We start from the raw sequence: 144,179 nt of genomic DNA on the forward strand, positions 1-144,179 counted from the left end.
AAGCAATAACCAAGTAACCTACAAACTTGTGTACATAACTACAAACTTGTGTACATAACTAGCTAGTAACAAAATTGTTACTCATTAGCACCAAATTTTCTACTCGAGCACCTAAATTGGTTGTCATTAGCACCAAAATTGGTACTCTAGAGTGGACTATTCTATAGTGGGGCAAACTAGTACAATTTTGGTACTATAACTGGTACCAAATTTGATACTTAACCAGAACCAAGCTTGGTCTTGTAGAGTTCATTACAACAATGCAATATACTCTAGAAGAGCTAATTAGTTAGCACTAGTTGAGCATGCAAGCAAAATGGAACTGTACAAATTTTGTACATGAATTACAATGCAAAAAGTAACTAAAAGAACTAACTAGTCTCAAATTTGGTACTTCAAAACAATAATCATAGTGCCAGCTTTAACAATAATCACAACTCATTGCACACATCAATATGGTATCAGCATTATGTTCTATGCTACAAAACAGGTAACCAAATACAAAGCTCATATATCAAAGTTCGGGGGGGGGGGGGGGGGGGGGGGGGGGGGGGATCTATATGAGAAGCTCTCCATGGCTATAAAGTGATCTGTAGTAAACTGAGATATATCATCTCCAATATCAAATAGTGCGTTCTTGCAAGTGTACGCAATTGAATAGGGATCCTTTATCCATCCAAAGAGCCACACTGAAATGTGAGTCATCAAGTACCAAGGGCTATCAAGCAAGATGGTTTTCATAGCTATTCGTTGAAAACTTGTATCTACAATCATTCACCTCGATTGTGTTGTAGGCATCAAACTGTGGGTGCTTCGCATGCACAGTCCATAACTTCTTAGCTTGTCATCATTGCTCGAGTCTATTCTAGGTATTGCAAGATACAAAATTTGAGACCTTTGGAAGCAACATGCAAACTCTTGTAAAGCTCACTCTTGAAGAGCATAAATTTAAGCACTCCTTGTAATGCTTACTACATCTTTCTCTCTACAAATGGTCAAGACAAAATCACACTTTCAAATGTAGTAGGGTGGTCTGCACACTTAAGGGGCAATGCACAACTTTCGTCCTTATGAAGTTTTCAGTAACATTGTGCCAAAATCTCCACTGTACTACTGTATAGCACTCAAATAGTCTATGCTTTAGTTAACTTTCCAAAGTTGTTCCAAAATCTATTAGTGTAAATAGTTTAACTATTGCTTCACTTTGATTCATAGCTCCCCGCTGTCAGATTATTGGAATTGGAAGCTTATCCAACCAAAAATCCTTTGCATCAAGTTAACTCTCTTGTAAAATATGTATAGCATTTCATTTCAAAAGAGACAAGTATTTGAGCTATGACAAAGCCAACCCCAACCAAGCATGACTCACGTACTCGGGCGGGTGTAACATGCAGGTTTTCAGGTCTTCTAACGTTTTATATTTGCGTCCAACAGGTCTTTAAACTAGCTGTATCAAACAGAGGAATGCACACAAGAATGTGATCAAAGGACCCGAATAAAAAAATAGTAGTACACTCTCTGGCTCTAAAACCAGAAACTATAGTTACAAGTATACATACAAATGACATCCCCATCAGAACCACATAGGCTATCACCATGGAAGGTGATATAATTAGATGAGGAAGATGAGGGTCCACATGTCTACAGATCATATTCAAGGTCACATGACCTATGTATACACTGGAAACACAAGTGAGTCGACTCATGTACCTCGAAGGAATGGTCCAAATGTCTCCCACATGCAGGCCTGTGGCACTCCGCACACTTCGGCAGTCTGAGCCAGCAGTTTAAACACATGACGTCAAAGCAAACAGTCTCATTGTGCTCGTCATCCTGCAAACATACACCGCACTCATTGCATCGAACGGTGCAACCCGCACACGCCCTGCATTCCTGCTTAGCTTGACACTCCAGCCGAGTACAATCATACACCATCCCCACATCTCTGCACTTTGGGCATACTTCTACATCGATGGGTCTCTGCTGTAGGTCACGCACCCGTGGATAGTCATCCTCATGAAAAAATTGCGGCTTTGTGACCAGATTAGAGACAACAGGCATGCCCATTATTGTGGCCAGAGTCTGCAAGTGATGGTCCGTCACACCCCTTATGTTCCGTAATTTCAGCTCCTTCAAACCAGGCATTATACCCCCCCATAAGCCTGTGTGCACCTTCACAATCTTCACAACAAAATCTGCACTTATTCCAGTGCAACCTGGCAAAAACAACTGAGGAACCACACGATACCTAAAATTAGAACTTGCTAGATTGAAAGTGCAAACCTTACAGCCAAAAGGTAATAAGCAAGTAATTAATAAGAGAAACTAAAGCAACAACGTGTCTGGAGACAGACGGAGGCACTACCTTTCATTCTAGGTGGAGAGAGAACAAGAAAGAAACCGGGAGGGCGGGCGGGGGAGACACAGTAGAGAAGTTTTATCATCGTAGGAACAATCCCAAGAAGAGAGACTATAAAAAAAATTGTAGGAATAACAAAAGCTAAGGCTTTCCCCTGTACACGGGCGGAGATTTCCTCAGTGTACACCCCCCTAAAGAGAACTACTTTGCTTTAGGAGCTGAGGAAAAAGGCCAACATTAACACAGCGTTACCATTGATTGTACAATTTTGCAACAAGATGCAGAAAAATTTATTCACATCAAACGGCATGGGTGAAACATAAAATCAAGCGACACAAAATCTTGACAGCTTAAACATGAATCAAATAGAACAGATGAGCCAAAGAAATGCCTAAGCTCACTTGAAATTTTACAGAAACCAAATCTTAAATTCATTCAAACCGCACAGATGTAAGACAAAATTGGAATCTCTTAATCCCTAAAATATTAAAGTACTTGGGACATAGAAACACAATCTATGAAATCTGACAAAATGCGACAGTAACTTTACTGCTTGTCCAAACAAGAAATGAAAAATTATCACCTTCATCATACACAGCACTTTCAAAGTCCGTGCACAATGTATCAATACAAAAGAGAGTTCTATTTTCAACAACGTTTCTCTGGCGATCCCCCTTATTATTCAGGTAGTGGTTCAAGTTGAACTAGCTAAAAACTTACACCTTTCTCTATGATGAAAGTGATCAGATCTAGCTAGAGAGAGAGAGAGAGAGAGAGAGAGAGAGAGAGAGAGAGAGAGAGAGAGAGAGAGAGAGAGAGAGAGAGAGAGAGAAATGAAATGAAATGTTATATTAACGTCTTCAAAAGGCCATAGTGACCTATGAGACCAGAAAGTTACAAGGTGGTGGATCTGATGCAAAGTCAGAGTAACAAAATAACAACAGTACAAAACAAGGATATATACTATGGGATCCTAGACTGGTCAATGTGAACTAAGCAAAAATGGGCGGCTTGCTGAGATAGCTGAATCACAAGAGATCTAGCATCGGTCGTTGGCGCATCTCATCAATCTCCTCCATGGTTAGTAGTCTGACCGGGCGTCGTGCATGCTTGGCCAGAGTGCTCCGAATCTTCTGACGTAGCCTCCGTCGATGCTGTGTAGTCCTTCGCAGTCATGGGCGCCTGGATTTCCCCAGTTCGGTCGCTCGGTCGATCAGTGTGCCTCTGGTGTGAGACGAGGGGGAGCTCTGCTGTGGGAGTGGCTTTTGCAGCTGTCCCGTGTCTGCTCTGAAGAAGTCTGTGATCCATCTTTGAGACTGGCTAGCCTCGCCACTCATCAGGCTATCTCTGTGTCTGCGCAGCTCGAGCAAGAACAAACCCAGGCATCTCTGATCCTCGTATCCCATGACTCTCGAGAGTGGTCCAAAACCCTCTCTGAACAAGCAATGGAAGCGGCCTCGTATCTCGTAGTAGTCGGGGCAACGGCATGTATAATGCAACTCTGTCTCAGGCTCCATGTCACACAAGGGGCATGTCCCGGCCTCTGCTGGTACTCCGCTGTATCTCCCAGTCTCAATCCGCACCTGGTGAGAAGATGTGCGTAACTGGCCAATAGCACATCGTATCCCATGAGACAAGTGGGTGTCCATGTATCTGGGTCTCGTCACAAAACCATCCTCTGTAAGCTGGAGAAGGTGGTCTCTGTAGAAAGCCATCTTCGTGCTCAATTCTTGTGCTGGCTGTATCCATGTCCTCCCGGTGTCTAGCTGGGTCAGGTCTTGGCGGATGAGCATGGTGATCTCTGACCGTGTAAGAGTGAGAGATGGTGCATCCAATGAGTACTGGAATGGTGGCAGCCTGTCTATGCTGAACCCATGCGCCTGAAACCATGATGCCATCTCCCCATACCAGCATGTTGTATCTCCTTGCATGGCTAACTGTCGAGAGGACTCAAGTGCTATGCGAGCATATCTGTCTCTAGTAAGTTCCCATGTGCGGTTTATGAAGGAGACTGATCTGGTGAGCGCCTCCACCACTAGTGGGGGGGCCGCTAGCTCTGCTCGGATAATGGCCCGTGGTACTGATGCCTTGGCTCTAATGAGCCGCGAGATCATAGAGACGAGAGGTTTCTCCATGTTCCCCCATCCATCTGTGCGACCCGGCCTCCCGTGGTGATCCAATGAAGGTCCCCATATCTCAGCTCCATAGAGCAATGCTGAAGCCACCAAAGTGTCAAAGAGCCAGAGCTTCGTCCGGGGCTCCTGAAACTGAACCTGCGAACACATCTTCTCTAATCTACCCAATGCTGCGTGGGCTCTAGTCAGTCTGGTCTCTGCTGCTCTTCTGAGTGAGAATGCAGGTCCGCTAAAAACCACTCCAAGGTAAGTGTAAGCATCTGTGTACTCCACAATCTCCTGGCCGTATGTGAATGTAGGTGCTGACTTCCTGATCCATTGTGGGGTGGTATTAAACACCATAACCTTGGTTTTACCAAGGTTGACAGACAAACCACTTTTTTTTTCCGAGAAAAAGATCCTTCTATTAGTTAATGAAAACTGCCCGTAGGGCTACAACCACCTCTGCAAGAGAGGACTACAACAAACATGATGGGGAGACTCTCCCAATGAAAGAACAACATATATACAATGAGGCTAAATCAAGAGATGGGAGGAGGGAAGAGCCACACAGGTGGTCGGTAGTGCCATCTGAGCACACCCTGGACACTGGTGAAGAAAGGCCCAGGGCTCCAGAGTCAAAGGAAAGCCTCGCGGCGTCCCCGCATGCGGTCGGAGCTGCCCTGTAGTCCCTCTAGCTATCCTCTGAGAGCATGGATCAGCTCTAGCCAAAAGTCACGAACAGTCTCTGCTGGTGGCACAGAGCGTGCCTCAAAAATGCGGAAACAGCGGGCCCGCCAGATGAACCAGAGTGTAAGGCCACTGATGAGCTCCCAACACTCCTCTCTCTCACTGCACCACTCCTGAGGAGTAAGCTCTGTAGAAGGCTGGAGTGTAGGTCGCTCCCCCTATATCACTATCATCCTGCTGGTGGAAGAGAGCTCAAACTGAAGTGCCAGGCCCGTGAGAGTGGACCAAGCCGCTGCCCCCAAGTGTACTGTCTAGCCGTGGAGAGAGTAGGCATCAGCCGAAAAACTCATAGCCACACCTGCTGGGCCGAGGGACAGTCCCAAAGACAATGACGCTGACTCTCCACCAACTGGTCACAAGCTGCACATGCGGCCGAGAGACCACTATGCACAAGCCAGCTCCCTACTGCTGTAGCTCTGTGTGCAACCAGCCACTGAAACAAAGTGACACACCTCGGCTGTCTGGAGTCCCATAGCCTCTGCCAAAAGGCTGCCAAGAACTCGACTGTGAGGCCCTCCTCCTGCCAATGACGCGCTGCAGCTGGGAGGGCCTCTCTCTGTGCTGCCAGTATATGACGTCCAAGCCGAACAGTGTACTGAAAGAAGGGGACTCCTGGGTGGTCTGCAGAAGAGAAGGGGTCCCTCCATAGCCACTCACAAGGATCCCACTGTACTCGTGCCAGTGGACAGCACTCCCAAGCCCAAAGCCTCCACTGACGAGTCTCAAGAGCTGCTAGGTCAGGGTCTATGACGCAAGTCCTCCCACAGATGCCCACAACTCGGATCCTCTGAAAACAACACTCTGCTACTTGCGGGGCCTCTACTGCAACTCATTGTAATCGTCCCCCACCCTGAAGCTCGAAGAACAGGGCTGGGACTGTCTTTGAGCAGGCCCTGACTGAAATGAGAACCTCCAGTCGTGTGAAGGCTCCCATCCACCGGGGTGCTACTCGCTCGAGAGGCGTGAGCCACTCAGTTGGAACTGACGCTGAGATGTCCTGACACATGCTCTGCACCCCTCTCATGCCCTGCAGCTGGTAACCCTGTACCTCCTCTGTCAAACCTGTGAACTCTAGCCAATCACCTAGAGAGCGCGCTGGACCTGCTGCCATGGGACCCCAAGAAACATGCGGTCAACTACCAACCAAGTGGCCTCTTTGAGTGCTAACCATGGGGTTCCAGACGAGGGGCTACCGTAGGCACTCCTCCGTGCACATCGGCTGTCACTGCTCTAGGCCACGCCGTAAGAGCTCCCAAGAACGAAGCAAACTCACAGCGAAGCGGTCCTCCAATCTCCTGCTCAAACCAACTCGGCGCATCTCTGTAAAGATCCATCTGGTCGAAGGTTGCCAAGGGCCTCCTGACTGAGGCACCCTGGCACGAAGCCTCTGCAACAAGAACTCCTTCCAGGGCTCCTCACCTGGAAGAAGTCCTCTGACTATGAACTTCCCTAGAAGGGCTCTGCTCTGCTGTGCTGGATCAATGATCCCAAGCCCTCCCTGAGAACAAGGAAGCGTGATGACCGACCAAGCCACCTTGGCTCGGGCCATCTGAGTGTCACGTCCTGACCAAAAGAAGTTCCTGATCAGCCTCTCTACCTGGCTGATACAAGAACTCGAGAAGATCCAGCAGGAAGTGATGTACCACATAGTCGCCAACAGCACCTGGTTGGCAACTACTACTCTACCAGCCAGCGACAGACGTGCTGAGCTCCAATGCCACAGCTTTCTCCTCATGGAGAGGAGAAGAGGAGCAATCTGCTGCTCAGGAGACAAGTCCAAACCAACCTGACAACCCAAGTATCGAACTGCAGTCCCTGGGGGAATCCACCTGAAACCCTCTCCTGGCATCCAATCTGGCATAGGAGCACTACCAACCGAGAAAGCCACTGTCTTTCTCCAGTTGATCAGTGCGTCCGATGCACTACAGAAGGTCTCCAGAGCCTGCTCACATCTGTGAAGATTGGCATCCTGGCCATCTAAGTACAAGGTTGAGTCATTGGCAAACTCAGCGTCTAGTAGCTCCTCTCCCCGAATAGGGAGTGCTAAGCTCCTCAGACCAACCTGCTGTGACACCAAAAATCTGCTCATCGCCTCCACATAGAACAGAAAGAGAAAGGGGGCCATAGGACAACCCTGTCTGACGGAGCATGTGAGCACGAAGCGCTCACCTCTCCCCCCTGCCAAAAGCACCTGACTGTGAGCCTGTCTGTACAAAGCTGACACCCCTCTGATCCAAGCATCTGAGAAGCCCATCTTGCGAAGAGTGCCCTCTAGAAAGTCCCAGTCAACTCGGTCGTAGGCCTTCTCAAAATCGAGAAGAAGAATCACAAGGTCCTCACCACGGAGCCGTGCCAAAGCAGAAGCCTCCCAAAAAGTAAAGATGTTGTCAAGGATACTGCGTTCCTTGACAAAACCTGTCTGAGTCCCATGTATAAGGCTCTCTAAAAGTGGTTGAATCCTCAAACTCAGAGCCTTGGCAAGAATTTTGTAGGCTAAGTTGAGGATGGTGATGGGGCGCCACTGTCGAATCTCATCCAAGGAGCCACCCTCCTTGGGAATGAGGTAGATCAGGCCCTCACTCATGCTGTCCGGCATCACTCCTGTGTGCAAAATGTACTGAAAAGCACTACAAAGATCTGGGCTAAGCAGGTCCCAATACTCCAAGAAGAAGCTAGGAGTCAACCCATCCTCTCCTGGACAGCTACCACGAGGGAGGGCTCTCAGAGCTGTGTGAAGCTTCTCAAGCTGAAGTGGCATCTCTAGCCTCTGGCGCATCTCCTTTGTCACAAGACAAGGCATCTGTGCCCAAACCTGCTCCCTGCATGCATCTTGCTGCTCTGACGACAGTAACTCACGGTAAAAGTCAATAGCGATTGCACGCATATCCTCGGGCTCACAAGCAACTGACCCATCGGGCCTCCTCAACTTACTGACCTTGGCATGCGAGTGCCGAGGCCCCACTGTCTCAAAAAAAGCACCAGTCACTCTGTCACCCACCAGAGTCCACTGAGATGCCTGTCGGTGGAAGGCAAACTCATGACGCCTCTCCTCTGTGCTAGCAAGCTTCTGTCGAGCCTGCTGTAACTGCTCCTCCAACCAAGGACTGTCTGGGTGCTGCTCCTGCAGCCTCTGTAGTGAAGCAGTGCCCTGTCTGAGACGCTGCTCCGTCTCTCTCGCTGCAGCCCGGCGAGCTAGAGACTCTTGAAGAAAAAATGGCTAAGCTGAGCTAGGCCCGAGGCCACTCTATCTGCTGGTGAATCCTGTCTGTCCATGCCCTCTGTCCAAAGAGCCTCTACCCTCTCTCTGAGTGCTGAGTCCAACAAGACCCTCTCTGGGATGCGGAGCATCGTGCTCCCACTCCTCTGCATGTCTGCCACTGTGAGGATCACTGGTGCATGGTCCGAGAAGGAAGTCCCTGCCAAGATGCCCACGGAACCCACCATGTCACTGAAGTGGTCACTAGTGTAGAAGCGATCTATGCGCGATAGATTCACTCCTCCCACTCTGCGGTCTGATCTAGAAAAGGTAAGACTGTCTGGGGGCCTCACCAGAGTGCTGCCATGTATCCGAGACCCTCAAAGTCATACAAAACATCTCCCAAGCTGCCAACTCGACTCCATGCACAGTAGCATGGCTGCCACCAATCCTGTCAGAAGGGTCCTCCCAACATGTTGAAATCCCCTTCTATACACCAATGATCGGCCTGTGGCAAAGACTCAACAATCTGTGACCAAAACTCTGCATGAGCACTCGCCACATTGGGCGCATAGATGTTCAGGAAGCCCACTAGGCCACCCTGAACCTGCATAGTAATCCACTAAGCCCTGCCTGGCACAATAATCCCTCTGCCCACAATGGCCTTCTGCAGTGAGTCCGCAATAGTCATACATACCCCTCCCTGGATGCCTCCAGGTCCAAAAGCAGCTAACCAAAAAGTATCATAACGTCCATGCAAAATCTGACCACAACGCCGAATGCGGCTCTCACACAGATGGTGCTCCTGAATCATGAGGAGATCAATCTCTCCTCCCACAAGGCAACGCTGAAGCTCCTGACACAATCGGCCCCGCTGTCGCTGAAACTAGGGCCCACCTAGTCCCTGCACGTTCCATGAGACGATCCTCATGGGGAGCGAGAGAGAACAGATGCTGCTGCAGCAGCAAGACGGGCTATCTTCGAGGCAAGCTTGGATGGGGAGTAATCCGCATCCGAGCGTCCTCTAGATAGGCGTGACTGCAGTGAGTGCCTAGCCCAAGCCCAAGCAGAGCGAGCCGTGCGCAACGCAACCTCCTCTGTCCACGAGTCCTCATGAATGTATACATAGCAAGGCAAACACTGCGTATCAGCAAAGAAGTACACCACAATGTGCCTACATCCTGCTGAGTCTGGGGATGTCACCGCAAACTTGGCCAATGGCCACAAAGTCTGCAACATATCTGTGACTCCAAGTTCTCCCATGTGGTGAGAGAACTCTAAGACCTGTGTATGTAGCCATCCCACCACTGAGTCAAGGGACCACTCTGTATCGGCCCTACCACAGAGGGGGAAGGAGAAACCAACTGCTGAGTCCAGGGCCTCTGTCCCCCTAGCGGCGAGGAACAAAACATGGACCCTGAAACAAGCTGCTTCACGGTCTGCTGCGGAATCGCCGAGAAAACGAATGAACCCGCAGTCGAAGAAGTCCCAGCGGCGTCTGATGTCAATGCTCGTCAGACCACGAGGGATGGCTGCAAGGGAGGATGTCTGAATCTGCAGAGGGGGCCGCAAGAAGGGCTGACCCTCTCGCGCTAGGCGACTCGTGGCAAAGGCGTTGCCAAGAGATCTCCTAGCCGCTGGAGAGAGACCAGTCTCTTGAGCCGACTGAGGAACTGGAGCAAGAGGGGGGGGAGAGGGATCTGGGGAGAGTGGAGGAGAAGAGAGGCGGGATGGGGCGACAGAGGTAGAGGGGCGACGGGAGCATAAGGCGGGGAGGATGAGGCAAATGGGGGAAACTCTGGAGGGGGAGCAGCTGTCGAGGGAGAAGCGGAGGTGGAGGCTTGCGTAGGGATCTCCTCCTGCTCGAGAGGACCAAAACGGTTCCCCGTGGGAACCCACTGCTGCTGAGTAGGCACCTGAGGGCCACTCTGAGTGCCAGGCTGACGCTGTGGCCCCTGGCATCGGAGGCCACGGGCCTGCTGCCACCCCCCCTCCGCTGGAGCCCCAGGCTCGGAGGGTGGCTCTGCATCTGTACGCTGTGCCGCTGGCTGTGGCTGCGGGCCAGCCCTGAGAGGCTGGGACTAAGGCTGTGGTGCAGGTCGTGGCCTCCTCCATGGACAGGCCTTCGTTAGATGGCCCATCTGTCGGCAAAAGAAGCATTGGTTCGGGAGGCCCGAGTACTCCACACTCTGTCGAAACCAACCCCTACTAACCCGAGGTAAAAGGATAACCTTTGGGAGAGTGTGGGTATCTCTGACCAAAACTCGAACTAGGGAATGCCAGCCGCCTTGGCAGCTACTGATGCTGCCGTGCGAGGTGTCTCCAGGACGATCCCAATGGCGGAACCGATCCTGGAAAGAAGTGGTAGGTACTCTCTCCGTAACGTAAACCCGGAAAGCAGACTGAGATGGGGATGTCTGCCTCCTCTACTAGAACATCCGAAGCTGGGTCAAAACCATGTCGCCACTGTCGAAAGTGGGCACGTGAGTCTCGGATGGCCAATGGACTCGTAGCTATGACCTTGGACGCCATCTCGGAGGACTCAAACTCGATCTGATAGTACCCTCGTCCGAGAATCTCGACATCCAAAATCTTTCCCACCTATGCAAGAAGGCGGGCCTGGAGAAGGTCTCGCAGCTCTCCTCTGCTAGGTCGGGTGCCGAGAATCTTGCAGATGACCGAGGTCGCCTGCAATCGCTCTACCTCGGCGGCAAGGCTCGCTTGCTCTGTAGGCGAGAGAGCAAGTCGAATGGTGGGCTCAGCGGGGTCGGGTGAGGGGGCTTCTGGCGAGTCCCTCTGTGGCGAAGCTGGAGCCTCCATCTGTGTCTACTGTTGTGGCGTAAGAAGAGGACGACGATGGAAGGATGCTGCAAAAGGGCGCGTCAACACTGCTCCAAGGAGTTGAAACAAATGCCGAAGGTGCCGAATTTGCACGGAGTAACTGAGGCGGATGGCCCAAATTGGCGGGCGAACGGGCCGAGTCGGGGGGGGGGGGGGGGGATAAAACGGGCCGAGGCAAGCGGGCCAGCGGCGAGAGAGCTGGGGCTGAGGGCGTGCGGCGGCAGGAAGGGGGGGGGGGGGGGGGGGGGGGGGCAGCGGGGGCTGAGTGCGCCCGCAGCGCAAGGGAGGGAGGGCAGCGGGGGCTGAGTGCAGACGGCAGGGGGAAGGCGAGCGGGGGGTAGCAGGGGCTGAGGGTAGCGCGAGGGAGGCAGCTGGCAGCACGTGGCGGGGGGGGGGGGGGGGGGGGGGGGGCGATGGCGATGGCGCAGTGAGGGTGGGTGCACAGCAGCAGCGAGCGCGCAATGACCGTCTCAATGAAATTTACATTTGAACTTCCCGACAGACAAACCACTTTCGTGGGCAAACCTATGCAAAGCATCCAATTGACGTTGCATTCCCTCTGGAGATTCGAAGATCAACACTATATCATGAACATATAACAAAAGTGGAATCCATGTCCCTGCCAACTGTGCACCTCTATATATATACCTTCATAAGTTCAGAATAATCTGAACTCACGAATTATAAGAGGGAATAAAGCACTCATAAAACTATAAAAGCAAGGGACACACGAAAAGAAAAGAAAAACAAAAACAAACAAACTAACTAACTAAATCACTTTGATTGCTTCGAAACAAAACTAGATAAAACAAAACATTATTAACTTAAAAATGTTTTCAGAAAAGGTATGTGTAAAATAAGTTGACGCAACTTACTTGGCTTAAAACAAGTACTCAACTTTAAGCAAAAAAAGGATAAGACATCTTAAAAACTTAATCCTAGAAATCAAACTTCACACAACAACCTATAACGGAACACATTCTTAAGTCCTCAGGTAAGCTAAATATGAAATCGAAAAATGAATACTACTACAAACCTACGAAGAGCAAAGAACCAAACTTGACAATATGTGATCTCAACTTCACTGCTTGTCCAAACAGGAAGAATAAGATTATCACCTTTATCGTGCTTAGCTTGGACAACAGCTATGACATCCCTACTCACGTCGTCAGTGACCAAGAGTAGGTGCAGGTTTATATAGAGGTCATTCATGCTTTGAATGTACTCTACAAAACCAACGAGCTGAGTTTCTATCACCCTCCGGAGGTGATGGGCACCTCTATCACCATCGCTCTCAATGTAGTCAGAAACATCATCCACATACATACCGAAAAGAGTAGGAGAGAGCGGGCAGCCCTGCTTCACCCCAATAGTGGAGTGAACCGGTGTAGAAAGTCCCTCAGGGGTGCGTACATGCCCTACTACTGATCTGTACAATGCCATGATCCCCCAAATGAGCTCTGTGGGTACTCCCATTTCCTGTAATCTGCGCATCAATCTAGCTCTGGGTACTGTGTCAAAAGCTTTGTGGAAGTCCACAAAGCTACAATAGATCCGTCTCCCATGAGATCTGCCCTCCTCGATGATGGCCCTGAGTGTCAAGATATGGTCAAGAGTAGAGAAGCCTCTCCTGAACCCTGCCTACCCAGCTGCACACATTCCTTCCCTCTCTGCCCATGTACTCAGCTGTTGCTCAAGAATGGATGCATACAACCATGTCAATGTGTGTCCAATCATGATAGTGCGATAATTCCCAAGCTCCATGGGGTCTCCTGACTTGAAGATAGGTACAATCGTAGATAGGCTCCAAGTGTCCGGTAGGCTCACACATGGCACGGTTAAACATAACTGCTAGAAGCTCTGCTAGTAGGTCTTTGGCATGCATGAAATGCTCAGCGACTAAACCATCATGATCATATGCTCTCCCAGTCCTCATCCTGTCAATAGCTTTCTTCACCATCTCAACGGTGAAAATAGCACATGTGTGTGGGCATGGATCGGGGGGGTTGGGAAGGGGCGGTTGTCCAGGTACTGTGTACAAAGATGATGCGTATTGACCCCAGGTCTCTGTGGAGAAAATAGCAGAGGGGGGGGGGGGGACTACTCATGAAAGAGCCGCCACGCCTCACGCGAGCCCTGACTCAAGAATAGCTGGTATAGATCCTGCTCGAGTCGAGCCAAAAAAGCCCTCTTCTTCCGCCGCACCAAGCATCGGAAGTCAATCTGTGACTATCTGTGAGTGACGTTCCCCAAAAGTACCTCCCTCTGAAGTCTGGCTCTAGTCTGGCGGCACTCCTCATCGTACCAGCTCTTCTAAGGCATGCTCCCTGATCGGCGTCTCTGCTCAGGCTGGGTGTGTGGGTATGCCTCTGCTGCTGCATCATGTAATGTCTGTGTCAGTATAGCAGTTAGCACCTCCAGAGGTCGCCCCGGGTCCTCAGTGCATAGGCGTCGGTAGATCCCGTCTATGTATACAGAATCCGTCTCCCGTGTGAAGGTGTAGTGAGTAGGGGCTGCTAACCGTGGCTGAGCTTTGAGAGGTGTAGCGAGAGAGAGGAGCCTTGCTGAGCTTTGAGAGTTGAACCTAACCCTAGAGCTGAGCCTGCTGAGCTTCGAATGCTGATGCTAACCCTAGGCCTTAGCCTCATCCCTTCCGGCCTCACGTACGCACAAACTGACTCCCATTCCCTTGTGCGAACACTGCATGTGAGCCCGTTGTTAGTGTGTGGCCACCTGGCACCACTCCTTTGTGCACCCACGCCCTCAGCCCTCCTCTCTGCTGTTGGGAAGGTTGCACACAACGCAACATCCCTGGCAGCCAGTGCTGCCACTCAGCTGCTGCCACGGTCGCCACTCAGCCGCCTTCGCTAAGACACTTGCTACCATCAGCCACCACCCGTCGCCTCAGCCCGCCTATTACCAGGTATCATAGCAATAAAGCTAGCCGCAGCCCCGACTTCACCAAATCGGCCACACACCATTGCACATTTCTCCCATGTTCAGCTTCTACTTTATTGGTTTATCTGCATTGCCAAGAAAATTTCATCTTGCAGTTAGATTTTGGGTGGGTTCTCAGTGTGTGTATGAGAGAGAGAGAGAGAGAGAGAGAGAGAGAGAGAGAGAGGCTGCTATCATCCTCTCTCCTCTTAGCTTGTTAGGGCACTTTTCACTCTCTTTAGGAGAGATTTTTTCCCCTGGCTCTTCAGTTTTATAGTTTATCCATTCTCGCCTTCAGGATGGCTTTGTAAACAGAGTTGTACTTGCCCTCAAAATCAGCACCATTTGGGTATTATGAGGAATATTCAAGCAATAGCAATCAGCCTTGTGATAGATTGGGACACTCCAAGTCAAAGATCTACTGCAGCACATGTGAGAAATCTGCAAACAACTGAATAAACTTGAATAGAGGGAGAGAGGAGAGAAGAGGACACGGCATGGCGGAGTTCCCAGCCAAGAATGCACTGGCTCCAAAGACTGGCGCCCCTTCCAATATTTCTTTATTATTACTTTGCAAGAGTAAAATGTCGGAGGGTCCTCTCCTCGCAGTGCACCCGAGCTTATCTCCTAAGAAGGAAGGCCCTGGCACACTTATAAAGGTCCCTGGCCTATCCAAAAGCAGTATACATGAAAAGCGCTACTTCTAAAAGCCCCTGGTCCAAAATCATGCGCCTAGAGTGGTATCTATACAATGCTGCCACATCAACAACAATTTTCGCAAATCCCAGGCTAGTCTGTATGGAGCTGCCACGTCATCGGTTCTACGTAATTTGATGGGCTGCTTTATTTTTGAAGGGTTTAGGCCCCTGGCCAGGTTCTCGTCAATTGGTTAGGCTAGGTCTTAAACCCTAACCCCCTTTGGGCCATTCGGCCATAATCTACAAATTGTTGCAGATGTTGACCGAGAGGACACTTCATTAGTTTGTGACATACCTAACTTTTGAAAGAATTATAATCGCCCCCGATTACGCCTGCAAAAACAGCCATAGAAAAGACCGCGTTGATCTTTTCCTTTTCAGTTCAGCCTATTGATCCATTGGTGAATTTTGGAATAGTCGGTGCTAATCAAAAGCCTCAAGGTAAAGCTCTAGTATTTGAGGAGTATCTGTGAAGTCCTCCTCTATCCACTTTGCATCAGGAGCCGGAAAATTTCTGAACTTGACCAAATACCATCGTGTCAACTTACCTTTCACTTTCCTTTCCTTGTGACTAAGACCTGTTCTCAATGAGTATCTCTTCTGTTTCTTCGACTTCTCGTTGCTCGTCTAGCTCCCTGTTCACTAGCACTTCACCTTTGCAAAAATCAATAGACTCACATGGAATTCATTGTGAAACATAAGCGTCTAGTAACTTCAATCTGAAGAATACATCATTTAGAAGGGTCCATAGTATCTCATACTTAGCTTTGAGAAAAGCCTCTCCTTACCCTTTTCTGCTTCCGTAAACATGCTTTCTTTGACTTGAGTAGCACCCAATCATTTTCCTTCAATTGCAAGTCACGCCGATGCTTGTCGGCTGCCTTCTTATGCCGTGCTTCAGATTTCCCCAAAGCCTCCCTTACCTTGGCAAAAGCAATGTCTAGATGCTATGTATACTAATCTGATTCAAAAATCTTGCCCTTGGTACTCATAATCGGTGGATTTTTTGACACCCTCGACAATCTCAAATGGCCCCTTCCCCCTTGGGTATGTACTCCACCAAGGGCAGAAACTTTTCACATTGAGTCTTCTAATCAAAGATATATCAATTCAAGAAGTATAAAAATACTCACTTGGATATCTCCGATTGCCCATCTGTCTGTGTATGAAACGAGGACGAGAATTTAAGCCATGCGCATATATTTTTCCATATTGCTCTCCAAAACAAACTCCTAAATCGGGGATCTCTATCTGACACTACAGATTCAGGCATACCATGTAATCTGAAAATTTGTGAGAGAAACAACTTGGCCAAATGATCGGCTTTCACTATCTTCTTTACTGGAATGAAGTGGGTATGTTTGCTCAATCTGTCTATGACCATCCAAATGCCATCATGCCCACTTCGAGTCTATAAGATCAAAGATTAAGTCCATTGCTATACTCTCCCAAAGTCGATTAGGTATAGGTAAAGGCTGTAGTAGACCTGGTGCCTTATGTCTGTCAAACTTGACCTTTTGATACATTAAACAAGTGCGTACAAACTCATCCTCATTCTTTCTGAGCCTAGCCCACTAGAAATACTTTTCCATAATCCTTTCTATAATCCACAAGTAAAGGAAACCCTTTCTATCCAATGGAGAACCACTCTCCGTAAACTTTTGAATAAACCGCTTGTAGTAAGAACACAACCCCCAAAAGCTCTGAACCTCATATACATTCTTTGGATCTGGCCAATCCCTGATGGCTTCTATCTTGATCGAGTCCATCTTTACACCCTTTGTCGACACGATGAGTCCCAAAAAGTGTATTTCTGGTAAGAAACTCGCTCTTTTTCTCGTTGACCACCAATCTATATTGCCCTAGTGCCTGAAAAACCTGTAAGAGATGGTGTCTATGATCTGCTTCACTCTTGGAAAGCACGATGATGTCGTTGAAACAGGTGCCCACACATGACTCGTACTCTCTAAAAATCCTGTCCATCAGTCCTATTAATGTTGCAAGAGCATTTGTGGGACCAAAAGGCATCACCAAATACTCGTACAATCCAAAGGACGTGTTGAACGTGGTCTTGCATACATCTCCAAGAGCGATCCTCATCTGATGATAGCCACTTTTCAAGTCGATTCTACTAAACTATGTACAATCTTGTAGCCTATCAAGTATATCATCGATCCTAGGTATCGAAACCTGTTCTAAGAGGTGATTTTGTTGAGAGCACTAAAGTCAATGCACATTCTCCAAGATCCATCTTTCCTCGACACTAGAAGCATTGGTGAACAATAAGGTGATGTACTAGGTTGAATTACCTTTTCAAGAAGTTCTTTCACTTGGTTCATAATTTCCTCATTCTGGGCTTTGCTTACTCTGTAAGGTGGCCAGTTCGGTAGCGTTTTGCAAAGAATCAAATCAATCGTATGATCTTTAGGTCACTCACGAGGTAGCTCTCCAGGCAAACCCTCAGAGAAACAATCGGCTTGGGCTTACAAAAATTCTTGTCATTCTTTTTCGAAGTCTAACATGTTTGACTTCTTATTTTCATTGAGTTCATTTAAGTAAATTGAGTCAATAAAGAGACTGGATTTCATTAATTTTGAAACAGCCGAAGCCAATACAAGTGGGATAGACTTACCCTTTGATTTTACATCAAAGATAATTTCTCATTCTTCAAAGTGGCATTTCTTGCTCGATAATCAACCACGACGCCGATATTGTGGTGCCAAGGGATCCCCAAAAGGATGTCACACCCCTCTAGAGGCATGACATAAAAGTTCTCGTGACCTAAATACCCCTAGCAATGCAACCGACGTTTGCCGGCCACGTGTAATGGCAACATCTCGCCCCGATGTCGCTAAAACTACCTCCATCAGTGGCCCATTTCTTCAAGCATAATAAGTCAAGCAACTACAATTTTTCAAGAGATTTTATCAATTTCTTAAACCATATCTTTTGAGTGTAATAGACTTGGACACTCCAAGTCAAGAATCAATCGTGACAGCACCAAATAACCACTTCAAAACAATTCACAGATCACAATAGATTTGCACTGGCTCGGTGGAGTTCCGTGCCTAGAGATAATGGCCCCAAAGACTGGCGCCCCTTTCGGTATTTCTTTATGTATTAAAAATCAATGTCAGAGTACAAGAGCAGTTAGGGTTTCACTCTCAGACTCTGCGTCCATATGCTCTGAGAAGTGAGGCTCTCACCGCATATCAAAAGGTTACAAGGGATGCCCAAAAGCAGAGCCCCAAAAGCTTGAAAGCAAAAGCAGTTTCTCTCTCTCTCAGTGAGAGCCAAAAATAAAGCAAGTTCTCTTTTTCTCTCTTTCTCTCGATGCATAGCCAAAAAAAGCGAACTGCGTCGCCCTTGCAGTTGCTTTTTTGCTTCCGCAAATCCCGAAAATCCGTACCTGCTGCCACGTGGCATTCCCCGCTTGATTAGGGTTTCCAAAAATTAGGGTTTACAAGAATTTTAGAGTTTTTGGCAAAATTTAGGGTTTCTACTGTCGGTAGCCACGTCATCACTTTGTGACATACCCCCCTCTTGAAAGCATTGTAATTGACCACGATTACGCCTGCAAAACCGACAAAAGCCATAAACCGTCTTAGCAGACACTGACTGTTAGTACCTACGTACTATGAACACACATCTAGCACATGTACCAAATCAACAGTCACATCACCAGACATCACAGAAGATCACATGACATTCAACATTCATTCGAACCTTAGAGCATGATTTATCGGCAATGTAGCTAGCAATCACATATAGGTCCAATCGGGACCTCATCGATGTCCGATTGACTAACCCCTATTGCAACCATGTCTATTCGAGATCAATCAGACCAAAATGCTGCAGTCATTTCGTCTGTCAGTTCCTGCACTTAAGAGAAGTCAAGAACAAATCAGTATCATAATCAGGAATTCCATTTCATTAAAGTCATACAGCAAAATACTGTCAGCTTTCAGTATCCCTGAAGCTCAAAGAGACATCAATGACTCTAGTATCTAAATCAAGGCATCTGTTGACAAAGGAGCGGAGCGACTCCCCTCTTGTGCATGCCATTGCACCAGATCTACGGCCAAGCTGAATTCTGGGTTCCGTTTGGAATAGACTATGCTAAACCAAAAGCATCAAGGTAAAGTTTCACAATCTGAGGAGTATCTGCTAGGTCCTCCTCCATCCACTTCGCATCCAATGCAGGATAGTTGTTGAACTTAACCAACAACCGCCTTCGGACTTTACCTTTATTCTTCGTATCCTTATGTGCTAAAATCTGTTCAAGAACAAGGATCTCCTCGTTTTCTTCCACTTCGGGTTGCTCATCACGCTCCCCATCATCAAGCACATCACCTTCAAAAGGATTCAAGAGACTCACATGAAATGCATTGTGAATCCTCCAAGTATCTGGCAATTTCAATCGGAAGGAGACATCATTTATCTTTTCAGTGATCTGGAAAGGTCCATAGTACCGCATACTAAGCTTTGGAAAAAGCCTCTCCTTTCCCTTTTTCTTTCGTACGCGTGCCTTCTCAAAACGTAAGAGCACCCAATCATCCTCCTTCAATTTCAAGTCGCGACGATGGCGATCCGCTGCCTTTTTTTGTCGTTCTTGAGACTTCTGCAAAGTCTCGCGAACCTTGGCAAAAGCCGTACCCAAATCTCGCGTATATTCATCCACTTCAAAGATCTTATCTTTCGTGCTTAGGAAGTGTGGAACCTTCGCAGCACCTTCAACAATCTCAAATGGCGCCTTCCCCGTCGAAGAGTGTATCGTGTTATTGTAGGCAAATTCCACCAAAGGTAAGTACTTTTCCCCTTGAGTCTTCTGATCAGAGATATAAGACTTCAATAAATCTAGAACCACTGAATTTGCAATCTCAGATTGCCCATTAGTCTGCGGGTGGAACGACGACGAGAACTGCAACCGCGTGCCAATGTTCTCCCAAATTGCCTTCCAAAACAAACTCGTAAATCTGGGGTCTCTGTCGGAGACAATCGTCTCAAACAATCGTCTCAGGCATGCCAAGTAATCTGAAGATCTGGGCCACAAATAGTCTCGCTAAGTGATCCGGCTTGACTGTTTTCTTCACTGAAATGAAATGAGCCTGTTTGCTAAATCTGTCAATAACAGTCCAGATACCATCGTGACCACTCTGTGTTCTCGGGAGATCAAAAATGAAATCCATCACAATACTTTCCCAGGGGCGGGTGGGTATGGGTAAAGGCTGTAACAATCCCTATGCCTTATGCCTGTCAAACTTGACCTTCTGGCATACTAAGCAACTACGCACAAACTCTTTCACATCCTTTTTGAGTCTCGGCCAAAAGAAGTATCTCTCTACCCCCTTCATGGTGGTAGCAATGCCGCGGTGACCCGTAAAAGGTGGACAGTGACATTCAGTCATAATCTTTTCCCTCAACGACTGTGTAACGCAAAACATAGTCTTTCTTATCAAGTAGCCTTCCCGAAGGAAGTATCCAACTACTGTCTCCCCATCCCGTATCCGTGTGAAAATATTTGCAAAATCTGTGTCTGTGGCATACTGATCGACCATATCCTCGAAGCTCCTATGATGTATCGAGGAAATAGCCAGAACCAACGGCTTCCGAGACAAAGCATCTGACACCACATTCTTCTGTCCTTGCACATGGACAATCTGGAAGTGAAACTGTGACAAGATGTTCGCCCACCGCATCTGCTTTTCCGAAAGCTGCTTCTGTGACAAGAAGTAGCGCAAACTCTGATGGTCTGTAAAGACAGTAAAATCCGCTCCGAGTAGGTAATGCCGCCACTGAGTAAGAGCATGGATAACCGCCAAAAGCTCTTTCTCATATATCTATGTTGTCATCTCAAGCCTAGAGAACAATAGGCTCTCGTAAGCAATGACATGGCCTTCTTGCATCAAGACCGCACCCAGACTACGACCACAAGCATCACAATATACTTCAAATGACTTCTGCAAGTCTGGCAAAGTCAAAACTGGTCCCATAGTCAATTTCTCTTTCAATGTCTGCAAGGCAGTCACCTCTGTGGATCCCACGAGAAAGGGACTCCTTTTTGTGTCAAGATATGCAAAGGGGAAGCAACCTCTGCAAACTTTCGTATGAACCGCCTGTAGTACAAACAGTCCCAAGAAGCTTCTAACTTCATGGACATTCTTCAAATCGGGCCAATCACGGATAGTCTCTATCTTGGCCAGGTCCATTTGCACTCCAGCTGAGACAATGTGTCCCAAAAAAGTGCATCTCTGGTAGGAAAAATTCACTTTTCTTTGCATTAATCACTAACTTGTGATCTCACAATGCCTAAAAGACTTGAAGCAGATGATCTCTGTGTTCTGCCTCATTCTTATTGAAAACAATGATGTCGTCAAAGAAAGTGCCAACAAATAGCCTATACTCTCAAAAATTCTTGTCCATCATCCGGTTAAATGTCGCAGGAGCATTGGTTAAGCTAAAAGGCATCACCAAAAACTCACATGACCCAAAAGTCGTCCGAAAGGCTGTCTTGTAGACGTCTCCCGGCGCGATTCGGATTTGATGATATCCACTCTTCAAGTCAATCCTGCTAAAGCACGAGGATCCCTGTAACCTGTCGAGTATATCATCGATCCTAGGAATTGGAAATCTATTCTCGATGGTGATTTTGTTGAGAGCTCCATCCTCCAAGATCCGTCTTTCTTCAAAACCAACAACACTGGAGAGCAATACGATGAAGTACTAGGCTGGACAAGACCCTTTTCCAAGAGGTCTTTCACTTGGTTCATAATCTCTTCGTTCTGTGCTCGGCTCACACGATAAGGTGGCGGGTTCGGTGATGCGCTTCCAGGTATCAGATCAATGGTATGATCTTCAGGACGAGCAGGTGGTAACTCTCCTGGTAGGCCCTCTGAGAAGCAATCAGCGTGAGAGTGGAGAAAATCTTGGTGTTCTTTATCACGTTTAGACATATTTGTCCTATCCTTATCACTCAATTCTTTCATAAAGATCGAGTAAACAAACAGACTGGATTTCATTAATTTTGAAATGGCCGAAGCTGATACAAAGGGACAGACTCGCCCTTCAGTTTAATATCAAGTACAATTGTTCTGCCCTTTTCTGTAGTCAAAGTCGCTTTTCTCGCCCGATAATCGACCACGGCGTTGTTCTTGTGGTACCAGGGAATCCCTAAGAGAACATCACAACCCTCCAAAGGCATTATGAAGAAGTCCTCATGCCCCAAATATCCCTGACAATGCAACTGAAGTTTGTCAATGACAGGTGTAATGGCTACATCCCTGCCAAGTGCCGCTAGAACTGCCTCTGCAAGTGGTCCCATCCGATCGGGAGTAATCTCGAGCCGCACCGCCAATTCTGGAGAAATGAAGTTGGCCTTGGCTCCTCCATCAAAGAAAATCAGGGCCTCTTGATCTTTCACTTTGCCCCAAGCTCGGCAAAGTTCTGTACTCTCATCCATGGTGTCGAGATCGGTACCCACACAATCTAGAACCAGTCCTGTTTTCATCTTGCCTTTTCGTCCATGTTCCTCAGCTGCTCTCGAGCTCTTAGGCCTATCGTCGTCCTTATCATTTTGTAAAGTGCAGCGGAATGAATGTTGTAATTCCTCGAGATTAGTGATCTATATTTGCTCAAGGTTCCTTTTAGTTCTTATGGAAGGGAGAGCCTTCCGTCTTATGGAGAGTGCTATGATCACGAGCAAGTGAGTGGATATTGTGCGTACAAGTGTATGAGACTGAGAGAAAGAGAGAAGAGAGATACGACACCAGAGACGTAAAACCCTCCTCCGAAGGCCCCACTCTCGTTGGCGAGAGCGGTCTACGATTGATTGCACAAGGTGGTACAATGATGATGCATGGAAACTGATGCACTTGGGACTAAGTCGGTGATGATGATGGTGAAGACGACGTTGACTGAAGGGCTGGAAACTGCAAACTTCTGACTGCTGAAAAACCTGATGATTGGGGGCTGTTTTGGCTGCTGTTTTTGTGGCTGAAAAACGCTGTTTTTCTTCTGGAAAAAACGCTGATCTGCTGCGTTTTCTTTATGCTGAAAAACGCTGAAATCTGCTGTGCTAGGGCTGCGTTTTTACTGCTCAATTCAATGCTGCAATCGCTGAATATCTGCTGTGCTAGAGCACTAAAAACGCTGTTCACAAATGCTGAAAACTGCAGTCCTTGATGGCGATCCAAACGCTAGGAATTGGTATCTGCTGAAGGTATGGAAAAACGCTAAGGGCTGGGCTCTGTGGCGATGGGGCTGCTTGTGGAAACGCCAAGTGGGAAGAGAGGATGGCGCCAGAAAACGCTGGGCTGCATGGGAAGGGCTCGCCAAGTGATGCTTGGAGAGGGTCTTGCTAGAGAGGGGGAGTACCTGCTGCCTGGGAGGCCTGTTGTGCTCCTTGCTCATTTGCCCAAGAGTGCTAACTTGGGTTTGCTTTTATATTTTCTTACCCAATTTGCCCTACCTACTTTTGTTGGGAAGTCACTTAAATTAATAAGTGAAAAATGCCAAAAATAGGGAAAATAGGATAAAGTCACAAGAAAAATCCCCAAACTAACTCTGATGGAATCTGATGGAAATGCTTATGCTTATGCAATGTGCAACCAGAGGATATGCATCTACGCTAAGTGACTGGGCATGCACGGTCTACGAATAGACTCACAAAAGTGCCAGATCACTTCTAATCTAGACTGATTGGACTTGACAGAAACCCTGTTATGGTGTAGCTTGTCCACGGACACATAGGGTTGAATGTGTCACGTGACACATTTTGTTCTTTCTGTGCCTTTTTAGGGCACTTCGTGGAGATGTGTCCCTGTTCCCCGCATCCAAAACACTTCCCCTCCTTGATGAATCGAGCTCGCTCCTAAGGAGTAAGCTTGGTCGTGCATCCTTTTTGTCTGGGTTGCTCTTTTTCTTTCTACTTTCATTCCCAGAAGTCTGTTCGGCTCGTTGTGTCATGTTCTCATTCGTGGGGTAGGTCAGACTGCCAGAGTGAATGGCAAAACCCCGTTTCGCATGACTCATCAACTCCTGAATAGAAGCTGACTTCTGCTCCAAGCAATGATCTCGGATCTCTGTAGGTAGACCCAAGGTGAACCGCTCAATCTGTTCTCTGAACGAGATCTTCTTAAATGAAGAGGCGGGTAGAAAAGAGCTCCAAAATCTTTCACAATAAGCATTGATTGTATCTTTCTTGGTCATCCGAAGATGGTTCCAAGCAGCTCGTATATCTCGTTTATATTCTTGCGTCAACCAAGAAGAAATAAAAAGATTTTTAAATTTCAGCCATTTAACTGGCGCAGTCTTGTTTAAAAGAAGCATGGACCACCAAGTACGAGCATTCCCCTTAAGGTAAGAGGTAGCTCTCCGAATCTTGGAGTGCTCTGAATAGCGTCCTCTCACGAAAGCGATGTCAAACTGCTGTATAAAAGACAAAGCCTTCGAAGCATCTGAGTATCCTGAAAAAGTATCAAACTTTATCGAGTGGCCACCTTCCTTAAACTCTCGGACTTTCTTGCTTTTATCTTCGAGAAATTCATACTGGTTGGCTTTGTAAAGATTCTTCTTGTTCGGATAAAAGTTTCCATCATCGAAATCTGAGCTGTCTGTAGACGAGCCCTCAGTAGGACTGTCAGTCTCTGGGCGAGATTTAGCTTTCTTTGCCTTTTTCTTGCCCTTTCCGAAGCTTTGTTTCTTGCTTCGCTTTTTACCTTTTTTGTCTTCTTCGCTCGAATCTGAAGAGCTAGAAGAACTGTCAGAAGAAGAAGAAGAACTGGGTACTCCTTCAAATCGAACACGCTTCTTCTGTCTCTTTGCCTTGTCAAAAGTCGACTGACGACCCAAATATCCCGGGAAGTCAGTGCTTTTCTTCTGCTTTTTGCCGTGCTTTTTGGCTTTTGCGCATCAAAAAGCTGAGCAATCCGTGCATCAACCACCTCTTGTAATTCCTTCTCTGAATACTGTTTGTGATCAGAAGGTTCCTTGAGAGCGGGTTTCAGGGGTGGTGTAGTGGTTTTCTGCCACTGTGCATGCACTTTTTGAGAAGAAGTCTCACTCATTTATTTTGCCAATTTCGGATCCTTCGCAAAACTGAGCATCATCTTTGTTGCATCACCGATCAATTGATGACGCTTCATCTCTCTTTGCTCTGCCTGAGTAGGCCGAGGCGGGCCATACTCTCTGTCTGAATCTTCGTTGTGATCCCTGCCCGCATCTCCAGATGCAAAGGGAGTCGACTGATCCTTGCGTGAAGCCATAGGTGTCGCGGGAAAAAAAATTGGGGATCAGATTTCCCATAGAAGAGAAATCGGCCGTGCTCTGATACCACTGTAACAGACTTGGACACTCCCAAGTCAAGAATCAATCACGACAGCGCCAAATAACCACTTCAAAACAATTCATAGATCACAATAGATTTGCACTGGGCCGACGGAGTTCCATGCCTAGAGATATTGGCCCAAAGACTGACGCTGACGCCCCTTTCGGTATTTCTTTATGTATTAAAAATCAATGTCAGAGTACAAGAGCGGTTAGGGTTTCACTCTCAGACTCTGCGTCCAGATGCTCTGAGAAGTGAGGCCCTCACCGCATATAAAAAGGTTACAAGGGATGCCCAAAAGCAGAGCCCCAAAAGCTTGAAAGCAAAAGCAGTTTCTCTCTCTCTCTCAATGAGAGCCAAAAATAAAGCAAGTTCTCTATTTCTCTCTCTTTCTCTCAATGCGTAGCCAGAAAAAAGCAATTGCGTCGCCCTTGCAACTGCTTTTTTGCATCCGAAAATCTGTACCTTCTGCCACGTAGCATTCCCCGCCTCATTAGGGTTTCAAATCAACGGTTAGGGTTTCCAAAAATTAGGGTTTTGGCAGAAATCAGGGTTTGCAGTTTCTGGCAGAATTTAGGGTTTCTGCAGTCGATAGCCACATCATCACTTTGTGACATTGAGACACCGTCTATTTTTTAGTTCGCTTTCTTTGCTTTATGACTTCTTCTTTCTTGTCTTCCCTGTTGGTAGACACTCTGCAAACTCCCAAAAAACATATCGAACACTATTTTCTATCCTCCTTTGACTCTAGAAGTAGACCTCGCTGAGTTTGGTGAAATCGGCCAACAGGACCTTTAAAGGGTGGTAAAACACAAAATGGATTATTATTTGTCTAGAGTTACTTGTAGCGTTTTAACACAAAACTCGTGTGACCTAACACCTATGGATGTAACAAACTTGGACACCCCAAGTCTAGATTCTATTGTGACACAACAGAGATTCACTTAAAAACAATTCACAATAAAGAGAGAGAGTTGACACGGCCCAGCGTAGTTCCGTGCCAAGAGAGATTGGCCCCATAGACTGGCACCCCTTTCGGTATTTCTTTTATATTAATGTGTGAGCCCCCTTGGGTCCTTATAAACATTACAAGGGATGCCAAGAGCAAAGCCCCAAATGCTTCAAACTCAAAAGCAATAATCCCCAAAAGCAACTGGCTTAAAATCTGCAAGTCAAAGCAGTGAGCGTGATTTGCGGAAATCCGTAAAGCCTACCACGTTAGCAACTGTCAGCGCAAAACGCGGAAATCCGTACTATCTTCCACGTCATGCCAATGCAAATTTCGTAATTTTGTACTACTACCACGTGGCACTTTGCCACGTGAGCCTGTCTGTACAGTTTTGTCTACGTCAACAGGGTCTACTGTCCGCAGGGTCATGCCACGTCATCAAGTTGTGACATACCCCCCTCTTGAAAGAATTGTAATCGCCCTCGGTTACGCTTGTAAAACAGACAAAGGCTATAAGCCAATTCAGTAGACACCAACTCTAAGTACCGACGCACTAGACACGACACATCTGGCACTTGTACAAAGACGACAATCACATCACAGGACATCACAAGACATCACATGACAAATCAATCACAGGAAAATTCATTCCAAATCTCAGACCATGACTGCCAGTAACGTATTTAGTAACTGCATCTAGATCCATCCCGGACCTCACTGATGCCAGATTAACTAATCCTTATTGCGATCATGTCTATAGAGATTTATAAGACCGAAATGATGCAATCATTTCGTCTTTCAGTTCCTGCACTCAAACAAGTCAGATGAGAGAGTACAAATCATTCATGTTCAATTTCGGGAATTCCATTCATAAAGTCATTCAACAGAATATTGTTAGCCCAGTAGTATCCCTGAAACCCAAAGGGGACATCAGTGACCTTATTCAATCAAGATAATATGTTGACACACGGAATGCATTGTGAATCTTGCAAGTATCGGGCAGCTCGAGTCGAAAGGAGACGACATTTATCTTTTCTTTAGTCTGGAAAGGGCCATAATACCTCAAGCTAAGCTTTGGAAAAAGCAGCTCCTTTCCCTTTCGATTCCTTAGGCGTGCCTTCTCAAAACGTAAGAGCATCAAATCGTCTTCCTTTAATTTCAAGTCTCGTCGATGTCGATCTGCTACCTTCTTATGTCGTTCTTGAGAATTCTCTAAAGCCTCACGGACTTTGGCAAAAGCAATGTCCAAGTCCCTCGTGTACTGGTCGGCTTCAAAAATCTTATCCTAGGTCTGGGGAATGTTCTGATCTACAAGCTGATTCCCTTTTTCCTTTCTTTCCTTGTGCCCTGGGACCTGCGGGTAACGTCTTTCGCTTCCCATGTCCATTGGGACGTCAGAGTCGATCATTGAAACCCTAAGACGCACTATCATCTGATTCTTCTTTCTCTACAATTCTTTGATGAACTTGCATCTAGTTCCCTTAGTTCGTCGAAACCCTCTGATTCTCCAGAATCCTGTGATGAGCTACCATTTGGTTCCCTTGATGCATTCTCTTCACTGGCAGACTCTTGCCTTTTTGAGGTGGATACTATCATGCCCGTCGCATAAGTCAATGAGCCGGCATGCATTCCAAATCCTTGCTTAGTCATGTCCCGTAAGTCTCTAAATGGAGTCAGACTTTTGGTTTAAAGCATAGTCTTGAATCTCTTTAGCAAACCATAGTAAAACCGATCAATCTAGTCTTTCAACATAGTCTTCCGAAACGAAGACACTGGAAAACAAGTAACCCAAACCCTCTCGCAATAGTCATCCTATATATCTTTCTCAATCATTTTCAAGTAATGCCAAGTCGTGATGACATCTCTTGCATATTCATCTAATATCAAAGTTGACGTCACAAAAAAGAATTTTAATCACGCCGTAGGTGCTTCTCTGCGTAAAAACAAATTAGACCACCATGTCGATACAGTTCCTTTCAAGTAAGATGCCACCTTTCACATCTTGGATTGTTCTAAGGATCGTCCTCCAGAGAAGGTGACATCAAACTGTTGTACAAACTCAAGGGCTCGATGGATGTCCTGCTAGTGTAAAAAACGTCTCAAACGTGACATCCTGACTCCCTTCCTTGAACTCCTTGGTTTTCTTGTTGATCTGGTCAGTGTCAAAAGAGGACGAGCTCTCCTCTTCTGAGCTACTAGATGGCCTTGCATGCCTTCTAGACTTTTTCAAAAATCTACGTCAAACAAATCTTGTCTTTGATGCTTTAGAAATTTAGGAACCTTCTTACCACCTTCGAAAATGCTCCTGATGGGTTCTGATTGTAATCTAATGATCATGCTGTGTGCAACCAGAGGATATGCATCTACTCTAAGTGCCTGGACATGCACGGTCTACGAATAGACTCACAAAAGTGCCAAAACATTTCCTAATCTAACTGAACCGAACCCATGTCATGAAGTAGCTTGTCCACGTACACATAGGGTTAGATGTGCACGTGACATCCCCTTCTTTTCAAAGTGAGGTATTGGTACCGAACTCTATGGCGTTGAGGGAGATCGCCAACAACGTCTGGAATCCTGGGAAGGACTCTTCGCCGACCCACTCTGATGCGTGGGTCATGCAATACTTGAACTTCATAAAGGTCTGCAACGCTTGCTTCTTTGGGCCGCGCCGAAAGCGACGCAAAGTCATATGTAGCTCCTTCAATGCTTCAACTTCGTCTATAGTCATGCGTCTACCTTCTTCAAGAATCTTCGAAGATAAAAATTCCTGAATGCTTTGGAGAAGAAAATACTGAGAGAGTCTTCATCTCCTGATTCTTTTTTATATGCGCCTGCACATTAGAAAATAGTGGGACCAACTCTCGCATGTGTTGGCCTCTCTGCGCTTCACGCTCTAATCGTCTTTCTTCGCGCTCACAATCCGATTCGGCTATTCTTTCTGCGGCCGCCAAGCGCGCTTGCTCGTGCTCACGCTCTAAGGTTGTCATTCTTTCTTCGATCGCCAAGCGCGCTTGCTCGCGCACACGCTCTATGGCTGCCATTCTTTCTTTGTGCTCTCAATCCTGTTCTACTTTTCTTTCTTCGCGTTCTCGAGCCAATTCTGCCTTTCTTGCTTCGCGTTCTGACTTCCTGTCCGTCATCATCTTGTCGAAAGCCTCCATAGGAGTTAGTGCAATCCTTGGCGTAAATGGGGAAGAGGGAGGGTCGGAAAAACCTCCTGGTGGGGAAAACTCTTCTTCGCCACTCCCATGCTCAACACCTCCATGAGAAGTATCCATTCTGCTTCGAATGATGACCATCCACTGAAGTCTTGGGTTCTTAAGTTCACGAGAAACTTGGGTTCTTGTGGGTCTTGGTTCTTGGGTTCTTGAAGGTCTTGGTTCTTGGGTTCTTGAAGGTCTTGGTTCTTGGGTTCTTGAGGTTCTTGCGGTTCCTGAGGTTCTTCTTTAGCTTGCAATCTCTGTTAGAGAAGGATCTTCTCTTACCCGAGCTCTTCTCTTTTCCGCGGGCGCACCCCTAGGCGGCCTTGTGCTCACACCAAGGTTGCTTTTTCCCACTTCACGTCGATTGGCCGGCCGCTAAGTGCACGGTCCGCTCTCAATGAGTGAAAAGAGGCACAAGGGGAGACTGGACAAGCCCTTCTTTCTTGGCTTTATTTCACTCTTCAGAAACACGATTAGGAATCGACACGCCCAAGTGGACTTGGGTTGCGTGCACAAGAAGCAAAAAAATTTCTTGTAGTTCTTTCCTTGAGTGATACAGAACACTACCAAAGCTCTAATGCCAATGTAAGGTGCAGCAGAAGTGAATGTTGAACTTTGCTCAAGATGAGTGCTCCGAATTGTGCTCAAGGTTCCTTTTACTTACGGAAGGGAGAGCCTTCCATTCCTTTAGTGAGAGAGTGCAAATGATCACAACAAAAGTGGTAAACACTGTGAATGAAGGTGCTGAGACTGAGAGATAGAGAGAGAAGACTACGACACCAGAATGTTGTCAAACCCTCCTCCAAAGGCCCCACTCTCTATGGCGAGAGCGATCTACTATTGATTGCACAAATCTCTACAATGCAATGGACTTGCCGACGATGTCGACGACGATGAGGACGAGACGGGCTGAAATCTGAAAACGCTAATGGCTGAAATCTGCAAATCTTGTATCTACTGAATTCTGACTCTATGTCGATGACGACGATGCGACGACGACGCGCTGAAAACGCAGATGCTGAAATCTGCGTTTTCCAGGCTACTGCAAACTTCGGTGGATCTGACTGTGCGACGAGGATCTGCTGCGGGAAGGTGAGATCTGCGAGGTTTGTGGGTTCTACTACGAAATCTGACTGCTGGAAACTGGAAACGCTGATGCTAATGAGGGTCTTGTTGCGAAGAATCTACAAAACGCTATGAGGCTCTGCTGATCCAAAACGCTAGGGCTGATCAGAGACTGCTGCAAAAACGTTATGCTTCTGCTTGGTCCTGCTGTCGTCGGGGCTGATCTGCAATGCAAAAATGCTAGGGCTGATTTGCAAAGCTGAAAGCGCTGGTTCTTCTTGTGGCTGAAAACGCTATGTCTCCTGTCGGGGGGTCTTGCTGAGAAGGTGCACTGTTGGATGTCAGGTCCCTGCTGCCTTTTTTGCCCAAAAGTGCTAGCGCTAGGGTTCCTTATATACTTGCATGGCTAAATTGCCCTACCAGTTCCCAACAAAAGTCACTTAAAAATAATAAGTGAAAATTGGCTAAAATAGGGAAAATAGGTCTATGCACTGTAAAAGTGCTCCTGATGGGTTCTGATTGTAATCTGATGATCATGTTGTGTGCAACCAGAGGATATGCATCTACTCTATGTGCCTGGACATGCACGGTCTGCGAACAGACTCACAAAAGTGCCAGAACATTTCCTAATCTAACTGATCTGAACCCATGTCATGAAGTAGCTTGTCCACGTACACATAGGGTTAGATGTGCACGTGACATTCTCCTCGGTTACTAGAGATGTACCTTGAGGCTTTTGGTTTAGCGCCGTCTATTCCTTAAGTGCATGCCAATTAGTAGGTTGAATCTAGTGCAATGCGTTCTCCACGAGAGCCACTCCTTTGTCATAGATTACCTAGATGGAATGAAGTCACTAATTTCTCCATTAGATTTTAGGGATACTGACACGCTGCCAGTATTTTGCAAAATGACTGTATGAAAGGATGTACATTGAAATGAGAATTCCTAAAAAGAACTTGTTACATGTGCTCTTTCATGTGTGTATTGTTTGAGTCTGTGTCAGTTTATACGGACAACGTACAACAGAGCTTGAGCGGCTATTCGTGCAAGAGTTTTTAGCAGTGTAAAAGCAACTTTTGGGTGCCCATATTTTAGGGGCCCTTGTAACCTTTATAATGTGCCCAAGGGGTGTGGCTCGGTCGATCAGCTTGATAGCCAATGCAAGAGCACTCTCTTCCCAGTTGTTGTACTTTGTGATCATCTATAAAGAGAGAAATACTGAAAGGGGCGCGAGTCTTTGGGGCCAATGCATTTGGAAACAGAACTCCACCGCTTCATATCGACTCCTCTCTCTCTCTCTCTCTCTCTCTCTCTCTCTCTCTCTCTCTCTCTCTCTCTCTCTCTCTCACGCGCGCGCGAAAACCCTACAAAGCTCATATTTTACGTCTCTGTCATCAGCCTCCCTAGGGAAGGGGCAACCCTACGAGAGAGCCCTTAGCACCCACAGCTTCGCCCCCGTCCCCCTTCTCTTATGCCATAGCCGGCGTTGTTCCCAGGCCACACCCTCTCTCTCTCTCTCTCTCTCTCTCTCTCTCTCTCTCTCTCTCTCTCTCTCTCTCTCTCTCTCTCTCTCTCTCTCTCTCTCTCTCTCTCTCTCTCTCTCTCTCTCTCTCTCTCTCTCTCTCTCTCTCTCTCTCTCTCTCTCTCTCTCTCTCTCTCTCTCTCTCTCTCTCTCGCGCACGCGCGTGAAAACCCTACAGAGCTCATATTTTACGTCTCTGTCATCGGCCTCCCTAGGGAAGGGGCAACCCTACGAGAGAGCCCTTAGCACCCACAGCTTCGCCCCCATCCCCCTTCTCCCACGCCATAGCTGGCGTTGTTCCCAAGCCACACCCGATGCTATTCCCTCACGCCTTCCCCGCCGGTGCTCAACTTGACGCTCATCCCAGAGTGGCTCCACCCGGCGTTGTTCGACGCGGTGCTCATCTCGGTTTTCGATTCCTACCCAACTCAACTCGTTCAAAGTAAATAAGATTAACCCTAAATATAGGAGACCCTTCCCACGAGGAAGGCAAAGATTGGAGTGCGAGAGAACTTGTGACCGGTTTTAGGGTTAGGGTTTTCTACGTCGAGGTCATAGACGCATCGGCCCAATGCCTTCATTTGGCCCATCCCAGATTCACTCTCCCTAGGAAGGTGGTCCATGCCCATCTCTTGGTCAAAGCCGGAATTCTCTGTGTAGTGATTGCATCTGAAGTCATCTACTTTTGGGGCTTTGCTTTATAAGTGCCCCTAAACCATTCTTTCAGGCATCTAAACGTAGAGCTGGGAGTCTATAATAAAAAAATACCGAAAGGGGTGCCTGTCTTAGGGGCCACCGCGTCTTGGCTCGGAACTCCACCGGGTCGTGTTGTCTTCTCTCTTAGTTATTCAAGTTGTTTTGAAGTACCAAAAGTGTTGCCAAGTGTGTAAATTGCAGTTATCTTTGTGTTCCCCCCCACCGGAAGTGATTACAGAACTGCAAGCCTCGAGCGAGAGTGAACTTCTCCAACCTGCGAATCTGCGATGCAACGCAGGGGCTCTCACCCCCGATCAAGCAGATACGTCTTTTCATGCCCACCCAGCGGGTGGATCCAATGGACTATCTCCACTCTCTAATTCGAGAGCTCAAGGACGAAACCACAAAGCTCAAGGCGCGTCTTGCAACCCTTGAGACACGTCTCTCCTCCTTGGAGTCTCATGATTCTCCATGTACTCTTCTAGTAAGAGGTCCAGCCATGCATGTTTTCTTGGTCCCATAGGCCATATTTGACCTCTGAGGACAATAATGAACTCTCTCTCTCTCTCTCTCTCTCTCTCTCTCTCTCTCTCTCTCTCTCTCTCTCTCTCTCTCTCTCTCTCTCTCTCTTCAATTGTTGCAGGTTTTGTTCATGTGTGTTGCTATTAATTTCTCGCTTGGGTGTCCCAATCCTGTTACAGAGGCTGTTCACTGCAGTGGGGTTTCCACATTCAGAGGTTGCTACTCTCCATCATCTGAGGCAAGAGGTTTTGCACTTGTTGCCGCTGTTTTCAGCAATACCCGTCATCTTTTGCTGTCAAAAGAACGAATTGAAAGCACCAACATGACCATGCACATGATCATCTGCCAATTCATTTATATTGGCGCATGCAACGAGCCGTCCAAGAAAACACAGGAAGCATGCTTCGGGGTACATCTGTTGCAGATGAATCAGAAAATAACATGAAAGTGTGAAACAGGTGGTGCAGTATTCAGCTTCACAAATGGGCAAAAAATACTAATACAGGGTGGGACAAAACCAACATCACAACAACTGAATTTTACAACAAAATTAAAAAGGCTCCATTCCTCATGCCTCATTGTCCTAATATATAACGCCTGCTTTGACAAATGAATGGAGAGCCTCATTTACATGCATACTAAATAAAACTACATCCACTTTGATATTAGCTCCTATTTTATCAATAGTAAACCACTTGCACCGATTCAAGGTTAGAGCTTAGCTTGTATCTTTAGCACTGTGATGGTTCAAACGAGATAGGACAACACTCCAAAACCATAAAAAGGCATCTAAACTGAAGAAAGCGTGAGAACAAACCTTTGTCAGCCTTGGACTCATTAAAACCACCTTTTCCACTGCTGCTTCAGTGATTCCGACGCAATCAACTAGGCAAAGGCATTCCAGCTGCCCATTAGACCTTTTTGAAAGACAACAGAGAACTTCATCCGTAACACTATAGTTGAGAGGCTCTTCTAAGTGTAGCCTACGCCATAATAAGACACCATCCCTGACCCACTCCCGTGAAGCTCTGCAAACTTGCTCCATGCTAAGTAATTCCTGCAGATTCATGTACGGTAGCGCATAATAGAGAGCCTCAGCAGGTAGCTGTAAGGGCTTGTTTGTGTCTTCTGCAGTTTGTTCGACATTGCTCGGGGATGTCCTCTCAGACGTTTTACCTAGACCAATGACAGGAAAATTAGCATTTCTGGCAAGATAAATGCCTAAGCACGAATAGCAAAAAATTCAACAGTTATATGTACCTTCGTAAGGTCACAAAGCCTGAATTACGAATTACAAGAGAGGCTAAAACACTTACATAAAACACAAAATCAAGACACAAGGGATAAAGAAGAAAAAATAAATTACTAAATGCCTTAACTGTTGCTCAACAAAATATCCGCTAAACCAAAAACAACATTCACTTAAAAATGCTTTCAAAAGAGGACAGCTAAGGCATCCCTATTCATCTCATCAATGTCTAAGCGTACTTGCAGATTTGTGTCCGGTCAATTCCTAATTAGAGCTTATATAAACCAACGAACTCAATTTCTATTAGACTCTTAAGGATAATCGGTTACCAATTCCATGGGATAACCTAAAAATGCTTGCCACGGAAACCATGGAAGACTACAACCAAAGGTTCCTTGATGTTTACCTTCCGATGTCTTTCTTCAAGCTGATTACCTTGGAGGACCAATGCGAGCGCTATACAATCGGCCTACCATCACCTGTACAGGAATATTGTCTCCCTAAACAAGTGTCTACTATGCAAGAACTCATGGATCATATTGCGGTTGGTTGCAAATTTATGAAAGGAAAATTGGAATTTGTTACAAAAGCGCAATCAACCAACACTAGTATCCTTCACCTCAACGAACAAATTCATGGGATTCTCATGACAACTCGACTCAATCGCCAAGCTGATTACCTTGGAGGACCAATGCGAGCCCTATACAATCGGCCTACTATCACCCATACAAAAATATTCTCTCTCTAAACAGGTATCTACTATGCAAGAACTCATGGACCATGTTGCGGTTGGTTGCAAACTTATGAAAGGAAAATTGGAATTTTTGTTACAGAAGCGCAATCAACCAACACTTAGTATCCTTGACCACAACGAACAAATTCTTGGGATTCTCATGGCAACTCGACTCAATCGCCAAGATTTTGTTTGATTCGACGCCAACGAGACACCCTACTACAAGAAAGCCGAAGCTTTGAACGTTTCCAGACAGGACACACTTACAACAATTGTGCTTCCAAAGGGGATACGCCTCCAAAACAAACAATCACATGTAAAGAAAGCCAAAACTGCAGTAGACTTGTCCCTAACAGTTATGGCATCGCTCTTGAAGGTTCCAATAAATTATGCCAATCTTATGGAAAGAGAATGGCTTCAAGGTACTTATCTTCTTTGACCATGAGCCATCATAAATTTTATTTATCTAGAATTCCTAAAGTAGATGTACTACGATTAACTCGTTAAGCCGAGCTAGCTACAGGGCAATCTCAAAAGGTTGTACCCTTAATGGTGCTCTTTCGGTCACCATCCAAGGGTACCATGGCAAAGCAGATTTTCACATCATGCAGTCGGGCAAATGTGATGTTCTTTTGGGCATGCCTTGGCACAACAAGAACGATGCAACCATCCAGATTCAAAACTGCACCATCACTTTGCAATAGGACGACTAGCCAGTCATCCTTAAAGTTAGACTGGCACAAACCAACCCCGAATGATTTTAAATTTGATTTGTAGTAAGATATTTTTTTGAACTCTCTTTGACAATTTTGCTTGAACAATTGTTTGAAATAAAAATGATATGTTTTGAACTTGTTTGGTGCAAATTTGAGAATGCTTGGTTTTTGATGTTGCTTTCTATAATGTCTATATATCTTCCGCTCGGGCTTTACTGAGAGGAGTGTTCATGCTCTGAACGACATAGACCGGTGGTTTGGGAAGCGTTTAGTAGTTTTTATGTCTTGTAACATTGCAAAGTGATGTGTTAACCATTGAATATTCCTAATTGGGTGAGAATTTCTTGGGTATGTAACTTTAGTGCATCATGACACCCCTGTAAAGATCGGTGTGGTCTGGGTGTGATGGCTAATTTTGCTAAGTCAGAATATCAAGAGCTTCAATATGGAATGAGAAAATTGAATGATCCTCGAGATTGACCCTCGGATATTTTGGTGTAACTATAATCGCGGACGATTACTCTTCTTTCAAGCAGGGGGGATGTCACAAACTGAAGACCTGTCAACCACTGAACACCAAGAGGAGGAGATGGTTGTCAGGTGCAGCGGAAGTGTTTAAGAATTTAGCTCGGATCTAGTGCTCCGCACAAACACAAGGGACACTTTACTGTTACCATATACATCTGGTACTGATGTGTATGAACACACTAGGACCGCCAGGGCATTTTTTTCCCTCTTTAGGAGGTTTTTTCCCCCGAGCATTGTATATGCACCCATCACTCTAGGGCTATCTATCTTTCCATTGCACACTAAGTAACACACTCTCTATTGTGTGCTTTGAGCTTCCTTCGTCTTCTCCAAGTTGTGTGTGTTTCTCTGCAACCCTAATTCCAACAATGGTATCAGAGCAGGTTGCGTCCTCCTGGGCTTAGTCGCCATCTGCTCCAGCACACGCCTGCTCACTTTCTTCGATTACAGTGAGGGTTGGCAAGCATTCGCAGGTCGACAAAAATTTCTAGATAGCTCGTAGAGCTTAGTCTGCTCAGATTTTTGATTCGGGCTCATTTCGGCTTCCGTTTCCCCTACAGCCAAGTCTGCACAGGCTATTTCGTAATTTTGTGCAGAATTTCTATCGGGGCCATTTTTTGCATAACAGGTGCCTTACAGTCTTCTACAGTTTGTGCTATATAGCACATGTTGTTCCCGCTTCGTTTCTCCTCTTTTCAGGCAGTTTTCACATCAGGTGAAGCATTTACCATGGCTGACTACAACACAGATGTGTTCAAGATGTTTGCTGCTGAGGACAGGTTGGATGGGGACAATTACCCTATGTGGGCTTACATGATGCAACATGTTCTTATGTCATAGGGCGTCTGGAATATTGTGCAGGGCATTGATGTACGTCCTGGTTCTGAGGATGCAGGCGATGTTGAGGATGTTGCACGTCTTGCTGTAAGGATTGCTGCTATTAGAGTTGTTTTGCCTACGGCAGAACAAGCTCGTTGGGATGTAAAGGACGCGCAGGCTCATGCATTGATTGCATTGGCTATGAAGTGCACCATTGTTCCTCACATCCGTTCAGCAAAATCTGCAAAACAGGCTTGGAATATTTTGGTTGGTCTTTATGCAAGTCGCAATGAGGCTAAAATTGCTTTGCTGCGTAAAGAGCTGGAGTCGAAGATTATGCACGAGGAAGATGATATGGACACTGTCCTTGCTAGTGTCAAGGATATCAATGAGCAACATATTTCTGCAGGTGAAGTCATTTCAGACAGTTCCCTTGTGCAGACGGTTTTCGATGCCTTATCCGATTCTTACCAGACTTTTGCTAGTACTTGGAGACTTATGACCCAAGGAAATCCAGAAGTTGTCAAGTTTGAAGCATTATGCACATTGATGTTGCAAGGGTCACTTTCCAAAAAAAACAGGACTAGACAGCGTGCAGTTGAACAGGCTTTTATTGCTTCTCGAAGAAAGGGTGGTACCAGCGATGCAACCACTTTTTATGGTTCTGCTGCGAGTGGCAAAACTTCTGTTCCCAATGCTTCTGCTGGCAGCAATTTGTCCGGCAATTTTGGTGATAAGGGCAAAAAGAAGATGCGTTGCCATTATTATAAATCTAGTGAATAGCAGTGTCCTAAGTTGAAGGCAAAAGAGGCTAAGAAGAAAGAGGGTGGTTCCACTGCAAATGCTGTTCCACTACAAATGCAGCCATAGTTGAGTCTTTTGTGAAAGAAGACTGTGCTGCTGATGTTGATGCAGAATGGGCTTTTAGCGTAGAGTGCACTTACAATCCTGTTGTCCATGATACATGCTTGTCAGTTGCTGCAGATTCACATGTGTGGTATTTCGACAGTGGTGCTACAAAGCACATTACCTCACATTGTGAATTGTTCACCTCTCTCGAGTCTGTCCCTCATGGGAATTCAGTCACTTGTGCCAACAATGCCTCTTATCAGGTTCAGGGAGTTGAAAAGATTGTGCTTACTGCTGCTAATGGCAGTTCTTTCACACTTGTTGATGCACTTTATGTACCTGGGATCAAGAAGAAGCTTTTGTCTGTATCTGTACTTGCTAGACTTGGACTTGTAGTCAAATTTGTGGATGACAGATGTACAGTTCATGACCTCAGTTTTGGCATCTGGGCTTTTGTGTCGTGGGCTGTATAAGCTCACTTTGTATGAAAAGTGTGGACAAAATTTTACAAATGCAGTTGCAGATTCAAGGGCTATTTCAGATGCAAAATTTTGGCATGCACGTTTTGGTCATCTAAATTTTGCCAGTTTACAGAAATGTGATATGGTTGCTTCTCTGCCGCCTCTTGAAGCAACTGTCAAACATGTTCGTGAAGGCTGTAATTTGGGTAAGATGCAGAGTTCTAAGTTTCCGAAGGATGGTTCAGTTCGGGCCACATGCAGATTGCAGCTTGTGCATAGTGATGTTTGTGGGCCCATGCAAACTCCGTCCTTAGGCAATTACCTTTACTTCGTGACTTTCATTGATTGATGATTACTCCAGGCATGCATGGATATTTGCGCTTAAAGCGAAGTACGAAGTTTTTATGTGCTTCAAACAATTTCAGGCTATGGCTGAAAATGTACTATGGGCACCCTCCGTTCGAATCGAGGGGGGAGTATATGTTTCATGAATTCAATGCATTTCTGGGTAGGCGTGGAATAGAACACCAATGTACAGTGCCTTATACACCTCGGCAAAATGGTGTTGCTCAGAGGAAAAACGGGTCACTTACAAAAATGGCACGTTGTATGGTCAAAAGTCGAGCTTTGCCACATTCTTTTTGGCTTGAGGCCATCATGTGTGCCACTTATGTACTAAACAAGTGTCCTACGAAAGCTTTGCAGTTTATTACTCCATATGAAGCATGGCATGATAGAAAGCCTTCTATTGAGCACATGCATGTTTTTGGCTGTTTGGCATATGCTTTGGTGCCACAAACACGGCGCAAAAAATTGGATGATAAGTGTCACAAAGTGATGACGTGGCGGACAGCAAAAACCCTAATTTCTGCCAGAAACCCTAAAATTCTTGCAAACCCTAATTTCTGCCAAAAACCCTAATTTCCGAAAATCGCGGAGACGGATTTTTTTTATTTTTTATTTTTTGGAAAATGATGAGCGACGCAAATTTCGCTTTTTCTCTACTTAAATGAGAAAGAGAGAGAGAATGCTTTTGCTTTCATGTTTTGACTCTCTGTGAGAGAGAGAGCAATTGCTTTTGATTTGAAGCTTTTGGGGCTCTGCTCTTGGGCATCCCTTGTAACCTTTAAATTAGTGGTGAGGGCCTCACTTCTCAGAGCATTTGGACGCAGAGTCTGAGAGTGAAACCCTAACCGCTCTTTTGTACTTTGATGATTGATTAATATAAAAAGAAATACCGAAAGGGGCGCCAGTCTTTGGGGCCAATATCCCTAGGCACGGAACTATCTCTAGGCACGGAACTCCGCCGGGCCAGTGCAAATCTATTGTGATCTGTGAATTGTTTTGAAGTGGTTATTTGGTGCTGTCGCGGTTGATTCTTGACTTGGAGTGGCCAAGTCTGTTACAATAAGGCTGTCAAATATATTTTTGTTGGTTATAGTGCTGAAAGCAAAGGTTACAAGTTGTATCATCCGCAAACAAAACGTTTTCTGGTTTCACGAGATGTAGTATTTGTGGAAGATTCTGTTCAGCTCTTGCTGTCATATACTAGAGACAATAATGTAAGCTCACAGGACATTTATGACACTTTGTTGCCTCTTTTCAGTGGTGGAACTACGAATGTAAGTTCCAATGAGGCAAATGTACAGCCTATGGGGGTTTCTGAAAATGTTACAGATTAGCCTATTACCGATGCAGATGTACATGATGTACTTGATGAGGAAAGGGCTGAAAATGAGCAAGCTAGAGGTATGCCAAATGGCTGGTGCACACTTTGTGTGACAGTAAATTGGATGCACCTTTGTCTAGTCGTACTCGTTCAGGCTCTCACCATGCATCTTATGCATCAGATTGTTACGTTGTGGCTGTGTCTAGCTTACATGATGTTGAGGAGCCTCTGTCTTTTGATGAAGCACAGAATTCAAAAAATTGGATAGCTGCCATGCAATCAAAATACGATGCACTTAAAGAAAATGACACGTGGACTTTATATGATTTGCCTCCTGGCAAAAAGGCCATTGGTACGAAGTGGGTTTACAAGTTGAAACGCAAGCCGGACGGTGAGATCAATCGCCATAAGGCTCAACTTGTTGCAAAGGGTTATACACAGTAAAAAGGCATAGATTATGAAGAGACTTTTGCTCCCACTTGTCGTATGACTACTGTGCGTTTTCTATGTGCATTGGCAGCTCATTTTAGTTGGGATGTACATCAATCAAACATTGTTATTTCTTTCTTGAATGGTGACATATTTGAGGAAGTTTATGTAACACAACCTCGCGGTTTTGTCATAAAAGGACAAGAGGACAAAGTGTGCAGATGTAAGAAGGCTTTGTATGGGTTGAAGCAATCTCCTCGTGCTTGGTATGAGAAAGCTGACACTCATTTGGTCAAACGAGGCTTTCGTAACAGTCCAACAGAAAGCACATTGTATGTAAAGCGTGAGGGTGATGTACTTCTCATTGTGGTTCTTTATGTAGATGACTTGCTGATCACTGGACCAAATGAGAGACATATTGCTGAATTTAAGGCTGATTTGAATGCTACTTTCAAGATGAAAGATTTTGGGGTTGTTGCATCATTATTTGGGCATACAGTTTAAGCAGTGTGATGGTGGAATTGCCTTGTGTCAGAAAAGTTACATAGAGACATTGCTATGTAAGTTTGGACTTGAGAATTGCAAACCTATTGCCACTCCCATGGAAACAAGTTTGAAGTTGAGTCTACATGATGCTGGCGATCCTGCTGATGTCACTCTTTACCAAACTGTTGTTGGCTGCCTCATTTATGTATGCAACACGAGGCCAGATATTCAGATTGCAGTCTCACAGGTTAGCAGCGTATGCATAGCCCAAGGTCTAAGCATTGGCAAGCTGTCAAGAGGGTTTTCCACTACCTTAGTGGCACTTTACATCTTGGCTTGTTTTATCCCAAGGGGAGATCATTGCCGCCAGACTTACATGCTTTTTCGGACTCAGATAGGGCTGGTTGTTTTGACACGCGAGTGTCCACGAGTCGTTTTTGTTTCATGCTTGGCAGTTCATGTATATCATGGTTGAGCAAGAAGCAACCTACTGTGGCCACTTCGAGTTGTGAGGCTGAGTACAGGGCAGTCTTCACAGCTACGGTTGAGTGTGTATGGCTCAGACGGCTTATGGCTGATTGGGTGTTGGACAAGACACTGCCAACACTATCTACACTGATAGTCAGAGCGCATTGGCAGTTGCGAGGAACCCAGTTTTTCATACTCGCACAAAGCACATTGAGGTGCATTACCACTATGTCAGGGAGAGGCTCTCAGCAGGAGAGATCAGCTTGGCTTATGTGCCAACACAGGACAACCTTGCAGATCTTTTCACAAAGGCATTGTCTCGTGAGAAGCTTGAAGCTTTCCGCAAAGCTTTGGGCTTACTCTCCTTTGTGGACTGATCATGTCCTCAGGGCATGGCACTTCCCTTTACTAATGTGCCAACTCTCGTTCACCGCATCACTCTAGGGGGGATTTGTTACCATATACATGTGGTAGTGATGTGTGTGAACACACTAGGACCGCCGGGGCATTTTTTCCCTCTTTAGGAGGTTTTTTCCCCCGAGCATTGTATATACGCCCATCACTCTAGGGCTATCTATCTTTCGATTGCACACTAAATAACACACTCTCTATTGTGTTCTTTGAGCTTCCTTCATCTTCTCCAAGCTGTGTGTGTTTCTCTGCAACCCTAATTCCAACATTTACTTCACTTGAAACTGAACTGAACTGAACGAAAGAGAGAGAGAGAGATAGAGAGAGGAGATGACTCGGTATATGTCGGGTCCCAAAACCTCAAGGGCCTCCTTGCTCTTTCTTTATTCTTGCGCAATGCTGATACAATGACTAAATGTCGAGATGCTGATGCTAATGGGTATTGATGCTATTGATGTTGGGTACTGGTACTGATGTTATTGATGCTAGGTACTACTGAGATACTGAAGGGTATTGCGGGTATTGGGGTACTGCGTGTACTGAGAGATACTGTGGGATGTTGAGGTATCGATAGGTACTGTCGGGTACTGAGGTACTATGGGGTACTGAGGGGTACTAAGGTACTGATGGGTTCTGTGTCGATGACGATAACGACGACGACGAGGTACTGAATCCTAATGGGTTCTATGTCGACGACGAGGCTATGGCTGAATGCCAAAAGGGGCTAGCAACGTCGATGGCTAGAGTCTGCAACCATGGCGAGGCTAAGGGCTGAATTCTGGTGGCAATCAAAGGCTGGAAACGCCAGCTGTCTTGGGCTGAAACCGCTGGTTCTTCTAGGCCGACTCATGGTGAGAAAACGTCAGAGATCTGTTGGGTCATGCTTGGTGCTAAGGGGTTTTGCTGCCTCCAATCACCAATGTCTTCTACATCCTCTAGCGCCCTACGACTCTTTATATAGGAGGAAAAGGTTGGGTCGAGCACGGTCAGACACTTCTTTCCTACTTGCTTACGACGTTGCTTTAAGGAGACCCACCAAAGGACATTCCGAAGAAGATGAACCCAACTCATTGATGAAGCAAAAGTCATGGACCCAGAGCTGATTTTGCTGCATTAGTTTCAGCATGGATCAAAGAAATAAGCACGACAATACCTTTTGAAGTTCGAAGTTCGAAAAACCCAAGAGGCAGTGTGGCCCCAAACGATAGTGCCCCTTACGATATTTCTTTATATTGCTTCAACAAGTTACAACTTTGTGGCTCTGCTCTGCATCTCCCGTGGGTAGCATGCCACAGAGAGAGCCCATATTTAAAGGCCCTAGGCCCAGCCAAAAGCTGTTATATAAAACGCATAAAGTCTAAAAGCATATGGTCCAAAAGCTAGCTCCATGAGGGTTGTCCGTTCAACGCTGCTAGAATATCAGTCTTCAACGCAATTCACGGAATTTCCATACAACATACCATATTATCAGCTCTCGCGCAAAAAAAAATTGTGTGTGCGTTCTGCTTTATTTTAAGGGTTTAGGCCCCTCGACCAGTTCTTGTAAGATGTCAAGGGTTATAATTTTTTATCCTAACCCATTTATGACATGGGCCACTCCGTGGAGATCTATAAGTTGGTGAATCTTCTATGCTTCTCCTACTTACAGCTTAGGGCCCTCGACCAAAATCTGCAGATTGGCTAGGATTAGGCTCAGGGAGTCCTAACCCTCTTGGTCTTTAGTGGTTGACACGTCAGCAGTTTGTGACACCAAGTACGAACAAAGATACTAAAAGGACTAGAGAGCTGAATAACAAAATAGTGTGTCAATACGCTGAGAAATAAATGGGCTTTCAAGCTCCCACTTTTATACTTTTATTGAAGGTACTACTGATTGTCTTCAATCTTCCAAAAAAAGGAACGTTAAAAATAAACTTATAGTTGCAAAGATGGACAAATTTTTTTCATATTATTTTGCATGGATATCCCTTCTCAAAAAGTAGAGAAATAAGTTGGCATGATTAAACATCAATATCAGAATTACTAGAACAAAGATGAAAAAACCTAAACAGTCGAGAACCGATAACTATCACAACTTGGTGACCTGGCATCCCCTGACCCTCCCAGAAAGGGATCCTGAGAGAGCCGACAAGAGCCAAAGTCACACACATTAGCACCTGAGCTCTGCCGCGTGAAATCACGGTGCATAATGGGGCATGGTTTGAAGGACCGTATAGCAAGTGCTGACGTAGCATATACGAACCCATGGGTTACTTTCCAGCGCCAGTTATTGAAAACATTGACTTTTAGAGCTTTTAGGGATGCAAGCTTTTCATAACAAGATTTGGGGAGTTTTCAGGCTCTTTCTGTCACCAGTGTGTGACTACTATCTATCCTTTTTGTTGATTTCTTTCTTATTATTTATTCATTTTCACTTTTTGGAAACACCCCTCGGGAAATCTAACTGCCCTGCATTGCATAGCTAGTGTGGAACTGTTTAGAGGGAGTCCAAGCCTGAGGGCAAGAGAGCACTAAGGTTGGACAAGGACTATGGTTAGCCAAAGTGGGGTCATTGACTAGCCAAAGGAATCCTTTGCTACAGGGGCTACATTTCAGTTCTGGGTGTGGCTGCAGTGTACAAAGGGGGTCGGATGACCTAGAAAGATACAACGGCAGCATCTCCTAAAATTTAGGGAACTGCTATTTTGGGACCTGAAAATGTGTTCACGTCATTACCTCCGGAATGACAAGGGGAACATTTTATTACTCTGCAGTGAAGTCAACTGGGCAACCGGTCGGGAGATTTTTAGGCGGCAACCCCGAAACGGGAAATGGCCTATAAATGTGCCAAGTGGCACATTTCTATGCACTTGTCTCATGCATGAAGAGGGGGAGCTGATTTTAGAGAGGGGAGGGGCTCATTTTCAGCCTGTCACAAGTTGAGAGCTTCAATGGAGTACTTCCTTTCCCTCTTATGTACAGTGCAGTGCCAAGAGTGATGCCCTGCACGCTACGCACTGCTCTCTCTCTCCCCTATGTGGGGGAGCAGGAGAGAGAGCCCACTTGCTGTTCTATGCAATGAGAGTGAAGGAGAAGGAGAGAGAGGCGCTGAGGATGCTCACGCAGAGAAAACGTGAGAGAGAGAGAGAGAGCTCGTTGGATTTTGGGAAAAAGGCACGCTAGTGTTCTTTTGGGCTTCACATTTGAGTATATGAATAAGTGACTAGGGGGCCATTCACACTTGGGCCCCCTCACTTATAAGTCTTTTAACTTATAAGTTAGTAAGTACAAGGCACTTAGGCCTTTATTCCCTAACAACCTCCCACCTAAAGGCAATGTACCTTGGGAGATCAAAGAATCAGCTAACTATGATACAACACCTGATCATGCACTTACTCATCCAACACCCATCATCTGACGGCAATATGCAAACCGCTCTGCTGGAAGACTCTTGGTCAAAAGATCTGCATGGTTGTCATCTGTGTGCACCTTGACAAGTGTAATGCTCTTGTCATCAAGCACACTCCTGATAAAATGATACTTCACCTCTATGTGCTTTGTCTTGGCATGAAAAACAGGATTCCTTGCAAGCATAATAGCACTCTGACTATCACAGTGTAGCACAGGAACCGGTGACTTAATGCCAAGCTCTTCTACCAAACGCATGAGCCACAAAGCTTCTTTGCATGTCTCAGTGGCAGCCACATACTCAGCCTCAGTGGTAGACAAAGCAACACATTTTTGCAGTCTAGAAATCCAAGAAACTGCACATGCTGTGAATGTAAACACATATCCAGAGGTAGACTTCCTGCAATCTGGATGTCCAGCAAAATCTGCATCTGTAAAGCCATGCACAGATGTCTCACTCTTCCCAAAACAAATACACAAGTCTTTAGTGCCTTTCAAGTATCTCAAGATACACTTCACTGCTTCCCAATGCTTTTTGCCAGGATTGCTCATGTACCTGCTTACCACTCCCACCGCAAATGCAATGTCCGGACGTGTAGCAACCATAGCATACATCAAACTGCCAACGGCTGATGCATAAGGAATCTTGGCCATTTCAACCCGCATATCATCTGTGTTTGGGCAATCATGTGCAGTCAGTTTTACATATGGAGGCAGCGGAGTACCAAGTGTCTTTCCCCCATCCATATGAAAACGATGTAGCACCTTATTAACATAATCTCGTTGAGATAGATACAGACGCCTGTTTGGTCTATCTCGAGAGATACGCATGCCCAAAATATGATTAGCATCACCAAGATCCTTCATGTCAAAGCGATTCTTTAAGCTTTGTTGTAATACATCCAACTCCGTGACATTGTTACCGGCAATAAGCATGTCATCAACATACAAAATCAGCAATAGAAGAGATCCATCACTTGCCGTTTTTATATACAAACAGTGATCAGAATTACTTCTTTTGTATCCTTGAGACCTCATGAATGTATCAAACTTGTGATACCATGCACGGGGAGACTGTTTCAAACCATACAAGCTCTTCAAGAGTCTACATACTTTCTTCTCTTGCCCCTTTGACACAAACCCTTCTGGCTGCATCATATAGATTATCTCAAGCAAATCGCCATGCAAAAACGTTGTTTTGACATCCATTTGCTTTAACTCCATATCTTCAGAAGCAACCAGGCCTAAAACAAGATGTAATGTGGCAAGCTTTACAACAGGAGAAAAAATTTCATCAAAATCCACACCATGCTTTTGCTTGTACCCTTTAGCAACCAAACGTGCCTTATACTTAGAAGAAGCATCAAATGTGACCTTGGTCTTGTAAACCCATTTACATGGCAGAGCCTTATGCCCTTTAGGCAAATCAACCAAGTCCCATGTATGGTTTTTCTCCAAAGACTGCATTTCCGAAACCATTGCTTTGAACCATTTCTTACTGTCTTCACGTTGCATAGCCTCTTTATAGCAAGACGGCTCACCACAATCAGTAAGCATGACATAGTCCAAAGACGGTTCATATCTATCGGGGGGCCTTGTCACCCGAGTAGACCTACGCACCCAATGATCCATAACAGGTGGATTTTCAGCCTGTAAACCATCAAAAACAGCAGGCTGTTCAGCCGGTTGCATCGCAACAACGGGCGGTCTAGGAGCATCAACCTGTTCTCCTACTTGTGGTGCATCAATGGCAACTTGTTGGGGCTGATTTTCAGCACCATTTTCAGCATGTAAAGGCTGCTGAACATTGGGCCTTCTTGGCTGTCCATATGTAACATCTTCATGAAAAACAACCCGGCGCACTTCCTCGACCTTTGTGGGCTGTTTGTGCATGCAATTCTCATTGAAGATGACATCATTGCTGCGTATGATTTTCCGTAATGCGGGATCCCATAATCTATACCCCATTTCACCATCCTCACCATATCCTAGGAAAATGCATTTATGAGACTTTGGTTCTAGTTTGGTGCGCAGTTCACTCCGGATGTGAACATAGGCCTCACAACCAAACACTCTTAAATGTGCATATGAGGGTGGCTTGCCAGACCACACCTCCTCAGGCACCTTTCCACCCAAAGCCTTGCTAGGTGAGCGATTAATCAAGTGAATAGCTGTTTGCACAGCTTCTGCCCAAAAACCACGAGGTAATGCAGCATGTGACAGCATACTCCGAACTTTCTCTTGGATAGTCCGGTTCAACCTCTCTGCAACTCCATTCTGAGAGGGATTAAAAGGAGCCGTGAGCTCTCTTTTAATACCTTTAGTAGCACAAAAATCTATAAATGCTTTTGATACATACTCCCCCCCATTGTCTGAGCGCAAAGACCTAAGCTTCTTGTCAGTTTGATCCTCAACAAACGCAAGAAACTTCTTGAAAGTATCCAAAACATCGCTTTTAGCACGTATTGGATACACCCACACCTTACGTGTAGCATCATCGATAAACGAGACAAAATATTTCTTTCCCCCTAAGGACAACTGTGGCATTTCACATACATCGGAATGTACTAAGTCTAACCTGTCAGACTTCAAAGAAAGTGACCTTTTGTGCGGTGTTTGACTGTGCTTACCATAAATACAGTGCTCACAATGAGAAAAATCAGCATACCTCAAACACGGCAAATAACCACAACGAGATAGAGTTTCCATTCCTCTTTTACTCATGTGTCCCAACCGGCCATGCCACAAAGAAACACTTGGCTGCTCGGTTACGGCGACAACATGGTCACGCACACTAGATACATGCAAAGGATACAAAGTGTCCGATTTACAACCCTTGGCTACAATCCGGGCCCCTTTACAAATTTTCCACTTGCTATCACCAAAAGTGGTGTGATAGCTTGCATCATCTAGCTGCCCTGTACTAATCAAACTCTTCTTGAGTTGTGGCACATGGCGCACTTTGTGCAAAACAAAAGTCATACCATCAGCAAAGGAAAACTGGACACTGCCAATACCTGCAATGTCACATGCATAGTTGTCTCCCAAATAAACAGTGCCCTGCACCTCACCTGAGTACTGTGTAAACCAATCCCTATGAGGTGTTACATGAAAGGAGGCACCTGAATCAAGAATCCAAGTATGCATGTCCACATCAGAACCCATAGCAAGGGTATGTGCATCCACAGAAGAGGCATTGAGTACATCAGGGCTGCTGTCACTGTCACAACTACTAGCAACATTGATTTCCTTAATCAACACAGTGCTCTTCTTGGCATTTCCCTTGTCCTTTGCATCAGTTTCAGCACCCTTGTTCTTCTCTTTCTTCCACTCATAGCATTCCCGTTTATAATGCCCTTTCTTTCCACAATGATGACACACAACATCTTTCCTACGAGATTTGCTGCGTGCCCTGTCCTTACTGTCAGATTTCTCCCTCTGTTGAGACCTGCCTCTCAAGTGCAATGCATTAGAAGACCCACCTGTGGTGTTCTTCCTGTTCATCTCTTCCATCAAGAGAGAACTCTCTACATCTGCATACTTAAGTGATGCACTTGAGTTACTAAGAGCTGTCCGGAATACATCCCAACTCTCGGGCAATGTGCATAGCAGAAAAGTAGCTTTGAACTCCTCATCAATCGTGAATTTCAGCTCTGTCAATTGGCTGAAAATAGAATTGAATTCATTGAGGTGCACTGACATGTGCGTTCCCTCCTTCATGCGGAGATCCATAAGCTTCTTAAGCCAATACACTTTACTGGCAGCACTCTGCTGTGCATACAACTCGTCTAAACGCTTCCACATGTCCCATGCTGTCTGCTCATTCTCTACGTTGAAGAGTAAATTGTCAGACACCGAAAGCATGATCGTGGAGCGAGCCAACTCGTCCACTTCTTCCCATTCTTCAACCTCCATATCAACCTGTTTCACACCCTGTAACTTAATAGGTTTCGCCTATTTCTTCTGCAACATCACATTATAACATTGCTTCTTCCATATAGCAAAGTTATGGGCACCTTCAAGCTTGCGAATGTGCAACAAATTGCCACTTTCACTGCTAGAAGCCATTCTGAGTGATTGCAAACACTGAAACCCTGTTTTGCCGACCTAAACACGCCCAAATGTGCGCAATCGGGCAAAAAACAGCTTGCTGTTACAGAAAAACAGCGAGCAAATTTCACGCGAAATCACCTCAAAACGGTATACATTCACTGCCAAACCCTTACCAAAGGTTTCCACAAGGTGTATACATCATTTGCTTGCTGAAATTCCCTGTTTTAGGGCAAAAATCAGACCTGTAAACACCTGTTTTGCTGAATTTTCAGAACCTCGTTGGTGGAAACACCTGTAAGATTGACCTGTGAGACTTGCCCTAATGAAATTGCATCAAATTGACCCCGAAATTGGTCAATTTCAGCAGAAATAGGCTGCTGTTCGCCAGTTTTTGAAACCCTAATTTTGGGGAAACTGTCACCGGAGGTCGATTCTACACGGTGAGAGGATCCCTTCGCGACAGAGTTGATCGAAAACGGTTGAATATCCTTCCCGCAACGAGCAAAAACAGAATTCTGATCTGTGTTGCGAAGATGGCTCTCTTGGAAACCCTAAAGCTCTGATACCATGTGTGGGGGAGCAAGAGAGAGAGCCCACTTACTATTCTATGCAATGAGAGTGAAGGAGAAGGAGAGAGAGGCGCTGAGGATGCTCACGCAGAGAAAACGTGAGAGAGAGAGAGCTCGTTGGATTTTGGGAAAAAGGCACGCTAGTGTTCTTTTGGGCTTCACATTTGAGTATATGAGTAAGTGACTAGGGGGCCACTCACACTTGGGCCCCCTCACTTATAAGTCTTTTAACTTATAAGTTAGTAAGTACAAGGCACTTAGGCCTTTATTCCCTAACACCCTATGGCAGTATGTTATGCCCCTCTAGTGGGCTTTTCAATTGACCAATGTACAGTTGTGTGGGTTTATGCGCGATTGCCGAGGCAAGAGCCTCTTGCACAAGTACTAGATTAGCTAGCGGCTAATCCCCCGCACGTACAGGTGATTTGGAGATGTTTCACGTCCGAAATCTCCTCCGATTCAAAGGGCAAGTAGCCCTACAGGTGCGGGAGCTCGAGGACTTGCTACGGATGCGACCGGCACGCAAAACGGAGCCCGAAACAGTGAATTACAGCCTGCTGTGTATTTTTGCCAGTTTAGGGTTTCGGCCCTAAACGGACCCTAATACCCCCAGGAGGTTCGGGGACCGCTGTACAAGTGATCTGGCGCATTTTCGGGGCAAAAAACAGAGAATTCAGCGTGCTGCATATTCTCACCAGGTTTTGCAAAGTGTCCGTATGCGTCGGGAAAGTCATCTAATGCGTGGGAATACTGACTGTGAAGGGTCCTAGTACAGTTATGCTGCCGAAATCGAGCCAGAAAAGTTGAAATTCAGCCAAGGTTGTGCGGGGCAGCTTGTAGGGAACCACAGCTTTTATTCCCTTTGTTGAAGAATAAAGAAATACCGAAAGGGGGGCCTAATTTAGGGGCCAATCTAGTGTCGGTCTTCTCATACAGGTGCAGTCTAGCAGCCTGTATCCCTTTCCCCTTTGTTGTGTCTTGAAAGTACAGGTAAAGTGGGCGACAAATTAAATGGGTGAAAGCAAATAAAGTTTAAGTCTAAGGTCTACTGCCCTTTTTGGATTAAACCAGAGTTACCGGGGAACGGCATTTTAGGGCCTTGGAACGCCGGAACGGCGTTCCGACTGGCTAGAAGTTTCTGGAACGCGTCGGAACGGAACGGCGTTCCGGCTAAAAGCTAACACCGGAACGGGACCACCCGAACGGACTGGAACGGGCCGGAACGGCCCCAATGGCAGTTTTTGAAATTAAAAAAAATGACTGTTGGGCAGCCAATGGCCATTTTCAGCAGTGAAAAAAGTATATAATGCCCCCCTCCTCCCCCATTCTTCACACACTCATCAAGCCTCAAGGCCCGTTCTCCCTTGCTTGAGCCTTGCTCTCAACTCTCAAGCCAAGCTCATTCTCCCTAGCTTGCTCTCAACTCTCAAGCCATAGTGTGGCGCCGCGGCATGCCTCAAGGCTCAAGCTCTCAACCTCTCTCTCTCTAGGGCTAACTTCTAAGTTCTAACCCTCAACTTTCAAGGCTCAAGGCTCAAGCTCTCACGGAATCAAGCGGCAAGCCTCTCTCTCTCTCTCAAAGTTCAAGATCAAGCTCTCTCTTTCACGGATAATCCATCATCCATGGCCTCTTCTTCTCGTTCAACCCCCTCCGTTCATGCGGGCAACACTCAAAAGGCGAAGGAATGGTCGTGGAGGGATGAAGTGACCTCAGAGGGCACCTTGTCGGCGGCGGGAGGTTCTCGTGCATGGGGATGCAAGCTATGCTCTTACACGCGGAAAGGGGGGCATGACAAAGTGAGGGCACACTTTCTTCGAGTGCCGGGACATGAGGTGAAATTTTGTGCCAACGTAACCATCGAGAAGAGGAAGGAGCTCGAGGAAAAGGATCGGCAATTCAACCATAAAGCCAAGCCGGCACGCAAATGTATTGATCCAAAGACCCTCATTTTCCCTTCTTCCTCTCTACCCGGTGTAGGTGTTGGTGCATCTTCAAAAGGTCCAATTCGTCGCCAAAAGACCCTTGCCACCTCTTGGGACCCAAAGAAGAAGGAGGAGGTGGATGCGGCCGTGGCCCGATTCTTCTATCACGACCATATCCCATTTGTCGCAGCGAGGTATGTTCATTGTTTTATGATTCATCAATCTTCTCTCTCATTTCTTCCGTTATCGCCGTTTCCACTTTTTTGATACTAACCTCTTCTATGTTTGATCGAAATAGGTCGGAGTATTGGAAAGTCATGGTGCAACGGATAGGAGAGTATGGCACCGGCTATGTGCCGCCATCTTCAGAGGCTCTCCGAACCACCTTGCTCGATCGAGAGAAGGCTATCGTGGAGCAAGCAACCCTCAACATTCAACGTCTTTGGGCAAAACATGGCGTTTCCCTCATTGCTGACGGGTGGAGCGATACAAGGAAGAGATCTATCCATGGTCTCGTCGCATACTCCAGTGGAGAGATGTACTTTGTGCACTCTCATGATGCCACTGAGAGTGGCAAGTCCGCCGATGTCCTCTCTGCAGAGTGGACAGCGGCCATAGAAACCATCGGTGAGCAACACGTGGTGGCCTTTGTCACAGATGGGGAGGCATCAAACAGGGCAGCAGCAGCCATCATAGAGGGCCACTATCCGCATGTGACAGTGTGCTTTTGCATGGCACACTGCTTGAACAACCTTCTAAAAGACATCGGCAAGCTAGACTGGATTGCTCCAGTCATTGCTGATGCAGTGAAGATGGTTACTTTCATCAACAATCACAACTTGGTTCGGAGTGAGTACCTCAAGAGGTCGGGCGGCAAAGTGCTTCTAAAGTATTCAAATACCCGCTTCGCATTCAACTTTCTTCTTGTACGCAGGCTGTCTGAATGTCAAAATGCGGTCCGACAGGTCTTCATCAGTGATGAGTTCACCACCTCCCCCTATGCAAAGACAGTTGCAGGGACTTTGTGCAAGGATAAGGCAGAGGATCTTGAGTTCTGGAAGGAGCTCAAGAGTCTAGATGCACAGGTAAAACCGGTGGTTCATTTGCTTCGAGTTCTGGATGGCATGAATCCTTGCATTGGCAAGATTTATGAGGCAATGGACCGCATGATTGAGCAGCTTGCACAGCTTGAGCCGAACGCAGAGCGATATGAGGAGATCCATGCGCTTTGCAGCTCGAGGTGGAATTCATATGCCTCTCCTTTACACGGGGCAGCGTACATGGTGGATCCAGAGTTCCAAGGTGCAGGGCAAGAGACAGATAGGGAAGTCATGAACCAATTTACAGAGATCTTAAACAAGATGGTTCTAGACAGAGATAGGCGACGCATTGTCAGAGATCAACTGAGACAGTACAGAGAGATGCGGGGGTCATTTGGCAGTCAAGATGCTCAAATTGATCGCAGGAAAATAGGTTCAGTGCTTTGGTGGGAGGACTATGGCTATGATGGCCCTGAGCTTCAGAGATTGGCGATCCATATTCTAAGCCAATCAGTTAGTACCTTATGCTTGGAGCAATTGTGGAGTACCTTTAGCCACATTGCTTCCAAGAAGAGAAATCGGCTTGGAGTGGAGAAGGCTAATGATCTTGTCTTCGTCAGCGCAAATTTGAAAATGCTTTGCAAGAGTACAAACAAACAAACAGATACACAGTGGGAGATGGAGCAAGAGGCTTCTCAGGTGGGTGGAGATGCACATCCACCAACACCAGGTACTTCATCTGTGGCTGAGATCGAGCCGGACCTAGACCTCGATGATGAGGAATGGGAGGATGTGCATGATTTACAACCGGCTACTACGGATTGGGAGGCCTCTCAGGCTAGTGGCTCTTGAGTCTTGAGTCTTTGCCATTTATCCACCTTTTTGTATGGCTGCTTGAGCCTTGCCCTCTTTGCCATTTGTAGCTACTAGCATCTTTATGGTATTTGTCACCTTCAGTCTTTTGGTATTGTGGTCACTGAAGTCTGGTTTGAACTTTGCCCCCCTTTGGTTTTTTTGTAGCACCTTGGCCGCTGGCGGCCCTTGAGGCTTGTTACTATGTTAGCCATAATTAATTCCAAAGTGTTATGCTCTTAACCTGTGACAAATCTGAAAATGAGGCTCTCCCCCTCCTAAATTCAGTGCCACTTCTTGTTGCATGAGGCAAGTGCACCAGAAGGTGCCACTTGGCACATATGGCAGCATTTTCCCGTTTCGGGGTTGCAGCCTAAAAATCTCCCAACCGGTTGTCCAGTTGACTTCACGGCAGAGTAAGAAAATGTTCCCCTTGTCATTCCGGAGGTAATGATGTCAACACATTTTCAGGTCCCAAAATAGTAGTTCCCTAAATTTTAGGAGATGCTACCATTGTATCTTTCTAGGTCATCCGACCCTCTTTGTACACTGCGGCCACATCCAGAACTGAAATGTAGCCTCTGTAGCAAAGGATTCCACTTTGGCTAGTCAATGACCCCACTTGGCTAACCATAGTCCTTGTCCAACCTTAGTGCTCTCTTGCACTCAGGCCTGGACTCCCTCTGAACATTCCACACTAGCTATGCAATGCAGGGCAGTTATATTTCCCAAGGGGTGTTTCCAAAAAGTGAAAGTAAATAGATAATCAGAAAGAAATCAACAGAAAAAGGATAGATAGTAGTCACACGCTGGTGACATACTCCCCTCTTGAAATCTCAAACGTCCTTGTTTGCATCTATGTCGTACATGCTCACTGTCAACACTGATGTATTCAACACCTGTCGAGACATATACGACACATACATGCTCATTGTCAACCCTGGTGTATTCAACACCTCGTCGACTCATGTATTGCCTGCGTGTGAACCCTGTCCCAATGACATAGTGGTAGCTTCGCACTCTGCCATTGCTTTGAGTCACTAACTTTCCAATGACAAAATGGTAGCTGCACATTTTGCCACTGTCTTATAGTACACGTTGGATCCCGTAACACTTTCGAGCATACCCAAACCGACAGTTTAAGAATGCGGTTACACATGTACTCTTCAATAGAAGCAATCATTGTATCCTTGACAAACTGACAAGAAATACTCACTTCTATAGCACTAACCAAACTTTTGGACATTCCATAAGAGCAATTGCCAAACTAACAATCTGTACAGCTCTAACATTCATGTAACAGGTATTTCACTTGAGCTCACTTTAAATACCTTGTACATCATTTGTTTCAGAAGCCATTGTCACACTGACAATCCATGTAGCTTTGAAACTCAAGGGGTCAAGGTAGGTTGCAAATCGAAGGCTTCCAAGTAGAGTGATAACACAGTTGGTGACTCTGCAAGTTCACGTTCTTCCATCCACTTAGCATCCATTGGTGGATAGTTTCTGAACTTCACCAAGTAACGCCTAGCAACCTTGCCTTTCACTTTCCTTCTTTGTGTGCCAAAATCTGTTCAGGGACCAAGATCTCGTCAAGTTCCTCGACTTCCGGCTGATCTTCAGCTGGCATATCTTCTGGCACATCACCCACATAGGGTCTGAGAAGACTCGCATGAAACGCATTGTGAATCTTCCAACTGTCAGGCAATTTCAGCCTATATGCAACATCACTGATTATGTCGCATACTTGAAAAGGCCCATAGTAACGCATGCTGAGCTTTGGAAACAGTCTTTCCTTGCCCTTCATCTTCTTTAACCTTGCCTTTTCAAAGCGTAAAAGCACCCAATCACCAAGTGAATATACCACTTCACGACGGTGACGATCAGCTGCTTTCTTTTGCTTTGCCTGAGTCTTCTCTAAGGCCACTTTGACCTTCTTGTACATTTCATCCATGTCCTGAACATACTTATCTGCTTCAAATATCTTGTCCTTTGTATGCAGTATGGGAGGAACTTTCTTGCCACCTTCAACTATCTCAAAGGGTGCCTTGCCAGTTGATGAATGCACTGTATTATTGTATGCATACTCCACCAATGGCAAATACTGCTCCCACTTTCCTTTATGCTCTGACACGTAGCACTTCAGCAGATCTAGGACAGTAGAATTTGCCTCTTCTGACTGCCCATCTGTTTGAGGATGAAATGACGAAGAGAATTTGAGCGTGGTGCCCATATTCTCAAACAAGCCTCTCCAGAACAAACTTGTCATGCGTGGATCACGGTCGCTAACAATCGACTGTGGCATGCCATGATACTTGAAAATATTGCTCATAAACAAGCATGCCATTTGATCTGGCTTTATCTTCTTCCTGACAGGAATAAAATGAGCCTGTTTACTGAATCTGCAAATAATGGTCCAAATACCATGGTTTCCTGTCTGCGTTCTCGGAAGATCAAAGATAAAATCCATAGCAATACTTTCCCATGGTTTATCTGGAATAGGTAGTGGTTGCAATAACCCTGGTGCCTTTAACCTGTCAAACTTGACCTTTTGGCATATTAGGCATTCTCGCACAAAGGCATCCACATCACTTCTCAATGTAGGCCAATAGAAGAATGTCTCAACCGCTTTAATTGTAGCATCGATACCACGATGCCCTGCATACGGTGGGACATGACTCTCTTCCATAACTTTGCGTCGCAATGGCTTTGTGACACACAATCTGCCATGCATCATCATGAACCCATCTTTGAGAAGATAGTGTTCATGACGTTGTCCATCCATTAGCTGCTCGAAGAACCTTGCAAAATCTTCATCATTTGCATACAGTTCTCTCATATCATCAAGTTCATGATGATAAGGAATCGACACAGCTGAAATTTGTGGCTTCCTTGACAAGGCATCAGCCACAACATTCTTCTTGCCTTCCACATGCACAATCTGAAAATGGAACATGGACAAGATATTTGCCCATCGCATATGCTTCTCAGATAACTTTGTCTATGTCAAGAAGTATCGCAAGGTCTGATGATCCGTTTGGACAACGAAATCTACACCTAGCAGGTAGTGTTTCCAACTTAAGAGCGCATGAATCACAGCCAGTAACTCTTTCTCATAGACCTGCATGGTCATCTCTGGCCCTTGCAAAATTCTGCTCTCATAGGCTACTACCCTGCCATCTTGCATTAGCACTGCACCAATGCTACTACCGCAGGCATCACACTGGACCACAAATGACTTCCTAAGATCTGGCAACACAATGACTGGATCCGAAGTCATCTTTTCCTTTAAGAGATTAAAAGCTGAAATCTCTTTTTGTGTCCATCTAAAGGTGACTGCCTTCTTTTGAAGAGCATGTAAAGGTGAAGCAATCTCAACGAAATTTCGGATAAACCTTCTATAATAGGAGCATAGTCCCAAAAAGCTTCGGACATCATGCACCGTCTTCAAATTTGGCCATGACTTGATCGCTTCAACTTTTGCAGGATCCATTTTGACACCATCCTTTGAGACAATATGTCCCAGAAAGTGAATCTCTTCCAGAAAAACTCACTTTTCTTTGCATTGATGAGCAACCTATGACTGCGTAGCTCTTTGAACACAATGGCCAAGTGATGCCTATGCTCCTCTTCATTCTGAGTAGACTATCATGTCATCAAAGAATGTACCAACAAACTGCTGGTGTGAACGGAAAATTATGTCCATCATCCTATTGAACGTAGCAGGAGCATTTGTGAGACCAAAGGCCATCACTAAAAATTCGTAAAGGCTAAACGTCGTTCTAAAAGCAGTCTTGTGCACATCCTTTGATCTAATGCGGATCTGATGGTACCCACTCTTTAGATCTATCCTGCTAAACATAGCTGCTCCTAATTTGTCCATAATATCATCAATTCTAGGTATAGGGAACCTATTCTTGATGGTATTCTTGTTCAGTGCACGGTAGTCGATGCACATACGCCATGAGCCATCCTTTTTCTGCACCAACAACACTGGAGAACAGAATGGAGATGAACTGGGCTGAATCAGCCCCTTTTCTAACAACTCCTGTACTTGGCCCATTATCTCTTTCTGCTGAGCCGCACTAACCCTGTACGGAGGCTTATTTGGTGGACTACTGCCTGGCACCAAATCTATCGCATGGTCCTCGGGTCTCTCTGGCGGTAATTGAGATGGTAATGAATCGGAGAAACAGTCACTATACTGTTGTAAAAACATTGACCTTTCTTTAACTAGCACAGATAAATTTGATTCATCACAATCTGACACTTCACGTGCAAAAACCAAGTACGCAGAAAGATGCTTTTTCATTACAGAAGTAATAGCAGAAGCTGATACAGTAGGAATAGACTCCCCTTTAAGCTTTACATCCAGAATGTGAGTCTTTCCCCTGCTCTGTACAGTGATCTTTTTGTTGTAGGCATCCATGATTCCCTGTACACGAAACAACCAAGGAATACCTAACAACACATCACATCCGTCCAGTGGCATGATGTAAAATTCTTCAGCATCTACATAGGACTGGATATGTAGACGCAACTTTCCAATGATGGGTGTCACAGCCTCTGTATGGCCAGGACATGCCAAACCTGCCTCTGCTGTATACCCCATCTCTTCAGGTCTGATTCCCAACTTTGAAGCCAATTCTGGGGAAATAAAGTTGGCTTTGGCACCTGGATCAAAGAAGATAAGCATTGTTTGATCCCTGACCTTTCCCCATGCTCTACAAAGCTCACTTGCATCTGAATTTGGCTTGTCGCCCACCATATCTGGCACTAGACCAGCCATGGGCTTCTTTCCTTTCTTGTCTTCCTTGTCATCAGAATGAGCTGGCCTTTTCTTTGTAGGACAATTGTAAGCAATGTGGCCAGGCTGCTCACATATAAAGCATTTGTTCTCTGTCCTCAGGACCTTCTTTTGCTCTTCTGACTTGCGAGGAAAACGTCTTTTCCATTTCTTTGCTGGTCCTTTTTCTGATTCAGCCGTAGCTTTATCTTTCCCTGCGTTGGCTGACTCCTGAGTCCCTTTAGGAGCCTCATTGGGAACGTGCTTCTTGGCTGAAATTTTCTTGCCTGATCCTGCCTTGACGTCAATGTTAAATTCACAATCTTCTCCCTTGAGCAAACCATTGCCAGTGTTTGCTACCTCGATGAGCTGCGTCAAAGTAGTGACTTTTGTCTTCGTGCAGTATTTTCTCAATCTTTTAGGTAGGCCACAACAGTATTTTTCAATCTGTTCTGTGAATGGCACAAACCTATAGGAAGTTACTGGAAGTAGAGCTTTCCAAAACTTCCGATTGTAATCATCCAGATTTCTGCAAGTGGCAGCATTTAGCTGGTGCCATTCTGTCATGACATCTGCTTCGAAATCATCAGATAACCATGCTGCTGCAAAAATCTACTTGAAGTAAATCCATGTGGACGGAGCTTGCCCTTGAAGCAATAAAGTTGTCCACCATTGTCCCGCATTCCCTGTCAAGAAAGTGGCTGCCTTGCGGACCTTTCAAGCCTCTGTAAAGTTTCCCCCTGCATAGGCCTTGTCAAACTGCTGGAGGAATGAGAGAGCCTTCTTCCTATCATCAAACCCTGTAAAGGTCGTGAATGACACACCTTTGCCACCTTCTTTGTACGGAGTTGGCCTCTCCAGCGGCGTTAAATTGTCATATGGAAGTGACTGAAACATGGGAACACTATTAGGGTTCATCTGTGTTCCTTGGCCGCTATTAACTTGACCTGGAAATGCCATATTTCGCTGCTGATTTGTAATTCCAGCCATACCAAAATTTGCCTGTGGCATCCCAAATTGGCCCTGAGTGCTCTAAAACCCTGGTTGCATACCCATGACACTGTACATGGGGTTAGGCATCATCGTTTGAGCACCCCCAAACACTGTTCCTGGCGTGTAAAACTGATTTCCAGGTGCATGACCAGCCATGCTCTGGAATACCGATCCACCTCCAAAATAGCGAGGGTGTACTGAAGGTGGTGGGAAGACCTGTTGCATAGCCTGTAGGTTGCTTCCCTGCCCATTAGAACCAGCTATAGGCTGCTGAAAGGTGGCGGGCTGAACTGGTACAGCTTGAAAAACTGGCATCTCAACCACATGTTCTTGCACCTTAGGCATAGGTTGTGGAGACTGCATGTTCTCCGTCAAGTGTACAGGTGTTTCCATTGACTGTGCGGTATGAATCACCTGTGCTCGAGCCTTAACAGGCTTTTGAATATGATCCAGTGACCCAACTTGCTGAGACGGAACAGGAGGTTGCAGAAAGGCTAAAAACCTCGGGTTCTGCATTACTTGTGTGAACATAGCCACAGCAGTAGCCAACTGGGTCCTGAATATATTGTCATTTGTCTGTGGTGGTCTTGAGGACTCACCCGCTTCATGTGTCTGTTGACCCTGTGAAGAGGAAACCTCTTCAGTCACATCATCTGGTCTGTCAGCCATAATTGCAATTCCCTGTGTCTGGTCTATGATCCCCTGTGTCTTCAAGCCCAAAACTGACCAAGGCTCACTTCTATGGGAAAAAGTGATTTAATCCCGTCGATGGAACCATGTAACCGGCCTGCTCAATCCAAAAAGGGCGGTAGACTTTACTTTAAACCTTGATTTAGCTTTCACCCATTATTAGTCGTCTATTTTACCTGCGCTATAGTGACACAAGAGAGGGGAATGGGATACAGATGCTAGAATGCACCTGTATGAGAAGACCGACACCAGATTGGCCCCTAACTTAGGCGCCCCTTTTGGTATTTCTTTATTCTTTAAAAGAGGGAATAAACGCTGTGGTTCTTTCCAAGCTGCCCCGCACAACCTTGGCTGAATTTTGACTGTTCTGGCTTGATTTCGGTAACATAACTGTACTAGAACCCTTCACAGTCAGTATTCCCAAGTATTCCCACGCATTGACTGACCTTCCCGACGCATACGGGCGCTTTGCAAAACCTGGCGAGAATCTGCAGCACGCTGAATTCTCTGTTTTCAGCCCTGAAAATGCGCCAGATCACCTGTACAACGGTCCCCTTGCGTCCCCGAACCTCCTGGGGGTATTAGGGTCCGTTTAGGGCCAAAACCCTAAACCTGCAAAAATACACAGCAGGCTGTAATTTACTGTTTCGGGCTCCGTTTCGCGTGCCGGTCGCATCCGTAGCAAGTCCTCGAGCTCCCGCACCTATAGGGCTACTTGCCCTTTGAATCGGACGAGATTTCTGGTGTGAAACCTCTCCAAATTCACCTGTACCTGCGGGGGATTAGCCGCTAGCTAATCCAGTACCTGTGCAAGAGGCTCTTGCCTCGGCAATCGCGCATGAACCCACACAACTGTACATTGGTCAAATGAAGAGCCCACTAGAGGGGCATAACATACTGCCAAAGGGGAGAGAGAGGGCAGTGCGTAGCGTGCAGGGCATCACTCCTGGCACCGCACTGTGCATAAGAGGGAAAGCAAGCACTCCGTAGCTCTTAACCTGTGACAAATCTGAAAATGAGGCTCTCCCCCTCCTAAATTCAACGCCACTTCTTGTTGCATGAGGCAAGTGCACCAGAAGGTGCCACTTGGCACATTTATAAGCATTTTCCCGTTTCGGGGTTGCAGCCTAAAAATCTCCCAACCGGTTGCCCAGTTGACTTCACGACAGAGTAAGAAAATGTTCCCCTTGTCATTCCGAAGGTAATGACGTCAACACATTTTCAGGTCCCAAAATAGCAATTCCCTAAATTTTAGGAGATGCTGCCATTGTATCTTTCTAGGTCATCCGACCCTCTTTGTACACTGCGGCCACATCCAGAACTGAAATGTAGCCTCTGTAGCAAAGGATTCCACTTTGGCTAGTCAATGACCCCACTTGGCTAACCATAGTCCTTGTCCAACCTTAGTGCTCTCTTGCCCTCAGGCTTGGATTCCCTCTGGACAGTTCCACACTAGCTATGCAATGCAGGGCAGTTAGATTTCCTGAGGGGTGTTTCCAAAAAGTGAAAGTAAATAGATAATAAGAAAGAAATCAACAGAAAAAGGATAGATAGTAGTCACACGCTGGTGACACATGCTACCAGGGTTTCAAAGCATTCAGGGCCAATTTGAGATGCCACAGGCAAATTTTGGTATGGCTGGAATTACAAATCAACAGCCAAATATGGCATTTCCAGGTCAACTTAACAACGGGTCAAGAAACACAAATGAACCCTAACAGTGTTCCCATGTTTCAGTCACTTCCATATGAGAACTTAACGCCGCTAGGGAGGCCAACTCCGTGCAAAGAAGGTGGCAAAGGTGTGACATTCACAGCCTTTACAGGGTTTGATGACAGGAAGAAGGCTCTCTCATTCCTCCAGCAGTTTGACAAGGCCTATGCAGGGGGAAACTTTACAGAGGCTTGAAAGGTCCGCAAGGCAGCCACTTTCTTGACAGGGAATGCGGGACAATGGTGGACAACTTTATTGCTTCAAGGGCAAGCTCCGTCCACATGGATTTACTTCAAGCAGATATTTGCAGCAGCATGGTTATCTGATGACTTTGAAGCAGATGTCATGACAGAATGGCAACAGCTTAATGCTGCCACTTGCAAGAATCTGGATGACTACAATCGGAAGTTTTGGAAAGCTCTACTTCCAGTAACTTCCTATAGGTTTGTGCCATTGACAGAACAGATTGAAAAATACTGTTGTGGCCTACCCAAAGGATTGAGAAAGTACTACACGAAGACCAAAGCCACTACTTTGACGCAGCTCATCGAGGTAGCAAACAATGGCAATGGTTTGCTCAAGGGAGAAGAATGTGAATTTAATACTGGCGTCAAGGAAGGATCAGCCAAGAAAAATTCAACGAAGAAGTACGTTCCCAATGAGGTTCCTAGAGGGACTCAGGAGCCGGCCAACATAGAGAAAGGCAAAGCTACGACTGAATCAGAAAAGGGACCAGCAAAGAAATGGAAAAGACGTTTTCCTCGCAAGTCGGAAGAGCAAAAGAAGGTCCTGAGGTCAGAGAACAAATGCTTTATCTGTGAGCAGCCTGGCCACATTGCTTACAATTGTCCTCAAAAGAAAAGGCCAGCTGATTCTGAAGACAAGGAGGACGAGAAAAGAAAGAGGCCCATGGCTGGTCTAGTGCCAGATATGGTGGGCGACAAGCCAAATTCAGATGCAAGTGAGCTTTCCAGAGCATGGGGAAAGGTCAGGGATCAAACAATGCTTATCTTCTTTGATCCAGGTGCCAAAGCCAACTTCATTTCCCCAGAATTGCCTTCAAAGTTGAGAATCAGATCTGAAGAGATAGGGTATACAGCAGAGGCAGGTTTGGCATGTCCTGGCCATATAGAGGCTGTGACACCCATCATCGAAAAGTTGCGCCTACATATCCAGTCCTATGTAGATGTTGAAGATTACATCATGCCACTGGACAGATGTGATGTGCTGCTAGGTATTCCTTGGTTGTTTTGTGTACAGGGAATCATGGATGCCTACAACAAAAAGATCACTGTACAGAGCAAGGGAAAGACTCACATTCTGGATGTAAAGCTTAGAGGGGAGTCTATTCCCACTGTATCAGCTTCTGCTATTACTTCTGTAATGACAAAGCATCTTTCTGCGTACTTGGTCTTTGCACGTGAAGTGTCAGATTGTGATGAATCAAATTTATCTGTGTTAGATAAAGAAAGGTCAATGTTTTTACAACACTATAGTGACTGTTTTTCCGATTCATTACCGTCTCAATTACCGCCAGAGAGACCCGAGGACCATGCGATAGATTTGGTGCCAGGTAGTAGCCCACCAAATAAGCCTCCGTACAGGGTTAGTGCGGCTCAGCAGAAAGAGATAATGAACCAAGTACAGGAGCTTTTAGAAAAGGGGCTTATTCAGCCCAGTTCATCTCCATTCTGTTCTCCAGTGTTGTTGGTGCAAAAAAAGGATGGCTCATGGCGTATGTGCATCGACTACCGTGCACTGAACAAGAATACCATCAAGAATAGGTTCCCTATACCTAGAATTGATGATATTCTCGACAAATTAGAAGGAGCAGCTATGTTTAGCAGGATAGATCTAAAGAGTGGGTACCATCAGATCCGCATTAGATCACAGGATGTGCACAAGACTGCTTTTAGAACAACGTTTGGCCTTTATGAATTTTTAGTGATGCCCTTTGGTCTCACAAATGCTCCTGCTACGTTCAATAGGATGATGGACATAATTTTCCGTCCACACCAGCAATTTGTTGGTACATTCTTTGACGACATGATAGTCTAATCAAAGAATGAAGAGGAGCATAGGCATCACTTGGCCATTGTGTTCAAAGAGCTACGCAGCCATAGGTTGCTCATCAATGCAAAGAAAAGTGATTTTTTCCTGGAAGAGATTCACTTTCTGGGACAGATTGTCTCAAAGGAGGGTGTCAGAATGGATCCTGCCAAAGTTGAAGCGATCAAATCATGGCCAGATTTGAAGACTGTGCTCGATGTCCGAAGCTTTTTGGGACTATGCTCCTATTACAGAAGGTTTATCCGAAATTTCGTTGAGATTGCTTCACCTTTACATGCTCTTCAAAAGAAGGCAATCACCTTCAGATGGACACAGAAAGAGATTTCAGCTTTTAATCTCTTAAAGGAAAAGATGACTTCAGATCCAGTCATTGTCTTGCCAGATCTTACGAAGTCATTTGTGGTCCAGTGTGACGCCTGCAGTAGTAGCATTGGTGCAGTGCTAATGCAAGATGGCAAGGTAGTAGCCTATGAGAGTAGAATCTTGCAAGGGCCAGAAAAGACTATGCAAATCTATGAAAAAGAACTGCACGCCGTGATTCATGCACTCTTAAGTTGGAAACACTACCTGTTAGGTGCAGAGTTCGCTATCCAAACGGATCATCAGACCTTGCGATACTTCTTGACACGGGCAAAGTTATCTGAGAAGCATATGCGATGGGCAAATATCTTGTCCATGTTCCATTTCAGATTGTGCATGTGGAAGGCAAGAAGAACGTTGTGGCTAATGCCTTGTCAAGGAAGCCACAAATTTCAGCTGTATCAATTCCTTATCATCATGAACTTGATGATATGAGAGAACAGTATGCAAATGATGAAGATTTTGCAAGGGTCTTCAAGTAGCTAATGGATGGACAACGTCATGAACACTATCTTCTCAAAGATGGGTTCATGATGATGCATGGCAGATTGTGTGTCACAAAGCCATTGCGACGCAAAGTTATGCAAGAGAGTCATGTCCCACCGTATGCAGGGCATCGTGGTATCGATGCTACAGTTAAAGCGGTTGAGACATTCTTCTACTGGCCTACATTGAGAAGAGATGTGGATGCCTTTGTGCGAGAATGCCTAATATGCCAAAAGGTCAAGTTTGACAGGCAAAAGGCACCAGGGTTATTGCAACCACTACCTATTCCAGATAAACCATGGGAAAGTATTGCTATGGATTTTATCTTTGATCTTCCGAGAACGCAAACAAGAAACGATGGTATTTGGACCATCATTTGTAGATTCAGCAAGCAGGCTCATTTTATTCCTGTCAGGAAGAAGATAAAGCCAGATCAGATGGCACGCTTGTTTATGAGCAATATTTTCAAGTATCATGGCATGCCACAATCGATTGTTAACGACCGTAATCCACGCATGACAAGTTTGTTTTGGAGAGGCTTGTTTGAGAATATGGGCACAACGCTCAAATTCTCTTCGTCATTTCATCCTCAAACAGATGGGCAGTCAGAAGAGGCAAATTCTACTGTCCTAGATCTGCTGAAGTGCTACGTGTCAGAGCATAAAGGAAAGTGGGAGCAGTATTTGCCATTGGTGGAGTATGCATACAATAATACAGTGCATTCATCAACTGGCAAGGCACCCTTTGAGATAGTTGAAGGTGGCAAGAAAGTTCCTCCCATACTGCATACAAAGGACAAGATATTTGAAGCAGATAAGTATGTTCAGGACATGGATGAAATGTACAAGAAGGTCAAAGTGGCCTTAGAGAAGACTCAGGCAAAGCAAAAGAAAGCAGCTGATCGTCACCGTCGTGAAGTGGTATATTCACTTGGTGATTGGGTGCTTTTACGCTTTGAAAAGGCAAGGTTAAAGAAGATGAAGGGCAAGGAAAGACTGTTTCCAAAGCTCAGCATGCGTTACTATGGGCCTTTTCAAGTATGCGACATAATCAGTGATGTTGCATATAGGCTGAAATTGCCTGACAGTTGGAAGATTCACAATGCGTTTCATGCGAGTCTTCTCAGACCCTATGTGGATGATGTGCCAGAAGATATACCAGCTGAAGATCAGCCGGAAGTCGAGGAACTTGACGAGATCTTGGTCCCTGAACAGATTTTGGCACACAAAGAAGGAAAGTGAAAGGCAAGGTTGCTAGGCGTTACTTGGTGAAGTTCAGAAACTATCCACCAATGGATGCTAAGTGGATGGAAGAACGTGAACTTGCAGAGTCACCAACTGTGTTATCACTTTACCTTGAAGCCTTCGATTTGCAACCTACCTTGACCCCTTGAGTTTCAAAGCTACATGGATTGTCAATGTGACAATGGCTTCTGAAAGAAATGATGTACATGGTACATGAATGTTAGAGCTGTACAGATTGTCAGTTTGGCAATTGCTCTTATGGAAAGTCCAAAAGTTTGGTTAGTGCTATAGAAGTGAGTATTTCTTGTCAGTTTGTCAAGGATACAGTAATTGCTTCTATTAAAGGGTACATGTGTAACTGCATTCTTAAACTGTCGGTTTGAGTATGCTCGAAAGTGTTATTGGATCCAACGTGTACTAAAAGACAGTGGCAAAATGCGTAGCTACCATTTTGTCATTGGAAAGTTAATGACTCAAAGCAACGGCACAGTGCAAAGCTACCGCTATGTCATTGGGACAGGGTTCACACGCAGGCAATACATGTGTCGACGAGGTGTTGAATACACCAGGGTTGACAAAGAGCATGTATGTGTCGTACATGTGTCGACAGGTGTTGAATTCATCAGTGTTGATTGTGAGCATGTACGACATAGATGCAAACGAAGACGTTTGAGATTTCAAGAGGGAGGTATGTCACCAGTGTGTGACTACTATCTACCCTTTTTGTTGATTTCTTTCTTATTATTTATTCATTTTCACTTTTTGGAAACACCCCTCGGGAAATCTAACTGCCCTGCATTGCATAGCTAGTGTGGAACTGTTCAGAGGGAGTCCAGGCCTGAGGGCAAGAGAGCACTAACGTTGGACAAGGACTATGGGGTCATTGACTAGCCAAAGGAATCCTTTGCTACAGGGGCTACATTTCAGTTATGGGTGTGGTTGCAGTGTACAAAGGGGGTCTGATGACTTAGAAAGATACAATGGCAGCATCTCCTAAAATTTAGGGAACTGCTATTTTAGGACCTGAAAATGTGTTCACGTCATTACCTCCGGAATGACAAGGATTACTCTGCAGTGAAGTCAACTGGACAACTGGTCGGGAGATTTTTAGGCGACAACCCCGAAACGGGAAATGGCCTGTAAATGTGCCAAGTGGCACATTTCTGTGCACTTGCCTCATGCATGAAGAGGGGGCGCTGATTTTAGAGAGGGGAGGGGCTCATTTTCAGCCTGTCACAGGTTGAGAGCTTCAATGGAGTGCTTCCTTTCCCTCTTATGTACAGTGCGGTGCCAGGAGTGATGCCCTGCACGCTACGCATTGCTCTCTCTCCCCTATGGCAGTATGTTATGCCCCTCTAGTGGGCTTTTCAATTGACCAACGTACAGTTGTGTGGGTTCATGCACGATTGCCGAGGCAAGAGCCTCTTGCACAAGTACTGGATTAGCTAGCGGCTAATCCCCCGTAGGTACAGGTGATTCGGAGAGGTTTCACGTGCGAAATCTCGTCCGATTCAAAGAGCAAGTAGCCCTACAGGTGCGGGAGCTCGAGGACTTGCTACGGATGCGACCGGCACGCAAAACGGAGCCCGAAACAGTGAATTACAGCCTGCTGTGTATTTTTGCCAGTTTAGGGTTTCGGCCCTAAACGGACCCTAATACCCCCAAGAGGTTCGGGGACGTGAGGGGACCGCTGTACAAGTGATCTGGCGCATTTTCGGGGCAAAAACAGAGAATTCAGCGTGCTGCAGATTCTCGCCAGGTTTTGCAAAGTGTCCGTATGCGTCAGGAAAGTCATCTAATGCGTGGGAATACTGACAATGAAGAGTCCTAGTACAATTATGCTGCCGAAATCGGGCCAGAACAGTTGAAATTCAGCCAAGGTTGTGCGGGGCAACTTGTAGGGAACCGCAGCTTTTCTTCCCTCTGTTGAAGAATAAAGAAATACCGAAAGGGGCGCCTAATTTAGGGGCCAATCTGGTGTCGGTCTTCTCATACAGGTGCAGTCTAGCAACCTGTATCCCTTTCCCCTTTGTTGTGTCTTGAAAGTACAGGTAAAGTGGGCGACAAATTAAATGGGTGAAAGCAAATAAGGTTTAAGTCTAAGGTCTACCGCCCTTTTTGGATTAAACAGGCCGGTTTCACTTTCTAAAAGCAAGGCCTAAAAACTAAGTTAGGGGCCAGTGCATCTAAACGGGGAACTACGCCCTGCAGTGTCTTGTGTCCAGTTCGGTTCTTTGCTTAGATTCAAGCAATTGAAGTGTTTAGATTTATTTCCAACTACATAACGTTTATATCAATTGTTATTCCCATCGACTCTTGTTGCCAATTGAAAGAACAGCACTAGAATAGACTTTAACACTTCAACACAACTAAAAATGGAAGAGGGAGATTCCAAACAAGACACGGCGTACAACTGCACGAATGCTAGAAGCTTCCCCCAAGGCTCATAATTAAAGGGCCCTAGCCTAAAAAGCAATAGACACAAAAAGCTATTATTGCTCTCAAAAGCGTCAAATCAAATAGCGCCCAAAAAGCAACTTCCACTTGTAGTCGTGCAACGTCAGCAGCCCTGAATTTGCACCATAAATTGAGGAAATCTATTCTACAACAGTGCCACGTCATCGCTTGTCAATACGTCTCCTGCACGCCCCTTTCCCCAATCTCCTTTCTTGGTAGAGGTTACCACGTCATCACTTTTAAAGTTAATAGTTTGCTTTTTCAACAAGCACACTGGTCATACTTACTATAAATATAAAGTCTAAAGAATAAGAATATACAAGGTTTCTCATCAATGAGTTACAAAAGTTGCTTTCCAAGCATCCACAAGGCAATATAGCTCGCTTGTTGAACTTCCAATAGTTTTAGAATTATACGATGCCTCTATTTGTGCCAAAAACTCTACCTCCTAACCCACCCGAGAGTACGAGAGCTTTAGCATAGAGTCCAGAAAATTCTATTACTATTCCACTTGGTAGTGTTTTTCGTGAGTTGGTTGTGCAAGACCTCCACTTGCACCACCTCTACCCCCAAGGTGTCGAGGCCATAGATAGTGAGGAAGCCTTGGAGAGAGCACTAGCTCATGAAGGTGAGAAGAGTGGTATATAGTGGAAAAAAGGCTCTCGCGAGCAGCCCACGATGTTTGAGAAGAGAAAGAAACGTTATTTTTTAAGCCCTTGGGTATCAACTCATAAAATCCAAGCCTTTGATTGACCTTCTCACTTAAAACAAAACTCTTAAATGAGCATACAAAGAGAAAATCTCACAAAATCTACTATGAGTGTAATATATCTCACCCATTATCAAAAAGAACCATACTATTGGCTATATTGAGAATCTTGCGGATAAATCTCCATGACAACTGAGTGAGATAAGCAATATAAGAACTATAAATAAAGAAGTGTCACATGCACATCTAGCCCTATGTGCATGTGGACAAGTTGTAACTCTTATATCTAGAGTTTAGGATAGCTTAGGAAGTGTTATGGCACCCTTGTGAACCTATACACAGGACATGCATGTCCAAACACTTTAGAGTAGCTGCATACGCTCTAATTGCACATGAACATAACCAATGTCTGCTACGTGTAGGCACTGAGGAGTGTTTCCATACAATTGCATTAGTACAAAACCAATATTTTTCAATTTTCACAGCCCATAGCCTCCTCACAATTGCAGATCCTATTCAGCATCCCTAGCATTGCGCATTCGTAGCCCTTAGCCTCACAAATCCAAGCACCTACAGCAAGATCCCATCAACATCTCAACATCTAGGACCATTTCTCGTTTGGGGGGGGGGGGGGGGACGCTCGCTCGCTCTCTCTCTCTCTCTCTCTCTCTCTCTCTCTAACCTTCATTCACCATATTCCTCTCGTCTCTCTCTAGTCTTTGCACATCTCTCGTTAAGTATAAAAAAATACTCTCATTTAGTAAAAAAAATCTTGAGTACGCACTTAGCACTCATCCTGAGCATTCACCATCAACCACTTCCGTTGCACATTACAAGTAGACTCATATGTCCTACTCTTGATACCATGTTGAATGTTAGGGACACGAGAAACGAGACTTAGATAGAAACCAAGATGATTATAATAGTACAATTGAAGACAATACAAGAACTCTAGACTAATACAAGATGCTCACAATTTGAGTGGAGACAAGGCTATTTATATACCTAGATGATAGGATAGGGGAAATATAATGGACCAATAGAGTGAGGATGGGCTTACCTAGAGGTAACCATTCCCTTTTAAACCAACAGACTCTGTCCACAGTTTTGCGTGTATTGAGGCACATTATCTTACCTTCTTTTTTTGATAGATGCTCAATAAGATAACTTCTCTAAAATGGTTTCTCAAAAAAATATGCGTGAAACTACGTGCACATACTCTAGCAAGACACTTTGATAATTGTGTGTGGAGTGCATCAAAGGAATCCACTTCTTTGCCATACGAAACATGGAAACCAAATAGATCCATGAACGCACTCAAGTGATCTGGTAGTACAAAGAGGTTTGTAGCTTACCTTCCTGCGAGTCTCTAGATGTTTGATCGGTCCCTTCCATCTTGCTCACCTGCTAAATAATCAGCCTTTTGCAAATCAAAGCACACCCATAAGGTAGTTTTGACAAACATTTGTCGATGTACATATAACCCAACATACAAACGAGCAAGTTCATTACACATGGCTGAAATGTACTCTTGCATAATGACTTTATGACATGATAGTCCATGACATCCATTGGGTAACTTCATAATCTCAACTTTAGTATCAGGACAAAACGAACAAAGATGCTTTCACACTTAGGACACACAACCAGATGCATCCACAAAATGCTACATATTTGTGCAAACTTTGTACATGCACGAGTCAAGACAATTTGCCAGGAATTCTATCACAACTGCATGCATGTTGTTTTTGAGTGTCTGTATGTACTAATAGATCTTTTAGAACTTGCATGCGTAATTCAGCTTTAGGTAGTACTCATCTTGAAACATATGTGTGCAACGAGAGCATAAACCCTCAAAATGTCTATGTGAATGGAGATTTGAGTCGAGAAAGCAAATAACAAAAAAAGAGGAAACATACAATTCCATCTGCATCATATCATATGCATATTCAAGTTTGCATGTTTATATTTGAAGCCACATGCACAAGTGTGTGTAGATCTATGTGGGAATTCATGCATACTCGGCATATATGCCGGTGAAGGTGCCACTCAGAGAAGGCCCCAGAAGAACAACAAACTTGTAGTAAATTAAAGTCCCAAAAGTAGGACACGTGTGAGCAAGTTGCTGTATGGTAAACCTAATGTGTGTAGCTTTCATTTTCCGGGACAAAAATCCAATACGCGATTATGCATGCACATTTTTAGATCAATCCATGTGTCTGATATCAAGTGAAATCTCTTAATCTTACACTCTATAATGAAGTTTTGAAGTGCGGATTGATGCATTAGAGAGCTTAGAATTATGTCTCCGTTGTAAACATACACAGACACATATCTTGTGGCCACTGCCACATCTACGCATAGTTACTTTCGAGGGTTGGTGAGCATCCCACATTTGCGCTACTCGGATGAGTATAAAAACTGGCAAATTTCAAAGATGGGTTTGCACAAATGCTCTTATAATGCTGTTTCAGTGTCCTTCTAGACACACAACTGCATAAACTCACAGAGAATGCGCGTCCGGTCAAGACCAGGAGAAACACAAAGACAACGCCACAGACGAATATCATGTAATGGTGGCATTCTGTGTATAAAACAGAGACGTGCGAGTTTAGATTATGCAGACAAATACACTCGCAGGTTTCAAGATGGGTTTGCGCAAACGGAGCACTTACAATTACAATGCTGTCAACGATTCAATTGCCGTGATCTGTCATTCGCTCTTCTGGTGGTCTCGCTCGCTCTTAGCGCAACCGGACCGGGGTCTTAAACAAAGGCCACCTTTAAATTAATTAAAAATTATTACCTGAATAAATGCGAATTATGATTGGGAATGGCAAGATCTTGATATGATCTATCTTTTCATGTCAATTTCATTGAAAAGTGTCAATCTTATCATTTATTCCATATCATTTAATTGAATGTCCCTCTATTGTCACCAAGTAAATTAAAAGATTTTACTAATGGCTTCAAAAAAAATAAAAGATAAAAAACTCGAAGATTTCAAAAAATGCAAAAAAACTTACGTTTCGTGTTATCTTGTACCTATAAATGGTGGGATTACACTAAACTTAGATAGAGAAGTCTTATCAATATAATTTTATCGACCTTACATACGCAAGAAATCTCTACCTACATAGTACAAGGAAATTCTAAAGAGAAGGAAATGCTTTTAAAAAACGATAATGCACTCCATCACTTTTTTTAATATGGAAATGAAATGTCTTTTGACTTTCCATTTAAATGGGCTTTTCATCTCCTACGACTTTTCATTTTCATGGGGCTTTTCGTTTCCTAACGTTATCCTTCATTTATGCATTTAAATGTTTTGAAAGAATTTTTATTTGGGGGACCCTACTGGCCCTCATGTTTTAAGTGGCCTTATATTGGCCCTTTTACTCTATGTGTGTGTCCATTACTCTTGCAGTGCGCACATGTAGCACGATCGTTCATTTTTTGATTCAAAAAGTGGTAAGATCCAACATTGTTTGGCATTACTCGAGTTGTTTTTTGATGCGAGCGGATGATTCCTAAGGCCTTCGAAGGAATCGTTCGTTTCAAACGCCCATGTTCACAGAGGCGACAAGGTCTCCTACAGGCTGTGAGTCCTCTGCCAACAGACCTACGCACGTGCTGTCAGAACCTGCAGCAAACGTCAGCAAGCTTACAAACGATTGTTCATGTGTACAAGAAAGTGCTCGGTAGTTGATGTTCAGGCAAAGGGAACGAGCCGAGCGGAAACCCTTCATATGCGCATTATATCTGCTGGCAAAATTAACAATTTGCACATTCTCCATTGTAGTGAGAGCTCCATTGCCTACCCATATGAAGATCGCCAAATGGCGCATGCACATCCTCTGACTTACCCTCTATCTTGAGCTTTGATGGTAACAAATTGCTCGATATCTTCCAGCGAAAGATGCCACACCGGAATGACATTTAAATTTGAATTTGCATCCTTGATAACATGCAATGCATGTTCTATGGTGAAACCAATTAGAATCAACAGATATGTTGCAACTGCTTGCAGTCATCATTAACCTTCTCAGCCATGAATCTCATGGCCAGCACCTCACCGCTGCACGACAATGCAAATAGAGAAACTGGTTGCACCGTTGCTCTTGAACAATCCTCCTCAGTCATAACTACTCTTGTTACAAATCTATTGTGCATCTCCGAAGCATGCACCACATCTGCCATGGCACTCTCTGTAGAAAATTTGCTGATAGGGTGACGCTTCGCCTAGCCATCTCAAAGACGGACATCCCCAGCAAAGTTGGTGATGGTCTTGCGAATAGCCTTTAATGACAACACTAAACATAGCGCATGAAAGCTCTTGGAGCTCCCGCACGTGTAGCCACCATCATTTAATGGCATGAATGACCACTTCCAGTGCAGTTTTGAAAACAACATCCATATGACTAACCGTGATGCTTTAGGTTGAATTCATCGCTACTTACTGACTTCCATAGCTACCACTGCACACACTTTTTTTTAGTAATGTCATATTAAATTACTAATGGGAAACCTAAAATCAAGGAAAGCCCATAGAAAATATTACAAGCAATAAATCAAAAACAGTCAAAATAGAGCTCACTCGTCCAAGCCATAGGCAACTTTAAGAGACTGTCGAAGAGATGTTTTGAAGAAAGGTACGTACTCCACTTGAATCTGCTGAAACATTACGTGCCCTCCACATTGTCCATAGCACCCAAAAGTTAACCCAGCCAAAAAAGTATGCATATGGCTGAAGTAATGGTAGAAGCACTCCAAAAAGCCTGAAAATTTGACCAGAATGTATCCTAGGGAAACACATGCGAAGAGGTGTATGTTGCAATCCACAAATTGTTGTGTACGAAAAAAAGACCACAATAAATGTGAAATATTCTTAATGCTTGCACACAACGAACACATCGTGAGGAGGCTAATTGTTTGGAGCGCGAAAATTTGTCAGTTGGGAGAACCCCAATTCATCTCCACATAAATAATCTCTCCTTTAGAAGAAGCTTAGCATGCCACACTTTCATAACTTTACTTCGCCACCATGTAGCACCCTTATTTATATTCCATACCTTATTATAGTGTTCTTATATTCAAGAAGATGACTGCAAATGACAATACACCTTCTTTGCAGAATAGAGTGGATCGAAGAACCAACATAATGCCAATCACAAATTCGGTCCTCCACAACCGGCGAGATATGGAATCAACCAGATCCTTTATGGTGTTCCACATGTGTTTGTAGTAGCTTGTCTAAACGAGAGCACTTGTCCAATAGCATCGATCACATCTAATATCATTTCAATACCTTTCTGGGAGAGAAAATAAGCATGTCTTGGAGACCACTGAATAAGAGTCTGATCAAAAACCCAACTCCAGTGCCAACTCTCCAATCTAAGTGAATTTCTACTCGCATCATCTCGACCATGCCACAACAATTCCTTTGTGACTATTTTCCAATCAGCTACAAGACTAGAAGCAAGGGGGCGTCCAGGTATCGTGGCTTTAAATGTACCAAAAACTACATCCCAGTATGAAGGCAGCCAATTGACAAAAGATGGTGTAGAAACCGCAAGAGAACACAGAAATGCAAACATCTGCATCCAGGGCTGCTTTTGCTCTACCGATACCAATAACAAGGTGGCCTTCCTTGCAATAACATGAGAACACAAATGTAGAATATTCAGACCAACACAACGCTTTGGAGTACATAACTTATCCATAGCGAGCGATCGTAGGCCATTTTTCTGGGAGCAAGTAGACCAAAAATGTCCAATAACTGCATATATGTCACCAAGATGGACTACACCATTTTGAGTCTTACATGCAGCAGCCAAGTAGACAGTTTCCAATAGTGCAATTTAGACCTTAGTTTATTCTCAACCCAATCCAAGAATTTGTCATTGTTCATTGACCAAGCCAGTGGGTATTCATTTGATCAAGCTTCACTATCTCACATGGCCATAATAAAGGGTGCCAATCCATTCGGTGCAACGGCAACAATTTATATTTTCAAAAGTTAACGTGCAGTCTTGCAACCAATCCATAAACATGTAGAGCTTCCATGATACATCCAACATTCTCTGGTTGATTTTTAAGCCAAAACACGGAGTCATCATCATATGCGCTTGCGCCACAAAATGATCACGAGATGGTAATTCCAATCTATGTCATTGGCCAAATGCCATCAAGGAGTTCAGATACAACAATAGAGGATGTGTAGCAATAGCATACAACATAGCACTTAAAGGGAATCCTTGCCTGACCGATCGACCAAGATCCTATAACTAAGTAAGCTCACCATCAATTATTTTGCCAAATTGACTATGCTCATAAAGAAAATAGACCACACGATGCATTTTGGACCCAAAGCCCAATCCCGCATGAAGTCCCAAAGAACAGTGCCAAATGATTTTTCTATATCAACTTGCATGATAAGTACATCTTGTCTTGTATATTTTGCATACTCAATACCGATGAAAGCATTTACAATATTATCCATAATTTATCAGCGAGGAATGAATCCATACTGAGCAGAATGTATGCCAGAGAAATGAAAGAGAAGATGCAAGCAGTGTGATGCAGGAGCCAGAGAGCGAGCTGAGAGAGAGAGAGAATGAGTACGATGTTTGGAAGGGGGAGAGCCGAAAGATTATTAGCCCCCAATTATTATTATGCACATATTAATAAGTGGCTCAAGTGTGTATAACTATACACTTGGGTTAGTAGCAGTTAGATGGGCGGCCGGACATGGCCAGCATAAACCTAACAATCTCCCACTTGATGGCCAATGATGTGGGAGGCCAAAAGAAAAATGAGTGAGGAAGTATACTTCTCACCCAATGCCCATCAACTCATGACAGTGTTGAAATTGATGGCTGGAGAGACTCTTGGTAAGTGCATCCGCTTTGTTTTCTGACGTAGGAATCTTCACTAAGTCAATGCTCTTGTTTGCCAAGCATTCCCGACTGAAGTGATAACGCACATCAATGTGTTTCGTTCTGGAATGAAACACTGGATTCTTAGTCAAGGCAGTAGCACTCTGACTGTCACAATGAAGAACTGGTAAACACTGCTCTAGTCCAAGATCCTTCACTAGGTGAGCAAGCCAAATAGCTTTTTTGCATGCTTCACTCAATGCAACATACTCTGCCTCTGTAGTGGAAATGGATGTACAGTCTTGAAGACTGATCTCCAAGAAATAGCAGAACCAGCAAATGTGTAAATCCAACTTGTTGTGGATTTACGATTGTCAACACAGCCTGCATAATCACTATCTACATATCCTTTAATGAACCACCACCATAGCATAACTGTCTATCTACTGTGCCACTCGAGTATCTGAGAATCGACTTGACAACATCTCAATGCTTTTTACCAGGGTTAGACATAAATCTGCTGACAACTCCCACTGCATGTGCAATGTCAAGTCTCGTAGCCACCATGGCATACATAAGACTACCACATATCCTTTAATGAACCACCACCATAGCATAATTGTCTATCTACTGTGCCACTCGAGTATCTGAGAATCGACTTGACAACATCTCAATGCTTTTTACCAGGGTTAGACATAAATCTGCTGACAACTCCCACTGCATGTGCAATGTCAAGTCTCGTAGCCACCATGGCATACATAAGACTACCACAAGCTGAAGCATAAGGAATTTTAGCCATCTCAGCTTTTTCCTCAACAGATTCGGAACAATCGTTGAAAGAGAAGATGCAAGCAGTGCAATGCAGGAGCCAGAGAGCGAGCAGAGAGAGAGAGAATGAGTACGCTGTTTGGAAGGGGGAGAGCCGAAAGATTATTAGCCCCCAATTATTATTATGCACATATATAATAAGTGGCTCAAGTGTGTATAACTATACACTTAGGCTAGTAGCAGTTAGATGGGCGGCCGGACATGGCCAACATAAACCTAACAAGAAAAAATGCTCTTTAATACGTGTAGCTATCATTTTCAACATCAATTTGTAAATGACCAACATAAGTGTGATAGGACACCGATGTGAGAATGATTCACATAATGCTTGTGTTAGCAACTGGCTAACTAACATGTGCTACACCGATTATGCACCAAGCTAGGGATGTATTATTGTGCGCAATATTTCCTATTCATTGTATAAGGCCTTGGGCTCATTTAGGAGTTCCAAATTGTATAAGCTTTAGGCTAAATGGCTCAATTTTATTCCATAGTTGAAGGGCTTGAATCCCAAAACTATAAAAGAGCCCTATGCTAAATGTGAAATTATTCTTGGGTGAGCTCTCTTTCTTTGTAGAGTGGATGGTAGCCTCGTGGGCTTTCCATGCCCATGTAGCTCTTGATTTCTGATAATCAATTGCACTTTCTTTCTTATTAGTGTTCTTTTTTTGATTATGTAAAGTGAGATTGTATTAGTGTGATGCTAGATCTCTAATCCCTTTTTAAGTTAATCTCTTCTATCCACACCATTGGCCATGGTGTGTGAAGGCTATGCCTTCCTTCTCTTTATCTCTCTGTACAAGGTGTGTGATTAATGTTCGTGCGTACGTAGTATCATTGAGGGGTTGATCGAAACGGCCACACTAATGCGAAGTAGGTATGCTAATTGCATGCTTGTGTAGTTGTGTGATTAGGAGCTGTGATTAGCGTGATTGATATGAGAGGTTAATTTCAATCACATGATTGTGCGTAAAGTGATTAGTAAGTAGGGTTGTGTGGTTGATTAGAGGAATCCCCTTCCATGGCTTCTCTCTATCATGGGTAAAAGGATCCCTTGAATCCTCTATTTCGATGCATCCTATGACGCTCGTGCCTCCAAGCGCGTTGTCAGCACGACAATGAGATGTGGTGTGCATGAGCTCAGAGCCGGCCTGAGCCAGCATGTGCGTGCTTGTATGTGTTTTGAGCCAGGCAAAGGTAATGTTGATGACGGACCAGCAGACAAAACTGAACCAAGCCTTTTTGTTGATCATTGAATGGCAAGGAAAGTGAGTAGCAGTTCAAACTCAACAGATTTGGTATGTGGTGCCTCGTGAGTTGGTGTTGCTAATCGAAGGTAAGCCGGGAATATCCCTAGCATGTGTGAGCCAAGTGGCCATCAATGGGCTTAGTGTGGGACATGTGGGTCATGTTGATTTAGCGGGCACCTGGCCAAGCCAAGCAAGTGGATCAACAAAAAGCTTCCAACACTGACGGTGCAGAGGGCATTAGCTGCGAGGGGTGGTGTGTATGTTTGTTGTTGCAAGCCAGGTGGCTGAACCATTTTAGATTGGGGCCATTGATAGCAGAGTTGCAAGAACCTTGTGTCTGTGTGTGTGATTGTGTTGTGTGAAAGCTGTTTCCGTAGCATTCACGTGGGCGAGCAAGTTGTGGTGGGCCACCAAAGAGGAGCACCATAAGCAGTCCGTAGACTTCACGGCATGTATTAATGGGAGAGACTTGGGTAGTTTGAGAGAATTTCGAACGTGTGTGTGTGAGAGAGACAAAAGCGTTGCAAGCTATTCCAAAAGCGAGCTCCAAATCAGTTCAAATGGGGCTGCACAGAGAGCGTCGAGTGGCCAACTTGAGTGTGTGGTGGGCTAGCTCTCCAAGTCAGCAGGCAGTGATATTTTGATTTATTTATTTTTTAAATAGATTTGATTAAGGAATATCCCCATGGTGGAATAAGAGAGAGAGAGAGAGAGAGAGAGAGAGAGAGAGAGAGAGAGAGAGAGAGAGAGAGAGAGAGAGAGAGAGAGAGAGAGAGAGAGAGAGAGAGAGAGAGTGATCATAACTCCACTTGTGAGCATCAAAAGCCGATGATGACCAAAAATTTTAGGTGATAATTCAAGGTGAAATTGAGAGTTTCAAGCGGGTCAACAAAGTCATTTAATTCACACTCTTAGCCAAAGTTCCCTTTGACAATGTACACTCTCCTTTATCTCTTGCATTTGAGAAAATATTAACCTTAATGGATGCACAAATCAATTGTAGACCTTAATGGGGATGATCATATTCTGTTGCCATTACCTAATGAGGTTTTGGCGGATTCTGAGACAGATGATGGTCCACCAATAGAGGAAGTCGTTGGCTATGATGGCTTCACATAAAGTCATCATGATGTGTTGAGTAGCGCTCTATGTGTTGGCAATACTTTTGTTGTAAATCCAGATGCTTCAACCAATGCCGAGGATGTGGATTTCTACCTTGTCAAGCGTGTTGCAGCAAAGGAGAATATGGAGAAGGGGTACATCGATGAATGGAGCAATGCAATTGATAGAGGCTCATATGTTGTGCAAGGATTGTGTTAGAAGCAATTGAATGCATACACCTTCAAGCTAGACCACAAGCAACCCATCATCCACCTACTTTCACATCTAGTGCAATGTATCAAAATACCTATGGAGCACATCCCAAGGAGAAGGCATGTGTACACAATCACCCCAAAAAGCTATGAAGAAATCTGTAATAGCATGCCCTTCAACTTTTGAGTTGTAACCACTAGATTCTCATATATAGTTCTTGCTAGAAATAATGAAGTTTTATCATAAGTTGGTTATGTATTTCTTGTTCGCATTGTGTATACATGGCTTTGGTGTTTATAACAACCAGTAACTGACTATGCTAACTAGCATACAGACTATGCTAACAAGAATACATAGAATAACTAGCATCTATGCTAACTAGCATAACTAGGTATAGTACTAGGTTAATTGGGTATGCTGGCCACCATAGCCACTATGCTAACTAGCCTACATAGCATAAGTAGCATGTATGCTAACCAACATAAGTAGGTATGCTAAATAGCATAAGTGGGTATGCTAACTAAACACAATTTGCTAGCCACCATGCCCCTATGCTAACTACCATAAAGACTCTCCTAACTTGCATAAGGACTCTGCTAACTAGCATACATAGAATAATTAGCATGTATGCTGACTAGCATACATAGAAGCATGTCTAGTGGCTAGCATAATCAGGTATGCTAACTAGCATAGAAAGTACCATTCATGCTGGTTACAACTATCTGTACTATTAGCAAACTGGGTAAGTCAACTAGCTTATTGCTTAGGGTTACTAGCTTATCGAGTGTGAGAAGCAACCCTCAATATGCTACCATTGCATTCATGTAATGTTAACAAGACCAAAAAGTATGCCGACATAGCACAAAATATGGCCCCAAAAAATACAATGGTACAAAATTGTGAAGTACATTACTATTTGGAATGAAAGTCAGAATAGGTATGAACATTGAAAAGGAGATCTCACATGATATTACAACTTTTCATCATAGTACATAATTTTACAAGTATGCGAAGAGTTTGGACTACTCTTCAAGATGCTTGTGCTGCTTAAGCCACTTGTACTTGTAGTACCCAATGTGCTTCTGCTCCTGGCTTTGCTCAAAAAACACGTCTGGGCCAGTATCAAACCCATTGTCCGCTGTATATGATCCTTCGATTTTGCAACCACAGAAATAGCTAGGGAGCCAAAGTGTCGACCAGAAATTGTTGTTGTTGTCCAATAGTATGGTCCTCTAACTTGGGAGTAATAAGCCAACTTCCTTCAGGGTTCTAGCACACTTTGTACTTACTTTCATCAATGATCAGAGGGGTTTTGGGCCTGAACTGTGTTATGCCCCTCCAAAACATTCTCATGTTCTTGAAGAAATAAGGCTTATAACGTATCATCCAAGGCACCTTACCACAATGCTCCTGTGCCAAAACACCTATCTTCCTTGCCTACTACGGTTTGAATAATGTATCTAATATTGCATTTAATTTATGTTGCATGTTGGTGCTCCATATGTACACATGGAAAAATTGAAGGCACCATTCCAGAAATTGATGGCTGTCTTTGCGACAAAATACGTACCGTCTATCTTGCATACATTACTTTATCATTTCCCATGCATATACAGGGGGAACTTCACCATGCTTTGACTCTACAACCTTAACCAGAAGGCCCTTCAAATCAAGAAGCAGAGAGAACTTCTCGTCAGCCAATAGCTTGGTCACCCATATTGGGTCCGGTGGTGGATACCACTCAGTCAAAATAACTTCCCCCGAGGGATGAACAAAATTCAAGTACTCATCAAATTTCCTACGGTGTTTAAGGTAGTGGTTCATGCGCTTTTGAATCTCATCTTTTTCTTTTCTCAATTTTCTGGCCTTGGTGATACGCCTTTTTCACTGCAATGGCAACATTCATATCATGCAAGGAAATTAATTATAGTTTCTCTTTCCCTACGACATAGTAAAGGTATCGAATGGAGACATCACAAAGGATTAGAAAAAACCATATTGAACTTTTGCACAGAGACATAATTATGCCAGCAAGATTTTCTCCATTATAAATACTCAGAGAGATAATGCCATAAGATGTGCATCTTGCTAGCACTACACAAATTGGGCACAATAGAGAACAGGTTCAACATAGTTTCTTGCAAGTGTGTGAGCAAGTGGATTTATTTTCACCTTTGGTAAGGTTGATTAAGTCATCCTGGGTGCTCTTTGGGGCAACACAAGCATCCTCTCCAGGCTCTTTTGGATTTTGTTTCAAGCCACCTTTCCTCTTCATCTTCACTTTGTTTACAAAACCTAGAAGAGGGTTGTCATCACCGGCGTCTTGCACATTTTGTTCACTTTCAATCCTCAAAGCTTCCTCTTGCGCACTCCTAGTTGTTTTCTCTAGTTAGCTGTTTTATTTCATCAACTACAACAAACCTAGGTTTGGCATGACAGATCATGATGAAGTAATCATCGCATCTGTTTCTTTACTGTCTACAACACCCCTCCACAAGTTCGCTTGCTGCGGTGTCACATTTACCCCTTTCATGAATTATTTCTAACTCATCCAACTCATCATTACAGGCCTTCTCTTCTTTAATCCTTTGCTTGAAACACTTCTTGTCACGTGCGCTTCCCACATCATCGATTCTTGTGTATTCCTTTCAAACATTAATTATCATACCCGAATTTCTAGTAAAAATGCAAAGGTGGATTGTTAACACAACAATTAGCATACTGTAAATGCTTTTATGCATGGGATTTGTGGTAGTTAACATAATGACTATGTACATATATACAATATTCTAGGTAGCATATCATTATGATTGCTCATATACTTAGTATGCCAACAAGCATTCCATGTACTTGGAATGCTAATTAGCATAACTGGGTGTGCTAACCAGCATAGTGTGTCTGCTAGCCACCATACTGACTATTCTAACTAACATACAAACAAGCTAACTAGAAAAAAAAGCATGCTTTCAGTCTCTCAGAGCATGCCAACAAGCATACAATGTCATGACTAACATAATTGGTTATGCTAACTAGCATAATTGGGCATGCTAACTAGCATAAGCGGGTATACTAGCTAGCATAAGCGGGTATGCTAACTAGCATACAGACTCTCATAACTTGCATATGGACTCTGCTAACTTACACAGTAGAATCTGTGCTAACTAGCATACCTAGGCGTGCTAGCGGGCATACAGAGTACCATGTATGCTAACTAGCATAATTGGGCATGCTGGCCACCATAACCAATATTCTAACTAGCATGTATGCTAACTAGCATACAGAATAGCATTTATGCTAACCAACATAAGCGGGTATGCTAACTAAACACATTATGCTAGCCACCATGCCCCTATGCTAGCTAGCATAATTGGTTTTGTTAACTAGCATACACAGTACCGTGTATGCTAACAAGCATAATTGTGTTTGTTAACTAGCATAATCGGGTATGCTAACTAGCATACACACTACCATGTATTATTACTATCAAAATTGAGTATGCTAACTAGCATACATAGTAGCATGTATGCTTACTAGCATACACAATAGCATGTATGCTAACTAGGATAACTAGGTATGCTAACTATCACAATTGGATATGCTAAGTAGCATAACGAGGTGTACTAACTATCACAATTGGATATGATAACTAGCATAGCTTGGTATGCTAACTAGCATACACAATAGAATGTTCGCCTACTTTCATAATTGGGTTTAGTTACTAGCATAGACAATAGCATGTATGCTTACTAGCATAATTGGGTATGCTAACTAGCATAACTGGGTGTGCTAACTAGCATAAATGGATATGCTAATTAGCATGCATAGTATGCTAGCCACCATACCCACTATTCTAATTGGGTATGCTAACTAGCATACAAACTATGCTAACCACCATGCCCACTATGCTAATTAGCATTCACAGTATGCTAACTAGCATACCAATATTTTCTTGTTATGCTGGTTATCTAGTTAACATGCTGCCATTTATGATTATCTTACCAGAGATTGGTGTGATTGGATGTCCTTGCCTCGTGAGCTTGCAACATCATTCTGTTGGTATCCTATGCTGGTAGGAGGAAGCTCTAGATTCTATCCCCAGGGAGCATGCAACAACAAAGCACAGAAGGTGATAGCTATGCACACGAGGCAGCTTGACTGTTGCAATTATTTCCTGTACTTCTAGTGGCAGACCACAACCAATACACTGGTTGATTGTCGTCCTATCACATACCCCTCCTATACTTTTCGTAAAAGTGTCAGCTAATTTACACAGTGCAGTGGGAAAGAAGGAGCCTTGTAGCATCTTGCTTGTATGCATGAGTAGCTATAATTGACTTTCATAGGTGTGCACTTTTTCTTCCCGCACCTCCACAATAATCTACAAACCAAATAAAAGAGAAGCATGGTAAGTACATATGATAGTTGTGCACATATTTCAAACATACAATGCAAGCACAAAAGTTACGGACACTTACACGATGACGAGTTACATCAATTTCAGCATCATTGGGAGAGTCCTCACTGTGAAGAAACCCCAAACCATCCAGTGTCTCTATCTTCACTTTGAGCTCTATTTCCCTCTTTACATCCACACTGTGGCTCTGTAGTTTACTGTCACCGTCATGAAGTTTTTGTCTCATAGCGACGACAACTGGGTGAACCCTAGCATTGCTTGCTTTCAAACCCCTCATAGCTTCGAGCTCCTGTCTTGCGTTGACGAGATGTTGTTTAACATCCTGCATTTGTTTTGTGAGATGATCATCTGCAACCTTAATGTGCTGCAAATCCTCAAGGCCAAAATATGACAAGCTTTCTATCCCTTGATGAGTGTTGTGGTGAGAGAGGGGTGTCACCTTGCTATCTTTGGCAATATTTGTCACTGCTCGGGCTGAGTAGCCCTCCTTCATTTCCACAGACCCCTCCTTGGTGTTTTGACATGAACAATGGGTATTACGCATCCTCCAACTTTTGACACGGGACTCGTAGTATCCTTTTTCTCGAAGGTCCTACAAATGCTGGCCCAATTGAAGTGCATGGCTGAGCCGCTTGTAATTGCCACTTGACTGATTCTTTTACAAACACCTTTACGAATGCAAAGTTGATCTCCATGTTGGTTGGAGCCTTCTGGTACACCCTATAGTGGAGCTGCATCACCTGGTCATATATATTTCTATGTATAGAACTGCATTTAATGTGATATTTTCTACAATCCTTTGGCTCTCTGAATACACTAAACCACTCCATATCTATGATTTCATTCCACTTCACCAATTTGGGGTCGGCACCATCCATTGAGAGGCCATGAACAACATTGAAATCTTTTGCTACAATATAAAATTTCTTCTGCACTGGGATGTTGAGCTAGGGAGCTCTCCATCAGCCCTCACACCCCCAATGTCACAAGATATTAAAATGCAAGGCCATCCATGGCAAAGGGAAATTTTTCTATTATTTGTGAAAAATATGTATCTCACATTTCATGCATACAGGAGATAGCCAAACACAGAGCAACAATCAACAACTCTTGAGTAGTTCGTGCACACACAATTCACACACACACATGCCTAGTGTAATGTGACATTTTGTTGGTGTCATTTGGTGGGGGGGGGGGGGGGGGGGGGGGAGAGAGAGAGAGAGAGAGAGAGAGAGAGAGAGAGAGAGAGAGAGAGAGAGAGAGAGAGAGAGAGAGAGAGAGAGAGAGAGAGAGAGAGAGAGAGAGAGAGAGAGAGAGAGAGAGAGAGAGAGAGAGAGAGTGCCCGAGTCGTTCTTCCCCGTCCTTGCATGCATGTTCAGTGGCACTGGGGATCCTTGGGATTCAGATAGCTCCTTGGGATTCCCTGCAAATCGGAGGAGAAGCAGTAGAAGCTTTTGTCCTTGACTCCCTTCTTTGTGGAGTGTCAAGAGAGTCATTGTCGGAGGTGTTTGGCTGTTATAATTGGGCATCTCGGTGAGCTAGACTGAGGGACGGTTTGAAACTCACAATCGTCTCCCCCCCTCTCTCCTGCATGTGGCCCCTACTCCCTGCTTCCCTCCATGCATCATGACTCCACCACTACTTCAAAGTAATGTCTCATCGTAAATTTTCAAGCTCTTTTGAACTTCAATTCAATTTTTTAAAAGTTTTTTTACAGTTCATGATGGAGGCCCACACACTTGAAGGACATCACTCTTCTTATGCTTATAATTTATGCTTGTTGGCACATGCTAACTAGCACAAAAAGCATGACACATTAATGTGCTTCCACCCGATAACATTAAGCATCATGTAGAGGTTGTAATGTTAGTTAGATAGGAGAGACCGGGTAATGGATATTCTTGATGCGTCACGTGATGGGTGGCGGGAGCATAAAAAAGGGAATATTCCATTGGTCTTTAATGAAACCCAAACTGGAAAAAGGAATACGAGTAAAGACACAAGCATAATAATAAAGATGGGTTTTGAGAAGCTTTTTCTAAAAAGAAAAATATGTTTTAGTATTTTTCGAGACGAGTGAATGCTTACCCATGAGGAATCTATGTTTGCATTGCATCTGTGCCTGAGAACTACATCCAGGGTGCTTGAAATGTGATTGTATTGCATCAATTTCAACTCACTCAGTTTTATTGACTTTTGTCTAGGTTTATACTTATTTTAACAAGTGATCGGCCGTCCACTTAATAAGTGGGCAACCCACTTAAAATAAAGCAACAACTTATTGAAAAACCAACATCGTCTACAAAAGAAGGCATTGTACCATTTGTCTCTCTCTCTCTCCCAGCATTGCCAAAAATAGTCTGCAGCCTCCTTCTCCCTCTAGCACTATTGCTCCCCTATTATGGCCGGCTCCGCACCGGCTATTCTTGCCGGGTGTGAGAGCATATAACAACAACCCACCCTCTCTCTCAATCCCCCAGAAGCTCCAATGTGAGCAGCAAGGAGACCTACTTTCGAGAATCTGCAAGTGATTGAGAGATGCCAGCACTCGAAATTCGCTTTCACGTACTTGGAGTGACAGGTATCAATTCTGAATTTACCTTACGAGTTGTTGTGTTGTGCTTGTGCTTTTGCAGGTACTCCATGGCAAAAGGAGCAATGAGGCCTTGGCCTATGCTCAGAGATTTTGAGAACAAAATTGGGAACGGTTTGTAGAGCTTCACGCTCCGAGAACATACTAAATTGAGAGTCCACCTCTCGGGAATTCCCCGCACGGGAAGGAAATCGACCATCGAGTACGATGATTCAAAATGGAGGGATCACTCTGGTTCTTGTGCTTGTAAAAAGATTCTCCCTAATAAAGATTCTCTTTAGGGGGGGGGGGGACCAACCCATCTTCTAGTCCCAAATACTATGTCGATCTTGTCCCTTGACTCTTTTGATTGAAAGTTTATTTATTTTCAGCTTGTTGATTATTCATGTGCGACTCCATTTGTGACAGCGGTATTAGAGCTCGGATTTCTCTCTTTCTCTATAAAGGAGGACAATTCCGGGAAGAAACAGGAAGAATCATGATGAGCCACAGAAGAATTTTGAAGACGAACTTTAGCAAGTACGCGTCCAACTTGCGGAATTATAGCAACTTATCTCGTTGTTGACTGTCCAAAAGGTTTTGGACGGAATCAAGAAATCACAAGGAACAAATGCTAATGGGCGTCAACAAAATCTTGTTGGTGGTAGCAACCCGCAAGAGGATAATGCAAAAAGAGATATCAAGGCGCACAAGGGATCTCTAGATTAGGACATACGGTCTTCCAAGAGCAAGGGCCAAGAAAAAGAACTTTCTCTGCTTAACGAAAGCAAGGATGTCTCTATCTCTTCTCTATCATACTCTCCTGACTATACTACTACATCTACTTCTCATACAATATCTAAGTATTCTCCAAAGAAGAAACTCCTACTACTTCCCTACATAATACTAAAGAAAAGCCCCAATTCAAGAATGAAAGCCACAGGTGTCACCGCAAGATGTGGGTTACAAAATCCGATGACAAGGATGTGAAGTTTGACAACTACACAAGGTGGAGAGATATCTCTAAGGCACCGTCTTTCATTGAGCAGTTTGAATTTTGCCAACGAGAACTTCACCAAAAAATCCAAGTTGTGTCATGTTGGGATGCATCTCAAGGAGACAGCAAGAAACTAGTGGTTAGCCAAGATTCTGGAAGGTACACAAGCTAGAACGTGGGCTCAATTCAAAGCTGAATTTTATGAACAATTTCTTTCACTTGACTTCGAGAAAGACATTCGGAAGGAATGGGACTGGCTCACCCAGAAGGAACATGAGAAAGTTACATATTATGTTGACAAATATTGGTTGATTCTTCTGAAAGTTATGCCTTTCATGAATATTGCCAATGAGGAAAAGATGCAAAATTTTGAAGCAAGCCTTCAACCCTCACTTTGGAAGAGCATGAAGGTGTACCCACATGACACCCTTCAGTGGATGATGGAGTTGGCAATCATTGCCAAGGATATACATTCCACCGATACCCCCAGATAGATGGAACATAGCATGTACCGTGCAAGGCAAAGAGTGGTTTATGATGACCATGGCGACCAAGGAAAAAAGCATCCCCCAGAGGACTTGGATCAGCCTAAGAAGCCAAAGGGTACTGGAAAACGGCTCAAGTATCTCACACCAAATCAAGTACAAACCTTCAAAGAGCAAGGAATGTGCTTCAAGGGGTATTGACTAAGGGTTACCGTATGGTATCACGTGAGTGTACAATAGGGGGTTTTCTAAGGCCAAATGGATAGATTTTACATAGGAGGGTCCCGTATATAGGGGTTAAAAAGGCAATTTTGTTGCACACAGGTGGCGTCCCCCTATTACTACTAGTGAATCCCCCGTGATGTGCTTCTACTATGGTGAGAAAGGAAACATGAAGACCGATTGCGAGGTTCGATAGCAATGGTGGCAGGAACAAGCGTCTTCAAAGAAGGAACAATCAAAGAAACCCGCTCTATTGAGCTTGAATTCCATTCCTGATGTGCAAGGCAATATAGAAACCAAAAAAGGGAAGCCTCAATACCTTGAAGTCTGGGGATCCATGAATAACCAGCGGGTGTTGATCCGCTGCGACCCTAGATCAACGGACAACTTCATCTCATTGGAAACTGCAGAATGCTTGGTGGGCCTCACACCGGCTCATCTTGGAAACCTTGTCACTTTTGGATCGGCATTCAAGGGGTTGACCACCAATGCAACTCTCATGCTGCAAGGATAACTCGATCTTTAGATTGGTGAGTACAAGGATCACGAATCATTTTTTATGGCACACATCAAGGTTGGGATGTGGTATCATCTTGGTTATGCCATGGCACTACCATATGCAACCGGTCCCTGATTATGTAGAAAAGACCCTTGCCCTTGAGCATGAGGGCAAGAACATTAAAACTTTTCATGATGCAAGGGATTGTCTATTCCCTATTGTAAGTCATATCCTCCTTAAGAAGGAAATAAAGAAGTGCGTTTTTGCTTACTTGATTTTCGCACAAGAAAAAGATAAAACTAACAAGGGTTTGCTCTCTACTTTGGAAATAAAACTCTTTCAATTTCTTGAAAAGTATAAAAATTGTTTCACGGATATTCTACCAGATAAGCTGCCTCCGGAACGTTCGGAAGATCATCGCATTGATCTTGTACTGAGAAGCTCTCCACCATACCAACCCCCTTACAAGATTAGTCTTGCTCAACAAGAGGACATTTTGAAGCAGTTCAACGAGCTTGTGGAAAAAAGTCTAGTATGACCAAGTACTTCGCATTACTTCTCTCCAATTTTACTGGTACTGAAGAAAGACGGCATGTTTTGAATGTGCATAGATTATCGATCTCTAAACAAGATCACTATTAAGAATTTCTTTTCAATTCTTGGGATTGATGATATTCTTGATAAGTTGTAGGGTGCAAGAATCTTTAGTCGCATTGACTTAAAGAGCGGGTATCATCAGATACGCATGGCCCCTGAGGATGTCCATAAGATTGCATTTGGTAATGCCTTTTCGCTTGATGAATCAAATTTCATCCCACACCGAGATTTACAAGAGTGTTCTTTGATGACATACTTGTCTTTTTGAAGACCGAGGAGGAACATCAAAAGCACTTGGACAAGGTGTTTCAAGAATTGTGAAAACATGAGTTGCATGTGAATGCAAAAGAAAAGTGAGTTCTTTCTCACTGAGATACACTATCTCAGCCATATAGTCTCACACAACTAAGTGAGTATGGATCCCACAAAGATCCAAGTGGTACAAGATTGGCAACTCGCACTACAATACACGATGTACGTAGCTTTTTGGGATTATCTTCCTATTATCGGCGAGGCTTTGCTCAAGTAGCAAGACCACTCCATGACCTAACAAGGAAGAAGACCCCTTTCAAATGGGGATCAAGACAACAAGGTGCCTTTGATAGGTTGAAGTATTTATTAATCCATGGACCTATTTTGATAGTGCCAGACATAAAGAACCATTCGAGGTTCATTGCATTGCTTCAGGTGATTGCATCGGTCTAGTGCTTAACCAAGAAGCCCATGCAATGGCTTATGAAAGTAGATGGCTTAATGATGTAGAATTGTATGCCTCAATCTACGAGAAGGAACTTATGGTTGTGATCCATGCCTTGTCTACCTAGAAGCACTATCGGACTTTGTGATCAAAACCGATCATTAGAGTTTGCGGTATTTTCTCATGCAATGGAAATTATCTGAGAAGCAGATGAGATGGGCCAAGATTTTGTCCATGTTTCGCTTCCAAACCCTTCATACAGCTGGGAGTAATAATGTGGATGTAGATGCATTGTCTAGACAACCTAGGGTGAATATAGTCTATATCACCAAGAATTGGAAACATTTCCAGGTATGTATCCAAACGACCCAGACTTCTCCGCCATTTGAAGAAAATTACAGAACAAAGAGAATGGATATCCCTATTCTATTTGGGATTGTTACCTCTATCACCACCAAGGAATTTGCATGACGGAACCATTGAGAAAGAAAATCATGGAAGAAGCACATGCCTCGCCTTATGCGGGTCATCGGGGAATTCTCCTTATGGCTTTAGCATTAGAAAGGTATTTCTTTTGGCCAAGCCTTGAATCAGACATTGATTAAAATGTCATGGAATGTTTGGTATGCCAAAAGGTAAGGTACGATCGGCATAAGACACCTGGGTTATTCCAACCTTTGTCTGTGCTTGATCAACTTTGGGAGAGTATTGCCATGGATTTTATCATGGATCTCCCAAAGACTCAGACCGGAAATGATGCAATCTGGACCATTGTGGACAGATTTCGGAAGCAAGCTCGCTTTATTCCAATCAAGAAAACAATCAAAGCGGATCATATGGCTAGAATTTTTCTAGCACAGATCTTTAAGAATCATGGGATGCCCAAGTCTATTGTGAGTGATCGAGATCCTTGCATGGTAGGAAACTTTTGGCGTGTCTTGTTTGATAACCTTGGCATGAAGTTGATTTTTCCTTCTGCATATCATCCTCAAATAGATGGGCAGAGTGAGATTGCCAATTCCACAATATTGGATATGTTGAAATCTTATGTATCAAAAAGATAGTCTGATTGGGAGAAGTATTTGACCCTTGTTGAGGAGTACGCGTACAAGAATACCATACACTCGTCTATGGGGAAGGCACCCTTTGAGATTATTTACGGTAAGCCTTTCCTTCCACCAATCCTTGTAACTAAGGATGCAATTTTTGCAGCGGATGAGTTTGTCCAAGATTTGTACACGGCCTACGAGCAAGTTAAGAGAGAAATTTTGTGTTGTTAGAAAAAACATAAGAAAGTTGAAAACACTTCACAGTTAGTCAATTGGTCTTGGGAAGGCGAGACTAAAGAAACAAGCAACTCATAAAGGGAAAGTGGTAAAACTTTCCAATCGTTATTATGGGCCGTTTAAGGTAATTGGAAGTTATCCTCTAATCTAAAGCTTGATCCAATATATTGAAGCTAGTGAATATGTCTTACTTTAGGCATATATATACAATTAAATCTATTATTTGAGCATTTGGATCTTGCAATATATTAATATCAAAGTCTTACACTACCACTTTCACTAGTACTCCACATACACGTACATACACACGTAATTTCATCCTCTATATCTACAACAATTGATTTCTAAGTTAATAAGTGTACAATGGCTAAATTTTGTGATGGAGAAGGATATAGCCCAATGGCGGTGAAAAGTTGATGTTCGAAGCGCCCTTGACCGTGGAAACAGTTAGCAATGGCCATGAAACTTTGCAAGGGTAGGGAGTAGGTTGTTTTCCCCATCCCTTCAAAGTTTCATGGCCATCCATGACCACATCATCAATGTTTTTGCATAATTGCCAATTTTTGCCATTAGGCTCACCAACCATTCGGAAATTTTGGAGATTAATTGTTTGGAGGGCATTCTAAGAAAATAGAATTTTTGGCATTCTCTCTCTAGAATATAGGTGTGGTAAAAGAAAAGTTGTCATCAAACAACCATTCAAAGTGTACTTCCGAGTGGATTCTTTCAACAGAGCCATAACAGTTGTGGTGATTGAGGGAATGTCTCTTTTCAGCTACATTTAATGCACCTCATCATCTTGGAGGGAGTTTGAATGTTTATTGCATTGAGCTACAATGGCCTTCTAGCACTGAGTTGTAATGGCTTTCTTGTCTTCCTTGCACTAAGCACTAATGGCCCTATCCTCCACAGCCTCAAACCTCCCCACCAAACGTCCTAAATATCATCTACACACTGACTTGGATCGACAATATGTGCCTCTATGTAAGCAAAGCAAAACCAATACACAAGTCATAGAGAGACTCGGAGCAAAGGGAGCACAACATGTAGACATTTGGACAAATGGTTCCCTCTATCCTCTTAATCCAAAGACTAATGTCTCTTTTGCATTTACAAATCCTATTGATCTATTGGCCTTTGCTGGTGACAGAGAGAATGGGTTGCTTGGATATTGCAAAGCCTTAACTAGCCAAGTTGAGAATCACAGATGCATGCGTCATGCTCAACAAAGGAGATTCTATGACTCTTTGATAAGAATTGTAATGACCAAAAAACCATATTGCAGCACATAGATGAATTATAGATCCTACAAGAAATGGTGCAGAGGTTACATAGAAGAAAGATACGAGCTTGGGTTCTCGTGTACAAAAGAAGAAACTATGGAATCTTGAAACCTTGAAGGTTGGATTTAGTGGTCTAAAAAAGAGAATCCAAGCATTGAGGTGAGGATCTTTATTTTTTTATGTATTGGTTTAGCTTATGTATTTTGATTTCTTTTTATACATACTAATCAATGTATTGGGATCACTTATTTATGCTTTCTTTATAGACATACTTATGTATTGCTAATCAATGTATTGGTATAACTTATTTATTCTTTCTTTGTAGATATACTAATCAATGTATTGCTTTGACTTATGTATTGAAGGAGTCCGAGCGGAAGTGTGACGCGAGAGAGAGTGCGAGAAGAAGAGCACGACGGTATGGTGAACTCGCTCTACTGTAATGTGTAGAGCATAGTGAGTTCTTATTTACAAAAGAATATGTGTACATACCTGGCGGCCCGCCCACTTACCTGGGCGACCACATTGGGCTTTATACCCCAACAACCTCCCACTTAAAGTTCAATGTGGTACTTTAAGTGTGAGAGAAGCTACTATACAAGCTAATATACAAGAGATGTAGAGAAGTGATGTACTACCCTACACCTAACTGCTTGCGAAAATGCACAAAGCTCTCTGAGGGAAGTCCTTTTGTAAGTAGAACAACAGGATTTTCTGTGGTGTGAAATTTGACAAGCTGAAGTTGCTTATCCTCGAGCATTTCCCTGATGAAATGATACTTCACATCCACATGCTTTGTCTTTGAGTGATAAACTGGATTGCGAGCCAATTGTATAGCACTTTGACTATCACAATATAACACAGGCATCTCTTCTTTGATTCCCAAATCTGTTACTAGTCGATTAAGCCAAATTGATTCTTTGCATGCCTCTGATGCTGCAACATATTCAGCCTCTGTAGTAGACTGAGTAACACAATCTTGTAATCTAGAACGCCATGATAATGCTCCACCAGCCAATGTAAAGACATACCCTGACGTAGACCTTTGGTTGTCTAAGTCACCTGCATAATCTGAGTCTGTAAAACCCTTTACACTTAGCTCCTGACTCCCATAGCATATACGCATACTCTTTGTAGCTTTCAGGCATCTCAATATTCCTTTCACTGCCTCCCAATGTTTCTTGCCTGGGTTTGACATGTATCGACTTGCTACTCCCACTGCAAATGCAATGTCTGGGCGAGTAGCAACCATTGCATACATTAAATTACCCACTGCAGACGCATATGGAATCTTATCCATTTCAGCCTGTTCATCCTCAGACACAGGACAATCTTGTTTGCTAAGTTTCACATATGGTGGCAATGGAACACTCAATGCCTTTCCCTTCTCCATATTGAAACGTTGCAAAACCTTGTCAATATACTCTGTTTGAGATAACCAAATCAACTTCTTTGATCTATCTCTCTCAATGCGCATACCAAGTATATGACTTGCCTCACCCATGTCTTTCATGTCAAACGATTTTGCCATCTTTGACTTCAAAGCTGAAATTTCTTCCAAGTGCTTGCCAGCAATCAACATGTCATCCACATATAAAATAAGGATCAGCCAACTGCCATCCTTAGCCTTCTTTGTATGTAGACAATGATCGAACTCACTACGTTTGTAGCCTTGAGAAAGCATAAACTTGTGGAACTTATGGTACCATGCCCTCGGTGATTGTTTTAAGCCATAAAGACTCTTTAACAACTGGAATACCAAATCTTCCTTGCCTTTCTCAACAAACCCTTCTGGCTGCTACATGTAAATTTCCACATCTAAATCACCATGCAAGAACGTTGTCTTGACATCCATTTGGTGCAACGCCAAATCTAATATGGCAACCAATGCAAGAAAGCATCTCAATGTAGTCATCTTGACCACCGGAGAGAAGACTTCATCAAAGTCAATGCCTTGTTCTTGCTTAAAGCCCTTGGCAACAAGCCTTGCTTTGTACTTTGGCTGACTATCATGAGCGGTGATCTTATACCTGTAAACCCATTTACAAGGTAGAGCCTTTTTGCCCTGTGGTAATTTAACTAGCTTCCATGTCTGGTTTTTATGTAGAGCTGTCATCTCTAACTGCATGGCCAATTGCCAATTCCCGGAGTCCTTCATTTGCACTGCTTCCTTGTAACATGAAGGCTCATTGCAATCAGTGAACATGACATAGTTCATAGATGGAACAAACCTATCAGGAGGTCGCGTGATATGTCCAGATCTACGCACAATAGGTGGCTCAGGCTCAGCCACAACCTGTGGTTCCAATCTATCATGCCCTTGCTCCTCTTGAGCCCTGACATTTTGTCTTGCACGTGCAGGTCCATCTTCTTGGAAGACAACTCTTCTAATCTCCTCAACCCTCTCTGGTTTAGAATGATATTTGGCTTCATTAAAGTGAACATCATTGCTGCGGATAACCTTTCTGGATTCGGGATCCCAAAGTCTGTACCCCATATCACCAGAATTACCATAGCCTAGAAAGAGTAGAATCTCAGCAACACCATTTTGAGGAGGATTGTAAGGAGCAGTAAGTTCACGTTTTATACCTTTTGACTCACAAAAGTCCTGAAAGGCCTTTGAAACATACTCTCCACCATTGTCAGTGCATAAGCATTTAAGCTTCGTGCCACTCTGATTCTCCACAAGTGTCACAAACGTTTTGAAAACACTAAACGCTTCATCCTTGTGCTTGAGAAAGTAAACCCATACTTTCCTCGAGTAATCATCTATAAATGTCATAAAGTAAGAAGCTCCCCCTAGAGATAGGTTAGGCATAGGTCCACACAAATCACTATGAACAAGTTCCAACTGTGTATCTCTTCTACTGCTTCTATGCTTATGTGGCTGCTGTGTTTGCTTACCATACAGACAATATTCACAGAATTCAAAATCATTAAATGACAAGCCAGGCAAATAACCAGAACGAGACAAGATTTCCATTCCCTTCTTGGACATATGTCCTAACCGGCTATGCCACAAAGAAACGTTCGGCTGCTCGGTTACATTGATTACATTTTTAGAGACATTTGATACATAAATCATGTAAAGTCCTCCAGACTTTACTCCATGTGTACTGTCATAGAACCCTTGGATATCTTCCACATGTTCTGTCCAAAACTGGTGACGTAGCCAGCATCATCAAGTAAACCTGTGCTGATCAAGCTCTTTGTAATTGCGGGAACATGTCTCACATTCTTCAGCGTGAAAGAAGAGCCATTCTGAAACTTCAATTGAACATCTCCAACACCTAAGATCTCACATGTCTGCCCATTGCCTAGCCGAACATGATCTTTAGTGGTCACATAAGAGGTAAACCACTCCTTGTTTGGAGACACATGAAGTGATGCCCCTGAGTCTATAATCCAGTCACTCAGTGCATTTCCATCAGATGCTGTAAGAAGAGCGGAGTCCATTGTATTCTTCAAGAAGTAGATGTCTCCTGACACTAGACTGTCATCCTCTGCAAAAGTGTTTGTCACATTTATTTCTTGAATCTTCACTGAGGACTTGTTCTTCTCACCATGGTCTTCAGCTTTCTCTTTGCCTTTTTCTGCTTTCCATTCTCTGCAGTCTCTTTTCATGTGACCCTTCTTGCCACAATGGTAGCATTCTATGTCACTCTTGCCTTTAGCACTGCGGGACTTGCTACGAGAATGATTCCTCTTTCCACCTTTGTACTTTTCTTTGGTCCTTCCCCTGACAACTAAGGCTGTTCCTTTGCCTTTGTCCATTGTCTTTCTATTGGTTTCTTCAGTAAGCAGACTTCCTTCTACACCTGCTATGTTCAAACCATCTGGAGGTGCATAATTACTCAAAGCTGTGCGAAAAGTGTCCCAACTTTTCGGCAATGTGATCAACAGGAACATAGCTCTAACAGGTTCATCAAACTTGACACCTTGAGCTGACAACTGACTATAGATTGTGTTGAATTCATTCAGATGATTGGACATAGGTGTCCCTTCTTTCATCTTCAAGTCAACAAGCTTCTTAAGCCAGTATACCTGTGAAGCTGCACTCTGCTTCTCATAAAGATCACTCAGCTTTAACCATGCTTGATAAGCCGACATCTCGTCTGCTACATTGAAGTAAACGCTTTCTGCCAAAGTTAGCATAATGGTAGAAAGTGCCAATTCATCCATTTCGCTCCATTCATCTTTGTCCATATCTTCTGGTTTTATCCCCTTGAGCTTTATAGGTTTTATCTGCTTCTTTTGTACCAACACGTGCCAAATCTGCTTCTTCCACAATGGGAAATTGGTTCCATCCAGTTTCTTGATATTGTAAAGAGCAGTGTCCTGTGATTCAGCCATAGCTACGCTTCACAGTAGTTTACTTTCCTAGGAAAAATTCGGCAGAGTTTCCCCTATAAACTGACCTCTGAACCAATATCAACCTGATGAACTAATGGATGTCGCCTACAGTCTGTGTGTAGATGCGCCCGTGTCGTATGTGAGACGCCTCCAAGAACTGTGAGCCGTCCTTCGATGTGTAGACAACCACAAATCAACACTCTGGGAGTGCCGATATCCTCAGCACCTGCAGTCGTAGGCCGAAAACCCCAAATTTGCAGAGTCGGATCTGCACCCGCCAAGACCACGTAGTCGAAAATGGCCTGCACAAAACTTTGTCGAAGCCGAACGGTGGCCGAGATGATCTCAGAATTTGGGCCGTGTCTTTGCCTATCGAATCTCACTTCAATCTGAGCAGGTGACTCTAGCTACCTGGAAATGCTGCCCCGAGCCTCGATCTGAGCTCTGATACCAGTTGAAGGAGTCCGAGCAGAAGTGTGACGCGAGAGAGAGTGCGAGAAGAAGAGCAGGACGATATGGTGAACTCGCTCTACTGTAATGTGTAGAGCATAGTGAGTTCTTATTAGGTTTTTACAAAAGAATATGTGTACATACCTGGCGGCCCGCCCACTTACCTGGGCGACCACATTGGGCTTTATACCCCAACATGTATTTCTTTCTTTGTAGACAAGCTATCTATCCAAACAAGGAAAACATTGATCCTACATCCAATGTAGGGAAGCACTTGAAGCCTTTGATAAGCAGTAGCCTTGTTGCAAAAGATATAATCCATGACAAGAAATTTAAGGTTTTGCAAACGGATATCATGGACCAATTTATTTCTCAAAATGCAGTGCCTGCAACATAGATACAAGGCACACTTGACTCAATTGGTGTGAGCAAGAGAGGGTATTCAACTATTCAACAATCTATCTCCTCCATATTTGTGAAGAAGGGAATAAAATCCAAGCTGCTATTAACAACATCAAGTGTTTGGAGAGAGAGACCTCAGCTCAACAACGCACAAAATGACTTACTTGCTTGTCCCTTTCACTTACAAAGGCCAAGGAACAACTAGAACTTATGATGAGTACAACAATGTCTTCATGGAACTTATTATGTTGTAGACCAGAATGGTAGACTTCTACAATGTCAGATTTGAAGAGATTGGCGATGTGCTACATTTTGTCTTAAACCTAGATGAGTGTGAGATTCTAAAAGAGAAGAAGCTAGAGCTGTTACAATAACATTGATGAATAGGAAACTTTCAAAATGTCCTACCAACGATCCTCTATACTTCAATGTTTAGTCAGAAGCACATATATGGTGGTTGGATGCTTTTGAGGTAATTCATCTTCTTACATCCCTTCTACTAAAATAATACATTTCATTTCACATCACATCAGGCTAAATCTTTCAAGTAAAGAAAGAGGACCATGACAAAAAAAGGGTATTCAATCAAACCCCCATTCCTGACATAATTGACGGACAAATGAATCAAGGAAAGGTGTTGTCTGTAGATGGGAGAGGAGACTTTCAGATCCAATGGCATCTTGTAGGTGATCTCAAAACGCTGAAGTGGCTATATAATTGTGACATAGCTGCAATGGCAAAATCTCCATGTCTGTTGTGCAGGGAGTCTACAAAGGTGATGGATCCAAAACGGCGGAGAAAGTATCCTACTCAACGCAATGAAGACCCTAACTTCCACCCAGTTCTGGCATTTCCACTTGTTAATGTCCACATTTGAACAATGCATGCTATTTGTAGAACTGTGGAGAAGTTAGTATATCTCTACATTGGGTTTGCTTGGAAAAGCAAGAAGTCTAAACCATCCATTCGGGGGTGTCAAGGCTCACAAATTTTATATAAACCACTAGGCATAAAAGATATGAAGCTAACAAAGCATGGAAGGGTATATCACTCCACCTACGTTAGCAAAGCCGAGTATCTGCAATGGAAAAAACTGCATATGGTCGTGAAGGACCAAAAGCCAGCTACTCACAATGCGAAGATTGAGGTGTGGCATTCCATAGATGCACTTCTTTTTATGTGTGACAAAGATGATTGGTCACAAGAGGATCTCAACAAGTTTAAGGAGAAACTATAGCTTTTGAAGAAATCATTCAAGAAAACATGGATAGACACACAGATTACTCATTACATGGTACTCTCAAAACAATTTTTGTGATTAGAATTAACTATGTCACTGTCTCCTCTAACCAACTTTTTTTCATTTGTAGCACATCATTTTCAACCATTTACCATACTTCATTCAAAAGTACGGAAACCCAAGCATATGGAATACCCAGGGCTTAGAAAAGTCTCATTACGTGGCGAGGAATTCCTACATCAGACACACTCGGCATGGTGGTTCTCAAGACAAGGCAAGTAGTTTGCAAGAGCTTTTCCAATGGTTCAATCAATGAATCCTTCATTGCATGCAACAGAAGAAAGTATTGGCATCCTCAGCAATAGCACACGCAATTAGAAAATTACACGCAAAGAAAAATTAAACGGTCTGAGGCTTTCAACAACTCAGTGCTCAAGAAGGCCAAAGGAAATGGAGAAAGACAATGGAATATGTCAAGCATAGGTGGAGCAAGAGATTGAGTGTTTGACACAATATGTACTTCAATAAATTATGAGACATTTAGACAGACTGTAATGTGTTTACCACAAAAAACATGTACAAATATGCAATTTGCAATCTGCAATGCTTAATACAATATGTACAAGTCACAAGTTGTGTTTCATAATTTTTAGATTTTAGATATATGTTCTGACATATTGCCCTTGTATCTTAACATCACATGTTTGCCATACTCTAAGAGTTCATTGCGTCTTGTTTTCCTAAGGATAGTTCCATCGTTGTGTAAGTGTAGTAATATGTGGTGGCATGGCCACCTGTATACCCAAGATTGTATCCAAAAGAGTCTGCCACCAAATAATTTTGACAAGAATGACTTTGTCCGCATTGTTTGGCAGCATCGATCCACCTAGGAAGCGGGATAGTGTCTTTAGGGCAAACATTGCGAGAGTCCCTTCTTGAGACATTCCATTGTGAAATACAAAGTATTGGTGCCTCATAGATTTTGTCTAGGTATTGTGAAAGAGCTACATCTCTTCCACAGTAATTTCGGGTCGTGCCTCATAGATTTTGTCTAGATATTGTGAAAGAGCTGCATCTCTTCCAGAGTACTCTCAGGTCCGACAACGGAGGAAGTCATCCTTTTTAGCAATCCAAGACTGCAATTAGAACTAAGTGTCAGATTTAGAGAAAGACATGGGTGTTACCATGAAACGTTCCAAAGTTCATCCTTCCATAGGTCCACCAAGCAACCTGACCCCTGTGTTGGGTGCTTGTACCATTTCTCTATCTCTTCATTGCTCCTTACCATGAAACGTTCCAAAGTTCATCCTTCCATAGGTCCACCAAGCAACCTGACCCCTGTGTTGGGTGCTTGTACCATTTCTCTATCTCTTCATTTCTCCTTGAGGGCTTCAAAATATTCCTCATTGCTTGAAAATTAGCCTCATCAGGGAGTGTCTCCTTATACTTTTCTGCTTTCTAGAAACCTAGTTTGAGGCACTCCAGTGGGCTGTTGGAGGTTTCCATTGCCTTCTCATTATTGATGTCTTCAGAGACAAAGCCACACCTCTCCTCGTGGAATTTGAAGAGGGTGCCTAGTGCAAAGTCTTCCATTAGACTAAAAATACTGTGAATATCATGGAGAAAACTGTATATCTTGTTGCCAAATCTAAATTCTGGCACACCAAGAAGCATCAACTCAGCTTATTTCTCATTAAATCTAGTCACATCCAAGGATAGCTTGATTTTTGATGTCTTCAAGGACAACATTTTGCACTGTTTAACCTCCTTTGCTTCAGCCTCAAAGTTAATGGCCTCCTCTATCTCTTCCACTTCATTGTAGTATTTTTCTCTGTCCTCTTGTTCATCTAGAGGTAGATCATGTCCCTCCATGATTTCATCAAGGTTTTGCATAAGACTAGTATGTAGTATATTCAGATAGAAGAGAAAGCCAAAGGACTCCTGGGTAGGCTTGCACTCCTTTTTGTGCATAAGGCACCATAAGGTTCTATATGACAATGGCAACTTATTGTATTTTCTATATGAACCTCCTTTGGGATCACAATCTTTGAAGTGAACACAACCTTGTCATCAAGACTGACCCTACCCTTTTGCACCACCAGCTCAAAACTTTGTCTTTCATTCTTTAAAAAATCAGTGTGCCGAGCAAGAAGATCATCAAAATTAAAGCTGGCATTAAACATTCTAGATACCTTATGAAATTTCTCATCAACTCCTGCACATATTGCAAAGTCAAACAGTGTCTCATCAATGACTACGGGTTCTTCTACAAGAATTGCCTCTTTTTCCATCTTGTATTTTGTGTTGCACTTTGTAGGTGGCCCACAGATAGTGTTTGATGAAAAATATACCTTCCTCTTTAGTGAGTTGAGCAGAAGAACCTTGGGGGTTGCATTGTCCTCCTAACTTCTACTGTCCTCTTGACTTGCAGAAGGTTCTGACTCCACCTTTGCATCATCTACATCTGAGTTCATGACAAGCTCCTTTGTTTCCAAACCAAGAATCTCTAAAGGCTCACTGAAGTCAATATTTGTTTTCATTGAGCCTATCAACAACTGCAGTAAAGAGGAAGCTGCTTGCTGCTACCCAAACAAACGCTCTAGATCTACTTTTGGTCTCTTTCTTATGTGAGCTTTGGGAAATTAGGGTAATTAAAAACCACCCAAAAAAAAGCAAATGTGTATGGATGCAATTATAACTATATAGTACTATATAAAGCGTCCTGCTTTAAACACACACACACACACACACACACACACACACACACACTCTGAGATTATCTCTCTTTGGCTCTATGGAAGATGGGAGAGACCATATATATATATATATATAATGTTCTACTTGGCTCTATGGGAGCATTCTCTCTCTCTCTCTCTCTCTCTCTCTCTCTCTCTCTCACACACACACACACACACACACACACACACACACACACACACACACACACACACACACACACACACACACACACACACACACACACACACACACACACACACACAAAGAAATACTTGATTTTTGTGCAAATTCAAACAAGCAAACACAGTAGGGTGTTTTTGCAAATGGTGGAGAGGGGGAATGGGGTAACATGCCCGGCACAAACACAAGGGCCTCTCTATAGCTCAGGGTATCCACAACACCCCTATCCTCTCCGAAAACACCTTCAAAGAAACACTTTACACTAGCAGATCAACGCCTGCTCAATTTTCACTGCTCACACTCTCCACCAATCCACCACACAACACACACTTGCTACCACGGCCTGTCTCCACCCTTACACACACACACACACACACACACACACACACACACACACACACACACACACACACACACACACACACACACACACACACACACACACACAGCCACTCAATCTCACTCTCTCACACAAAACACCGTCGGTCTGGGGGGGGGGGGGGGGGGCACACACATCCACACAGCCGGTACCGAGGGGAAACATGAAAGCAGGAGAAAGAGAAGGGGGAAAGGGGAAACAACAACAAGAGGAGGCAACGGTGGCTTGATTGCACTTCAAAAAACATGTACATGGGCTTGCACTACCATCACCATGGCCATTTTTAAGAAAAAGTTACAAAGGGGCTAGCTTGCTAGAGAACTCCACTTTGCGGGCTTCAAACGACATCCAAAAAGCTAGCAAAAAAGCCCCTAATTTGATTAAATTTTGACTTTTAGGGGGGGGGGGGGGGGGGGGGGGGGGGTCTACAATTTGGGAAATTTCCCTTCAATTGGTCCATCTGGCACCCACTTTTGGTATTTTTGGGAAGGGGCACCGCCTTGCTCGATCTGCTCTCTTTCTCCCTCTTTTGCACTTTGGGGGGGATTAGCAATGTCGCTATTGCCCCCTAGGCTTTTTTTCATTTTTATTTTTATCTTTCATTTTTTACCCCTTTGTGGTCTTAGCCTTGCAATGCTCTATTGGCTTGACTTTGACTCTTTCCCTCTCTCTATCCGACTCCTCTATCACCTCTCTCTTCTTTTCCTCTCTCCATTTGGCCCCTCTTTGGTCTGGCTTCAACCTTGCCCTTTGCTTTGGTTTGTTCGGCCTCTGCTGGCCCTTTTGCTCTTTGCTTGGCCCACTTGGCCGCCCTCGGGCTCTGCATCCCTCTCTCCCTCCATGCTCATTGTCCGCTCCTTCGGTGCCTAATTTCTTGGCCACCCCGGCCCTTTTTTCCTCCTTATGCGCACTGTCCTGCCGTGGGATGCTCCTCCTAATAGATCCCGGGGAGGCATTAGCGATGTCGCTAATGCTCTCCCCCCCTCTTTGCTTTCAAAAAATCCTTTTAAGGCCACAAGAATGAGCGCCCACTGGGCCTGCCATGTCATCCACCGGAGCCGCCACCCTCCACGAATGGGTGCCCCACTGTGCCACCCCGCCCGGCCAAAACCGGCACAGTCTTCGCCCTGCAGCGCTGTGTGACAGCTGCCACAGCTCCCTATGGGCGTCAGCCATTGCCAATGGGCTCCAAGGTGCTTCCTCGCTTCACACACCCCCAATGAGCCCACGGGCCATGCTAAGTATCCCACATTTCGGCCTCCATCTCTCGCATGTGGGGTTATCTCCTTGCCACGTGCCAGTTGCCCGTGAGTTGCCTCCAAAAACCCCATGATCCATTTGCAAAAAAACTTCTCACCTTGCTAGTTTTTTGGTCTTTCTCGGTCAAGATACCATCAGTAGCCTACGGACCCGATCTCTAAACCGTAAAGATCCACTGAAACTCCCCGTTTTCATCTTCAAATTACCTGCCTCTTGCCCCATTTTGAGATCTCCAAGGCTGTCATATGAGGCTGCGAAAAAGGCCAAAAAGCATCTTCCACTTTCCTCTCGGCGACTACACTCAACTTACAACTAGCGTATCCCGTTGCTTCTAGAGCACATTGAACACTACATTCTAGGGCACTGATTTTGTATTCTAGAAACCTTCATTTGCCATCCCATCTGGACCGTCTCGTAGCACTGTTGGCCTAAAAACCACTTCAGACATACTTTTCTGCTATCCTTGGGTTGCCCAGGTCCTTGGCACCTGCCCTGGCCTTCTGTATTGCACTTGCCTGCACCCTGTACTTGGCATAGACCATCTCCTAGCTCAGACCAACTTTGGCTTCACCATCATTGCCCAGTCCCTCGTTGAACATTTATGTTCAACCACACATAGGCTTACTTCACTAAAAAAGTACACCAAAAACAAACTCTCTGTATTGCAACACCCTTGCTTATGCGGGTTGCCCAACCCCCTGATTTACCTGTCTACAACCGCTTGGGTCAAACACTTTGCATTGGTCTCTTTCGTCCACCTGCAACAACCTTGTATAGTGCCACACCGAGGCACATATCCAACTGCATAGCCAAACTGCCAGCATCATACCTCTACTACTCCAAGCACTTATCAAAAAATTGCTTACTCGCAACCAAGCATCTCCAATAACACTAAATAGAGCACCCTCGTGCTCGCTATCCAGTTCATCCAACACTCTTGACATACCTACACCATGGCTCGAACTAAGTAAACCTAACATATTTGACCCGCCCTCCCATCCATGTAAGGCTAGATCCTCGTCTAGCAGATCTTGTACCTGCTCAACAACAAATTGCCTAGCTGTCTTTATTAGCATTCCCTTCAACCACCACTCACAAACCTCCTTAGAAAGCTTGGACACTTCCTTGGAATCTACATCACCTGTCATAGAGGGCACTGACTGCATAGGGAGCACCTCTAACTTTGACTCCGCTTTGTTCTTCTCACTTGCCACGAACTGAATTCCAGCATCGTCGAGCTCCTCCTCGTCAATTGGCCCTTCAAGGTCAATAAGCACCACCTGCTTGTCAACTGCAATTACCTGCTCTTCTACTACTGCATTATCATATCTGCCAAGGAAGAGAGAAACTCGTTCTCTATCACATCCTCCTTGTTCTCTTCCATAGGTACAATTGCTCTAACCCTTTTGGCAAAATTTTGCACCTGTTGCACCACCATGGCATATTCCATAGCTACGTTCATCAACATGGTCATTAGCATGGTACTGCACACCAACTTTACCTGCTCTTCACCACCTGTAGGGCTAGATCTCTCCACTTGGTCTTCACTAGACACTTCGGCTTGCACTTCATGCTGCTCCTCACACATATTCACTGCCTCTCCACTCACATGTAAGAGGTCGAACTCATCATACCGGGATTGAGATGACTCGATCTCCCAACTCATGTTTGCGTCCATAGAACTATCATCACTCGACCCAGTCTCTTCTTTGGTTTCACGCTCAAGAACTTCCTCTAGCTTCACTGCTTCAACCTCGTCTGCAAACCGCACTCCTTGCTCTTTACCGCACTTCAATGGAGCTTCAACAGCTACACTTGAATTTGATAGCACATTCTTTGTCCACTTTGGAACCACTTGCACTTCCTCCACAATTGGAACTGCTCTAGCCGGCACCTTCGGCATATGAACCACCCTATCTCTCTGTAGCCAAAGAACTCTTGGTTCTTCTTGCACCGCACTTCTCTTTGCACCACCTTTGGCTCGGCTACCATCACATCACACTGCTTTGGCATCACTGCACCTTGAAAACACTGCCTAGCCTTGTGCTTCCTCAAAATCTTCTTAGTTCGCCCTCTCGCTAGAGATACTGCCTCTTCATATGACATTGGGTCATCTACCTCCACTTTATCTCACACTTCCTCATGCAAGCAATCCATGAATTTACTCAATTTCAAAAAACTGGCATTTTCTGTAGCAGCTGCCTTCATCAACTTCCCCCAAAGGGCTTCAAACTCCCACTCGAATGCTTGAAAATCTCCCTCCACGCTTTGCTTCAAACCGTCCAGTTGAACTGCTTTACTTCATCTAGCTGCACATCTGCAACAAATCTGCTTCGAAAAGCCGCCTCTAGGGCCTCACAATTTATTTTTTCTTCTTCACCAAGGCCATCGAACCATAGCCTCGCTTTACACGAACCAGAAGTAGAAACACCTGCACCGCACCATCTTCTCTCGATAAACTGCTTTCCAATACAAACAACCCATAGTCTTGAAGCCACGTTTCCGCATCTTCAACCCCAGTGAAAATGGGAAATCCCGTCCAAGCCATCACTAGCAGCACTGCTCTTCAAAGGCCGCACCTTTGGTATCACCGAAATCACCACTTCGACTTCAACTAGGAGCATCAGCATACTCCTCAGTGGGGGTACCATAAGACGGAGAGGGGGAACACGCCCGACACAAACACAAGGGCCTCTCTATAGCTTAGAGTATCCACAACACCCCCATCCTCTCGGAAAACACCTTCAAAGAAACACTTTACACTAGTAGACCACCGCCTGCTCAATTTTCACTGCTCACACTCTCCACAAATCCACCACACAACGCACACCTGCTACCACGGCCTGTCTCCACCCTTACACACACACACACACACACACACACACACACACACACACACACACACACACACACACACACACACACACACACACACACACACACACACATAGCCGCTTAATCTCACTCTCTCACACAAAACACCGTTGGTGGTCCCGGGGGGCACACACATCCACACAGCCGGCACCGAGGGGAAAGATGAAAGCTGGAGAAAGAGAAGGGGGGAAGGGGAAACAACAGCAAGAGGAGGAAACGGTGGCTTGATTGCACTTCAAAAATCATGTACACGGGCTTGCGCTGCCATCACCATGGCAATTTTTAAGAAAAAGTTACAAAGGGGCTAGATTGCTAGAGAACTCCACTTTGCAGGCTTCAAATGGCATCCAAAAAGCCAGCAAAAAAGCCCCTAATTTGATAAATTTTGACTTTTATGGGGGAGGGGGGGGGGGGGGTGTCTACAATTTTGGAAATTGCCCTTCAATTGGTCCATCTGGCACCCACTTTTGGTATTTTTGGGAAGGGGGCACCGCCTTGCTCTATCTGCTCTCTTTCTCCCTCTTTTGCACTTGGGGGGGCATTAGCGATGTCGCTATTGCCCCCTAGGCTTTCTTTCATTCTTATTTTTATCTTTCATTTTTTACCCCTTTGTGGGCTTAGCCTTGCATTGCTCTATTGGCTTGACTTTGACTCTTTCCCTCTCTCTATCCGACTCCTCTATCACCTCTCTCTTCTTTTCCTCTCTCCATTTGGCCCCTCTTTGGTCTGGCTTCAACCTTGCCCTTTGCTTTGGTTTGTCCAGCCTCTACTGGCCCTTTTGCTCTTTACTTGGCCCACTTGACTGCCCTAGGGATCTGCATCCCTCTCTCCCTCCATGCTCATTGTCTGCTCCTACGGTGCCTAATTTCTTGGCGACCCGGCCCTTTTTTCCTCCTTATGCTCACTGTCCCACCGTGGGATGCTCCTCCTAATAGATCCCGAGGAGGCAATAGCGATGTCGCTAATGCTCCCCCCCCCTCTTTACTTTCAAAAAATCCTTTTAAGGCCGCGGGAACGAGCGCCCACTAGGCCTGCCATGTCATCCACCGGAGCCGCCACCCTCCACAAATAGGTACGCCACTGCGCCGCCTTGCCCAGCCAGAACCGGCGCAGTCTCCGCCCTGCAGTGCCGCGCGATAGCTACCACAGCGCCCTATGGGCGCCAGCCATCGCCAATGGGCTCCAAGGTGCTTCCTCGCTTCACACACCCCCAATGAGCCCACGGGCCATGCTAAGTATCCCACATTTCGGCCTCCATCTCTCGCATGTGGGTTATCTCCTTGCCACGTGGCAGTTGCCCGTGAGCTGCCTCCAAAAACCCCATTATCCATTTGCTAAAAAACCTCTCACCTTGCCAGTTTTTTGGTCTTTCTTGGTCAAGCTACCATTGACGGGAGCAAAGCGAACCCCGAACCCCGACGGCCTCTAAAACACCGGGGACCGAATGGCGCGCCTCGAGCCTGTCATGGTAATGCCAACAGGGGGCACCACCTAGCTTCAGCGGCTAGGACGCAAACAACACACCACCATAACAAAGTTTTCATCCAAGAGAGATGGATGCTTGGGAGTAATGATGAAGAGGAAAAGGAATGAGATCAAGTGAGAGAGAGAGAGAGAGAGAGAGAGAGAGAGAGAGAGAGAGAGAGTGAGGGAGGGGGTATAGCGGCTTAGTACTTAGGCACCACAAAAGGATGGCGAATCCGCACACCCTTCACACATACACAATCTCACTCCAAAACACAAGACTAGGTGGCGATTCCGCACACCTCACATGGGCAAAACATTGCAAGAAAACATACTCACAAAACCTCAAGCTTTATTTAGAGAATTAGGCGATGAAATGGGGAGCATAGGGTAGGGGAATGAGAAGGGAGAGAGTGGTAGAGCACATGGTGCATAGGTGGGAGTTGATGGCGAAGATTCGCACGAGGATTATGGCCATCATTCTTCATTTAGTTGCCCTTCATCTTCCATAGCCAAGGGTGTAGAGGTCATGCTCAAAACAAGCATGGTGATTGCGGTGATGGTGATGGTGATGGTGTGGGTGTGTGTGTGTGCACTAGGCACACACAGTGCATAGTGTGTTCTTTGGTGATGTTGTGTGTTTTTGTGTGATGGTGACCCCTCTTTATATAGGGGAGGAGGGAGGGGAGAAATTCTAGAATTTAGAAATGAAGAAATCATTATCTACATACGCCATGTGACTGTGGGCCCCACTTGTTTGGCTGTGTGTATATGTGCCAGAACAGCAGTCTCATGAGAGAGAGACTAAGAGAGAGAGATGGGTTGATGAAAAAAAGTGAGAGGTGACATGGAGAATAAAGTAATTACAAGAGGGGAGAGAGGGGAGTGTGTTCAGAGGTGAATCTGTGTGCAGATGTGTGTGAACACAAGAAAAATCAGGTAACCACCGGGTGGGGATGGGTCTGTGGGCACTTTTTTCAGTGAAACTGAGTGTGTGTGAGTGTGGGGGAGGTTATTTAGCTACAAGACAAGAGACATGTCGCCCTTTAGAGAGAGAGGGGGTATTTGGGTCATGGGATATGATAGGAGAGAGAAAGAGGGGGTGGGGTATACTATTTTGGAAGATAGGGTAAGTTGCATGTGAGTTAAGGTGCATTATTGGTGAGTTATAATGCATTATTGGTGAGAGGTGGGGTAGCTTGAGGGGCGAGAGAAAGCAGAAAGGACAAGGGAAAGAGAGAGGGGGTTGACCTTTTGAGTGGAGGAGAGGAAAAGGGACACCCGACGGGGCAACAATGAAGAAAAAGGAGGCAAGGTGGGGATGGGCTACCCCGCAGGCATGAGGTGGCCTATTTTACCTTTCTTATATATTTACATAATCATACTTTATTTTTTCCTTACTTTTTTCAATGCTTTTTATCACTCCCTCCCTAAGAGGGGGTTTTCATGGGGTGGGGACGAGAGAAGAGGGGTATGGGAGCTTGGCTTGTGAAAAGCCCCCATCATTAGCCCTCCCCTTTTGGCTAGAGGCATTCATGTCTCTAGCTCATCTGTTTGATCATTATCGTCGGAGGTGGTGGCTGATGGTGTGTTCTCATCTGGAATGTCAATTGGTGGAGCGTGGTCAAATCGAAGAAAATAAGGTTCAAGTCGCCAACCATTTACCCTGGTTTTATAAAGTTTTCCATTAGCCTCCATAAGCTGGTAGCTTCCATTGGCATACTTTTTCCTGATGATGAAAGGGCCTTCCCATCGGAGTAGGAGTTTCTTATCCTTGCGCGTGTCGAAGCGATTGTCGTAGCAGAGCACCAACATTCCTTTCTTTAATTCTTTTTTCCGGAGATGCTCGTTAAAGCTAAGCCGTCTATGCTTTGCTTGTGCTGCATAATAATTTATTGCTTCTTCTCTGTCCAACTGCAGTCTTTCCAAGTTGATGATGTGATCTCTCAAATGCATGTTGGGCTGTTGAAGCTGGCTTGCCATTACTCTGAGACTTTGTAGTTGCACTTCAATGGGCAAGATTGCTTCCTTACCAAATACTAGATGATACGGTGTGAATCCCAAGGATGTACGAAATGAAGTTCTGTAGGCCCATAAAGCTGGTAGTAGATACTTATCCTAGTCTCCAGGATGATTGTTTACTTGCTTGGTAATAATTTTAGAAACCATTCCATTTACCTTTTCAACTAGGCCATTACATTGAGGGTAATATGGTGAAGAGTGCCTCCTTGTAATGCCCAATTTCTGCATTAATTCTCCTACCAAGTCTGCTCTGAAACCTGGCCCTCTATCAGAGATGATCTCTAAAGGTGTGCCAAACCTACAGCATATGTGCTCGTAGATAAATTTAGCTACCTCTACCGCTGTGATTCTAGTGGTGGCTGTAGCCTCTGCCCATCTAGTCATGTAGTCGACCCCCATGATAATGTAGAATTTTCCTGAGTTGGCCCTAGGTAATGGCCCAATGGCATCGATACCCCATTTTTCAAATGGGCCATATGAGAGAATAGGTGTCTGTGGTTCAGGCATAAGTGACCTAGTGCTGGCCTTTTGACACAACTTACACGTTTTGCACCAATGGTGTACATCACGGTTGAGGCTAGGCCATATGAAGCCTGCCTGCAAGATTTTCCTACTTGTTATGTCTAGGGCAAAGTGACCACCACAAACCCCGTCGTGACAGCTAGCAATTACTCCCGTGATTTCGTGAGAGAGAGGGACCTTCCTGAGTATTTGGTCCTTACCCTTACAGTACAAACCATCATTGATGAGTCGATACCTTGTGGCCTTCCGCGTCAGCCATTGCTTCTGTCCCTTTGTTAAATCTGATGGGCATTCCCCTGTTTCCAAAAAATGCATGATGTCAGGCACGACATCACTGCCTTGAAATAGAGGGAGCTTTAGTTTTATTGCTCCAACCACCACTTCCTGTAGTCTTTCACTTGCTAGGGCATCTGCTTCTTGGTTTTGAGCCCTTGGGATATGGTGTATTTGAACTTCTTCAAACTTACCCAATAAGGTTTTTACACCACTTAAGTGAGTCCTTAAACTAGGATTCTTGCATGTCCATGCTCCATTTACTTGCCTTACCATAAGTAGAGCATCCCCAAATACATTAAGGCGTTGTACACCTTGCGAGACGTACCATTGTAGACCCTTGGTTAGTGATGCATACTCAGCTTCATTGTTAGAATGTGAATCTAACAATTGGCCCAACGAAAATACCTTTGTCCCTTTGTCATCAAAGACCACTATGCCTGCAACTGCTTTGTCGGACGCTCGCTTGTAGGCTCCATCAAAGTAGAGAGAGTATGCTCCTTCTACCATCGGTGGTACTGGAGGTAATCGGACTTCTCCTTCCTTAGATTGCTTCTCCTTCCTTTCAAAGACTTGGTAGGTCATGAGTCCCCCCAAACTTGCCCTTGTCGTGCTTTCTACCTGTACCGTGTAGTCAAACTCTTGCAGACGAACTAGCCATTTAGTAATTCTAGCAGACACATCCATGTGTTGTACAACATAGGGAAATATTTCATCCGTGGCTAGAATAAAAAATTGCTTAGGCAGCAAATATGACCTAAACTTTGTAGTTGCAAATCTAAGAGCTAGGACTAAGTGTTCCACATGGGTGAAACCTTTCTCTCCTGCTGTCATCATTCGACTAGAGAAGTAGATTGGCCTCATGAAAGATGTTGTCGTATCCTTTTGGAGTAGCACAGCCCCCAATGAGTCATCACCAACACTTGAGGTGACATAGAATTTTTCATCCCACTTAGGTGGTGAGATAGTTGGCAGAGTGGCTAAGACCTCCTTTACCTTGTTGTAGTGATGTTCGCTTTCCTCGTCCCAAGTGAAAGTTGATCTTTGAGTGAGTTGTTGCAGTGGTAGAACAAGTTGTGATAGTAGATGTATGAATCTACTTAAGTACCTCACCTTCTGTAGAAAAGAGACCAGTTGGCGTGCGGTCTAGGGCTATGAGTGTGGACACCTTACTTGGGTCGGCGTTGATACCTTTTGCTGAAATTTCATGGCCTAGTAGAATGACTTTACTCTCCCCAATGTGGCATTTATCCACATTTAGTTGCCCACCTAGGGTCTGCAACCTGGCCAAACCTTCAGTTACCTTTTCTAAATGTGAAATACGGGAGCTATATATACAAAAATCATCAATGAACACTCTTATGGATGTTCCAAAGAACGGTTGAAAAACATATGTGACATATCTTTGGAATGTGGCAGGTGCATTTGTGAGACCAAATGGCATAACCTTGTATGCAAAACAACCCCATGGCGTGATAAAAGTGGTTTTTAGCTGATCTTCCAAGGCTATGCGTATTTGAAAGTATCCAGAATAACCATCACAGACGGTATAGCATTCAAAACCCGCTACTTCATTCAGAATTTCATCCAAGAAAGGGAGAGGAAAGTGGTCTCTCTTTGTAGCTGCATTTAGTGGTTTGTAGTCAACACAGACCCTCCATTTACCATTCTTTTTAAGCGTCACCACTACGGGTGACACCCATTCTGAGTTTTCTACAGGATAGATGAATCCCGCCTCTAGCAGTTTCCTTACCTCGGCCAAGAGTGCCTTTTCTTGTATGACCCCCAATCGTCGTAGCTTTTGCACAACTGGTTTTACCCCTTCCTTCAGCTTAATATGATGTTCCACCACTATAATGCCTGTGATTCTTTCATAGTCATCAATGAACAGGTTAGGAAATCCCATCAACATTTGCAAAAAACTATCTTTCTCCTCAAGTGTTAATTCCGTAGACAACATACCCTTCAACCTACTTCCTCCTAGGCCAGGTGATTTGCTCTCCTCTTCATTGGGTTGCCCTTTTGGTGATGGATCACCAGTTGTGCTTACCCTTTGTGGATCCTTCATAATGATACCCATCACATCAATGGAACTGTCACTTTCGTCGGTGGATGTGGTCTCCTCCTCAGAACTGGAAGATTCACTAGTGGTTTCATCTGCCGATGTTTCCAGATTCATTTGCTTCTGCTTGCCAATCCTCATGTCGTAGTAGATTGTCTCCCCTTTCTTACCGGTCATGCGTAGAAGGCCACTACCCCAGTCCTGTTTTGCCTTCATGGCCATCAACCATGGCCTTCCCAAAATTAGTGGATAGCCCTCCCCCTTAGTAGGCATTACAAAAACATCTACCTCTACCTCAGTGTTGAAAGCTTTGATTTTCACAGCACTTACCACACCCACACACTTTACTTTTGCGTTGTTTGCCATCTTTGCCTTGCATGGAGAAGGCCTGTTAACCTCGAGCCCTAATCGAAGCATCATAGCTTCGCTCATTACACAGATTTGTGCACCTCCATCAATGTAGGTGTTTCCAACCCTCTTTCCTTTTATGTTTACGTCGACAATTGGAAGGATGTCATCCATGTTGCATCCCGAAATTGCTCCGGCTATCTTTGTTTTGGAGCGTCTTGTACTTACCATTTTAGACCATTGTCGCCTTACTTTTGGTGCAAGATGTAGCAACTGTGGCCATGTAATCTTCGGTCCTTGCTGTGCCACATCCAATGTTAGATCATAGGGCTTAGAACTTTCCCCTAGCTGGAAGTTGGTGATGCCCAATTTCCGTCGTGGCCTGGATGGCCTCTTGCTAGTTTCTCCTCTCATGCTTCTCTCATCATCTGATTGTGTAGCTTTCTCCCTCCTAGCTCTTTTCACAGTCATGGCTTCAAGTGGTTCTAAAAAGGTTACCTTCTCCTTACCCTTGTCCCTATCCTTTGCTCTGGGTGGATCCACTACTATGGCTTTTCCTTTCTCTTCTAGCCTTATGATGTTTACAGGGCGATTAGGTGGTGGGACTGGTCGAAGAGGTGGGATGGATGCTTGTAGTGGTGTCTGGGGTGGACGTAGAATTTGTGTTGGTGGGGGTGGTGCTCGGGGTGGGGGTGTTCTTTCTCTAGGGGGTGACAATTGGTTCCTCCTACCTCCTCTATTATAGTTTTGTCGTGGTTTGGGACAGTAGTACATACCGTGACCGTCTTCTCCACAGTTGTAGCAATGATACTCCCTGTTTTGTCGTCGTGCTCTTCCAGGGTCTTGATCTCTTTCTTGACTCCTCCCTTGTTGTATTAAGTGGACAAACAAATTCTGCAGTTGGTCAGTAATATGGGCCAACATATCTTGTTGGTCATCTCTTACCCCAAGAGCCGGTGGTGGTGGTGGAATGGTGGTTGTCGTAGTTGCTGGTCGACGCGATGTTCCTGATTCTATTGACTCGATTTCTTTGGCTTTCATTCGCAGCTTCTTGTCTTTAAGGCGAGCAATCTCAACGGCTAACTCGTACGTAGCCGGGAATCTACCTTTCACCTTCTCCTTGAGAAGCGGCCATAAGCCATGCGTGAACCGATCTTTTTTTAGGAAATCGGGTGCAGCTTCCCCCCTAGCCAATGACTCAACCCACCGTTCCCACAAATCCACAAATTTGGACTCATAGGTGGCATATTCTAAAAGACCCTCCTGCTTCAAGTCTCTCAACTTGTCCCACAACTTTTCTGAAGTGGTACCTCCCCCAAAGCGCCTCTTAAAAGCGGTTTTTAAGGGTTCCCATTCATCCTTGGTTGCTTGTGGAAGTGCATTGTACCATGATCTAGCTTCTAGCTTCATGAGATGCTTAAAGATTCTAACCCTGGATTCATCCGTATCGTTGTTGCTCACTACACATGCTACTTCAAAGTCATCTAGGAAGTCTGTTACCAAATCCTCCCCCTTCTTTCCTTTAAATGTTGGAAATGCTACACTTGCCATGATTACTGAGAGAGAGCTAGAAAGACACACTGCTTAACTTGCAAAAGTTTTTTTCTTCTTTACAAAGAGGCGTGTATATCCTCTTATACTAGGACATAGATTAAAACTTCAAACGGTACATTGCCTTGTACCAAAGGTAAGACAAATGGTTGATCTGATGCCAGAACCTCCAAAAACCGCTCCCCACCTGGCATGGTGTCAATGACGTGCTGGTAGTGAGCCTTCAAATCCAGTATTACCTTGATTGAGCGTACACGTGTTGGTATGTGTGATCTGTCTTGAAGTAGGTTGTACTGATTCATGTGAAGCTTAGAGGTGCTTAGTCACTGTCCAAGCTTGTGGGAGAGGGTGGTGTTCTTTCCTGAAACAAACTCAGTAGATCCCTAGTTTCTCTAGTGAGAGTGTGAGCCAATGCTTCCGTTATCTGTGCTGCAGCATCAGGTGCGACTTGAAAACTGACTGTGATAATTACCTCGATGACTTGAGTTACCCGATTCTCAAAGTAGAATAGTGTTGATTCTCTATTGTGTAGAGCTCCTTCCATTTTGTTGTTGTGGGTTGGTTGTAGGTTGCGGACATGGTTTCGACCTTCTCCTTCTTCTTCTTGGCACTTGGCCTATGTATATCCACTGGGTTTGGCGTGTTGGTTTACTCTCCCACTGCAAATCGATTACCGTTACGCCTGGCACTCGAGCTTCGATGGAGATACGGAGTTCGTCTAGTTGTGCTTGGAGCTTTTTTTCTTTTGTCGTCCAATTAGCAAATCCTGCTAGCTATTCATCCATTCACAATAGTTTAAGGGTTTCAGTCTTGTAAACTGAAGGGTTTCATGAAAAGATCCTCCGTGGGGGCACCAAATGACGGGAGCAAAGCGAACCCCAAACCCCGATGGCCTCTAAAACACCGGGGACCGAATGGCGCGCCTCGAGCCTGTCATGGTAAAGCAAACAGGGGGCACCACCTAGCTTCAGCGGCTAGGACGCACAACACACCACCATAACAAAGTTTTCATCCAAGAGAGATGGATGCTTGGGAGTAATGATGAAGAGGAAAAGGAATGAGATCAAGTGAGTGAGAGAGAGAGAGAGAGAGAGAGAGAGAGAGAGAGTGAGGGAGGGGGTATAGCGGCTTAGTACTTAGGCACCACAAAAGGATGGCGAATCCGCACACCCTTCACACATACACAAGCTCACTCCAAAACACAAGACTAGGTGGCGATTCCGCATACCTCACATGGGCAAAAAATTGCAAGAAAACATACTCACAAAACCTCAAGCTTTATTTAGAGAATTAGGCGATGAAATGGGGAGCATAGGGTAGGGGAATGAGAAGGGAGAGAGTGGTAGAGCACATGGTGGATAGGTGGGAGTTGATGGCGAAGACTCGCACGAGGATTATGGCCATCATCCTTCATTTAGTTGCCCTTCATCTTCCATAGCCAAGGGTGTAGAGGTCATGCTCAAAACAAGCATGGTGATTGCGGTGATGGTGATGGTGATGGTGTGGGTGTGTGTGTGTGCACTAGGCACACACAGTGCATAGTGTGTTCTTTGGTGATGTTGTGTGTTTTTGTGTGATGGTGACCCCTCTTTATATAGGGGAGGAGGGAGGGGGGAAATTCTAGAATTTAGAAATGAAGAAATCATTATCTACATAGGCCATGTGACTGTGGGCCCCACTTGTCTGGCTGTGTGTATGTGTGCCAGAACAGCAGTCTCATGAGAGAGAGACTAAGAGAGAGAGATGGGTTGATGAAAAAAAGTGAGAGGTGACATGGAGAATAAAGTAATTACAAGAGGGGAGAGAGGGGAGTGTGTTCAGAGGTGAATCTGTGTGCAGATGTGTGTGAACACAAGAAAAATCAGGTAACCACCGGGTGGGGATGGGTCTGTGGGCACTTTTTTCAGTGAAACTGAGTGTGTGTGAGTGTGGGGGAGGTTATTTAGCTACAAGACAAGAGACATGTCGCCTTTTAGAGAGAGAGGGGGTATTTGGGTCATGGGATATGATAGGAGAGAGAAAGAGGGGGTGGGGTATACTATTTTGGAAGATAGGGTAAGTTGCATGTGAGTTAGGGTGCATTATTGGTGAGTTATAATGCATTATTGGTGAGAGGTGGGGTAGCTTGAGGGGAGAGAGAAAGGAGAAAGGACAAGGGGAAGAGAGAGGGGGTTGACCTTTTGAGTGGAGGAGAGGAAAAGGGACACCCGGCGGGGCAACAGTGAAGAAAAAGGAGGCAAGGTGGGGATGGGCTACCCCGCAGGCATGAGGTGGCCTATTTTACCTTTCTTATATATTTACATAATCATACTTTATTTTTTCCTTACTTTTTTCAATGCTTTTTATCACTCCCTCCCTAAGAGGGGGTTTTCATGGGGTGGGGAGGAGAGAAGAGGGGTATGGGAGCTTGGCTTGTGAAAAGCCCCCATCACCATCAGTAGCCTACGAACCCTATCTCCAAACCGTAAAGACCCACTGAAACTCCCCGTTTTCATCTTCAAATTACATGCCTCTTGCCCCGTTTTGAGATCTCCAAGGCTGTCATATGAGGCCGCGAAAAAGGCCAAAAAGCATCGGCCACTTTCCTCTCGGCGACTGCACTCAACTTACAACTGGCGTATCCCGTTGCCTGGGACCCGATTGACATACAGTCAGTTCCTGCCAACTCCACATGAAGCACACTATCTTCAAGAACCTTGGTGAGACCAAAACGATGCTAGATGACACAGCCTCCCGTGCGGGCAAGTGGGCTCATAAGTGGTCCCCGAAAAAACTTCAACTGATCATAATTTGCTATCTAGAGCTCCGATTGGTAATCCGAGAAGACAGGCATGCCGTATAACTTGAGCTCTACACATGTATCCACTCATGCCTGCATGGGCCACCTGTCCTCAACTTCCTTGTCCATCGGGCATTTGCAACACAATCCAGCTTTAAACTTCCATATCTTGCTCACCGGGGCTCCGTTTGACGAATCGTCTGGACCGGCTTCTAGAGTACACTGAAACTACATTCTAGGGCACTGATTTGGTATTCTAGACACCTTCATCTACCATCCCATCTGGACCATCTCGTAGCACTTTTGGCCTAAAAACCACTTCAGACATACTTTTCTGCTATCCTTGGGCTGCCCAGGTCCTTGGCACCTGCCCTAGCCTTCTGCATTGCACTTGCTTGCACCCTCTACTTGGCATAGACCATCTCCTAGCTCAGACCAACTTTGGCTTCACCAACGGCACACAGGCATGCATGCACTCCATATGCCACCCTCTATGTGTGTAGTTGGCAGGGACATTGATTTACTTCCAAAATTGTCTGGTTGCAGCTGCATAAAAAGACTCTTGCATGCATATGGCAAGCTGTGTGGAAGTTACAAAACGTACAAGGCGCCCATAAAAGAAGTCATAGTTCCAAAATAGACGTATGCCAACTCGTGTGGATGGAGATGCCTCCTACATGCTGAGTACATACTGTAGAGCTTCTTTGCATTAGAGCCATGCATGTCAAAGGTAGGCATTTTGAAAAGCATTACTATAACATGACGATTGTTGCAATAAAAATCTTTCTCAGTTTCTTTTTGTTTCCATTTTTCTTTTGCAAAGTGCATTGGAGAAGTACACAATACAATATTTGCATCGATATCATGCCACTCTTATCAAGCATCTGCTTTCTATTTCACATCATGTAAGCAGAAGACACCCTGTTGATGACCATATTGTAGAGATACAATGACTGGTGAGGGACACAAGCAAACATACCTCCACGAATCCTCAAATTTTGTAAGATTTGTTGAGAAGGGACAGGAGGAAGAGGAGGTGATAGACCACTCATCAGTGAAGGACTAAGGAGAAGAGAAATCATGCAAAGGGAGCGATTGAGAGGGAAGAGATGCATGATGAGGAGAAGGGCAATGCGAGAACCCCTTTGGAGATGGAGGGGTTTAGAAGGAAGAAGATAATGCAAAGGGAGGGGCTGAGGAAGATACTCCCAACCTTCAAGAAGAGCCCTTCACTATTCCATTGGTAGAGCCTGAACCTTATCAACAATCAACCATGCCTGAGCCTCAAACAGAGCATACCACAATAGAAGCTAATTCATCTGCTATGGACCACTCTACGATGGAGACACAAGAGTCTCAAACAGCAGAAGCACAAGGGAGTAAGGAAAAAAAGGTCGAGGATGTCGACATTGGACTGGACAACCTCCACACCAATCAAACCCAGTATGGACCTTTGTTAGACACTGACATGATTGTTCCGATAATAACCAAAGCAAAAGAATTTGAAAGTCACCCTACTGTCTAACTACTTATTTGTTTTACAAAATGTTTGCAGAGACTAATTATTTTGGACATCAATGCATTGTTGCTATTTTGAGAGCTGTATGGTTCAAATGTAGGAACTCTCAACCTACGCAACTTCCAGATAGGCACTTGCAGAGTCATTGTACAACCAGGCACCAAGAAAGTTTTGCAATTTCTTCTTCCGAGGTTCCACGTTGCGATATGGTCAGTAGCAAAACCTCAACCCCCTCATAACCGTAGTTTGCAATGTAGCCAAAATCGAGTGTTGGAAATTTAATTCTATCTTTTGTCAGATGTCGTGTGTTGTCATCAATGGCCACTACCACCCTACAAAACCAGATGTATACCTTTATTACAATTTTTTTGGTCAAATCCATGTCCCATTTGCTGTTGACAACACTTTGTTAATAGACAACACACCACATAAGGGTTTACGTAATCCACCGGGCACAACTCTCTCCTCGGCCTCATTTGAATGGCATGAGCAAGACGTCTACTTAGAAGACATTTTGATGCCATATCTGCAGAACTTGTATTACAACCCATTGTCTGTTTCTAAATTTGTGCTTACAAATACTCTTTGAAATGCTAATTATGTACATTGATATGATTCTTTGTATCTATCAGTGTGGTGCCAATGATGTGTGATGTGTGTGTGTGTGTGTGTGTGTGTGTGTGTGTGTGTGAGAGAGAGAGAGAGAGAGAGAGAGAGAGAGAGAGAGAGAGAGAGAGAGAGAGAGAGAGAGAGAGAGAGAGAGAGAGAGAGAGAGGAATTGTAGAATGATCGAAGGTGACATAAGACAAAAAATTCTGCATATGTTGTACTAAATGTAAAGAAATGACACATACTTTGAGAGAGAGAGAGAGAGAGAGAGAGAGAGAGAGAGAGAGAGAAACAGGTTCATCTTACTATTGAGATAAAGATACAACTAAATGAAAGAAATGTTACAATGGAGTTCATTAACATAGATTTCAATTGAAGATAAAGTTACGCCCAATAGAATTTATCCAAGTTACATTGGCACGATTTGAACTCTGCCACTTAGCTCACTATAGACAATATCTTTTTCCCTTTGTTGCATTACTTTGCATCCACCTAGTAAAAAATAGAATTGTGAGGGCTCGTTGTCCGCAGTCTCCTCCACTATGTCATGTCGGAGTTGAAGAAGGTTGCATTGCTCCCTTACTGTGATCACTGTCACAAGGTTGAGATCTTTGTCCACCACCTCCACATCTATGACAACGTTGTTATGGAATACAATATCTTTTTTCCTTCACTGCATTAATTTGTGTCCACCTAGTAAGAAATAGAACTGTTAGGGATCATTGTCCGCAGGCTCCTCCACTATGTCATGCTGGAGTTGAAGAAGGTTGCCTTGCTCCCTTATTGTGATCATTTTCACAAGGTTGAGCTCTTTGTACACCACCTCCACATCTATGACAACGTTGTTCTCAAAGCCTATCGACTCTTGATCAATAGGCACAACCTGAGAGCATCTTATAACAAATTGAGAGCACCTATACCAAAAAGAGATGAGAAGTGACTGTGTCTCAATCATGTACTTGGCCACCAAAGTCTCTAGTGCAATCTTGCAATGAATGCCATCCACCTCTTTATCATACCACCATCTATCAAGAATCTTTTCACAGAAGTAAGAATCTAGAGATTTACATACTAGCATAGTCTTCGCCACATGTATGTGGCTGGTATGAAAAAGCTCCACAAATAAACTTATAGGTCAGTAATTGAAAATCTTCACCAATTTGGTGGGTACGGAGTTTTGGAGGGACCTCTGCACATCCCTAAACAGCTTGCTCCAGAGAGCTTTGCTACCATATACATGTGGTAGTGATGTGTGTGAACACACTAGGACCGCCGGGGCATTTTTTTCCTCTTTAGGATTTTTTTTCTTCCTTTGTCTTCTCTAAGATGTGTGTGTTTTCTTGCAACCCTAATTCCAACAATTGGTATCAGAGCAGGTTGCGTCCTCTCGGGCTTAGTCGCCAGCAGCTCCGGCATATGCCTGGTCACTTTCTTCGATTTCAATGAGCTTTGGCAAGCGTTCGCAGGTTGACCAATTTTTTGGGTGTGCTCATAGAGCTCAATCTACTCACATTTCTGATTCGGGCTCATTTCGGTCTCCGTTTCCACTACAAGCAGTACTCCACATGCTATTTCATCATTTTGTGCAGAATTTTTGTCACTACCAATTACTGCATAACAGGTCTCATACAGTCTACTATGGGATGTGCTATGTAGCACGTGCTGGTCTCACTCAATTTCTCCTCATTTCGGGTAGTTTTCACATCAGGTGCAAACATTTTCCATGGCTGATAACAACACAGATGTGTTCAAGATGTTTGCTACCTTCTTGCTGCAAGGATTGTTGGTGCTAGAGTTGTTTTGCCTATGGTAGAACAAGCTCGTTGGGATGTAAAGGATGCACAAGCTCATGCGTTGATTGCGTTCTCTACGAAGCGCACCATTACTCCTCACATTCGTTCAATGAAATATGCAAAACAGGCTTGGGATATTCTAGCTGGTCTTTATGCAAGCCGCAATGAGGCAAAAATTGCATTGCTGCGTAAACAGCTGGAGTCAAAGATTATGCACGAGGAAGATGATATGGACACTTTCCTTGCTGGTATCAAGGATATCAATGAGCAACTTATTTGTGTAGGTGAAGTCATTTCAAATAGTTCCCTTGTGTAGATTGTTCTTGACGCCTTGCCAGACTCTTACCAGACTTTTGCTAGTACTTGGGGACTTATGACCCAAGGAAATCTTGAAGTTGTTAAGTTTGATGCATTGTGCATATTGTTGTTGCAAGAGTCATTTTTCAAAAAAACAGGACTAGACAACGTGCAGTTGAACATGCTTTTATTGCTTCTCAAAGAAAGGGCGTCAACAACAATGCAACCACTTCTTATGGTTCTTCTTCGAGTGGAAAATTACATGTTCCTAATGCTTCTACTCGCAACAATTCATTTGGAAATTCTAATGATAAGGGCAAAAAGAAGATGCATTGCCATTATTGTAAAGCTAATGGTCACTTGATCAAACAATGTCCTAAATTGAAGGCCAAAGAGGCAAAGAAGAAGAAAGAGGGTGGTTCCACTGCAAATGCCGGTTCCACTACAAATGCAGCTATTGTTGAGTCTTCTGTGAAAGGAGACTATGATGCTGATGTTGATGCAGAATGGGCTTTTAGTGTAGAGTGTACCTATAATTCTGATGTCCATGATGCATGCATTTCAGTTGCTGTAGATTCACATGTGTGGTATTTTGACAGTGGTGCTACAAAGCACATTACCTCACATCATGATTTGTTCACCTCTCTTGAGTCTGCCCTCATGGAAATTCAGTTACTTGTGCCAATAATGCCTCTTATCCGGTTCAAGGAGTTGGAAAGATTGTGCTTACTGGATGAAAATGATAGTTCTTTCACAATGATGCACTTTATGTACCTGGGATCAAGAATAATCTTTTGTCTCTATCTGCACATGCTAGACTTGGTCTTGTCGTCCAATTTGTGGATGACAAATGTACAATACATGATCTCAGTTTCGGTGATGAAATTGTTGCATCTGGAATTTTATGTCATGGGTTATATAAGCTCACTTTGTATGACAATTATGGTCAGAATTTTGCACATGCAATTTTGGATTCAAAGGCTATTTCAGATGCAAAACTTTGGCATGCATGTTTTGATCATCTGAATTTTGCCAATTTGCTGTGTTTGCAAAAATTTGATATGGTTGCTTCTTTGCCGCCTCTTGAAGCGCCTGTCAAACACGTTTGTGAAGGCTGTATTTTGGGTAAGATGCAACGTTGTAAGTTTCCAAAGGATGGTTCAGCTAGGGCCACATGCCGGTTGCAGCTTGTGCATAGTGATGTTTGTGGGCCCATGCAAACTCCGTCCTTGGGAAATTACCTTTACTTCGTGACTTTCATTGATGATTACTCCATGCATGCATGTGTATTTCCACTTAAAGAAAAGTCCGAAGTTTTTATGTGCTTCAAACAATTTCTGGCTATGGCTGAAAATGTCTCGAAAGCTACTATGGACACCCTCCGTTCCAATCGAGGGGGGGAGTATATGTCTCATGAATTTAATGCATTTTTGGCTAGTCCTAGGATAAAACACCAACGTACAATGCCTTATACGTCTCATCAAAATGGTGTTGCTGAGAGGAAAAACATGTCACTTACGGAAATGGCACAATGTATCGTCAAAAGTCAAGCTTTGCCACATTCTTTCTGGCTTGAGGCCATCATGTGTGCCACTTATGTGTCCTACAAAATCTTTGCAGTCTATTACTCCATATGAAGCATGGCATGATAGAAAGCCTTCTATTGATCACATGCGTGTTTTTGGCTGTTTGGCATATGCTTTTGTGCCACAAACACAACACAAAAAATTGGATAATAAGGCTATCAAATGTATTTTTGCTGGTTATAGTGGTGAAAGAAAAAGTTACATGTTGTATCATCCACAAACAAAGTGTAGCTTGGTCTCACGAGATGTTGTGTTTGTGGAAGATTCTGTTCAGCCCTTGCTGTCATGTACTAGAAACAGTAATGTCAGCTCACAAGACATTTATGACACTTTGTTGCCTTTTTTCAATGGTGGAAGTTCAAATGTAAATTCCAATGAGGCAAATGTACAACCTATGGGGGTTTCTAAAAATGTTATAGATCAGCCTATTACTGATGCAGATGTACATGATGTACTTAATGAGAAAAGGGTTGAAAATGACCAAGCTAGAGGTATGCCAAAATGGCTGGTGCACACTTTGCGTGACAGTAAATTGGATGCACCTTTGTCTACTCATAATCGTTTAGGTTGTCACCATGCCTCTTATGCATCACATTGCTATGCTTTGGCTGTGTCTAGCTTACATGATATTGAGAAACCTCTATCTTTTGATGAAGCACAGAATTCAAAAAATTGGATGTCTGTCATATGCAATCAGAATATGATGCACTTATAGAAAATGACACATGGATTTTATGTAATTTGCCTCCTGGCAAAAAGGCCATTGGTACAAAGTGGGTTTACAAGTGGAAACGCAAGCCGGATGGTGACATTGATTGCTATAAGGCTCGACTTGTTGCACAGGGTTATGCACAACAAAAAGGCATAGATTATGAAGATAGTTTTGCTCCCACTTGTTGTATGAATACTGTGCATTTTCTATGTGCATTGGCAGCTCATTTTGGTTGGGATGTACATCAATCATACATTGTTACTGCTTTCTTGAATGGTGACATATTTGAGGAAGTTTATGTAACGCAACCTTGCGGTTTTGTCAAGAAAGGACAAGAGGATAAGGTGTGCAAATGTAACAAAGATTTGTATGGGCTGAAACAATCTCCTCGTGCTTGGTATGAGAAGGCTGGCACTCATTTGGTCAAAGGAGGCTTTTATAACAGTCCAACAGAAAGCACATTGTATGTGAAGCGTGAGGGCGATGTACTTCTCATTGTTGTCCTTTATGTGGATGACTTGCTGATCATTGGTCCCAATGAGGCACATATTACTGAATTTAAGGATGATTTGAATGCTAATTTCAAGATGAAATATTTGGGGCTGTTGCATCATTATTTGGGCATACAGTTTAAGCAGTGTGATGGTGGTATTGCCTTGTGTCAATAAAGTTACATAGAGACATTGCTGTGTAAGTTTGGACTTGAGGATTGCAAACCTATTGCCACTCCCATGGAAACATGTTTGAACTTGTGTCTACATGATGCTTGTGATCCTGCTGATGTCACTCTTCACCAAACTAATATTGGATGCCTCATTTATGTATGCAATATGAGGCTGGATATTCAGTTTGCATTCTTATAGGTCATCAGATTTATGCAGAGTCCAGGGTCTAAGCATTGGCAGGATGTTAAGAGGATTTTTTGCTACTTGAGCGGCAATTTACATCTTGGCTTGTTTTATCCCGAGGGGGGATCATTGCCGCCAGACTTACACGCTTTTTTGGACTCAGATTGGGCTGGTTAGTTTGACATGCGAGTGTCCACAAGCAGTTTTTGTTTCATGCTTGGCAGTTCATGTATATCATGGTTGAGCAAGAAGCAACCTACTGTGGCCACTTCTAGTTGTGAGGATGAGTACATGGCAGTCTTCACAACTGCGGTTGAGTGTGTATGGCTCAGACGCCTTATGGCTGATTTGGGTGTTGGACATGACACTGCCGACACTATGTACACTAACAGTCAGAGCGCATTGGCAGTTATGAGGAGCACAGGTTTTCATGCTCGCACAAAGCACATTGAGGTGCATTACCACTATGTCAGGGAGAGGCTCTTAACAGGAGAGATCAACTTGGCTTATGTGCCAACACAAGACAACCTTGCAGACCTTTTCACAAAGGCATTGTCTCATGCAAAGTTCAAAGCTTTCCGCAAAGCTTTGGGCTTACTCCCCTTTGTGGACTGATCATGTCCTCAGGGCATGACACTTCCCTTTATTCATGTGCCATCTCTTGTTCACCGCATCACTCGAGGGGGAATTTGTTACCATATCCATGTGGTAGTGATGTGTGTAAACACACTAGGACCGCCATGGCATTTTTTCCCTCTTTAGGATTTTCCCCCCCGTGCATTGTGTATACGCCCATCACTCTAGGGCTATCTATCTTTCCATTGCACACTAAGTAATATACTCTTTGTTGTGTGCCTTGAGATTCCTTCATCTTCTCCAAGCTGTGTGTGTTTTCTTGCAACCTTGTTTCCAACAAGCTTCACTCACTGTCGTGTCCGAGACTGGCCAGTCCACGGAGTTCCAATTGGTAGGGAGAGGGAGCTTAACCAACATACCTTTTTGATTTCTCTAGTTGAGCTGGTAGAAGTGCTTGTAGAATAAAATGCCCTCATTTGCAAGGCTTTTGCTAGACCTTTAACATATTGTAAAACACCAATGTGAGCATGAATTACAGGTATAAGCTCTACAATACACACCACTGGCTCCCATTCCTCGTATGAAGAAGGATAGACATCTGCAAGTGCAATAACCAAAAGTAAGAGACCACTCAGTCTAACATGTGAATAGAATTCAGGAATACATGACCTCCATTGTTTCCATTAAATAGAACTTTGGAGAGTAGTGACTGACTGAAAATCAACAGGAATACATTTACATAGCTTATGGGCTAACCCTCCTCAGGGTTCTTTGTTTTTGTATTGATTTCCTTTAATACAATTCTACCTCTTCAAAAAGAAAAAAAAGTATGAGACTAGAAAGGTTTGAAAGGAAGACTACAAAAGAAAGGCTAAGAAAGCACTTATAGTTGCATCGTGGGTGATGCACCATTGAGACATTGGTGCCATTCACAACCACATTAGAGTGAGTGTAAACATATTGAACTAAAAACTCTTTCATAGTCTTCTTGCCAACCTCCACTTTCAAATCTAGCACTCGTGCTTTCCATGCAGAACGAAATAAATTTGCTGTAGAGGATCTTTGCCGCCGTTTTGGCTACATGAGAACCGAAGAACCTTTGCATATCATTTGCTCTTGCCATTGAAGATCGATAGTGATGGGGTTTGAGATGGAAATAGAGCAGATATTGCTTCTTGGCCTCCTTGGTAAACTAATGGTGAGGTTAGATGGGGAGAGAGTACAATAACCCCTAGAGCTTTTAGAATAGGAAAAAGAAGAAAACGAAGCCATGGTTCTTTCTGAGTGGAAGAAGAAAGCCTGAACTTGATTATAATGGAGGGAGGATCAATTTTGAATGCTTCCTTAATGGAGGAATAGCTTTTTGTGACGGGTATGATAGCTTTTCGTAGCTATCTTTCAATACCTTTGTTACTATCAGAGTCGTTTACAGTGGGTCCACATATAGAGACCATAAAAACAGGAGATTACCTCATGTTCGAGTAGTTTTTTTTGTATTTCTTAATTTATTTGAGCTATTTTTTACCGTACATTGCCTTGCTACTCATTGGATGTGCTTCCTTTTCTCTCTCTTCAATAAGTCCCTCTAAAAGACCTCTAAAATCTCCTAATGGGGGGAGACGGTTGTAAGAGGGAAAAAATCTAACAACACCTCTCTGAGGTGTAGTTATTTGTGGGGAGGGTGGTAACTCCCTCCTCCTATGGGGGTCTCCACAATATAGATGTACTTAAGCATGTAGACCCTTCTTATAAGCACGGATTCGCACGAATGGGGGTTCTAACCCTCCCAAGCATCAACAAATTTGGTTTACTTTATCAAATAGTTACGGAGTGATTGCACGTGAATGACTATATGTTTTCAATAGGCGGGGTACAAGAAGCAAATTTTCAACTCTACCAAATTCAATAGAGCTGAGGATTGAGAGTAGCGTTTATTGACACATGCATACAAGGAGGGATTCACAACCCTGGCCGTGCAGACGCACTGTCGTGCTGTGACACGTACATAGTGGGAACGAATGCTACAAGATCTATCTTGCAACTTTTTAGATACATAAACATATTTTAAAGTATAATAAAAAGCTTTTTATTTCATCCTATTATTTATCTCAAGGGTAACAAATTCTTACTTTATTGTTAGAAAATACTATGTGAAAAGCGTCCTCCGCCTCTTTAACTTGGGGCCAAAAGCATTGGTTCTTTATTTCTACTATTTCATTATCATCTCAAATCCTAGCTAGATCCTATATCTAGGGTAACTTCCAATATATATATATTCTTTGTATTTTTTATATTTTTCTTATATTTCTTTTTGAATAGCTACTAGGAAGGAATCAAATTCTAGTGGGACACTAGCTTGCATAATTCTCAAAGATACACCTATTTTAATGCATTATTGCAAGTATGACTACAAAAATTTGTCAAGTAGCAATGTCATGCTTTCATATTGTATGAGGTGTCCATTGGAATCAAATGAAAGTCTAGGCTTATAAGGGACCACAAGAAGACTTTTGCTGCCAGAAATGTACCCTATTTTGATGAATTTTTTAACACAAGGTTCCAATCCAAATTGAAAAAAGTATATAAAATGGGGTTCGTAGCTTATAAGATGAATTTTCTGCCCCTATTTTTACTTTTTTATTTGGAGCTACGGTTGAGGAGCTATGATCAAAATGGTGGACCCCAGTCTATCTACATCATGCAGGGACAACTCATGTCAAATTTTGCAAGTTCTTGTTCACACTGGCTTTTCTCTTTCTTGTGTAACCCTTGGGGGTTCCCTTCACCTATAAAAGGGGACCTCTTCTTCCTTGTAAACAAGTCATGAGATGAATTCATGAGGGAGTGAGAGTAGTAATGCCTAATTGTACTTAGCCATAAACATAAGCCTAAGCCTACACTTACTCCTAGAGGAAGACTAGCCAATCTTGTAAGCTATCCTTGGAAGATAAACTCTAATCAAAGAAGGACTTGAACCAAGGCTTGAAGTCTTCCCTCTTCTTCTCTCTCCATAAAAAATGGTGAATAATTTCCAAAGGGTTTGTCAAGTGAGATGTGTTACACTTTGATATTTTGTTGATTTCTTGTTGTTTTCTTTTTCATCTCTAATCCAACATATATCTCTAATTTCATCTCCCTTTGTGACCAAACCTATCTCTCTCACTCTTAGAAATTCATTCTCTCTATAAATTCTAGGTTCTCCTTGCTACAGGTACATCTCTCCCCGTAGTATCCTTATTGCCTACGGGCAAGAATAGGGCTTGGAAGGGAAATTCTCTTTGTTTCGCTTCTCTCATATCTACATTTTGCACATACTAGTGTTATCATAGATGAATAATCCACATGATGTGAATTTCAATCACTTCCACTCTATGCGATCTATTGCAATTAGCGTATGGATTAGCCATAAAATACACTTTTAACAACGTATAGTGTTTCTCTTTGGCCCAAAAAGGCTCAATCAAATACTTTCACCGTATCCCATCATGCTACCCCTTATAGACTATAACTTTTCTTTTAACGTAAGTGTAGTTATCTTGCTATAAACCAAGAGTATTTGTACACACAATTAATCCTAATCACTAGACAAAACATATATATTATGGTAAGCACAAAATTACAATTCCAAAGAACAATTCGTAGTCTGTTTATTTGACAAATATTGAACGCCATTAACTCATCTATTAACCTTTTCATATTACCCATGATACGACCCGACCATAGCCTTGATGATTTCATCTTTGTGTTGTTTTGATATGCTCTTTTGTGTTCTTTCTTTGTGTGTGTGAGTGCAAGAGAGAAAGAGTGGGGTTTTTTTTATTGCACTTTCTTAAAACCCCAGACTTCATGGAATCTATGGTATAACTTCTTCATAAAGTCTTTGGAGTTCTCTCACAAACTCTCCCAGCCAAAAGCCCAATGCTTTCTTGGTAAGACCACAAACTTCTTGATATATTTTTGGTGAACCCGATGCAAATCTGCCAGGGTGAGAGTTTTTGGGTAACCATGGGCGATCATGTTGAGCAACATGGTATGCATTTTGACCCAACCACAATGCAAATGTTTCAAGCATTTGCAATGTTCATGCAACAACAACATGCCACTAAAAGAAGGGAGATTTCAGGAACCAAAGCCATACAAGCGGTCGTCAACAGAATCAATCAGTTCAATGGAAAAGATGTAACCAAGTACTTACACGAGTATGTGAAGGAGATGGAGCTGCATTGCGTGTCAAAAGGTGAGATGATTCAAAGCTTTGAGCTAGTTGTTGCTCCAGAAATTAGGGAACATGTTAGGGGAATTAAGGGAGAAACTAGAAAGAACTCAAAGTAGCTTTAAAGGAGGAATATTTTATGGAGGACTCTGAGAGACTGAGCAAAAGGACATTGTTAGAATGGGTAGTCAAGTCAAAGTAAGGACTATCAATAACATAGCTACTTAGGGAATTTGAGAGGCACTATGACAACTCACCAAGACAAAAAGGGCCACACTAGATGCAGAGAAGACAGATCTTTTCTTACAAGCTGCAAGTAAAGAGTTTCAAGAAAATTTGGAGCTTCTTCTTGAAGATAAAGATGCTAAGCAAGGACTAAAGACCGACTAGAATGAGGTTGGAGGTGCTGTCTCACTGCTTGCCAAACAACAAAGAAGAAGGGACAAGATGGTAGTAAACACTACAAGTCCCTCCACCTCAACTTCTGACAAAATGGTAAAGCCTACTTTTATAGCTCCTAAGTTTGAGGAGTCCATGCTAGATGAGCTTGTGAAGGGAATGCGTGACTTGAAGGTGAAGCTTGCAAAGCTTGAAGAAAAAGGCCAACCATCAGGGCCACTTCCTAGGCAAAGACAATAGCCCAAAGAAGGGTTTGTTAATAGATTTATTTGGTGTGATAGTACATACCATGTAAGAAGGGATTGTGATAGTTTTAGTGATGCTTTGACAAAAGATGTTGTCCTTTTTAAGGATGGTAAAATCCACTTAATAGAGAAAGTTCTACCCTTGAGAACTAACTTTGGGAAGGGGGGAAGACAAACCTTAGTTGAAGATATGGCAACTAACCATGCCACCTCTTCAGTTGAGGCAGCTACTTATGGAGTAAAAATTTGAGCATCTTAGTGATGAAGAGGTGAGTGACCATCATGGTTGACGTTGGCTAAATGTCATGCAATTAGCTAAAAAGGGAAAGATTACAAAAGAGATTCTACATGAAGCAGGTGATTGAATACGTCTAGAAACTGGGTGGAGTGATCCAAAGGATTCAATGTTTGTCCATGCCTACATTATGAATTGCCAAAGCCATGAAGCCATTGTAGAAGAAAAGTGTAGGCGTGAAAAAGGACCTTCAACAGAGCTACAAGAAGTGGAGGGAGGAATGATGCAGCACCTTTGCGAGCACCACCAACACAGGAGGCGCCTTTACCAGAAGTGACCATGGAGGAATCTGCAACCGGGAAGAAAAAGGAGCCAACAAAAAAGGTAAGCCCAAAGGACCAGCTTACAAACTACAATGTGAAATTGAGCTTGCTATAGACTTGAAGAAAATTCTAGAGGAGTGGATTTTGAATAGCAAGCTTGAGTTTACTTTGGGGGAGGTTCTTGGCATAGCCAAGCGTGAATTCCATGAAGAAATTATCGACATCATCAAGAGAAAGAAGCAAACACTTGGAGAGCCTATTTGCTCACAAGCTGAAGGGGATATAGTGAAGACACAAGGAGTACACCTGCATGCTAAAGAAGGTGATGGAGCTACGATGGGATGCTACCAATATTCTTGGAATGTAAGGCAAGTGAAATTTGCTGATGATGGGGAAGAGTCTCAAAGTATTCTTAGGAGCCACTATCGTAGAAGCCATTGGGCACAAGCTACTACAGAGACATTGATCAAGGTAGGTGATCTTGAAGAACCATTTGTTGCCTTGATTGACCATGGTTCAAAGATAAACATAATGTCAAAGAGTCTCTACAACAACTGTAAATGGCCGATGGACACAGATCATGGTTGGATGGTGAAAGTGGCAAACAATTCATCCGGTGAATTGTATGCAGCATGTCCAGGTGTGAAAGTGACAATAGGTGATGTAAAAATTGACCAAAACTTCTTTGTACATGATACATCTTCCTATCATCTTATCCTTGGGTAGCCCTACATTGTGAGAGTTTGAATGGAAACAAAGGTAATGGATGATGGTTCAGCTTATGCCAGGACTCAAAGAAAAGATGGTAAACATACTGTCAATTTCTCACAGTTTGTGTAAACCATGAAAGAAATTATGACAACCTCAGAGATCATCCTCTTCTAAAGGTGAGCAAATAGTTTCATGATCATAGGGAAATGTTGGGTTTTGGCCAAGTACCATTGTAAAGCGGGATTGAAGTGGTACATAAAGAAAAAGGGTCTCGCCTGATCCAAAAATAGGTGAAACTTTCTCAATAGGCTCCTTGGTAACAAGGAATTGATTAGTATGTTTTACAAAACTTGAAGATTTGAAGAGAAGTGAGAGGCAATATGTACATAATGTACAAATAGGCATGAAAGAGAGTGGGTTGCTAGAGCCTACTGAAAATGTTCTGGGTTTGTGTGAACAAGTTTCTTTTTGTAGATACTATGGGTGAGCTTGATGCTATAATGGAGTTTAGTTTGCATCTTGAAAATGATTTGTGGAAGTATGCTCTATGGAAATGTATCAAGTCATATAAGCCTTTAAGGAAAACCAATGTTTTAAGCAAACTGTTGGCCAAGAAGTCCATGTTGAAACTAAATACAAGAGTATAGCAAAGAAGGTGAAACCAGTAGCTTCACCCTTACCATTCAACAACAGGGAAATGATTGAGCAGGCTTCTTTATAACCAAGTTTGAGGAATCCTAAAAAGATTGGGCACACCTTCAGAAAGGAGTCTTTTCAAGAGTTGTAGATTGGTTGCGAGGAGTTTCTAACATAGGACGAGACAAAGTGCTTCAAAGAAATGATTTCAAAGCATGGTATGGATTTTGCATTTGAGCCACATGAGATAGGATGCGTTGATCCTTCTATTGTAGCTCCTATGGTAATTTTTACAATACCTCATGTGCCTTGGAATCTGCAGCCTATTCCGGTTCCAAAGGCTCATTTACCCAAGTTAGTAGAGCTATTGAATGAAAAGATCAAAATGGAGCTTTTGGAGCCTTCTTGTGCTCCATATTCAAACAGGTGGTTCACAGTTCCGAAGAAGAATGATGCTCTACGCTTCATCCAAGATATGCAACCAGTGAACAAGGTGACAATTAGAAATGTAGGTACAAGACGATTGTGAATGAGTTTGTAGAGGCGTTTGCAAGGAGGGCAATCTACTCAATGGGGGATCTCTACTCAGGGTATGATCAATTTCAGCTTGCAATAGAAAGCAGAGACTTGACAACCATGAGGACACCTTTGGGTTTGGTAAGGATGTGTACCTTGCCGCAGGGAGCAACCAACTTGGTTGCACATATGATGAATGGGATGAATAAGGTCTTATGTGACTTTATTCCTCAAATCACAATGCCTTTCATTGATGATTTGCCTATCGGGATGTGAAAAAGGTGGGAAAGATGAAGCTTTGGATATCAGGGGGTGCTGCAAGTTTGTGAAAAATCACATAAATGATTGTGATACAATTCTATCTAGGTTGGAGGAAGCGAATCTTACTTTGTCAGGGAAAAAGTCTATGTTGGGTGTCAATGAAGTGCTCATTGTGGGGCACATGTACGGGCCATATGGTAGGAAACCTTGTCCAACAAAGGTAGATGCCATCCAAATAATGAAAGAAATATGCACTAGCATCACTGAGGTTAGAAGGTTTTTGGGATCATGTGTCTTTTATGTTATTTGGATTACTCATTATGCACATGTAGCTGATTCTCTTTATCAATTTCTTAGAAAGAATCAAAAGTTTAAATGGACAGAAGCACATGTAAAAGCTCTGCAAAAGCTAAAGAGGTTGCTCCAATCAGCACCAAATTTGAAACAAGTAGATTATGAGTACCAAAGGCCAGTAATTGTGATGGTAGACACCAGTTCTACAGGAATTGGATGGGCAATAGAGCAAGATGACGAAGAAGGCCATAGGTATGTGGTGAGATATGGAGCAAAGGTACTAAGTGCTCACCAAAGAAACTATCCACAAATAAAGAGAGAGTTATGGGGTATGGTTACAACCTTGAAAAATGGAAAAGAATATCTAATTGGTGCATGTGTGGTTGTAGAAACAGATTGTCTACCACTTCTTGGGATGTTTACAAGCTACTCAACACTAGACATTGCTATGTTGCGGTGGATTGCCTACATTAAGTCCTTAAATCCCGAGTTTAAGCACATTGCAAGTAAAGACAATACAGTGACAGATATGCTATCAAGGGCAAGGTATGAAGATGAGTCACAAATGATTGACGAGGAAGATGATGTAGGCATAAAGTTCTATTCTATCTCTCATGTCAAAGGTTACAATGTCTGCATGACTAATCCACTTGCATTATTCTTGAAAGAGCTTTATGAAGGGGATTGGCTTCTTATTGGAAGCTACTTGAGTACTGTAGAAAAACAGGATGATTGGTATGAACAAGAATTCAAGAGGATACACAGGAAAGCATACAGATACTTTTTGAGGGATGGTTACTTGTGGAAGAATTCTAAACAAAAGGGTGTCACACCACAAAGGGTTAAATGTAAAAAAGAGACTCAAGTAAAGCTCATGCAAGAGTTTCATGGGAGTCTATGGGCTAGACATAGGGGTGTGTGGGCAACCTTCTCCAAGTTGAAAGAAAAATACTCGTGGAAGGGTATGTATAAAGATGTATCAAAATTTGTAGAGTCATGTGTAACTTGTCAAATGTATTCAAATGTCCGACATCGTGATGGATTGCACCCTACATACCCACTAGGGATGTACTATAAATGGGTTGTGGATCTAGTCACAATGCCTTTAGGACTTTGGCAGATGAGATACTTAGTTCTTTCACGAGAGGACCTAACTAACCAGGTTGAAGCGTGAGTATCAAGATCTAAAACCACGAAAGCTGTATGCAAATTCCTTCTTGATGAGGTGATTTTTTGTTATGGTTGTGTGGAAAAGATCACTATAGATAGAGGTGAACTGGATGCCGAGGAAGAAAGGGAGTTGTTTTCCAGATTAGTAGTCAAGCTTTCTCTTACTACATCTTACAACCTTGAAGGCAATGGAAAGAGTGAAAGAGGGCATCCTCCTATCAACAAAGCTTTGGCCAAGGCTTGTGAAGTAAGAGTTAATGAGTGGACAAAATTGTTGCCATATGCTTTATGGGATGATCGTACAACACATAGCTCAATAACGTATGGTCAAAATCCAGTGATGCCGATTGAAGATACAATTCCTACATGGAATGTACTACCTTGGCAAGAGGGGCTTAGCAGGGAATGTCTCCTTGCATTGCTCATGAGGCAATTAGAGAGAAGACCTCGAGACATTGAGGTTGCAAAAGAAAGAGTAAAAAATGCAAGGTTGAAAAACAAGGACTACTTTGATAAGCGACATCAGCTCAGGAGCAAAGCAATTGACAAAGGTGTCTGGGTTTTACTGTATGATAGTAGCCTTGATTACCACCAGCACACAGTCATGCGTAAGTTCTCAAAAATATGGTTTGGATCGTATGTTGTAAAGTATATGCATGAAAATGCTACTTACAACTTGTCTGAACTAGATGGCACAGAAGTAAAGATTTCCATTGCAGGAAAGGGGATCAAAGTTTTTAAGAGAAGAGGAGACAGTGATCCAGAAGATATTGAAAAGGAGGAAGAGCAAAACACAGGTGAAGATCAAAGTGAAGATGAAGCATTCAATGAAGATGAAATCGTGGAAGATCTACAAGAGGACTGATCTTGCAAAGATCAAATGTGGCACATACCAGAGGATGTGCAGGTTTAGAGGGGGTGGATGTCGTGCTGTGACACGTACATAGTGGGAACAAATGCTACAAGATCTATCTTGCAACTTTTTAGATACATAAGTATATTTCCTATAATGTACATATGCATATCTAAGTATAATAATAAGATTTCTATTTTATCCTATTATTTATCTCAAGGGTAACATATTCTTACTTTATCGTCAGAAAATACTATGGGAAAAGCGTCAATAGCTCCGTCTCTTTAACTTGGGGCAAAAAGCATTGGTTCTTTATTTCCACTATCTCATTATCATCTCACACCCTAGCTAGATCCTATATCTAGGGTAGCTTCCAATATATATATATTCTATGTATTTTTTATATTTTTCTTATATTTATTTTTAAATAGCTATTAGGAGGGAATCAAATCCTAGTGGCACACTAGCTTGCATGATTCTCAAATTTACACCTATTTTAATGCATTATTGCAAGTATGATACAAAACTTTGTCAAGTAGCAATGTCATGCTTTCATATTGCATGAGGTGTCCATTGGAATCAAATGAAAGTCTAGGCTAAGGGAACCACAAGAAGACTTTTGCTGCTAGAAATGTACCCAATTTTGATGATTTTTTAAAGACAAGGTTCCAATCCTAATTGGAGAAAGTATATAAAATGGGGTTCGTAGCTTATGAGCTGAATTTTCTGCCCCTACTTTTACTTTTCTATTTGGAGCCACGATTGAGGAGCTATGATCAAAATGGTGGATCCCAGTCTACCCATATCATGCATGGACAGTTCATTTCAAACTTTGTTAGTTCCTGTTCACACTGGCTCTTCTCTTTCTTGTGTAACCCTTGGGGGTTCCCTTCATCTATAAAAGGGGACCTCTTCTCCCTTTTGTAAACCATTCATGAGATGAATTCATGAGGGAGTGAAAGTAGTATTGCCTAATTGTACTTAGCCATAAACATAAGCCTAAGCCTATACTTACTCCTAGAGGAAGACTAGCCAATCTTGTAAGGTATCTTTGGAAGATAAGCTCTAATCAAAGAAGGACTTGAACTTGGTGAATCAATCAAGGCTTGAAGTCTTTCCTCTTCTTCTCTCTTTATGTCTTTTCTCTTCTTCTCTCTTCATAAAAAATGGTGAATAAATCCCAAAGGGTTTGTCAAGTAAGATGTGTTACACTTTGATATTTTGTTGGTTTCTTGTTGTTTTCTTTTTCATCTCTAATCCAACATATATCTCTAATTTCATCTCCTTTTGTGACCAAACCTATCTCTCTCACTCTTAGAAATTCATTCTCTCTATAAATTCTAGGTTCTCCTTGCTACAGGTACATCTCTCCCCGTAGTATCCTTATTGCCTACGGGCAAGAATAGGGCTTGGAAGAGAAATTGTCTTTCCTCACTTCTCTCATATCTATATTTTGCACATAATAGAGTTATCCTAAATGAATAATCCACAAGATGTGAATTTTTATTGCTTCCAGACTCTGCGATCTATTGCAATTAACGTATGGATTAGCCATAAAATATACTTTTAACAATGTATAGTGTTTCTCTTTGGCCCAAAAACGCTCAATGAAATACTTTTTTCACTGAATCCCATTATACTACCCCTTATCGACTATAACTTTTCTTTTGACGTAAGTGTAGTTATCTTGCTATGAACCAAGAGGATTTGTACACACAATTAATTCCAATCACTAGACAAAACATATATATTATGGTAAGCACAAAATTACAATTCCAAAGAACAATTCATACCCTGTTTGATCGGCAAAGATTGAACGCCATTAACTCATCTGTTAACCCTTTCATATTACCCATGATATGATACAACCATAGCCTTGATGTTTTCATCTTTGTGTTGTTTTGATATGCACTTTTGTGTTCTTTTTGTGTGTGTGAGTGCAAGAAAGAAAGAGTGGGGTTTCTTTGATTGCAAATCCTTACTAACCCTAGTCTTCATGGAATCTATGGTATAACTTCTTTATAAAGTCTTTGGAGTTTTCTCACAAGCTCTCACATCCAAAAGCTTGGTGCTTTCTTGGCAAGACCGCAAACTTCTTGACAATGCTCTAAGTCAAATACATTGTTGCATGATGATGGACTACAATTAAATAGATGAAGAGGAGCTAGTGCTCATAGTCATTATCACCTTCAACATGATACATCTGCTTTCTTTTCAATTTTGTGTACATAGCTCATTTCCAAATTTTCTTACAAAATATACAATGCGCAGATGGTGTGAGCAAGGTAGGAGGGCATGCGCATTCAAAATGTACACGATACATGTGATTAGAACAGAGTGCCAGCCTCGGCATCTGTTGGCACCACAGGCTTAGCCTACGAGGTAGGCCACCTTCCGAGTTGGTATGCGATTCGCTGGTGAAAAATGTTCTGTTTACCCTCTGCTCGACAGGAGTAAGCAACGTCTCTCTCATTGTTGTCTTTACATTTGCATAGTAGCCTCCTATAGAGTTATGGTAGAGCTCAAACACCATGCCCAACTGCGTGCCATTGGAAAAACTACCCAGAAAGGTAGCTAGCACACTAAAGGTTGCGACCCACATGCCCGACTGTATATTGTTGGTGGGTAGCGCGATGGTGCACATGGCGGCCACATTAAGCAGTGCTGTCGATGCGGTGAAACAAGGGCCTATTATGACTAGAGACTTGCTCACTTTCACCAGATCTGGGGCCCAATTAGTGTATTTGGGGACGTCAGAGTGGAGGAGCATGGCGGCTATATGCTTCAAATCCTGGGCCAGCTGCCTCTCTCAGCCATTGTACTCATGGAGGTCGAGGCAATCGACTACATGTGAATTATCCTGATGGTCACCATGCGCCATTAGCTTGGGTTCTATGAGCACTGGTGGCACAACTTTGGTGGGGAATTTCTGGAGGTCACCGAGTGTGAGAGGCATGTGGGAAGCCCTATCCAATGCATTGAGCAATAGTGCAGGCAGGTTGAGGGCGCCCATGCTGCGGCCAACAATATGGCCGTTGAAGTCACTGAGCACACAAGCGGTAATGATGGCAGAGGTGAGCATGCACTGGAAGAGATTGTTCCAGTTGCCTCTCTATTGTGCAAGGATGGAATGCATCTCGGCTTTGTCCGAGGCAGCGTTTGCTTGAAGCTGTAGCTCTGGTGTGAGCAAGCTGGAGGTTATACTGTTGCTAGCAGCCTCCTTCGATTGTAGGAGGCCCTCCTTGTGGGTGTTCCAAAAGGGCGCAAGTGGGTCTAGACCCGTAAATGTGAAGGACGTGGGCCTGGAAAGGGGTTTAACGTGATCATCACCATCGATGGATGGAGCATGCTTGCGGTGATTTTCTTCTACAAATTGTTGAGACTGTTGGCTGGCCGGCCGGTCTGTGTAGACAAGAGGAGTGCTAATAGATCTAGGGAGATTGAGGGACAACCCAATGTAGTGGTTAGCAGCTAGTACTATCATAAAATCTAATATCTAACCAACCCAAATTATTTTCTCATATTAAATTGATCATTTAATGTGGGAGAATAAACAGGAATAAGGGTTAGAATAGTAGACATGTGTTTATGGATCTCTCTCAACACAGAGCCAAGGGTGAAAGGGGTCCAAATGAGAGATGGTATGTTAAAGAGCAATGCTACCTAATGGAGCTTCAAGACCGTAGAGTTAGCTTCATTAAAGACCTCAAAAAGTTAGTGTTCAAAAGTCTTTTGACCTTAGGCAAGCTAGGGCTGACCTGGAGGTGGGAATCATACCCAAGCATGAGGTGCTTGTTTTCTTGCTAGCTGTTAGTGGGAACTTTACCCAAAATCTTGAGGTGTTTCTCACATGCATAAATGACTAAAGTTCTTGAAGTATTCAATTCAAAGATAACTCTCAAGAGATATGAACATGCCATGCTTGATTGACTAAGTCTTTGAAGTATTCAATTCAACCAAATGACTTAATCAGCATAAAAGACACATGTTCAAATGATCCTCCTCATGTGGCCCTCATGATGTGTTTGAATGCTATTAGATAGGTTTTAAAGGAATCCAATTATAATTTAGATACATAAAATAAATAATTAAGTTCTTTCTCTAAAAGAAGAAAAAGAGGACACATGTCCAAATGAAATAATAAAATAATACGAGAAAGAGAGAGAGAGAGAGAGAGAGAGAGAGAGAGAGAGAGAGAGAGAGAGAGAGAGAGAGAGAGAGGAGGTGCGGACCAAGCATGAGAGGGGGGTATACTCTCCCACACACACACACACACACACACACACACACACACACACACACACACACACATTCTCTCATTGTATGGAGTGCAAAATGTAAGAGCTCCATCTCCTTCTCCAAGTTTGTTGAGAAGTGGAGAGCCTACACCAACACTCTTGGCTATGGAATGCAAATCCAACCAAGAGCCATGCTTCAATGCTTAAGCTTGCCATCTTCTTCATCTTCATTACTATGCTATTATGCTATGCTAAGCAAAAAGAGTCATGATAAGTGAGGAACTATTTCTTTCTCCTATGGAATGTTTCTTCTTCCTCTTCCCCACCCTCATTCCACGCTAGCTCTCTCCAGCTTTGAAGGTATTTGAGGCCTTGGGACTGAGGCTTGGGATAGTGAATGATTTTTGCAAGGTTTATGTTAAGCTCCTGATGCATGAAGCTTTCCATCTTCATAGCATCACCAAGGTCACAAGGAACACAAAGATTGTGTTGTAATAAAGTTTCTCTTGATGGGAGAATCTATAATACAAATGCGTTTTGGAGGGGGGACCGGATCCAAGTAAATCCGGTCCTCATCTAGTGTCATGTTCTCTAATAGTCTCTCTGTTGCAAAAGTATTGTTCATGCCAAGTTAATTAAGTACTATGTTTATGTTGCTACCATCAATTAAGTTCACCCTCCAATTTCTCAAAGTAATCTCACAAAAATGCTCACTCTAATTCTCTTAATTCCGCTATTCTCAAAGTTCATAGGCCATTTACATTACATTGGTATCAGAGCATTTGGTTTCTCTTTTCTTGTTTAAGAAGATAGGTCCTTAAGTAGCCTATTAATGGTTGATTTTGTTAATCATATTAGGGTAAGTGGGACTGGGATCTATTATCGGTTTTGTTGATCCCACTATGTGGGATATGGTGCACGCCTCGGGAGCTTTGGTCTTAATAATGGGGTCATTTTAGACTTGCCTACGGCTTTACCATTATTGAGCCATAAGAAGTCCGAAAGCAGCTATCCCCCGACAATTGTGCTATGTTAGACCCACCCCACTACTCTCTATAATTAACCAATTTGAGCCGTGGGTGTAGATACTTAAGTGCTTATTTTCAAAGGCTAAGAGGAGTAGCAACTTAGGTTTTTAGTTGCCAAAGAATACACTAAGTAAACACATAAGTATAATTAGTATGGCTGACAATAACCAAGAGAGTAGAATGAATATTGATAACTTTGATTTTGCACATGAAGGTGCTAATGATGATGCCCCCATGTTTATCAACTATCTTGTTACTAGGTTGCATCAAGCTATGGGCAACCCTAGTTTGCAAGCCGAAGCTACTCAACAACTTTGTGCTTATGGGATTTTCCTTCCTCTCCAAGAGGAGAGAGAGCTGAGGAGGCCTCTTTGATGAGACCACCAAAAGAAGACTCTCTCCCATACGAGAGGAGAAATCGAAAGAACAAGAAAGTAATGAATCCCTAAGTTCCTTTGAAGATGTGGCTCCACAAAGACGGCGTTCTAGACGATCGCCAACTCCTCCCATGAGGAAATGGTCAACACATAGTCCTTCTCCTCGTCACTCCAAAAGGGAAGAGGGGAAACAAAGGAAGAAAAGGTCAAGAAAGAGGCCACCCTCTTCTCCTTCTTCTTCACCTTCCTCCTCTCCCGACGAAATCTATGGCTATTCTCCTAGAGAATACAAGAGGGGAGGACATCGCAAATCATACCCTGCATGGCAAAGATCACAAAATCTCAAGAAGTTCAAAGAGGGAGGAAAGAGTATCTATTTTCTCACCTATGATGGCACCTTTGGTGCCACCGACAAAGTATTGGCCGTCATCCAACGATTTGATGAGGCCTTTGGAGACGAGGGCTTCATGGAGTCCTCCAAGCTACGCCATGTAGCTATGCACTTCCAAAAATCAGCTCGTCAATGGTGAGCTAGCCTTTGATGGCAATAGTGAGGCGCCAAAGACATGAAAAACTCTACGAGTTTCCATCATGAAGAAATTCCTTGCAAGCGATGCAAATGACAAACTACTTACCGAATGGCGCAGTTTGAAGCTTCTCTCACATGAATCTATTCACAAATATGTGGACAAGTTTTGGGATTTACATCTTAAGGCTACTGTTTTCCAAAAGATAGACTTTGCCGAGCAAAAGCAACAATTTTTTGAGGGATTACCTGAAGAAATGGCCGAGTATGTCAACTCCCAATTGCCTGGTTCTATAACTGAAGTAATCCACCACAACATGATTGCTTCCCGCATCAATTTCCAACAAGGGACTAGAGGGAATGTCAAATCCATGGAAAACAAAGACAAATGACGTAAATGGGAAAACCAATGCCCAAAATTCTTCCCAAGGCACTTCCTACAACAACAACAACATGATGTCCAAGGAGAAGGGAGTTTACAAAAGGTAAAAAAAAACTCTGTCATGAAGAGCTTGAAGCTTTTCACAAGGTCCATAAGTGTTTTAAGTGTGGGAATCAAGGACATGGCTATTGTTCTTTCCCTAAGAAAAATTCTCGCAATGAGACTCCTAGGGCTTCCACCATCGAAGCTCCAAAAGAGGATGCTCATTGCAAATGATCATCTCTCTCCTATGCTTGGGGAAAGGTAAGGAAGCATGATGCCTTCATCTTGTTTGACCCTAGCTCTACTCACAACTTCATATCAATGGAGTTGGCCACCAAGTTGGGCATTCAAGCTTTTGAGATGGGAGATATTGTAACGGCTGACACAACCTTCAAGGGACAGCAAGCCTCCGGTACTCCCTTGATTGGGAAGTTGAGGCTTCATGTCCAAAGCTATGCCGACAAAGAAGACTTTTTCATCTCTCCTCTCCAACATGAGAACGCTATCCGCGGGGCGCCATGGTTTGATCGCATGGCTGCCAACATGAAGTTCCATAAGAGGAGAATCTACTTCACCTACATGGGAAAGAACATGTATATAGACGCTAATGAGTCTCGTCATACTATACCACTTGTAAATTCACCAGCTTTTGATAAGTCAATGAAAAGCTTGATTTTTGCGTACATGATTTTTGTCAAAGAATCCACTAATGACGCTAATGGTTTATCAAATGAAAATGGTAGGAATCAAGAAGAGTTAGACTTGTCTAACTTTCTAAAAGGATTCCAAGATGTATTCATCGATGATATCCCTATGGACTTACCTCCAAAATGAGGGGATGATGACCATCGCATTGAGCTCCTATGAGGAACCTCACCACCTAACAAGCCTCCTTATCGAGTTTCCCAAGCTCAACAAGATGAGATTAAGAGGCAAGTACAAGAATTGTTAGACAAAGGGATGGTGAGGGCTAGCTCATCTCCCTTTTGTTCTCCAGTCCTTTTAGTGCAAAAGAAAGATGGAACATACCGCATGTGTGTGGACTATCGTGCACTAAACCATATCACTATCAAAAACAGATTTCCCGTACCTTGGGAAGAAGATCCGTTTGATAAGCTACAAGGTTCTACCTACTTCAATAAGATTGACCTTAAAAGTGGCTATCATCAATTAAGGATAGTGGAGGAAGATATCCTAAAGACCGCGTTTCGTACAACGTTTAGTCTTTATGAATATCTAGTCATGCCTTTTGGCTTGACCAATGCACCTGCCACATTCAATTGTTTGATGAAGAAAATATTTAGACCCCACCACAAGTTCACTGGAGTGTTCTTTGATGATATCATCATCTACTATTCCTTGGAGGAACACAAGCAACATCTCCAAGTGATTTTTCAAGCATTGAGGGAGAACAAGCTTTTTCTCAACCAAAAGAAAAGTGAATTTTTTCTTCAAGAGATTTAATACTTAGGTCATATTATCTCTCAAGATGGTATCCGTATGGATCCATCGAAATCAGAGGTAATAGAAGCATGGCATAATCCGAGAAATCGACATGAACTAAGAAGCTTTATTGGTATGTGTGCATACTATAGACGCTTCATAGCAATTTTTTCTCAAATAGCAGGACCATTACATCACTTAACAAAGAAGAACGCTAAGTATTCATGGAATGCTAAGGAGAAAAAAGCTTTTGGCAAGCTCAAAGAGAAGCTTACCTCTCAACCAATCCTCATGCTTCCGGATCTCTCAAAACCATTTGAGGTCCAATGTGATGCTTGTGGTGATTGCCTTGGAGCAGTCTTGCTTCAAGAAGGGCCCATGCCATAGCATATGAGAGCCGAAGGCTTAATACGGATGAACAAGTCTTGGTAATTTATGAGAAAGAGCTTTTAGCTATTCTACATGCCCTAGACATATGGAAGCACTATTTATTGGGGACTCCATTCATTTTTTGAATAGACCATCAAAGTCTCAAGAACTTCATGACACAAAAAAAGCTTTCTGACAAACAAATGAGGTGCAAAAATTTTCTTTTGCAATTTAATTTTCAGATTGCTCACATTGCTGGTAAGCACAATCAAGTGGCCAATACACAATCACGAATGAAGACCAAAAGTTGATGCTGTGTCTATAGCAACTCACAATGGTCTATCTTCTATGAAAAATGAGTATGCTATTGACCTTGACATTAAAGACATAATGTCAACCCTTGCTTTGGGAAAGAACGAGGAACCATTC

At 43.9% G+C, this 144,179-nt stretch overlaps 1 protein-coding gene and 1 pseudogene across 6 annotated transcripts; both read right to left on the reverse strand.

The window, feature by feature from the left end:
- Positions 1–668: 668 nt before the first annotated feature.
- On the reverse strand, positions 669–72,130 carry LOC147435370 (F-box protein SKIP28-like). Of its 6 annotated transcripts, XM_086488447.1 has the most exons (7): positions 72,005–72,130; positions 71,837–71,913; positions 70,685–70,736; positions 33,997–34,355; positions 1,711–2,229; positions 779–811; positions 669–689 (listed from the first exon to the last, which is right to left on the reverse strand). In XM_086488447.1, the coding sequence occupies exons 2-7, from the start codon at positions 71,897–71,899 to the stop codon at positions 669–671; spliced, it is 1,047 nt and encodes a 348-aa protein (XP_086344573.1). In that variant the 5' UTR covers positions 71,900–71,913; positions 72,005–72,130. The 6 variants fall into 6 exon arrangements, with proteins under 6 accessions (XP_086344573.1, XP_086344568.1, XP_086344567.1 ...); XM_086488442.1 differs by lacking the exons at positions 669–689; positions 779–811 and having other exon boundaries at positions 1,480–2,229; positions 70,685–70,733; positions 72,005–72,128; XM_086488441.1 differs by lacking the exons at positions 669–689; positions 779–811 and having other exon boundaries at positions 1,480–2,229; positions 72,005–72,128.
- Positions 72,131–137,672: 65,542 nt separating this feature from the next.
- Positions 137,673–138,829, reverse strand: LOC147435371 (uncharacterized; annotated as a pseudogene).
- Between the last annotated feature and the right edge of the window lie 5,350 nt (positions 138,830–144,179).

Source organism: Adiantum capillus-veneris, chromosome 18, assembly GCF_014529385.1.
Source record: "Adiantum capillus-veneris isolate H3 chromosome 18, ASM1452938v2, whole genome shotgun sequence".
NCBI lineage: Eukaryota > Viridiplantae > Streptophyta > Polypodiopsida > Polypodiales > Pteridaceae > Adiantum > Adiantum capillus-veneris.

What these genes read in the sequence shown, in the direction of transcription:
- LOC147435370 (XM_086488441.1), bottom strand. Translation starts at nt 71,899, where the DNA reads ATGATATTCGTCTGTGGCGTTGTCTTTGTGTTTCTCCTGGTCTTGACC. An exon ending in TGACCGGACGCGCATTCTCT is followed by an intron (nt 70,737 to 71,836) that starts GTGAGTTTATGC and finishes CTGATTATTTAG; the next exon opens with CAGGTGAGCAAGATGGAAGG. An exon ending in TGAGTCCAAGGCTGACAAAG is followed by an intron (nt 2,230 to 33,996) that starts GTTTGTTCTCAC and finishes GTGGTTCCTCAG; the next exon opens with TTGTTTTTGCCAGGTTGCAC.